Source organism: Siphateles boraxobius, unplaced genomic scaffold (genome assembly GCF_051911475.1).
Source record: "Siphateles boraxobius isolate OS27281-9 unplaced genomic scaffold, OSU_SipBor_1 269, whole genome shotgun sequence".
Taxonomy (NCBI): domain Eukaryota; kingdom Metazoa; phylum Chordata; class Actinopteri; order Cypriniformes; family Leuciscidae; genus Siphateles; species Siphateles boraxobius.
The window spans coordinates 169682-311594 of NW_027508886.1; the positions used below are offsets into that span (position 1 = coordinate 169682).

The following is a 141913-nucleotide window of genomic DNA, read 5'->3' on the forward strand; positions in this document are numbered from 1 at the left end:
TCGGCTAATTATCTTGACAGTAGTGACATGTTTTTTACTGTATATCATGGTAAAGTTGCAGGTTCACATGTACAGAAGAAAACGTGTGCTATTACACGCTAGCTGGCTTTATTGCCATGTTTAATTGTCTAAAAACAAACACTGTTTATGAATAAATAATGATCGATTATAGAGTCGTGAAGAATAGACTTACCTGTTGCAAAGATTGCAAAGATGACGATAATAACAGTGGTCGCCGATTGGTCAAAAGTAAGCCACAGGAGCAGAGCCAGGAGAGAAACGCGATTGGTCAAAAGTAAGCCACAGGAGAGAAAGGCGATTGGTCAAAAGTAAGCCACAGGAGAGAAACACGATTGGTCAAAAGTAAGCCACAGGAGAGAACGCGATTGGTCAAAAGTAAGCCACAGCATAGAAACACAATTGGCTCACGTGGGCTTACTTTGGGCTTACTTTGGCTCAATCGGTAGGAAGCAGTAGGCGCAAGCGAGAGGTAGTGGGATCGATGCCTGCATTCTCCAGTGCTGTCCATCCTTTTTACGCCCCACTTCAAGGGGCACTACCTAGATGAGCTCTTGCGGCTCAGTGCTGCCGAAAAAGTTTTTTCGAACGAGGTACTGCACACATTCCTGGCAAAAGCAGGTCCCACCGAGATTTGAACTCGGATCGCTGGATTCAGAGCCCAGAGTGCTAACCATTACACCATGGAACCTTGGCGTGTGTCAACTTTTCCCATGAGCAGCAGAGATTTAAGTCATTGAGTCCAGAAGCACGATAGCAAGGATTTAAGTCATTGAGTCCAGAAGCACGATAGCAAGGAGCAAATGAAGCCTTTGCTTTTTAAGCCCATGTTTCCCCAATTCCGACTCAGTTTGAGAGTGCCAATTTCACCGCCACGTCAGCAGTTGCGCATCACCTCTGTTTCTTCCCTCCCTTCCGCAAAGAACCTAAAAAGGTTCCACCGAGATTGGAACTCGGATTTCTGGATTCAAAGACCAGAGTGCTAATCATTACACCATGGAACCAACACACTCTGCTAGCTGGCTGTCTGAGAGGGAGATAGCGATGAGGCTAGGTGGAATCAGGTAGACTAAAAGAGGCGGACGTGGTTCCTCTGCCGAAACCCGGTATTGAACCAGGGACCTTTAGATCTTCAGTCTAACGCTCTCCCAACTGAGCTATTTCAGCCAGATACTTGTATGGTTTAGCCAGCAGGTATGTCTGGGAGACCGCCTGTCATTTTCGAGAAGAGCAGAGCGAAGGTCCCAGAGAGAAAATGAGTGGCCCGTACGGGGATGAAAACCCGCCACCTTGGCGTTATTAGCACCACGCTCTAAGCAACTGAGCTAACCGGCCTCTCTCTGGCACATTTTATCCCCAATTTCTCACAAATATCCTGGTTGCCCTAATCAGGCTGAAGAGATTAAAAGCAAAGCCTAATAATGGGCTCGTCTGGGATTTGAACCCGGGACCTCTCGCACCCTAAGCGAGAATCATACCCCTAGACCAACGAGCCAAAACATACATCCTCCCTGCTGCTGCCGGGCCGCAAACATTTCAGCTTCCATGGCTTAAAGCGCAATTTTTTGATTAAATCTACTATTAAAAGGTAGCCAGTGCAAAGTTTCCAGCACAGAGGAAAAGCGGCCTCTTTTTTTGTGGTCATTGGAAATCACGCTGCAGGACCTGCACACGAATAATGAGAAGCTTACTTACAGGAGCCTGGTCTGCAACACTGGACCCAGTTGATGTTGCAGGAGCAGAGGCAGCACTTGGCTGGACAGAAGGCTGTGGAGGAGACTGCAGAGGAGGCTGAGCAGGGCGCAGAGGAGGAGACTGCAGAGGGGCTGGGCAGGGCGCAGAGGAGGAGACTGCAGAGGAGGCTGGGCAGGCCGCAGAGGAGGAGACTGCAGAGGAGGCTGGGCAGGGCGCTGCAGTCCTGTGGGTGGCTGTAGTGAGGATGGTCCTGGTGCAGAGGGACAGGGGTTGAAGGCCTTGCTGGAAAGATTGGAGTTGCTTTTTCCAGTGGACAGGAAGCTCTGCAGGCGACTGGGACACCTGGCCAGGGGTCCACAATGCTGGAGGAGCAGGATAAGGGGCAGGAGCAAGGGCAGTAGCACGAGCCGGGGCAGGAGCAGGGCCTCTGGAGCCTGCAGTGGCTGGAGAAAAAAGAAAAAAACTTACCCACTTACAGGGTTTGGCTGGAGACAAAATCTTTTGTGCCAGCTGTGAAGCAAATAAATGCTTCCCCCGCGCCAACAGGGCCTACACATTGGTCGCCAGCAGTGGCCTGTTCTTAGTGGCAGTAGGTGGAGGAGGAACAGACACAGTGGCAGTGGGCACAGCATCAGTGAGGACAGATGCAGTGGGCACAGTGGTAGTGGGCACGTGGGCTGGAGTAATGTATATAATAATGTAATGAATGACACAAAAAAATACTAAATTAACAACAACAAAAAATGGTTTAAGGAGGATATAGCTTAATTAGCGGTCGGCTAATTATCTTGACAGTAGTGGCATGTTTTTTACTGTATATCATGGTAAAGTTGCAGGTTCACATGTACAGAATAAAACGTGTGCTATTACACGCTAGCTAGCTTTATTGGCATGTTTAATTGTCCAAAAACAAACACTGTTTATGAATGAATAATGATCGATTATACAGTCGTGAAGAATAGACTTACCTGTTGGAAAGATTGCAAAGATGACGATAATAATAGCGGTCGCCGATTGGTCAAAAGTAAGCCACAGGAGCAGAGCCAGGAGAGAAACGCGATTGGTCAAAAGTAAGCCACAGGAGAGAAAGGCGATTGGTCAAAAGTAAGCCACAGGAGAGAAAAACGATTGGTCAAAAGTAAGCCACAGGAGAGAACGCGATTGGTCAAAAGTAAGCCACAGCAGAGAAACACGATTGGCTCACGTGGGCTTACTTTGGGCTTACTTTGGCTCAATCGGTAGGAAGCAGTAGGCGCAAGCGAGAGGTAGTGGGATCGATGCCTGCATTCTCCAGTGCTGTCCATCCTTTTTACGCCCCCCTTCAAGGGGCACTACCTAGATGAGCTCTTGCGGCTCAGTGCTGCCGAAAATGTTTTTTCGAACGAGGTACTGCACACATTCCTGGCAAAAGCAGGTCCCACCGAGATTTGAACTCGGATCGCTGGATTCAGAGCCAAGAGTGCAAACCATTACACCATGGAACCTTGGCGTGTGTCAACTTTTCCCATGAGCAGGAGAGATTTAAGTCATTGAGTCCAAAAGCACGATAGCAAGGAGCAAATGAAGCCTTTGCTTTTTAAGCCCATGTTTCCCCAATTCCGACTCTGTTTGAGATTGCCAATTTCACTGCCACGTCAGCAGTTGCGCATCACCTCTGCTTTTTCCCACCCTTCCGCAAAGAACCTAAAAAGGTTCTACCGAGATTGGAACTTGGATCGCTGGATTCAAAGCCCAAAGTGCTAACCATTACACCATGGAACCAACACTTCCTGATAGCTGGCTGTCTGAGAGGCAGATAGCGATGAGGCTAGGTGGAATCAGGTAGACTAAAAGAGGCGGACGTGGACGTCATTGGAAATCACGCTGCAGCACCTGCACACGAATAATGAGAAGCTTAGATACAGGAGCCTGGTCTGCAACACTGGACCCAGTTGATGTTGCAGGAGCAGGGGCAGCACTTGGCTGGACAGAAGGCTGTGGAGGAGACTGCAGAGGAGGCTGAACAGGGCGCAGAGGAGGAGACTGCAGAGGAGGCTGGGCAGGGCGCAGAGGAGGAGACTGCAGAGGAGGCTGGGCAGAGCGCAGAGGAGGAGACTGCAGAGGAGGCTGGGCAGGGTGCAGAGGAGGAGACTGCAGAGGAGGCTGGGCAGGGCGCTGCAGTCCTGTGGGTGGCTGTAGTGAGGATGGTCCTGGTGCAGAGGGACAGGGGTTGAAGGCCTTGCTGGAAAGATGGAAGTTGCTCTTTCCAGTGGACAGGAAGCTCTGCAGGCGACTGGGACACCTGGCCAGGGGTCCACAATGCTGGAGGAGCAGGATAAGGGGCAGGAGCAGGGGCAGTAGCACGAGCCGGGGCAGGAGCAGGGCCTCTCGAGCCTGCAGTGGCTGGAGCGTAAAAAAACACAACAAAATTATCTTATTGTTTTAGACTTTCACTGCATGACTTTCTCAGCTCTGCTGGACAGCTACTGCGATTACAAGGTTTACTGCAAAGCATGTATGATTAGTAGAGAGATGACAAGATGATGAAAAGATGGAAGGAAGCAGTGAAAATCATCCTGTTTTTCATCCAAGCACCATTAGAAGAAATACAAGAAGAAAAAAAGATGGGATCAGCCAAGTGTGAAGCGAAGCAGACCAAACACTACAACAGCCACTTATTCCAAGGGGAGTAAGGGAACCCAGGCTGTTCGTGGTATTTTGCCCATTCATTTAAGTTGCCATTGTCAGCACCGACACTTCGAGGTCCGCGTGCTCGAAATGGACGACACGAGCTGATATTCAGCGGTGCCGTGTCACTTTTCCAAAATCGCATATAAAGTGGCCGAGATTAGCATATATTACCATAGGCTCTCTGTGGACGCCTCTGGGGGTGCCATTGCACCGCGTGGGAGTCCACCAAGTGCTTTTGGGGTCCGCCAACTACCTACTCTTCACCATAGTCCTCTTCAGTACCATGAAGTGCCTATTTTGACCCCTAACCACCTATTTTCTTCTTCATTGCCACGAAGTGCCTATGGGGTCCCCTAACCACCTAAACTTCACCTTAGTCTTCCTCAGTGCCACGAAGTGCCTATTTTGACCCCTAACCACCTATTTTCTTCTTCATTGCCACAAAGTGCCTATGGGGTCCCCTAACCACCTAAACTTCACCGTAGTCTTCCTCAGTACCACGAAGTGCCTATTTTGACCCCTAACCACCTATTTTCTTCTCCATTGCCACGAAGTGCCTATGGGGTCCCCTAACCACCTAAACTTCACCGTAGTCTTCCTCAGTACCACGAAGTGTGTATTTTGACCCCTGACCACCTATTTTCTTCTCCATTGCCACGAAGTGCCTATGGGGTCCCTCGACCACCTAAACTTCACCGTAGTCTTCCTCAGTACCACAAAGTGCCTATTTTGACCCCTAACCACCTGTTTTTTGTCTCAAGTCACTGTGTCTCTAACTCTGAGCCGAAAAGTCACAGGGCCTCGAAATTCGGCGTGAGGGTAGCCCAGCGGGCCCCGGGGCGAGATCCTTAGTTTCAAGGTTCTACGTGGTTCCCAAGTGTGCGTTTCGGCGGTTCGGCCTGATCCACACATGGTTCAGCTTTCTCCATCCCCCAGGGTCTTTCTGGGCCCCAGTGACAGCAGGCAGATCAAGTTTGGGGCCGCCAGGGCCCCCGGGGGCCGAACGGCAAAGCGTCCCACGTACAACTTATCCCATTGATTTTCATAGGTGTTCTGTGGACATTGGGCCACAAGTGGTTTTTTTGTGTGACTAGACGCTCCCCTCTCTGTGTGCCTTCCGGGGCCGAGTGACGCAGCTTTCCAAGAAGTTTCGGGCCCCTAGCACCTCCAGGGGCCGAACGAGGTTCAGTGACACGTGCAACTTATTCAATGCGATTTCACAGGTACTTGGTGGACGGTGGTCCGATCGGCCCGAAATTGACACGTACGTCCCGTCACGGGCCCCTGGGACGGGTTCTAGAGTTCCGCGTCCCTCTGACCTTTTTTTGCGCTAATTGGCCACCAACAGCCCCATGGAACAAGTTGCACGTGAGACGTCAAAAAAACAGGGGCCAAAAGGGGTCGAAAGGCACGGCGGTGGTCCGGGGGCCCCGGGTTCTAGATCACGGGTTTGGTGGTTCTAAATCGGTTCCGAGTATGTGTTTCAGCAAAACGGTTCGAAGGAAACGCCCGATCGGCCCGAAACTGACGTATGCGTCCCGTCACGGGCCCCTGGGACGGGTTCTAGAGTTCCGCGTCCAGAGCTGCTCGTTTGGCCAAAAAACACCCCCTTGACCTGGAAGCGCCTGTGAAGTTTGAACTGAACAAGTTGCACGTGGGAGGCCGAAAACACAGGGGTCGAAAGGTCGCACCGCCTCCAAATTCGCCGCCCTGGTAGTCGAGGGGCCCCCGGTTCTAGATCCCGGATCGCAGGGTTCTAGATCGGTTCCAAGTGTATCGTTTTTTTGTGCAAAAATCTCCTCACTTTTGGTTCTACAGAGCATATGTCTTTCTGTGTGTGCAAGAGGGCTGCCATTCATTGGACCATGTGCTCGGTGAAGGGTGGACAGAAAGGTCCGATCGGCCCGAAACCGACGTATGCATCCCGTCACGGGGCCCTGGGACGGGTTCTAGAGTTCCGAGTCCCTCTGACCTTTTTTCGCACTAATTGGCCACCAACAGCCCCATGGAATAAGTTGCACGTGGGACGTCAAATAAACAGGGGCCAAAAGGGGTCGAAAGGTCGCAGCGGCCCCAAATTCCGCACGACGGTTGTCCGGGGGCCCCCGGTTCTAGATCACGGGTTTGGTGGTTCTAGATCGGTTCTAAGTATGTGTTTCAGCAAAACGGTTCGAAGGAAACACCCGACCGGCCCGAAACAGACATATGCGTCCCTTCACGGGCCCCGGGGACGGGTTCTAGAGTTCCGTGCCCAAAACTGCTCGTTTGGCCGAAAAAAGCCCCCCTTGACCTGGAAGCGCCTGTGAAGTTTAAACTGAATAAGTTGCACGTGGGAGGGCGGAAATACAGGGGTCGAAAGGTCGCACCGCCTCCAAATTCGCCGCCCTGGTAGTCGAGGGGCCCCCGGTTCTAGATCCCGGATCGCAGGGTTCTAGATCGGTTCCAAGCGTATCATTTTTTAGTGCAAAAATCTCCTCACTTTGGTTCTACTGAGCATATGTCTTTCTGTGTGTGCAAGAGGGCTGCCATTAATTGGGCCATGTGCTCGGTGAAGGGTGGACAGAAAGGTCCGATCGGCCCGAAACTGACGTATGCGTCCCGTCACGGGCCCCTGGGGCGGGTTCTAGAGTTCCGTGTCCCTCTGACCTTTTTTCACGCTAATTGGCCAGCAACAGCCCCATGGAATAAGTTGCACGTGGGACGTCAAAAAAACAGGGGCCAAAAGGGGTCGAAAGGTCGCAGCGGCCCCAAATTCAGCGCGGCGGTGGTCCGGGGGCCCCCGGTTCTAGATCACGGATTTGGTGGTTCTAGATCGGTTCTAAGTATGTGTTTCAGCCAAACGGTTTGAAGGAAACGCCCGATCGGCCCGAAACCGACACACGCGTCTCGTCACGGGCCCCGGGGACGGGTTCTAGAGTTCCGCGTCCCTCTGACCTTTTTTGGCGCAAATTGGCCACCAACAGCCCAGTGGAATAAGTTGCACGTGGGACGTCAAAAAAACAGGGGCCAAAAGGGGTCGAAAGGTCGCTGCGACCCCAAACTCGACACGGCGGTGGTCCGGGGGCCCACGGTTCTAGATCCCGGGTCGCAGGGTTCTAGATCGGTTCCGAGTGTGTTTTCAGTTTGACCCTTCAAGAGGGAATGCCAGTCTATGAGCTGACTATGAGTGCAAGTGGCCTTTGAAGAGAAACTTGAACAAATTTGGAAAAAAAATTAGCTCTGAGTTCTAGAGACTCGTCCTCCTGATATGTCGTTCGGGGGCCCGAGGGGGCCCGGCACGCAGTGTTTGGGGCCCGTGGAACCTCCGGGGGCCGAACAGGGGCCACTGACACGTGTGACTTATCCCATTCATTTTCACAAGTGTTTGGTGGACGTGTGACAGAAAGGTCCGATCGGCCCGAAACTGACGTATGCGTCCCGTCACGGGCCCCTGGGACGGGTTCTAGAGTTCCGCGTCCCTCTGACCTTTTTTGGCGCAAATTGGCCACCAACAGCCCAGTGGAATAAGTTGCACGTGGGACGTCAAAAAAACAGGGGCCAAAAGGGGTCGGAAGGTCGCTGCGACCCCAAACTCGACACGGCGGTGGTCCGGGGGCCCACGGTTCTAGATCCCGGGTCGCAGGGTTCTAGATCGGTTCCGAGTGTGTTTTCGGTTTGACCCTTCAAGAGGGAATGTCAGTCTATGAGCTCACTATGAGTGCAAGTGACCTTTGAAGAGAAACTTGAACAAGGGTTGAAAAAAAATTAGCCCTGAGTTCTAGAGACCCGTCCTCCTGATATGTCGTTCGGGGGCCCGAGGGGGCCCGGCACGCAGTGTTTGGGGCCCGTGGGACCTCCGGGGGCCGAACAGGGGCCACTGACACGTGCGACTTATCCCATTCATTTTCACAGGTGTTTGGTGGCCGTGTGACAGAAAGGTCCGATCGGCCCGAAACTGACGTATGCGTCCCGTCACGGGCCCCTAGGACGGGTTCTAGAGTTCCGCGTCCCTCTGACCATTTTTCACGCTAATTGGCCACCAACAGCCCCATGGAATAAGTTGCACGTGGGACGTCAAAAAAACAGGGGCCAAAAGGGGTCGAAAGGTCGCAGCGGCCCCAAATTCGGCACGGCGGGGGCCCGGGGGCCCCCGGTTCTAGATCGCGGATTTGGTGGTTCTAGATCGGTTCTAAGTATGTGTTTCAGCCAAACGGTTCGAAGGAAACGCCCGATCGGCCCGAAACCGACATATGCGTCCCTTCACGGGCCCCGGGGACGGGTTCTAGAGTTCCGTGCCCAAAACTGCCCGTTTGGCCGAAAAAAGCCCCCCTTGACCTGGAAGAGCCTGTGAAGTTTGAACTGAATAAGTTCCACGTGGGAGGGCGGAAATACAGGGGTCGAAAGGTCGCACCGCCTCCAAATTCGCCGCCCTGGTAGTCGGGGGGCCCCCGGTTCTAGATCCCGGATCGCAGGGTTCTAGATCGGTTCCGAGCGTATCATTTTTTAGTGCAAAAATCTCCTCACTTTGGTTCTACTGAGCATATGTCTTTCTGTGTGTGCAAGAGGGCTGCCATTAATTGGACCATGTGCTCGGTGAAGGGTGGACAGAAAGGTCCGATCGGCCCGAAACTGACGTATGCGTCCCGTCACGGGGCCCTGGGACGGGTTCTAGAGTTCCGCGACCCTCTGACCTTTTTTCACGCTAATTGGCCACCAACAGCCCCATGGAATAAGTTGCACGTGGGACGTCAAAAAAACAGGGGCCAAAAGGGGTCGAAAGGTCGCAGCGGCCCCAAATTCGGCACGGCGGGGGTCCGGGGGCCCCCGGTTCTAGATCACGGATTTGGTGGTTCTAGGTCGGTTCTAAGTATGTGTTTCAGCCAAACGGTTTGAAGGAAACGCCCGATCGGCCCGAAACCGACACACGCGTCTCGTCACGGGCCCCGGGGACGGGTTCTAGAGTTCCGCGTCCCTCTGACCTTTTTTGCCGCTTATTGGCCACCAACAGCCCCATGGAATAAGTTGCACGTGGGACGTCAAATAAACAGTTGCCCTAAGGGGTCAAAAGGTCGTAGGACCTCGAGATTCGTCACGGACGACCGCCACGGGCCCCCGAATCGGGCCCCAGAGTATCGTGGCTCTAGATGCTTCCTGAGCCTAGTAGGCCCTCTAATCCTAAGTGCTGAATTAACCCTAGCAGACACATGCTCCCATAGAGATCAATGGGAGACAGAGAGGTGCATAAAAAATAGCTAAAAATAAACTTGGCATGTCTCGACCTAGCCCGCTCGGTCTGTCGCAGAGGGCCACGCGACGCAACTTTATGCCGAGTTTGGGGCCCCTCGGACCCCCGGGGGCCGCGCGGGAGCCACTGACACGTGCAACTTATCCCATTCATTTTCATAGGCGTTTGGTGGACATCCGCACGTAACGGTCCCAATAGCTCCGAATGGCTCCAATTTGAAATCTGTGGCCCCTCAGGGTCCCCTCAGACGGTCCGCAAAGACTGGGGTCCGTAGTACCCCGTTAAGTGCGTTAGAGTCAAAAACAGCATCCCACCTGTAACCTATTTGATTGGTGCCCTAAATGCTGTCCGTGGACAGTCCATTTTTAGGCTAATTATGCATAATTAATAGCTTTAATGTACATCAGTGTGTTGTATTGTGGCCCCTGTGTGGTGTACAGTAGGTTTCACCTAATAAAACCACTGTAATTATGAAATATGACCTATTAATGCATTGACCACGGGCAGCCTATTTGGACCCCGTCAAATAAGTTGCAGGTGGGACTTCACCACATGTGATGAAATCGCCTAATCTTTACGGGGATTCACCCGCTGAAAATGTCTAAGTAAAAAACAGCATCCCACCTGTAGCTTATTCGACAGGGTCCAAATAGGCTGTTCATGGACAGTCCATTCGTGATCACATATGCGGTCAGCGGGACGAATAGGCTCTCTGTGGTCAGTGGGCAGGGCCACGGGCTGTCACTTAGATTGGCCGTGGACAAACAGGCCATTCAAATAAGTTGCAGGTGGGATGCTGTTTTATATTTTGATGTCATGACTGATAAAAATGAATAAAATTGATTAAATATCAATTTTACGTTCATCTCTGGGCCCCCCTGAGCGATTTGCAGCCTTCAGAACCCCGAAATTCCACTGTCCACGAACAGCCTAAATTTTTGAATGGGATAGATTGTACGTGGGACGTCCAGATCTCAGCCTCTGGACACAATTTGGAGCTGAAACCTGCGCTCCTGCACTCATCTGGACGTGCCCAGACAGTGCTGTGAATTTCAGGGAGTTTGGAGAAACTTGAAAATCCGACCCAAAAATTCTCAAAGATTTTGAGATTTTTTGGGTCGGATTTTCAAGTTTCTCCAATCTCTTTGAAATTCACACCATGGGCAGGGCATGTCCAGATGAGAACAGGAGCGCAGGTTTCATCTCCAAATTGTGTCCAGAGGCTGAGATCTGGACGTCCCACCTGCAACTTATCCCATTCAAAAATTTAGGCTGTTCGTGGACAGTGGAATTTCGGGGTTCTGAAGGCTGCAAATCGCTCAGTGGGGCCCATAGATTATCGTAAAATTGATATTTAATTATTTTTATGCATTTTTTAATCAATCATGACATTAAAATATAGAAAAGATCCCACCTGTAACTTATTCAACAGGGTCCAAATAGGCTGGTCGTGGATAGTCCATTTTTAGGCTAATTATGCATATTTAATAGTTTTAATGTACATCAGTGTGTTGTGTTGTGTCCCCAGTGTGGTTTACAGTAGGTTTGACCACATAAAACCACTGTAATTATGAATTATGACCTATTAATGCATTGACCACGGACAGCCTATTTGGACCCCGTCAAATAAGTTACAGGTGGGCCCTTACTTTGCCCACCTGTAACTTATTTGACAGGGTCCAAATAGGCTGTCTGTGGACAGTCCATTTTCAGTGGGCCCTTACTTTGCCCACCTGTAACTTATTTGACAGGGTCCAAATAGGCTGTTCGTGGACAGTCCATTCGTGGTCACATAGGCGGTCACATAGTGGGACGAATAGGCTGTCCGTGGTCAGTGGGCAGGGCCACGGGCTGTCACTTAGATTGGCCATGGACGAACAGGCCGTTCGTGGTCACTAGGCGGTCAGTGGGACGAATAGGCTGTCCATGGTCACTGGGCAGGGCCACGGGCTGTCACTTAGATTGGCCATGGACGAACAGGCCGTTCGTGGTCACTAGGCGGTCAGTGGGACGAATAGGCTGTCCATGGTCACTGGGCAGGGCCACGGGCTGTCACTTAGATTGGCCATGGACGAGCAGGCCGTTCGTGGTCACTAGGCGGTCAGTGGGACGAATAGGCTGTCCATGGTCACTGGGCAGGGCCACGGGCTGTCACTTAGATTGGCCATGGACGAACAGGCCGTTCGTGGTCACATAGGCGGTCAGTGGGACGAATAGGCTGTCCATGGTCAGTGGGCAGGGCCACGGGCTGTCACTTAGATTGGCCGTGGACCTAACAGGCCGTTCGTGGTCACATAGGCAGTCAGTGGGATGAATAGGCTGTTCGTGGTCACATAGGCGGTCAGTGGGATGAATAGGCTGTCCGTGGTCAGTGGGCAGGGCCACGGGCTGTCACTTAGATTGGCCGTGGACGAACAGGCCGTTCGTGGTCACATAGGCGGTCAGTGGGACGAACAGGCTGTCCATGGTCACTGGGCAGGGCCACGGGCTGTCACTTAGATTGGCCGTGGACCTAACAGGCCGTTCGTCGTCACATAGGCAGCCAGTGGGACGAACAGGCCGTTCGTGGTCACATAGGCGGTCAGTGGGACGAATAGGCTGTCCATGGTCAGTGGGCAGGGCCACGGGCTGTCACTTAGATTGGCCGTGGACGAACAGGCCGTTCGTGGTCACACAGGCTGTCAGTGGGATGAATAGGCTGTTCGTGGTCACATATGCGGTCAGTGGGATGAATAGGCTGTTCGTGGTCACATAGGTGGTCAGTGGGATGAATAGGCTGTTCATGGTCACATAGGCGGTCAGTGGGATGAATAGGCTGTACGTGGTCAGTGGGCAGGGCCACGGGCTGTCATTTAGATTGGCCGTGGACGAACAGGCCGTTCGTGGTCAAATAGGCGGTCAGTGGGACGAATAGGCTGTCCATGGTCAGTGGGCAGGGCCACATGCTGTCACTTAGATTGGCCGTGGACCTAACAGGCCATTCGTGGTCACATAGGCAGTCAGTGGGATGAATAGGCTGTTCGTGGTCACATAGGCGGTCAGTGGGATGAATAGGCTGTCCATGGTCACTGGGCAGGGCCACGGGCTGTCACTTAGATTGGCCGTGGACGAACAGGCCGTTCGTGGTCACACAGGCTGTCAGTGGGATGAATAGGCTGTTCGTGGTCACATATGCGGTCAGTGGGATGAATAGGCTGTTCGTGGTCACTTAGGTGGTCAGTGGGATGAATAGGCTGTTCGTGGTCACATAGGCGGTCAGTGGGATGAATAGGCTGTACGTGGTCAGTGGGCAGGGCCACGGGCTGTCATTTAGATTGGCCGTGGACGAACAGGCCGTTCGTGGTCACATAGGCTGTCAGTGGGACGAATAGGCTGTCCTTGGTCACTGAGCAGGGCCACGGGCTGTCATTTAGATTGGCCGTGGACGAACAGGCCGTTCGTGGTCACACAGGCGGTCAGTGGGACGAATAGGCTGTCCGTGGTCACACAGGCGGTCAGGGGGACGAATAGGCCGTTCGTGGTCACATAGGTGGTCAGTGGGATGAATAGGCTGTTCGTGGTCACACAGGCGGTCAGGAGGACGAATAGGCCGTTCGTGGTCACATAGGTGGTCGGTGGGATGAATAGGCTGTTCTTGGTCACACAGGCGGTCAGGGGGACGAATAGGCCGTTCGTGGTCACATAGGTGGTCGGTGGGATGAATAGGCCGTTCGTGGTCACACAGGCGGTCAGGGGGACGAATAGGCCGTTCGTGGTCACATAGGTGGTCGTTGGGATGAATAGGCCGTTCGTGGTCACATAGGTGGTTAGGGGGACGAATAGGCTGTTCGTGTCAGTGGGCGGGGCCCCGGGCCGTCACTTTGGTTGGCCGTGGGCGAAAAGGCCGTTCGTGGTCACACAGGCGGTAAGGGGGACGAATAGGCTGTTCGTGTCAGTGGGCGTGGTCAGGGGGCGGTCCCAGGCTGTTCGCAGGTCACAGGTGGGACGAACGGGCGCTTCGTGGTCGGTGGGTGTGGTCAGGGAATTGCGCGAAAAGGCGGTCAGGGGGATGCGCGTGCGCTCCGTGGACGCCCGCCCGCAACCTGTTCGCCGCGCGTCGGATCGACTGCGGGTGGTCGGCGAGTCGCCCCCTTGTGGCCGATGCCCGGATTGCGAGCGAGGGGGCCGGATTTCGTCGTCCTCCCGCGGGGCCCCCGAGGCCCCCGGGCCCGAGGCGACGCCTCTGGCCCGCCCCGTCGGGCCCCCCCTGCGGCGTGGCGCCGTCGGCCGGGCCCCGAAAAATCATCTAGGGGGCGTCGCGCGGGGGTCCACTAACCTCCTACCACGAACTACCTTTTAAGCTGTCCGCCGACCCCTTCCCTAACGTGGTGGCCTAAAGAGAGTGGGGGAAGTTTGAGATGACAAGAATGAGCTTTAATCAATGATTACGATAAAAAATGAAATAAAACCTTTTACATACACCTTTAAATTATCTTTTTTCCTTTGAGGATGTTCACTCAAAGAGTGAATGTAGATTGACACCTGAGAAGTGCCATTCCTCTGTGTTGTGAAATAAAATAATATGTCATTTAAAAAATACTGTTTTGTTTTATTTGTAATTGTTTGTAAAATATTGTTTAAGATTTACATACCTTGAGGAAGTTGTTCCTCAGCTTGCGAGGCTACAGTTGCCATCTCCAGGTCATCTTCCTCCTCAAAAAAATCCGTAGCAGCAGAGTCTGTAAAATAACATAAAACACTAAGCACATGTCACGAACACACTTGTATGCGTTAAGTGATACTCACCACACGTAAAGAGCTGTCTCCGGGCTGCGGACTCAGACGCAGGTGGTACACGTGGTCCTGCAGCTGTTGAACACGTATTTTCGTTAGACATATATACTGCATAATATATACTGTAATGATTTTAAAGCTTGCAAATCACTTACAGGGTTTGGCTGGAGACAAAATCTTTTGTGCCAGCTGTGAAGCAGATGAATGCTTCCCCCACGCCAACAGGGCCTTCACATTGGTCGCCAGCAGTGGGCTGTTCTTAGTGGCAGTAGGTGGAGGAGGAACAGACACAGTGGCAGTGGGCACAGCAGCAGTGAGGACAGATGCAATGGGCACAGTGGTGGTGGGCACGTGGGCTAGAGCCTGCCTCTTCAGCACGTATGGTTTGAAAAGGGCCATATTGGTGTTAGGCCTGGCCTTTGCCTTCTTCAGGTAGGTGATGAGAGCCTGGGCCTCCTTGCTTGGGTCCTCATACACCTCCTTCATTGACCTACCCTTAAAATCCCCAAACTCCACCATCAGACATCCAGAGTCTCCTGTCCTCTGGGCCTCCTGCAGCATGACCTGTTTTTTTTCTGATACACCTCTACAGCCTCGCCTACCTCCCTGATCTGCGAGGTGTATCTGAGGAACAGGTGTTTGTTGTCCGACAGCGGGTTGTCCCTCTCCTCCTCCCCCAAAACGCTGCTGACCAGATAGCAGGCATACCACAGTGAGTTCTTCAGCAGCCACAGGAACCTCTGACCCTGGTGTTTCCCAAACTGGATCTTGCAGTGAGCCAGAACCAGGAACTGGTCTCCAGGATTCCCTCCATTCTGCCTCACAAAGGCAGTGGCCTCAGCCAGGACCTCCTCTTTACACCTGGCCCTCCCTGCCAACACGATCTTCCTCCTATTGGCCTCCTCAGTTGGCCCCATAAGGAGTCGACCCTCAGAGGTTCTTCGTAAAAGCGGGTATGCATACATAATCTGAAAGGACACAGGCATAAACAGAACGTTACATAGCTGTCATATTCCAACTGAAAGTATTTTACTACAGCATTTTTTTTTATGTAATTAATTATTATAATATTATAATAATTAATGATTATTATTATTATGAGCATAAGCATTATTGTTTTTTATACAACTGTGAATCACTTTGAATTGCCTTGTGTACAAATTGTAAATAGTGTGATGAACTAATTAATAAGAAAATAAATAACACTTCTTGGTACAATCTTGCTGGTATCATGCCATGCTTAAATCGTTTTGTTTTGTTTAGCTTTTGTGGCAGAGATTACTAAGAAACACCAAATATAACATAAAGGCGTTTATGACAATTCATAATAATATGATCATCAAACAGATCTAAAACTTAAAATGGTATATCAAATCGTTTTGGTATATCTTTTATAACATAGTTGAGAATCATTTGTTGAAACAAAAAAACACTTGTTTTTGCCTATTCATGTCTTTTTAAATATGTATAACATAGTATTTAAAAAGATAACATAAATATGTATACTGGTGTATAACATAGTATAGTATAACATATATGAATTAAACTTTTTTTTTTAAAGGTTTTAGTAAAAATCTTCTTGTGCTCAAAATAATGTAATGAATGACAAAAATGAGGATGGAGGAATCGAATGAAAGCTTTTTTATACATTGGAATACTTGATCACTCGAGCGTCACTTCATAGCGTCATCAGCAGCGCTCAAAGGATCTGCCCTCATGTTGTTGCAGTTTGTTTATTTAAGAAATTCATAATAAATAATAATAAAGCAAGATACCCTGTTGAAATATGTGTAATGTGTGGTTTATATAAACTGCAAAGGTAAAGTATACTTTAAAACAGATTGTGACCGATGTGAAGGGGGAGGAGAATGTATACGTGCGTCACGTTTAGTCAATAAAACACTTCCGCATAGGATACACCTGTGTATCCTCGCTCATGAGTCCTCTGAAAGCCTCCTCACTCCTCGATCCTCGCCTCCTCGCGGTGCAATTAGGTAATTGAGATGTCCTTCAAGATGGCTGAGCTCGATCGGTTTCCGGGTCATAGGATGGAGGACAGAGGAACGAGGAGACGAGGAGGGATATTGAGAAGCACCCTATGTTTCCCCAATTCCGACTCGGTTTGAGAGTGCCAATTTCACCGCCACGTCAGCAGTTGCGCATCACCTCTGTTTTTTCCCTCCCTTCCGCGAAGAACCTAAAAAGGTTCTACCGAGATTTGAACTCGGATCGCCACCTAGCCCAGAGTGCTAACCATTACACCATGGAACCAACACACCCTCCCAGCTGTCTGTCTGAGAGGCAGATAGCGATGAGGCTAGGTGGAATCAGGTAGCCTAAAGGAGGCGGGCGTGGTTCCTCTGCCGAAACCCGAGATTGAACCAGGGACCTTTAGATCTTCAGTCTAACACTCTCCCAACTGAGCTATTTCGGCCAGGTACTTGTGCTGTTTAGCCTGGCAAATGAAGGTCCCACCGAGATTTGAATTCGGATCACTGGATTCAGAGCCCAGAGTGCGAACCCTTACACCATGGAACCTCGGCGTGTGTCAACTTTTCCCTTGTGGTGCAGAGATGTAAGTCATTCAGTCCAGAAGCGCGATAGCAAGGAGCAAAAGAAGCCTTTGCTTTTTAAGCCCATGTTTCCCCAATTCCGACTCGGTTTGAGAGTGCCAATTTCACCGCCACGTCAGCAGTTGCACATCACCTCTGTTTTTCCCCTCCCTTCCGCAAAGATCCTAAAAAGGTTCCACCGAGATTTTAACTCGAATCGCTGGATTCAAAGTCCCAGGAGTCCTGTGGGTGGCTGTAGTGAGGATGGTCTTGGTGCAGAGGGACAGGGGTTGAAAGCCTTGCTGGAAAGATGGGAGTTGCTCTTTCCAGTGGACAGGAAGCTCTGCAGGCGACTGGGACACCTGGCCAGGGGTCCACAATGCTGGAGGAGCAGGATAAGGGGCAGGAGCAGGGGCAGTAGCACGAGCCGGGGCAGGAGCAGGGCCTCTCGAGCCTGCAGTGGCTGGAGAAAAAAGAAAAAACTTACCCACTTACAGGGTTTGGCTGGAGACAAAATCTTTTGTGCCAGCTGTGAAGCAAATAAATGCTTCCCCCGCGCCAACAGGGCCTTCACATTGGTCGCCAGCAGTGGGCTGTTCTTAGTGGCAGTAGGTGGAGGAGGAACAGACACAGTGGCAGTGGGCACAGCAGCAGTGAGGACAGATGCAGTGGGCACAGTGGCGGTGGGCACGTGGGCTGGAGCCTGCCTCTTCAGCACGTATGCTTTGAAAAGGGCCATATTGGTGTTAGGCCCGGCCTTTGCCTTCTTCAGGTAGGTGATGAGAGCCTGGGCCTCCTTGCTTGGGTCCTCATACACCTCCTTTATTGACCTACCCTTAAAATCCCCAAACTCCACCATCAGACACCAAGAGTCTCCTGTCCTGTGGGCATCCTGCAGCATGGCCTGTTTTTTTCTGATACACCTCTACAGCCTCGCCTACCTCCCTGATCTGCGAGGTGTATCTGAGGAACCGGTGTTTGTTGTCCGACAGCGGGTTGTCCCTCTCCTCCTCCCCCAAAATGCTGCTGACCAGATAGCAGGCATACCACAGTGAGTTCTTCAGCAGCCTGAGGAACCTCTGACCCTGGTGTTTCCCAAACTGGATCTTGCAGTGAGCCAGAACCAGGAACTGGTCTCCAGGATTCCCTCCATTCTGCCTCACAAAGGCAGTGGCCTCAGCCAAGACCTCCTCTTTACACCTGGCCCTCCCTGCCAACACGATCTTCCTCCTATTGGCCTCCTCAGTTGGCCCCATAAGGAGTCGACCCTCAGAGGTTCTTCGTAAAACCGGGTATGCATACATAATCTGAAAGGACACAGGCATAAACAGAACGTTACATAGCTGTCATATTCCAACTGAAAGTATTGTTGTGAACTTCTTCTTCTCAAGTGTAGAAAAGATAGAGTTGCAAACCAGGAGATTGTTGAGGTATAAGTTCTTTATTTCGTCGCTGTAGTCATCTCAATCAAGTCTAACTAAGGCAGTATACATTTAGTTCATATACCCTTTCAGGAGGAGGAGTTACATAAAGGTGGAAACAAAAGCATGCAAATGAGGCATCTGGGTTAAGGATGTGCCCTAGACTGAGAGTGTTACCAATCCTAATCCAATCAGCATAACAGTGTAATGTAAATATCCTAATCCAATCAGCCAGACTCTTCACCGATACCTTCACATTATCTTAATGGCCAGGCAGTGCATAAAGACAAAAGGTGATAGTCTCAGTGCTCTGACCAATTTAACTTACAATAGAGAGCTGGACAGACAGGAACAGGCAGGTTTGTGACATCATTTACCTTAGATACAAAATTCACACTAATAAACTTTCTCAGTTTCTATGCTATTGTATTGGAAGCTCAATTATACATTTAAAATAAAATTTGTAATCCTACAGTTCCCCCTTTGAGAGTTCTAAATAACTCTCACAAAATACAAATTTAAAGACTTAAAAGTTCATTCTTGTAACTTGTGATCGTTACAGGCACATAATGCGTGTTCTATGTTTGCTTTTCTGCAATTGCATGCTGACACAGAAACAAACATGCAAATTTAGGGTCCGTGAAGTTCTTAAGGGTAATAGTCTTTTCTGTTTGGAACTGTCATTTCTTTGTGAGGGGCGTGAGTCATTTGTTGAATGAAACACTTGATACTGTGGACGCATAGATAGTACGCTATTAGAAGAAATAACAGCAGAATTGCTATTTCCTTTATCCACAGCCAGGGTTTCCCAATCAAGTTTCCGAACCATGAAAAATTTACTTCAGTCATCTGGTGTAATTTTGCTGAAAGATCAAGAATGTCTTGTTGGATTTTGTTCAAGTTCTCTGTTGGATCCATTAAAACCCGGTGCAGCACTCAGGTCCGATGATGGTGCAGGCTCCTTCCGTTGCTAGAATGTAATCTAAGGCCACTCTGTTCTGTAAGATCATTATCTTGTGCGAAGCGAGAGTGTCTGTGATGTTACTGGTACGACAATCTTGATCATGTTGATGGATGACTGAAGGTTTCGTATGTGAGTCTCTGCGTTGTGTATTTTTTTTTTTTTCTTTTCTTTATCCTTTTGTGATAGTTGGCTCGGAAGAGGGTCAAGTTGTTTCTTGAGGTTTTCTTGTGGCTTCATACGCAGATGACGAGGTCAGTGCGTATGAGTCTCGGGAAGTCATCAGTGGTATCTGCACAGAGTAAGAAAGAAAACAAAAGACAGGAGAGCAGTATTTGTTCAAACACTAGGGTTGTAAACTTTTCCGAGTCTGCTAAGCAGTAGAGCAGTATTTGTTCAAACACTAGGGTTGTAAACTTTTTCTGGGTCTGCTATTGTCGTTCCATCTCTCCCTATTTCTTAATTCTTTTGACACCTAAAGAACAGTGAGGTAAGGATGGACTAGGATAGGGCCTATGAGGGAGTCTTCACCCCAGGGTTAACCCCCGAAGCCTATTGCATTCGGTTCTTCCCGGGGCTCCTCACTGGTTCTGTGTCCTAACCTATCCCTGTTGGTGGGGGAACAACCTTACAGTGTGTACAATGAGTCCAGGTTTTCCTTCCCTGACACAATACTGCAGCGGCTGTAATCAACATTACTTGATGTGGCCCATGCCACTTTGGTTCTAATGGCTTATTTCTGAATGACTTTATCATGACCCATTGACCTGGGATGATTGTGTGTCCCCCTTCTGGTGAAGTCTGCCAACATGACTCAACTCTCCCTCTGGCACTCTGTACCGCCTTTGTTAGGTTTTCACAGTAAGCAATCAGGGCATCTGAGGTAATGTGTACATCAGCATTTCTAAGATCAATCACACCTGGCATCTGCATGGGGCGTCCAGTAATAATCTCATGAGGGCTCAGTCCTACTGTTCTGTTAGGTGATGCTCTCATACTACACAGTACTGCTGGCAACGCTTCAACCCATGGTACTCCTTCCTGATGCATTTTGCTTAGCCTGATTTTGATTGTTCTGTTTGCACGTTCAACCTGTCCTGATGCTTGTGGCCTATAGGGGCAGTGGAGGTTCCACTTAATCTGCAACATTCTAGACACTTCCTTGACTATCTGTCCTGTGAAGTGTGTACCTTGATCTGAGTCAATCCAATCTGGTAATCCCCATCTGGGAATGAAATCAGTGACAAGACATTTAGCAGTATGTGCAGCTGTAGCACGCCCTGTTGGATAAGCTTCTACCCATCTTGAGAACTTGTCTATTACTACCAAAACATCAGTTTTTCCCTTACAACGAGGCAATGATATGTAATCAACTTGCAGGTGACGAAATGGTCCTGGTGGAGCTGGGGTATGTGCTGCTGGTGTAGTGGCTGCTGGTATATCATTATTTTTCTGACATGTAACACACCTCTTGGCTGTTTCTGTGGCTACATTTCTGAATTTTGGATTCCACCACTGATTTGAGAACCTGTGATTCATCGTTGCTGGACCACTGTGACCTAAACTGTGTATTTGTTGAGCCAAATATGGCAGCAGTGATTCGGGAGCGACATACTTTCCCCCTTTGGTCCAGCAACCAGATGAATCCACTGTGGCTCCTTTGTCTAACCATGTCCATGCTTCATACAGAGGAACGTCTTTGTACAGATCAATTATTGATTCAGGAGGCATAATTGTCTTCTGTGCTGCACTACCTGAACACACTTGTACAGTTGCATAGAAACAAGCCTGTTTAGCTGCCATATCAGCAAGAGCATTACCTTTAGCTTCTGTAGTATTAGTTGTGAGATGTGCTTTCACTTTGATCACTGCTAATTTCTTTGGAAGTTTCATGGAAAACATTAGATCTTTCACTAATTCAGCATGCTTAATGGGGGATCCAGCAGAAGTTATAAACTGTCTGGTTTGCCAAATGACACCAAAATCATGAATTACCCCAAAAGCATATCTGGAATCTGTGTAGATATTAGCAACTGATCCTGAAGCTAGCTTGCATGCTCTTGTTAGGGCTACTAGTTCTGCAGCTTGAGCTGAAAAATGATCTGGAAGACGTCCTGAAGCTAACACTTCCGTGGTGGACGTTACTGCATAACCTGCTCGTCTGTTACCTTTTTCTTTTACTTCACTCATAGGTGTATATGTAAGCGTAACACAATCGTGAGTAATTTCTCCTTCATCCTCTAACAAAACTTCAGTCATAGCAGACATCATACATGAGGACGGATTCGTGACAGGTGCACGCTGTAAGACAATATTCGGGATTATTGTGGACACTGCATGAGGGCTTTTTTTACGTTTACAGTCTGACCTAACACTATTAATGATGAAAGGCCTGTGCTGTAAAATAACATTTAAGGCTGTGAGTCTACTTTAACCAGTGTCCCCCAAAGGAAAAAACTGAGATAGTCACTTTCCTTTTGTTCTATTAAACAAAAAAAGAAGTATTTTATCTCTGTTGCAAGTTAGTGGGGAAATAAAGCACTCACAGCCCAAATGTTTAACGCGTCAACCAGCTGCCCCAGTTTAATGACGAGGGGACGGGCTGCTTCAGAGTAGCAAGCAGACTGAGTAGGAGCTGAGTAACATTGTTAACTTGTTTAAAGTTCTTTTTGTTTTTCCTACACTCTTTTCCCCAATGTCCATGTTTACCACAATAATAACAACTACTGCCCTCTCTCTTAGGACATTTGCGTTTCTGTTGATTCTCTGTGTTGACCTTAAAGGATGCTGTAGCAATTTTTACTCTTTCCTTGACGTCAGAGCTTCTTTCCCATGCAGCCAAACTGTCTAAGTTGTTTTGTATGGTTCTAGTGGACCATGTTAAGTCTAAGAAAGGCAATGCTTTTCTATGTTCTGACAACAGACCATCAAACCATGTGCGAACTAGGGGACCATTATCTTCTAGCACCTTCTCTGAAGTGTCAGCTATACCACTGTATGCTGCTGCTGACTGGCAAAATCTTTGAGTGTACTCACTAACAGTTTCACCCTTCTTCTGTAAAGAACTAGTGATCTTCGACCAGTCAATTTTAGGTCCAACAATGTTCTTCAACGCTTTCAGAACTCCCTCTCTCAATTCATCTTTTCTGGCATGTTGTAGTTCAGAAGTAACAGCAGACTCAAACTGTTGAATTCAGATTCAGTTAGAATTTGTGACATCAGCTGTGTGACTTCTGCCAACGACATGTCGTAAAGACGCATTTGACTGATCAATGCCCTTCTAAATTCAGAAACATCAGTGCGTACTGAAGGTAAGCTTTGGGATAGTCTTTCTATGTCTCTAGGTCCGAGTACTTTGGCAACAGTTTGGTTTTGGACAACAGAAGAGTTGGTAGGAACACTTTCAGTTCCCTCAATTCCCTGAGATCTTCTTGCAACACAAACCTTTACTGAATCTACAGGCTTATCAGTTACTGATGGGATGTCTACATCTGTTTCAAAGAATGCTTTTAAGTCAGGATAAGTTTCATCTGACTGTTGGTCTTCTGAGTCACATTTGGTTGAGGCCTTGTTATGGCCCACCTTAGTGTGCATTTGTTTGTTCTGTTCTTTTAATTTAGCTATACACCTAGATTGTTCTTGTGCAATGGATAAGCTAAATTCCCTATGGCAACAGATTATGCCTTTCATGTTTTTCTTTCTGATACATGCACCTAACACCTTCTTGCATTCTTCAATAGACCAAATCTTATCTGGATGAATCTCATATTTCTGTGTTAGTTCTTGTCTAACTTTTTCAGTGACTATTAGATCCATCTGTTCTCCTAACAGTGTTTTAAATTCGCTATCTGACCACAAAGGATTAGCAAGACCACCTTTTTTAGTTGTGGAGATTAGTCTAGCACTTTTCTTAATCATTTTGTGGATTTCTTTGTTACCACACAAACAAACACTAAACTTCTCTGATTACAGAGGGTACGCTTGTTAACACAAATCAACTATTGTTAAACTTCCTTGTTACCAACACATCACATTTAACTTCCCTGCCAGAAACAGAGGATGAAACACAAAATATTAGCACGTTACGCTAATCTTCCCTGAAGGAAACGGAAAGGATCTTTCACCTTCCTAACTTTTTAGAGGATAAAACAAAATTACTAGCATGTATTGCTAACTCTTCCCTGCCTGAAACAGAGGATCAAACTTTCCTCTCTAAAAGAAAAACTTTTAAAAGGGTAACCAAAATAAATAGCCTGTAAGACTACCTCTTCTCTGCTTGCACAGAGGCTAACAATATTTTAACTTGAATGCTAAAATCTTCCCTGTCTGCACAGAGGATACCAACAACTTCCCTGACTATTCAGAGGATCAAACTCTCTTCTCTAAAAGAATTTTTTTAGAGGGTAACACCACAAGGTAACAAACAACAAAACAAATAATTAGCAAAATAATACTAATCTTCCCTGCCTGACACAGAGGATATCTTTTTAACATGTGATGTTAAAAACGTCCCTGCCTGAACAGAGGATATATTTTCATCTTTAAAAGACAACTTTTAAAGGATAACTTTAGGTAATCAAACACTACAGCTGTCTGATAACTCTTTCTCTGACGGCACAGAGGATAATTTTCACTGGTTTTTCAACGGTTCTTTGAATGGAGTGAAACTCACCAAATTATTGTTGTATGGAAAAAATTCCGTCTGGAAACTCAGTCAGAGATCTTTGTTGAGCTTGGTTCTGGAACTCAGTTAGCTTTGTTGAGATCTTTGTTGAGATTCAGTTCTGGAACACAGTCAGCTTTGTTGAGATCTTTGTTGAGATTCAGTTCGCGAACTCAGGCAGCTTTGTTGAGATCTTTCTGGATTCAAAAGATTCAGTCTGGAACTGGAAAGTCAGATCTTTGTTGAGATCTTTGAGCTTTGAGGTTTCAAAAGTTCATTCTTTGTTGAGTTTCAGTTTCTCCATCCGGGTCACAGGGCACCATCTGTTGTGAACTTCTTCTTCTCAAGTGTAGAAAAGATAGAGTTGCAAACCAGGAGATTGTTGAGGTATAAGTTCTTTATTTCGTCGCTGTAGTCATCTCAATCAAGTCTAACTAAGGCAGTATACATTTAGTTCATATACCCTTTCAGGAGGAGGAGTTACATAAAGGTGGAAACAAAAGCATGCAAATGAGGCATCTGGGTTAAGGATGTGCCCTAGACTGAGAGTGTTACCAATCCTAATCCAATCAGCATAACAGTGTAATGTAAATATCCTAATCCAATCAGCCAGACTCTTCACCGATACCTTCACATTATCTTAATGGCCAGGCAGTGCATAAAGACAAAAGGTGATAGTCTCAGTGCTCTAGCCAATTTAACTTACAATAGAGAGCTGGACAGACAGGAACAGGCAGGTTTGTGACATCATTTACCTTAGATACAAAATTCACACTAATAAACTTTCTCAGTTTCTATGCTATTGTATTGGAAGCTCAATTATACATTTAAAATAAAATTTGTAATCCTACAGTATTTTACTACAGCATTTTTTTTATGTAATTAATTATTATAATATTATAATAATTAATGATTATTATTATTATGAGCATAAGCATTATTGTTTTTTATACAACTGTGAATCACTTTGAATTGCCTTGTGTACAAATTGTAAATAGTGTGATGAACTAATTAATAAGAAAATAAATAACACTTCTTGGTACAATCTTGCTGGTATCATGCCATGCTTAAATTGTTTTGTTTTGTTTAGCTTTTGTGGCAGAGATTACTAAGAAACACCAAATATAACATAAAGGCGTTTATGACAATTCATAATAATATGATCATCAAACAGATCTAAAACTTAAAATGGTATATCAAATCGTTTTGGTATATCTTTTATAACATAGTTGAGAATCATTTGTTGAAACAAAAAAACACTTGTTTTTGCCTATTCATGTCTTTTTAAATATGTATAACATAGTATTTAAAAAGATAACATAAATATGTATACTGGTGTATAACATAGTATAGTATAACATATATGAATTAAACTTTTTTTTTAAAGGTTTTAGTAAAAATCTTCTTGTGCTCAAAATAATGTAATGAATGACACAAAAAATACTAAATTAACAACAACAAAAAAATGGTTTAAGGAGGATATAGCTTAATTAGCGGTCGGCTAATTATCTTGACAGTAGTGACAATTTTTTTTACTGTATATCATGGTAAAGTTGCAGGTTCACATGTACAGAAGAAAACGTGTGCTATTACACGCTAGCTGGCTTTATTGCCATGTTTAATTGTCTAAAAACAAACACTGTTTATGAATAAATAATGATCGATTATAGAGTCGTGAAGAATAGACTTAACTGTTGCAAAGATTGCAAAGATGACGATAATAACAGCGGTCGCCGATTGGTCAAAAGTAAGCCACAGGAGCAGAGCCAGGAGAGAAACGCGATTGGTCAAAAGTAAGCCACAGGAGAGAAAGGCGATTGGTCAAAAGTAAGCCACAGGAGAGAAACACGATTAGTCAAAAGTAAGCCACAGGAGAGAACACGATTGGTCAAAAGTAAGCCACAGCAGAGAAACACAATTGGCTCACGTGGGCTTACTTTGGGCTTACTTTGGCTCAATCAGTAGGAAGCAGTAGGCGCAAGCGAGAGGTAGTGGGATCGATGCCTGCATTCTCCAGTGCTGTCCATCCTTTTTACGCCCCACTTCAAGGGGCACTACCTAGATGAGCTCTTGCGGCTCAGTGCTGCCGAAAAAGTTTTTTCGAACGAGGTACTGCACACATTCCTGGCAAAAGCAGGTCCCACCGAGATTTGAACTCGGATCGCTGGATTCAGAGCCCAGAGTGCTAACCATTACACCATGGAACCTTGGCGTGTGTCAACTTTTCCCATGAGCAGCAGAGATTTAAGTCATTGAGTCCAGAAGCACGATAGCAAGGATTTAAGTCATTGAGTCCAGAAGCACGATAGCAAGGAGCAAATGAAGCCTTTGCTTTTTAAGCCCATGTTTCCCCAATTCCGACTCGGTTTGAGAGTGCCAATTTCACCGCCACGTCAGCAGTTGCGCATCACTTCTGTTTTTTCCCTCCCTTCCGCAAATAACCTAAAAAGGTTCCACCGAGATTTGAACTCAGATTTCTGGATTCAAAGCCCAGAGTGCTAATCATTACACCATGGAACCAACACACTCTGCTAGCTGGCTGTCTGAGAGGCAGATAGCGATGAGGCTAGGTGGAATCAGGTAGACTAAAAGAGGCGGACGTGGTTCCTCTGCCGAAACCCGGTATTGAACCAGGGACCTTTAGATCTTCAGTCTAACGCTCTCCCAACTGAGCTATTTCGGCCAGATACTTGTATGGTTTAGCCAGCAGGGATGTCTGGGAGACCGCCCGTCATTTTCGAGAAGAGCAGAGCGAAGGTCCCAGAGAGAAAATGAGTGGCCCGTACGGGGATGAAAACCCGCCACCTTGGCGTTATTAGCACCACGCTCTAAGCAACTGAGCTAACCGGCCTCTCTCTGGCACATTTTATCCCCAATTTCTCACAAATATCCTGGTTGCCCTAATCAGGCTGAAGAGATTAAAAGCAAAGCCTTATAATGGGCTCGTCTGGGATTTGAACCCCGGACCTCTCGCACCCTAAGCGAGAATCATACCCCTAGACCAACGATCCGAAACATACATCCTCCCTGCTGCTGCCGGGCCGCAAACATTTCAGCTTCCATGGCTTAAAGCGCAATTTTTTGATTAAATCTACTATTAAAAGGTAGCCAGTGCAAAGTTTCCAGCACAGAGGAAATGCGGCCTCTTTTTTTGTGGTCATTGGAAATCACGCTGCAGGACCTGCACACGAATAATGAGAAGCTTACTTACAGGAGCCTGGTCTGCAACACTGGACCCAGTTGATGTTGCAGGAACAGAGGCAGCACTTGGCTGGACAGAAGGCTGTGGAGGAGACTGCAGAGGAGGCTGAGCAGGGCGCAGAGGAGGAGACTGCAGAGGGGCTGGGCAGGGCGCAGAGGAGGAGACTGCAGAGGAGGCTGGGCAGGCCGCAGAGGAGGAGACTGCAGAGGAGGCTGGGCAGGGCGCTGCAGTCCTGTGGGTGGCTGTAGTGAGGATGGTCCTGGTGCAGAGGGACAGGGGTTGAAGGCCTTGCTGGAAAGATTGGAGTTGCTCTTTCCAGTGGACAGGAAGCTCTGCAGGCGACTGGGACACCTGGCCAGGGGTCCACAATGCTGGAGGAGCAGGATAAGGGGCAGGAGCAGGGGCAGTAGCACGAGCCGGGGCAGGAGCAGGGCCTCTCGAGCCTGCAGTGGCTGGAGAAAAAAGAAAAAACTTACCCACTTACAGGGTTTGGCTGGAGACAAAATCTTTTGTGCCAGCTGTGAAGCAAATAAATGCTTCCCCCGCGCCAACAGGGCCTACACATTGGTCGCCAGCAGTGGCCTGTTCTTAGTGGCAGTAGGTGGAGGAGGAACAGACACAGTGGCAGTGGGCACAGCATCAGTGAGGACAGATGCAGTGGGCACAGTGGTGGTGGGCACGTGGGCTGGAGTAATGTATATAATAATGTAATGAATGACACAAAAAAATACTAAATTAACAACAACAAAAAAATGGTTTAAGGAGGATATAGCTTAATTAGCGGTCGGCTAATTATCTTGACAGTAGTGGCATGTTTTTTACTGTATATCATGGTAAAGTTGCAGGTTCACATGTACAGAATAAAACGTGTGCTATTACACGCTAGCTAGCTTTATTGGCATGTTTAATTGTCCAAAAACAAACACTGTTTATGAATGAATAATGATCGATTATACAGTCGTGAAGAATAGACTTACCTGTTGCAAAGATTGCAAAGATGACGATAATAATAGCGGTCGCCGATTGGTCAAAAGTAAGCCACAGGAGCAGAGCCAGGAGTGAAACGCGATTGGTCAAAAGTAAGCCACAAGAGAGAAAGGCGATTGGTCAAAAGTAAGCCACAGGAGAGAAAAACGATTGGTCAAAAGTAAGCCACAGGAGAGAACGCGATTGGTCAAAAGTAAGTCACAGCAGAGAAACACGATTGGCTCACGTGGGCTTACTTTGGGCTTACTTTGGCTCAATCGGTAGGAAGCAGTAGGCGCAAGCGAGAGGTAGTGGGATCGATGCCTGCATTCTCCAGTGCTGTCCATCCTTTTTACGCCCCCCTTCAAGGGGCACTACCTAGATGAGCTCTTACGGCTCAGTGCTGCCGAAAATGTTTTTTCGAACGAGGTACTGCACACATTCCTGGCAAATGCAGGTCCCACCGAGATTTGAACTCGAATCTACAATTAAAAGGTAGCCAGTGATCGCACCTCGTCTTTGTCTTTGAGCGCGATGGACACCTCCTCTCCATCATCGAGGGGAATTAGCTCAAATGGTGGAGCGCTCGCTTAGCATGCGAGAGGTAGCGGGATCGATGCCTGCATTCTCCAGTGCTATCCATCCTTTTTACGCCCCACTTCAAGGGGCACTACCTAGATGAGCTCTTGCGGCTCAGTGCTGCCGAAAAAGTTTTTTTGAACGAGGTACTGCACACATTCCTGGCAAAAGCAGGTCCCACCGAGATTTGAACTCGGATCGCTGGATTCAGAGCCCAGAGTGCTAACCATTACACCATGGAACCTTGGCGTGTGTCAACTTTTCCCATGAGCAGCAGAGATTTAAGTCATTGAGTCCAGAAGCACGATAGCAAGGATTTAAGTCATTGAGTCCAGAAGCACGATAGCAAGGAGCAAATGAAGACTTTGCTTTTTAAGCCCATGTTTCCCCAATTCCGACTCGGTTTGAGAGTGCCAATTTCACCGCCACGTCAGCAGTTGCGCATCACTTCTGTTTTTTCCCTCCCTTCCGCAAAGAACCTAAAAAGGTTCCACCGAGATTTGAACTCAGATTTCTGGATTCAAAGCCCAGAGTGCTAATCATTACACCATGGAACCAACACACTCTGCTAGCTGGCTGTCTGAGAGGCACATAGCGATGAGGCTAGGTGGAATCAGGTAGACTAAAAGAGGCGGACCTGGTTCCTCTGCCGAAACCCGGTATTGAACCAGGGACCTTTAGATCTTCAGTCTAACGCTCTCACAACTGAGCTATTTCGGCCAGATACTTGTATGGTTTAGCCAGCAGGGATGTCTGGGAGACCGCCCGTCATTTTCGAGAAGAGCAGAGCGAAGGTCCCAGAGAGAAAATGAGTGGCCCGTACGGGGATGAAAACCCGCCACCTTGGCGTTATTAGCACCACGCTCTAAGCAACTGAGCTAACCGGCCTCTCTCTGGCACATTTTATCCCCAATTTCTCACAAATATCCTGGTTGCCCTAATCAGGCTGACGAGATTAAAAGCAAAGCCTAATAATGGGCTCGTCTGGGATTTGAACCCCGGACCTCTCGCACCCTAAGCGAGAATCATACCCCTAGACCAACGATCCGAAAAATACATCCTCCCTGCTGCTGCCGGGCCGCAAACATTTCAGCTTCCATGGCTTAAAGCGCAATTTTTTGATTAAATCTACTATTAAAAGGTAGCCAGTGCAAAGTTTCCAGCACAGAGGAAATGCGGCCTCTTTTTTTGTGGTCATTGGAAATCACGCTGCAGGACCTGCACACGCATTAATGAGAAGCTTACTTACAGGAGCCTGGTCTGCAACACTGGACCCAGTTGATGTTGCAGGAGCAGAGGCAGCACTTGGCTGGACAGAAGGCTGTGGAGGAGACTGCAGAGGAGGCTGAGCAGGGCGCAGAGGAGGAGACTGCAGAGGGGCTGGGCAGGGCGCAGAGGAGGAGACTGCAGAGGAGGCTGGGCAGGCCGCAGAGGAGGAGACTGCAGAGGAGGCTGGGCAGGGCGCTGCAGTCCTGTGGGTGGCTGTAGTGAGGATGGTCCTGGTGCAGAGGGACAGGGGTTGAAGGCCTTGCTGGAAAGATTGGAGTTGCTCTTTCCAGTGGACAGGAAGCTCTGCAGGCGACTGGGACACCTGGCCAGGGGTCCACAATGCTGGAGGAGCAGGATAAGGGGCAGGAGCAGGGGCAGTAGCACGAGCCGGGGCAGGAGCAGGGCCTCTCGAGCCTGCAGTGGCTGGAGAAAAAAGAAAAAACTTACCCACTTACAGGGTTTGGCTGGAGACAAAATCTTTTGTGCCAGCTGTGAAGCAAATAAATGCTTCCCCCGTGCCAACAGGGCCTACACATTGGTCGCCAGCAGTGGCCTGTTCTTAGTGGCAGTAGGTGGAGGAGGAACAGACACAGTGGCAGTGGGCACAGCATCAGTGAGGACAGATGCAGTGGGCACAGTGGTGGTGGGCACGTGGGCTGGAGTAATGTATATAATAATGTAATGAATGACACAAAAAAATACTAAATTAACAACAACAAAAAAAATGGTTTAAGGAGGATATAGCTTAATTAGCGGTCGGCTAATTATCTTGACAGTAGTGGCATGTTTTTTACTGTATATCATGGTAAAGTTGCAGGTTCACATGTACAGAATAAAACGTGTGCTATTACACGCTAGCTAGCTTTATTGGCATGTTTAATTGTCCAAAAACAAACACTGTTTATGAATGAATAATGATCGATTATACAGTCGTGAAGAATAGACTTACCTGTTGCAAAGATTGCAAAGATGACGATAATAATAGCGGTCGCCGATTGGTCAAAAGTAAGCCACAGGAGCAGAGCCAGGAGTGAAACGCGATTGGTCAAAAGTAAGCCACAAGAGAGAAAGGCGATTGGTCAAAAGTAAGCCACAGGAGAGAAAAACGATTGGTCAAAAGTAAGCCACAGGAGAGAACGCGATTGGTCAAAAGTAAGTCACAGCAGAGAAACACGATTGGCTCACGTGGGCTTACTTTGGGCTTACTTTGGCTCAATCGGTAGGAAGCAGTAGGCGCAAGCGAGAGGTAGTGGGATCGATGCCTGCATTCTCCAGTGCTGTCCATCCTTTTTACGCCCCCCTTCAAGGGGCACTACCTAGATGAGCTCTTACGGCTCAGTGCTGCCGAAAATGTTTTTTCGAACGAGGTACTGCACACATTCCTGGCAAATGCAGGTCCCACCGAGATTTGAACTCGAATCTACAATTAAAAGGTAGCCAGTGATCGCACCTCGTCTTTGTCTTTGAGCGCGATGGACACCTCCTCTCCATCATCGAGGGGAATTAGCTCAAATGGTAGAGCGCTCGCTTAGCATGCGAGAGGTAGCGGGATCGATGCCTGCATTCTCCAGTGCTATCCATCCTTTTTACGCCCCACTTCAAGGGGCACTACCTAGATGAGCTCTTGCGGCTCAGTGCTGCCGAAAAAGTTTTTTCGAACGAGGTACTGCACACATTCCTGGCAAAAGCAGGTCCCACCGAGATTTGAACTCGGATCGCTGGATTCAGAGCCCAGAGTGCTAACCATTACACCATGGAACCTTGGCGTGTGTCAACTTTTCCCATGAGCAGCAGAGATTTAAGTCATTGAGTCCAGAAGCACGATAGCAAGGATTTAAGTCATTGAGTCCAGAAGCACGATAGCAAATGAAGACTTTGCTTTTTAAGCCCATGTTTCCCCAATTCCGACTCGGTTTGAGAGTGCCAATTTCACCGCCACGTCAGCAGTTGCGCATCACTTCTGTTTTTTCCCTCCCTTCCGCAAAGAACCTAAAAAGGTTCCACTGAGATTTGAACTCAGATTTCTGGATTCAAAGCCCAGAGTGCTAATCATTACACCATGGAACCAACACACTCTGCTAGCTGGCTGTCTGAGAGGCAGATAGCGATGAGGCTAGGTGGAATCAGGTAGACTAAAAGAGGCGGACCTGGTTCCTCTGCCGAAACCCGGTATTGAACCAGGGACCTTTAGATCTTCAGTCTAACGCTCTCACAACTGAGCTATTTCGGCCAGATACTTGTATGGTTTAGCCAGCAGGCATGTCTGGGAGACCGCCCGTCATTTTCGAGAAGAGCAGAGCAAAGGTCCCAGAGAGAAAATGAGTGGCCCGTACGGGGATGAAAACCCGCCACCTTGGCGTTATTAGCACCACGCTCTAAGCAACTGAGCTAACCGGCCTCTCTCTGGCACATTTTATCCCCAATTTCTCACAAATATCCTGGTTGCCCTAATCAGGCTGAAGAGATTAAAAGCAAAGCCTAATAATGGGCTCGTCTGGGATTTGAACCCCGGACCTCTCGCACCCTAAGCGAGAATCATACCCCTAGACCAACGATCCGAAACATACATCCTCCCTGCTGCTGCCGGGCCGCAAACATTTCAGCTTCCATGGCTTAAAGCGCAATTTTTTGATTAAATCTACTATTAAAAGGTAGCCAGTGCAAAGTTTCCAGCACAGAGGAAATGCGGCCTCTTTTTTTGTGGTCATTGGAAATCACGCTGCAGGACCTGCACACGCATTAATGAGAAGCTTACTTACAGGAGCCTGGTCTGCAACACTGGACCCAGTTGATGTTGCAGGAGCAGAGGCAGCACTTGGCTGGACAGAAGGCTGTGGAGGAGACTGCAGAGGAGGCTGAGCAGGGCGCAGAGGAGGAGACTGCAGAGGGGCTGGGCAGGGCGCAGAGGAGGAGACTGCAGAGGAGGCTGGGCAGGCCGCAGAGGAGGAGACTGCAGAGGAGGCTGGGCAGGGCGCTGCAGTCCTGTGGGTGGCTGTAGTGAGGATGGTCCTGGTGCAGAGGGACAGGGGTTGAAGGCCTTGCTGGAAAGATTGGAGTTGCTCTTTCCAGTGGACAGGAAGCTCTGCAGGCGACTGGGACACCTGGCCAGGGGTCCACAATGCTGGAGGAGCAGGATAAGGGGCAGGAGCAGGGGCAGTAGCACGAGCCGGGGCAGGAGCAGGGCCTCTCGAGCCTGCAGTGGCTGGAGAAAAAAGAAAAAACTTACCCACTTACAGGGTTTGGCTGGAGACAAAATCTTTTGTGCCAGCTGTGAAGCAAATAAATGCTTCCCCCGCGCCAACAGGGCCTACACATTGGTCGCCAGCAGTGGCCTGTTCTTAGTGGCAGTAGGTGGAGGAGGAACAGACACAGTGGCAGTGGGCACAGCATCAGTGAGGACAGATGCAGTGGGCACAGTGGTGGTGGGCACGTGGGCTGGAGTAATGTATATAATAATGTAATGAATGACACAAAAAAATACTAAATTAACAACAACAAAAAAATGGTTTAAGGAGGATATAGCTTAATTAGCGGTCGGCTAATTATCTTGACAGTAGTGGCATGTTTTTTACTGTATATCATGGTAAAGTTGCAGGTTCACATGTACAGAATAAAACGTGTGCTATTACACGCTAGCTAGCTTTATTGGCATGTTTAATTGTCCAAAAACAAACACTGTTTATGAATGAATAATGATCGATTATACAGTCGTGAAGAATAGACTTACCTGTTGCAAAGATTGCAAAGATGACGATAATAATAGCGGTCGCCGATTGGTCAAAAGTAAGCCACAGGAGCAGAGCCAGGAGTGAAACGCGATTGGTCAAAAGTAAGCCACAAGAGAGAAAGGCGATTGGTCAAAAGTAAGCCACAGGAGAGAAAAACGATTGGTCAAAAGTAAGCCACAGGAGAGAACGCGATTGGTCAAAAGTAAGTCACAGCAGAGAAACACGATTGGCTCACGTGGGCTTACTTTGGGCTTACTTTGGCTCAATCGGTAGGAAGCAGTAGGCGCAAGCGAGAGGTAGTGGGATCGATGCCTGCATTCTCCAGTGCTGTCCATCCTTTTTACGCCCCCCTTCAAGGGGCACTACCTAGATGAGCTCTTACGGCTCAGTGCTGCCGAAAATGTTTTTTCGAACGAGGTACTGCACACATTCCTGGCAAATGCAGGTCCCACCGAGATTTGAACTCGGATCTACAATTAAAAGGTAGCCAGTGATCGCACCTCGTCTTTGTCTTTGAGCGCGATGGACACCTCCTCTCCATCATCGAGGGGAATTAGCTCAAATGGTAGAGCGCTCGCTTAGCATGCGAGAGGTAGCGGGATCGATGCCTGCATTCTCCAGTGCTATCCATCCTTTTTACGCCCCCCTTCAAGAGGCACTACCTAGATGAGCTCTTGCGGCTCAGTGCTGCCGAAAATGTTTTTTTGAACGAGGTACTGCACACATTCCTGGCAAAAGCAGGTGCCACCGAGATTTGAACTCGGATCGCTGGATTCAGAGCCAAGAGTGCAAACCATTACACCATGGAACCTTGGCGTGTGTCAACTTTTCCCATGAGCAGCAGAGATTTAAGTCATTGAGTCCAAAAGCACGATAGCAAGGAGAAAATGAAGCCTTTGCTTTTTAAGCCCATGTTTCCCCAATTCCGACTCTGTTTGAGATTGCCAATTTCACTGCCACGTCAGCAGTTGCGCATCACCTCTGCTTTTTCCCACCCTTCCGCAAAGAACCTAAAAAGGTTCTACCGAGACTGGAATTTGGATCGCTGGATTCAAAGCCCAAAGTGCTAACCATTACACCATGGAACCAACACTTCCTGATAGCTGGCTGTCTGAGAGGCAGATAGCGATGAGGCTAGGTGGAATCAGGTAGACTAAAAGAGGCGGACGTGGTTCCTCTGCCGAAACCCGGGATATAAATATCCTGGTTGCCCTAATCAGGCTGAAGAGATTAAAAGCAAAGCCTAATAATGGGCTCGTAATCGCAAAACCTAAAAATCCTTTTTTGTGGTCATTGGAAATCACGCTGCAGGACCTGCACACGAATAATGAGAAGCTTACTTACAGGAGCCTGGTCTGCAACACTGGACCCAGTTGATGTTGCAGGAGCAGAGGCAGCACTTGGCTGGACAGAAGGCTGTGGAGGAGACTGCAGAGGAGGCTGATAAGGGTGCAGAGGAGGAGACTGCAGAGGGGCTGGGCAGGGCGCAGAGGAGGAGACTGCAGAGGACAGTAGCACGAGCCGCGGCAGGAGCAGGGCCTCTCGAGCCTGCAGTGGCAGGAGCGTAAAAAAACAACAAAATTATCTTATTGTTTTAGACTTTCACTGCATGACTTTCTCAGCTCTGCTGGACAGCTACTGCGATTACAAGGTTTACTGCAAAGCATGTATGATTAGTAGAGAGATGACATGATCATGAAAAGATGGAAGGAAGCAGTGAAAATCATCCTGTTTTTCATCCAAGCACCATTAGAAGAAATACAAGAAGAAAAAAAGATGGGATCAGCCAAGTGTGAAGCGAAGCAGACCAAACACTACAACAGCCACTTATTCCAAGGGGAGTGTGAGATGACAAGAATGAGCTTTAGTCAGTGATTACGATAAAAAATGAAATAAAACCTTTTACATACACCTTTAAATTATCTTTTTTCCTATCTTTTTTCCACCTGAGAAGTGCCATTCCTCTGTGTTGTGAAATAAAATAATATGTCATTTAAAAAATACTGTTTTGTTTTATTTGTAATTGTTTGTAAAATATTGTTTAAGATTTACATACCTTGAGGAAGTTGTTCCTCAGCTTGCGAGGCTACAGTTGCCATCTCCAGGTCATCTTCCTCCTCAAAAAAATCCGTAGCAGCAGAGTCTGTAAAATAACATAAAACACTAAGCACATGTCACCAACACACTTGTATGCGTTAAGTGATACTCACCACATGTAAAGAGCTGTCTCCGGGCTGCGGACTCAGACGCAGGATGTACACGTGGTCCTGCAGCTGTTGAACACGTATTTTCGTTAGACATATATACTGCATAATATATAATGTAATGATTTTAAAGCTTGCAAATCACTTACAGGGTTTGGCTGGAGACAAAATCTTCTGTGCCAGCTGTGAAGCAAATAAATGCTTCCCCTGCGCCAACAGGGCCTTCACATTGGTCGCCAGCAGTTGCCTGTTCTTAGTGGCAGTAGGTGGAGGAGGAACAGACACAGTGGCAGTGGGCACAGCAGCAGTGAGGACAGATGCAGTGGGCACAGTGGTGGTGGGCACGTGGGCTGGAGCCTGCCTCTTCAGCACGTATGCTTTGAAAAGGGCCATATTGGTGTTAGGCCTGGCCTTTGCCTTCTTCAGGTAGGTGATGAGAGCCTGGGCCTCCTTGCTTGGGTCCTCATACACCTCCTTCATTGACCTACCCTTAAAATCCCCAAACTCCACCATCAGACATCCAGAGTCTCCTGTCCTCTGGGCCTCCTGCAGCATGGCCTGTTTTATATGATACACCTCCACAGCCTCGCCTACCTCCCTGATCTGCAAGGTGTATCTGAGGAACAGGTGTTTGTTGTCCGACAGCGGGTTGTCCCTCTCCTCCTCCCCCAAAATGCTGCTGACCAGATAGCAGGCATACCCCAGTGAGTTCTCCAGCAGCCACAGGAACCTCTGACCCTGGTGTTTCCCAAACTGGATCTTGCAGTGAGCCAGAACCAGGAACTGGTCTCCAGGATTCCCTCCATTCTGCCTCACAAAGGCAGTGGCCTCAGCCAGGACCTCCTCCTTACACCTGGCCTTCCCTGCCAACACGATCTTCCTCCTATTGGCCTCCTCAGTTGGCCCCATAAGGAGTCGACCCTCAGAGGTTCTTCGTAAAACCGGGTATGCATACATAATCTGAAAGGACACAGGCATAAACAGAACGTTACATAGCTGTCATATTCCAACTGAAAGTATTTTACTACAGAATTTCTTTTTAATGTAATTAATTATTATAATATTATAATAATTAATGATTATTATTATTATGAGCATAAGCATTATTGTTTTTATACAACTGTGAATCACTTTGAATTGCCTTGTGTACAAATTGTAAATAGTGTGATGAACTAATTAATAAGAAAATAAATAACACTTCTTGGTACAATCTTGCTGGTATCATGCCATGCTTAACTCTCTGGGGTCGAGAAACGCGCCGGCGCGTTTTGCTGTTTTTTTTCCACATAGCAGCAACATAGACTTAAAATACTCCGTCATTTTTGGTCATATAAATAAAATCAACACATGATTATAAACTATAGAGGGTCTTCTTTTTTTTGTGTACACTCACATTAACATCAAAACCGTGTGCTTTTGTAAAATGAAGAAAATAAACAGGGTGTGCTTTCTGCCTCTCTGTCTCCGTTAAAAAAAATTCTGGTGCACGTCTCTAAACTTAAACAAAGCTCAGCGAATACTATTCACACAAGCACGAGCAATATATCTTTATTATCATTTAAGTTTGTACTTTTAAAATATCTAATTCAAAACTAAAATAAATATTCTCTGTTTATGTAATCTATTAAAAAAGAGAGAGGTGTCAGCCGATCTCATTATCGTTCTCTTAGCTCATTATTCTGCTAATCTGACACGCCCACGGAGAGCGCGTGTGGTATTCAAACGCAAATGATCTGAAGCAACACATGCAAAGTGTCAACGCCCCTCATAAACGCGATGACACAACAAATGTAATCATCAGATTAATGTACCCTATTTCTTCTTGCGAGGCTGTGTGAGGAATAATCCTGGGACATTTACCTCAGAACATGTACTGTTTTTTTTTCATTTCGAGGAGCAACGGATCCATCTGATAAGTAAGTTTTTTTTTATTATTGTTCTAATCGCGATATCATAGTGTATGTAAACCGCAAAAAGACTGTTTAAATATGAATCGCGTCTGTGTGTGAATGAATGAACTGAACAGTTTTTACCAAACCCTATTGCTATACTGAGATGAGTGAAAATCGACTGAAATATGTTGAAATAACGTTAAAATGTCTTTGTATTAGCAACGTATTAAACTGCAAATTAATATGTATGCCCTAATATAGGCTCATAAAAACAAAAAACGACATGCCTATGTTACAGACGAAATATGAAAGACAACATTTCGTCGACTAGTTTTGGATAGATTATTAACTGTTTACTGTAAACTAGACTACTGCCACATTGAATAAGCTTTTGTTCACCAATTTCTGCTCAAATGTTATATATTAGGCTATGTTTGTTTTGTCAGAAATAAAGTCATCAACTAGGATGCTATTATAGTCTTTGTTCCAATGTAGGCTTTATTCAAACTAATGAATCCTTAACTTTGAAATATGTATGATAAAATGTATACTTTAGTTTTTACAAAGAAATATGAAATATCCATCTGAGAAGTAAGTTTTTTTATTAGTGTTCTAATTGCGATATCATAGTGTATGTAAACTGCAAAAAGACTGTTTAAATATGAATCGCGTCTGTGTGTGAATGAATGAACTGAACAGTTTTTACCAAACCCTATTGCTATACTGAGATGAGTGAAAATCGACTGAAATATGTTGAAATAACGTTAAAATGTCTTTGTATTAGCAACATATTAAACTGCAAATTAATATTTATATGCCCTAATATAGGCTATCATAAAAACAACAAACGATATGCCTATGTTACAGAAGAAATATGAAAGACAACATTTCGTTGACTAGTTTTTGGATAGATTATTAACTGTTTACTGTAGCCTAAACTATAGACTACTGCCACATTGAATAAGCTTTTGTTCACCAATTTCTGCTCAAATGTTAAATATATTAGGCTATGTTTGTTTTGTCAAAAATAAAGTCATCAACTAGGATGCTATTATAGTGTTTGTTCCAATGTAGGCTTTATTCAAACTAATGAATCCTTAACTTTGAAATATGTATGATAAAATGTATACTTTAGTTTTTACAAAGAAATATTACACTTGAAATATTGTTATTTTAATTGTTGCTGTAATTGTAACCTTTTTAATAAAATAGCAAATAATATATTTACAAGGTAGATGTAAACAAAATCTTAAAAGGTCAATATAAGCCTTCTCTTCAAATTATTTGTATTGTGTTTTATTAGTGACAAATTTGGGGAGAGGATACATATCCAAAACTTTCTGAAAATACAGTATGAGAATTAACTACACAATTACTAGAAATGTTCACCTTGGATATTATACAATTTGCAAGCAAAAATACAAGTGGAAAAATACTATTTTTTTATAGATTTTTCCAACTGTGAACCAATTTTGTAGTATATATACACATTTCTTTTCTTGTGTCCTTGTATTCTTTCTTGTGGCTCAGTGACACACCTGTGAAAAGCTCATTATGCAGGCTCATTAAGCAGGTCTTTTGTCTTCACAGGTGTGAATCAGACCATTATACATGAGTCACGCCCATTTCGCATATTGCCTTTCCAAACAAAAAGTGTTTTACTAAATTTAAATCAATGTGTTGTTTTATGTGAATGATTTGGAAGGATGATTTTCAGATCATTTTGAAGCAAAAATCCTAGGCGAGAACATCCATTAGTCAAAAGTCTTGTGGACACATATTTAGTATGTGTTTTGTGGCCTTATTTCAGAGATTTTAAGTTTTAGTTTTTTCAATAACCATGCATAAACAATATTCTCTCAAAAATACAAACATGTACATACATCTTGCTAACATATTATGGTAGCCCTGTTTGTGCTATATAGAGTGAATTTACACCTTTGCCATTAACATGTTTATAAATAACTGAAAAAGCACAAATGTTAGAGCATGTCAGAACACCTCCAGGACCCCAAAAACACATAGGACCCCAGAGGGTTAAATCGTTTTGTTTTGTTTAGCTTTTGTGGCAGAGATTACTAAGAAACACCAAATATAACATAAAGGCGTTTATGACAATTCATAATAATATGATCATCAAACAGATCTAAAACTTAAAATGGTATATCAAATCGTTTTGGTATATCTTTTATATCATAGTTGAGAATCATTTGTTGAAACAAAAAAACACTTGTTTTTGCCTATTCATGTCTTTTTAAATATGTATAACATAGTATTTAAAAAGATAACATAAATATGTATACTGGTGTATAACATAGTATAGTATAACATATATGAATTAAACTTTTTTTTAAAGGTTTTAGTAAAAATCTTCTTGTGCTCAAAATAATGTAATGAATGACAAAAATGAGGATGGAGGAATCGAATGAAAGCTTTTTTATACATTGGAATACTTGATCACTCGAGCGTCACTTCATAGCGTCATCAGCAGCGCTCAAAGGATCTGCCCTCATGTTGTTGCAGTTTGTTTATTTAAGAAATTCATAATAAATAATAATAAAGCAAGATACCCTGTTGAAATATGTGTAATGTGTGGTTTATATAAACTGCAATGGTAAAGTATACTTTAAAACAGATTGTGACCGATGTGAAGGGGGAGGAGAATGTATACGTGCGTCACGTTTAGTCAATAAAACACTTCCGCATAGGATACACCTGTGTATCCTCGCTCATGACTCCTCTGAAAGCCTCCTCACTCCTCGATCCTCGCCTCCTCGCGGTGCAATTAGAGAATGGAGATGTCCTTCAAGATGGCTGAGCTCGATCGGTTTCCGGGTCAAAGGATGGAGGACAGAGGAACGAGGAGACGAGGAGGGATATTGAGAAGCACCCTATGTTTCCCCAATTCCGACTCGGTTTGAGAGTGCCAATTTCACCGCCACGTCAGCAGTTGCGCATCACCTCTGTTTTTTCCCTCCCTTCCGCGAAGAACCTAAAAAATGTTCTACCGAGATTTGAACTCGGATCGCTGGATTCAAAGCCCAGAGTGCTAACCATTACACCATGGAACCAACACACCCTCCCAGCTGTCTGTCTGAGAGGCAGATAGCGATGAGGCTAGGTGGAATCAGGTAGCCTAAAGGAGGCGGGCGTGGTTCCTCTGCCGAAACCCGAGATTGAACCAGGGACCTTTAGATCTTCAGTCTAACACTCTCCCAACTGAGCTATTTCAGCCAGGTACTTGTGCTGTTTAGCCTGGCAAATGAAGGTCCCACCGAGATTTGAATTCGGATCACTGGATTCAGAGCCCAGAGTGCTAACTCTTACACCATGGAACCTCGGCGTGTGTCAACTTTTCCCATGAGGTGCAGAGATTTAAGTCATTCAGTCCAGAAGCGCGATAGCAAGGAGCAAAAGAAGCCTTTGTCTTTTAAGCCCATGTTTCCCCAATTCCGACTCGGTTTGAGAGTGCCAATTTCACCGCCACGTCAGCAGTTGCGCATCACCTCTGTTTTTCCCCTCCCTTCCACAAAGATCCTAAAAAGGTTCCACCGAGATTTGAACTCGGATCACTGGATTCAAAGCCCAGAGTGCTAACCATTACACCATGGAACCAAAACACCCTGCTAACTGGCTGTCTGAGAGGTGGAATATGGTAGACTAATAGAGGCGGAGGTTGTTCCTCTGCCAAAACCCGGGACCTTTAAATCTTCAGTCTAACGCTTTCCCAACTGAGCTATTTCGGCCAGGTACTTGTGTGGTTTAGCCAGCATGGATGTATGGGAGACCGCCCGTCATTTTCGAGAAGAGCAGAACGAAGGTCACAGAGAGAAAATGAGTGGCCCGTACGGGGATCGAACCCGCGACCTTGGCGTTATTAGCACCACGCTCTAACCAACTGAGCTAACCGGCCTCTCTCTGGCACATTTTATCCCCAATTGCTCAGAAATATCCTGGTTGCCCTAATCAGGCTGAAGAGATTAAAAGCAAAGCCTAATAATAGGCTCGTCCGGGATTTGAACCCGGGACCTCTCGCACCCGGAGCGAGAATCATACCCCTAGACCAACGAGCCGAAACATACATCCTCCGTGCTGCTGTCGGGCCGCAAACATTTCAGCTTCCATGGCTTAAAGCGCAATTTTCTTATTAAATCAACAATTAAAAGGTAGCCGGTGCAAAGTTTCCAGCACAGAGGAAATGGGGCCTCTTTTTTTGTGGTCATTGGAAATCACGCTGCAGGACCTGCACACGAATAATGAGAAGCTTACTTACAGGAGCCTGGTCCGCAACACTGGACCCAGTTGATGTTGCAGGAGCAGAGGCAGCACTTGGCTGGACAGAAGGCTGTGGAGGAGACTGCAGAGGAGGCTGAGCAGGGCGCAGAGGAGGAGACTGCAGAGGAGGCTGGGCAGGGCGCAGAGGAGGAGACTGCAGAGGAGGCTGGGCAGGGTGCACAGGAGGAGACTGCAGAGGAGGCTGGGCAGGGTGCAGATGAGGAGACTGCAGAGGAGGCTGGGCAGGGCGCTGCAGTCCTGTGGGTGGCTGTAGTGAGGATAGTCCTGGTGCAAAAGGACAGGGGTTGAAAGCCTTGCTGGAAAGATGGGAGTTGCTCTTTCCAGTGGACAGGAAGCTCTGCAGGCGACTGGGACACCTGGCCAGGGGTCCACAATGCTGGAGGAGCAGGATAAGGGGCAGGAGCAGGGGCAGTAGCACGAGCCGGGGCAAGAGCAGGGCCTCTCGAGCCTGCAGTGGCTGGAGAAAAAAGAAAAAACTTACCCACTTACAGGGTTTGGCTGGAGACAAAATCTTTTGTGCCAGCTGTGAAGCAAATAAATGCTTCCCCCGCGCCAACAGGGCCTTCACATTGGTCGCCAGCAGTGGGCTGTTCTTAGTGGCAGTAGGTGGAGGAGGAACAGACACAGTGGCAGTGGGCACAGCAGCAGTGAGGACAGATGCAGTGGGCACAGTGGCGGTGGGCACGTGGGCTGGAGCCTGCCTCTTCAGCACGTATGCTTTGAAAAGGGCCATATTGGTGTTAGGCCCGGCCTTTACCTTCTTCAGGTAGGTGATGAGAGCCTGGGCCTCCTTGCTTGGGTCCTCATACACCTCCTTTATTGACCTACCCTTAAAATCCCCAAACTCCACCATCAGACACCAAGAGTCTCCTGTCCTCTGGGCCTCCTGCAGCATGGCCTGTTTTTTTCTGATACACCTCTACAGCCTCGCCTACCTCCCTGATCTGCGAGGTGTATCTGAGGAACAGGTGTTTGTTGTCCGACAGCGGGTTGTCCCTCTCCTCCTCCCCCAAAATGCTGCTGACCAGATAGCAGGCATACCAAAGTGAGTTCTTCAGCAGCCACAGGAACCTCTGACCCTGGTGTTTCCCAAACTGGATCTTGCAGTGAGCCAGAACCAGGAACTGGTCTCCAGGATTCCCTCCATTCTGCCTCACAAAGGCAGTGGCCTCAGCCAGGACCTCCTCTTTACACCTGGCCCTCCCTGCCAACACGATCTTCCTCCTATTGGCCTCCTCAGTTGGCCCCATAAGGAGTCGACCCTCAGAGGTTCTTCGTAAAACCGGGTATGCATACATAATCTGAAAGGACACAGGCATAAACAGAACGTTACATAGCTGTCATATTCCAACTGAAAGTATTTTACTACAGCATTTTTTTTATGTAATTAATTATTATAATATTATAATAATTAATGATTATTATTATTATGAGCATAAGCATTATTGTTTTTTATACAACTGTGAATCACTTTGAATTGCCTTGTGTACAAATTGTAAATAGTGTGATGAACTAATTAATAAGAAAATAAATAACACTTCTTGGTACAATCTTGCTGGTATCATTTCATGCTTAAATCGTTTTGTTTTGTTTAGCTTTTGTGGCAGAGATTACTAAGAAACACCAAATATAACATAAAGGCGTTTATGACAATTCATAATAATATGATCATCAAACAGATCTAAAACTTAAAATGGTATATCAAATCGTTTTGGTATATCTTTTATAACATAGTTGAGAATCATTTGTTGAAACAAAAAAACACTTGTTTTTGCCTATTCATGTCTTTTTAAATATGTATAACATAGTATTTAAAAAGATAACATAAATATGTATACTGGTGTATAACATAGTATAGTATAACATATATGAATTAAACTTTTTTTTTTAAAGGTTTTAGTAAAAATCTTCTTGTGCTCAAAATAATGTAATGAATGACAAAAATGAGGATGGAGGAATCGAATGAAAGCTTTTTTATACATTGGAATACTTGATCACTCGAGCGTCACTTCATAGCGTCATCAGCAGCGCTCAAAGGATCTGCCCTCATGTTGTTGCAGTTTGTTTATTTAAGAAATTCATAATAAATAATAATAAAGCAAGATACCCTGTTGAAATATATGTAATGTGTGGTTTATATAAACTGCAAAGGTAAAGTATACTTTAAAACAGATTGTGACCGATGTGAAGGGGGAGGAGAATGTATACGTGCGTCACGTTTAGTCAATAAAACAATTCCGCATAGGATACACCTGTGTATCCTCGCTCATGAATCCTCTGAAAGCCTCCTCACTCCTCGATCCTCGCCTCCTCGCGGTGCAATTAGAGAATTGAGATGTCCTTCAAGATGGCTGAGCTCGATCGGTTTCCGGGTCATAGGATGGAGGACAGAGGAACGAGGAGACGAGGAGGGATATTGAGAAGCACCCTATGTTTCCCCAATTCCGACTCGGTTTGAGAGTGCCAATTTCACCGCCACGTCAGCAGTTGCGCATCACCTCTGTTTTTTCCCTCCCTTCCGCGAAGAACCTAAAAAGGTTCTACCGAGATTTGAACTCGGATCGCTGGATTCAAAGCCCAGAGTGCTAACCATTACACCATGGAACCAACACACCCTCCCAGCTGTCTGTCTGAGAGGCAGATAGCGATGAGGCTTGGTGGAATCAGGTAGCCTAAAGGAGGCGGGAGTGGTTCCTCTGCCGAAACCCGAGATTGAACCAGGGACCTTTAGATCTTCAGTCTAACACTCTCCCAACTGAGCTATTTCGGCCAGGTACTTGTGCTGTTTAGCCTGGCAAATGAAGGTTCCACCGAGATTTGAATTCGGATCACTGGATTCAGAGCCCAGAGTGCGAACCCTTACACCATGGAACCTCGGCGTGTGTCAACTTTTCCCATGTGGTGCAGAGATGTAAGTCATTCAGTCCAGAAGCGCGATAGCAAGGAGCAAAAGAAGCCTTTGCTTTTTAAGCCCATGTTTCCCCAATTCCGACTCGGTTTGAGAGTGCCAATTTCACCGCCACGTCAGCAGTTGCGCATCACCTCTGTTTTTCCCCTCCCTTCCGCAAAGATCCTAAAAAGGTTCCACAGAGATTTTAACTCGAATCGCTGGATTCAAAGCCCAGAGTGCTAACTATTACACCATGGAACCAAAACACCCTGCTAACTGGCTGTCTGAGAGGTGGAATCAGGTAGACTAAAAGAGGCGGAGGTTGTTCCTCTGCCGAAACCCGGGATTGAACCAGGGACCTTTAAATCTTCAGTCTAACGCTCTCCCAACTGAGCTATTTCGGCCAGGTACTTATGTGGTTTAGCCAGCATGGATGTATGGGAGACCGCCCGTCATTTTCGAGAAGAGCAGAGCGATGGTCACAGAGAGAAAATCAGTGGCCCGTACGGGGATCGAACCCGCGACCTTGGCGTTATTAGCACCACGCTCTAACCAACTGAGCTAACCGGCCTCTCTCTGGCACATTTTATCCCCAATTGCTCAGAGATATCCTGGTTGCCCTAATCAGGCTGAAGAGATTAACAGCAAAGCCTAATTATGGGCTCGTCCGGGATTTGAACCCGGGACCTCTCGCACCCTAAGCGAGAATCATACCCCTAGACCAACGAGCCAAAATATACATCCTCCCTGCTGCTGTCGGGCCGCAAACATTTCAGCTTCCATGGCTTAAAGCGCAATTTTTTGATTAAATCAACAATTAAAAGGTAGCCAGTGCAAAGTTTCCAGCACAGAGGAAATGGGGCCTCTTTTTTTGTGGTCATTGGAAATCACGCTGCAGGACCTGCACAAGAATAATGAGAAGCTTACTTATAGGAGCCTGGTCTGCAACACTGGACCCAGTTGATGTTGCAGGAGCAGAGGCAGCACTTGGCTGGACAGAAGGCTGTGGAGGAGACTGCAGAGGAGGCTGAGCAGGGCGCAGAGGAGGAGACTGCAGAGGAGGCTGGGCAGGGCGCAGAGGAGGAGACTGCAGAGGAGGCTGGGCAGGGCGCAGAGGAGGAGACTGCAGAGGAGGCTGGGCAGGGTGCAGAGGAGGAGACTGCAGAGGAGGCTGGGCAGGGCGCTGCAGTCCTGTGGGTGGCTGTAGTGAGGATGGTCTTGGTGCAGAGGGACAGGGGTTGAAAGCCTTGCTGGAAAGATGGGAGTTGCTCTTTCCAGTGGACAGGAAGCTCTGCAGGCGACTGGGACACCTGGCCAGGGGTCCACAATGCTGGAGGAGCAGGATAAGGGGCAGGAGAAGGGGCAGTAGCACGAGCCGGGGCAGGAGCAGGGCCTCTCGAGCCTGCAGTGGCTGGAGAAAAAAGAAAAAACTTACCCACTTACAGGGTTTGGCTGGAGACAAAATCTTTTGTGCCAGCTGTGAAGCAAATAAATGCTTCCCCCGCGCCAACAGGGCCTTCACATTGGTCGCCAGCAGTGGGCTGTTCTTAGTGGCAGTAGGTGGAGGAGGAACAGACACAGTGGCAGTGGGCACAGCAGCAGTGAGGACAGATGCAGTGGGCACAGTGGCGGTGGGCACGTGGGCTGGAGCCTGCCTCTTCAGCACGTATGCTTTGAAAAGGGCCATATTGGTGTTAGGCCCGGCCTTTGCCTTCTTCAGGTAGGTGATGAGAGCCTGGGCCTCCTTGCTTGGGTCCTCATACACCTCCTTTATTGACCTACCCTTAAAATCCCCAAACTCCACCATCAGACACCAAGAGTCTCCTGTCCTGTGGGCATCCTGCAGCATGGCCTGTTTTTTTCTGATACACCTCTACAGCCTCGCCTACCTCCCTGATCTGCGAGGTGTATCTGAGGAACAGGTGTTTGTTGTCCGACAGCGGGTTGTCCCTCTCCTCCTCCCCCAAAATGCTGCTGACCAGATAGCAGGCATACCACAGTGAGTTCTTCAGCAGCCACAGGAACCTCTGACCCTGGTGTTTCCCAAACTGGATCTTGCAGTGAGCCAGAACCAGGAACTGGTCTCCAGGATTCCCTCCATTCTGCCTCACAAAGGCAGTGGCCTCAGCCAAGACCTCCTCTTTACACCTGGCCCTCCCTGCCAACACGATCTTCCTCCTATTGGCCTCCTCAGTTGGCCCCATAAGGAGTCGACCCTCAGAGGTTCTTCGTAAAACCGGGTATGCATACATAATCTGAAAGGACACAGGCATAAACAGAACGTTACATAGCTGTCATATTCCAACTGAAAGTATTTTACTACAGCATTTTTTTTATGTAATTAATTATTATAATATTATAATAATTAATGATTATTATTATTATGAGCATAAGCATTATTGTTTTTTATACAACTGTGAATCACTTTGAATTGCCTTGTGTACAAATTGTAAATAGTGTGATGAACTAATTAATAAGAAAATAAATAACACTTCTTGGTACAATCTTGCTGGTATCATGCCATGCTTAAATCGTTTTGTTTTGTTTAGCTTTTGTGGCAGAGATTACTAAGAAACACCAAATATAACATAAAGGCGTTTATGACAATTCATAATAATATGATCATCAAACAGATCTAAAACTTAAAATGGTATATCAAATCGTTTTGGTATATCTTTTATAACATAGTTGAGAATCATTTGTTGAAACAAAAAAACACTTGTTTTTGCCTATTCATGTCTTTTTAAATATGTATAACATAGTATTTAAAAAGATAACATAAATATGTATACTGGTGTATAACATAGTATAGTATAACATATATGAATTAAACTTTTTTTTTAAAAGGTTTTAGTAAAAATCTTCCTGTGCTCAAAATAATGTAATGAATGACACAAAAAATACTAAATTAACAACAACAAAAAAATGGTTTAAGGAGGATATAGCTTAATTAGCGGTCGGCTAATTATCTTGACAGTAGTGACATGTTTTTAACTGTATATCATGGTAAAGTTGCAGGTTCACATGTACAGAAGAAAACGTGTGCTATTACACGCTAGCTGGCTTTATTGCCATGTTTAATTGTCTAAAAACAAACACTGTTTATGAATAAATAATGATCGATTATAGAGTCGTGAAGAATAGACTTACCTGTTGCAAAGATTGCAAAGATGACGATAATAACAGCGGTCGCCGATTGGTCAAAAGTAAGCCACAGGAGCAGAGCCAGGAGAGAAACGCGATTGGTCAAAAGTAAGCCACAGGAGAGAAAGGCGATTGGTCAAAAGTAAGCCACAGGAGAGAAACACGATTGGTCAAAAGTAAGCCACAGGAGAGAACGCGATTGGTCAAAGGTAAGCCACAGCAGAGAAACACAATTGGCTCACGTGGGCTTACTTTGGGCTTACTTTGGCTCAATCGGTAGGAAGCAGTAGGCGCAAGCGAGAGGTAGTGGGATCGATGCCTGCATTCTCCAGTGCTGTCCATCCTTTTTACGCCCCACTTCAAGGGGCACTACCTAGATGAGCTCTTGCGGCTCAGTGCTGCCGAAAAAGTTTTTTCGAACGAGGTACTGCACACATTCCTGGCAAAAGCAGGTCCCACCGAAATTTGAACTCGGATCGCTGGATTCAGAGCCCAGAGTGCTAACCATTACACCATGGAACCTTGGCGTGTGTCAACTTTTCCCATGAGCAGCAGAGATTTAAGTCATTGAGTCCAGAAGCACGATAGCAAGGATTTAAGTCATTGAGTCCAGAAGCACGACAGCAAGGAGCAAATTAAGCCTTTGCTTTTTAAGCTATGTTTCCCCAATTCCGACTCGGTTTGAGAGTGCCAATTTCACCGCCACGTCAGCAGTTGCGCATCACCTCTGTTTTTTCCCTCCCTTCCGCAAAGAACCTAAAAAGGTTCCACCGAGATTTGAACTCGGATTTCTGGATTCAAAGCCCAGAGTGCTAATCATTACACCATGGAACCAACACACTCTGCTAGCTGGCTGTCTGAGAGGCAGATAGCGATGAGGCTAGGTGGAATCAGGTAGACTAAAAGAGGCGGACGTGGTTCCTCTGCCGAAACCCGGTATTGAACCAGGGACCTTTAGATCTTCAGTCTAACGCTCTCCCAACTGAGCCATTTCGGACAGATACTTGCATGGTTTAGCAAGCAGGCATGTCTGGGAGACCGCCCGTCATTTTCGAGAAGAGCAGAGCGAAGGTCCCAGAGAGAAAATGAGTGGCCCGTACGGGGATGAAACCCGCGACCTTGGCGTTACTAGCACCACGCTCTAAGCAACTTAGCTAACCGGCCTCTCTCTGGCACATTTTATCCCCAATTTCTCACAAATATCCTGGTTGCCCTAATCAGGCTGAAGAGATTAAAAGCAAAGCCTAATAATGGGCTCGTCTGGGATTTGAACCCGGGACCTCTCGCACCCTAAGCGAGAATCATACCCCTAGACCAACGAGCCAAAACATACATCCTCCCTGCTGCTGCCGGGCCGCAAACATTTCAGCTTCCATGGCTTAAAGCGCAATTTTTTGATTAAATCTACTATTAAAAGGTAGCCAGTGCAAAGTTTCCAGCACAGAGGAAATGCGGCCTCTTTTTTTGTGGTCATTGGAAATCACGCTGCAGGACCTGCACACGAATAATGAGAAGCTTACTTACAGGAGCCTGGTCTGCAACACTGGACCCAGTTGATGTTGCAGGAGCAGAGGCAGCACTTGGCTGGACAGAAGGCTGTGGAGGAGACTGCAGAGGAGGCTGAGCAGGGCGCAGAGGAGGAGACTGCAGAGGGGCTGGGCAGGGCGCAGAGGAGGAGACTGCAGAGGAGGCTGGGCAGGCCGCAGAGGAGGAGACTGCAGAGGAGGCTGGGCAGGGCGCAGAGGAGGAGACTGCAGAGGAGGCTGGGCAGGGCGCTGCAGTCCTGTGGGTGGCTGTAGTGAGGATGGTCCTGGTGCAGAGGGACAGGGGTTGAAGGCCTTGCTGGAAAGATTGGAGTTGCTCTTTCCAGTGGACAGGAAGCTCTGCAGGCGACTGGGACACCTGGCCAGGGGTCCACAATGCTGGAGGAGCAGGAAAAGGGGCAGGAGCAGGGGCAGTAGCACGAGCCGGGGCAGGAGCAGGGCCTCTCGAGCCTGCAGTGGCTGGAGAAAAAAGAAAAAACTTACCCCGGACCTCTCGCACCCTAAGCGAGAATCATACCCCTATACCAATGAGCCGAAACATACATCCTCCCTGCTGCTGCCGAGCCGCAAACATTCCAGCTTGCATGGCTTAAAGCGCAATTTTTTTATTAAATCTACAATTAAAAGGTAGCCAGTGCAAAGTTTCCAGCACAGAGGAAATGCGGCCTCTTTTGTTGTGGTCATTGGAAATCACGCTGCAGCACTTGCATACGAATAATGAGAAGCTTACTTACAGGAGCCTGGTCTGCAACACTGGACCCAGTTGATGTTGCAGGAGCAGAGGCAGCACTTGGCTGGACAGAAGGCTGTGGAGGAGACTGCAGAGGAGGCTGAACAGGGCGCAGAGGAGGAGACTGCAGAGGAGGCTGGGCAGGGCGCAGAGGAGGAGACTGCAGAGGAGGCTGGGCAGGGCGCAGAGGAGGAGACTGCAGAGGAGGCTGGGCAGGGCGCAGAGGAGGAGACTGCAGAGGAGGCTGGGCAGGGCGCTGCAGTCCTGTGGGTGGCTGTAGTGAGGATGGTCCTGGTGCAGAGGGACAGGGGTTGAAGGCCTTGCTGGAAAGATGGGAGTTGCTCTTTCCAGTGGACAGGAAGCTCTGCAGGCGACTGGGACACCTGGCCAGGGGTCCACATTGCTGGAGGAGCAGGACAAGGGGCAGGAGCAGGGGCAGTAGCACGAGCCGGGGCAGGAGCAGGGCCTCTCGAGCCTGCAGTGGCTGGAGCGTAAAAAAACACAACAAAATTATCTTATTGTTTTAGACTTTCACTGCATGACTTTCTCAGCTCTGCTGGACAGCTACTGCGATTACAAGGTTTACTGCAAAGCATGTATGATTAGTAGAGAGATGACATGATGATTAAAAGATGGAAGGAAGCAGTGAAAATCATCCTGTTTTTCATCCAAGCACCATTAGAAGAAATACAAGAAGAAAAAAAGATGGGATCAGCCAAGTGTGAAGCGAAGCAGACCAAACACTACAACAGCCACTTATTCCAAGGGGAGTGGGGGAAGTGTGAGATGACAAGAATGAGCTTTAGTCAGTGATTACGATAAAACATTAAATAAAACCTTTTACATACACCTTTAAATTATCTTTTTTCCTTTGAGGATGTTCACTCAAAGAGTGAATGTAGATTGACACCTGAGAAGTGCCATTCCTCTGTGTTGTGAAATAAAATAATATGTCATTTAAAAAATACTGTTTTGTTTTATTTGTAATTGTTTGTAAAATATTGTTTAAGATTTACATACCTTGAGGAAGTTGTTCCTCAGCTTGCGAGGCTACAGTTGCCATCTCCAGGTCATCTTCCTCCTCAAAAAAATCCGTAGCAGCAGAGTCTGTAAAATAACATAAAACACTAAGCACATGTCACCAACACACTTGTATGCGTTAAGTGATACTCACCACATGTAAAGAGCTGTCTCCGGACTGCGGACTCAGACGCAGGTGGTACACGTGGTCCTGTAGCTGTTGAACACGTATTTTCGTTAGACATATATACTGCATAATATATACTGTAATGATTTTAAAGCTTGCAAATCACTTACAGGGTTTGGCTGGAGACAAAATCTTTTGTGCCAGCTGTGAAGCAGATAAATGCTTCCCCCACGCCAACAGGGCCTTCACATTGGTCGCCAGCAGTGGCCTGTTCTTAGTGGCAGTAGGTGGAGGAGGAACAGACACAGTGGCAGTGGGCACAGCAGCAGTGAGGACAGATGCAGTGGGCACAGTGGTGGTGGGCACGTGGGCTGGAGCCTGCCTCTAAAGGCACGTATGCTTTGAAAAGGGCCATATTGGTGTTAGGCCCGGCCTTTGCCTTCTTCAGGTAGGTGATGATAATAGCCTGGGCCTCCTTGCTTGGGTCCTCATACACCTCCTTCATTGACCTACCCCTAAAATCCCCAAACTCCACCATCAGACATCCAGAGTCTCCTGTCCTCTGGGCCTCCTGCAGCATGGCCTGTTTTATATGACACACCTCCACAGCCTCGCCTACCTCCCTGATCTTCGAGGTGTATCTGAGGAACAGGTGTTTGTTGTCAGACAGCGGGTTGTCCCTCTCCTCCTCCCCCAAAATGCTGCTGACCAGATAGCAGGCATACCCCAGTGAGTTCTCCAGCAGCCACAGGAACCTCTGACCCTGGTGTTTCCCAAACTGGATCTTGCAGTGAGCCAGAACCAGGAACTGGTCTCCAGGATTCCCTCCATTCTGCCTCACAAAGGCAGTGGCCTCAGCCAGGACCTCCTCCTTACACCTGGCCCTCCCTGCCAACACGATCTTCCTCCTATTGGCCTCCTCAGTTGGCCCCATAAGGAGTCGACCCTCAGAGGTTCTTCGTAAAACCGGGTATGCATACATAATCTGAAAGGACACAGGCATAAACAGAACGTTACATAGCTGTCATATTCCAACTGAAAGTATTTTACTACAGCATTTCTTTTTTATGTAATTAATTATTATAATATTATAATAATTAATGATTATTATTATTATGCGCATAAGCATTATTGTTTTTACACAACTGTGAATCACTTTGAATTGCCTTGTGTACAAATTGTAAATAGTGTGATGAACTTTTTAATAAGAAAATCAATAACACTTCTTGGTACAATCTTGCTGGTATCATGCCATGCTTAAATCGTTTTGTTTTGTTTAGCTTTTGTGGCAGAGATTACTAAGAAACACCAAATATAACATAAAGGCGTTTATGACAATTCATAATAATATGATCATCAAACAGATCTAAAACTTAAAATGGTATATCAAATCGTTTTGGTATATCTTTTATAACATAGTTGAGAATCATTTGTTGAAACAAAAAAACACTTGTTTTTGTCAGGAATCAATCAGATTCATTCCCATCCACCACTCAAAGGTCACTCTCCCCGGAATATTAACCAGTCACACCTGTTCACAATCAGTCACCTCGTTACCCAGCCCTATAAAACACTCACGCACACCCCAGTCATTGTCAAGCCTCCAACAGGAGAAGACCGTTACCCACGATTTCCCGAAGTTTCCAAGTCTGCCAACGAAGATCCATCACGTAACTATACTCACCCCTGAATATACTCACCTTTGTCTCCCTGTCTTGCTGTCTCCAGTATTCCAGTCTGGTTCCCTGTTTCCCGAGTCCTGCCATTTGAATCCAAGTGCTCCACGTGTCCACCGAGATCTCCCTGTTCCTCCCTGGATCTGAAACAGAAAAGTATTCGTATCACTGGACATTGTCTACCCACGTCCAACTCTCTGAAGAAGGGTCTGCTCACCTGGGATCCTCTGCACGACGTGATCGTCAACGCACATGAACTTTGTCTCTGCACATATATCACTGTAAATAAACTCACGTTTGCTTTCACTTACCTCCGCCTCTGTGCCTGTATCCTGACAGAAGGCTTGACCAGAACAGAAAAGTTAAACAGCGCGATGGAAGCTACCCGCCATGGTGATAACCCTGTACAGTCTACAGCCACTGTTCAAAATTCCGGTCAGTCTACGCTCAGCACTTCCGCAGACTCCACTTCTTCGATGATATGCTTCGCTAACCAAGCATCACGTCCAGCGCCATTCTCCGGACGGGTGGAGGATTGCAACGGGTTCCTGCTTCAGTGTTCGCTTGCTCTGGAACAGCAAAATCAGTTATATCCCACAGAAAGATCGAAAATCGCTTTTATCATCCAACAGTTATCCGGGGCTGCTTTGAGATGGGCTGAAACCATGTGGTTACAGGAGTCCACTACAACCTCATCGGTACAAGGGTTTGTAAACCATTTTAAAGAAGTTTTCGGACGACCAGTTGATGATTCTTCCACCAGTGACAAACTACTGCAACTATACCAAGGTCGAAGATCGGTTTCTGAGTATTCGTTGGAATTTCGCACTTTAGCCTCTGCAAGTGGGTGGAACGAGAAGGCGCTCATTTCTGTTTACTGACGTGGTCTGAATCCTGCTCTCCGTCTGCAAATGGCGATATATGATGACAGTCTGGGTGTTGAAAAATTTATCCAACAAGCTCTCCGTGTGCATCAACGATCTCAGGGCTGTTATCTAGAAAATCGCCGACCCACTAGTAATTCTCAGTATCCCACGGAAGCTCCGCCCGAAGCAGATGGAGAAAAGATGCAATTGGATACTTACCGACTGTCCCCAGCGGAACGTGCCCGGCGCCGTGAACTCAGGTTATGTCTGTATTGTGGAATGGGAGGACACTTTCGTCAGTCATGTCCGACTCGACCCCCCAGAATGCTTGTGAGTTCTGTCTTTACGGCCGATTCGGTATCAGCCCCACTAACTATTTCAGTGATCTTAAAATCCACGACTTTCCATGTTTCTGCCACAGCCATAGTGGACTCCGGGTCGGCAGGAAACTTCATTTCCGGAAGGCTCTGCCAAAAACTCCAGCTCGAGAAATCAGCCACCGCCAGACCATACTCCATCCATGCAGTGACGGGTGAAACCATAAATAAGGGGTATGTCACAGCTCAGATTAAACCCATCATCCTGGGTGTCGAAAATACACATCACGAACTTTTTGAACCTTTCATATTAGAGAACAGTCAGACTGATCTAATTCTGGGTCGCCCATGGCTTATTCGACATCAACCCAATATCAACTGGTCATCTGGTAAGATCCTGAACTGGGGGTGTAGGTGTGCATCCAGAACTGCCGAGTTGGCGACCACATCCATCGTTGATGCACCTAACATTGTCCCAGTAAACTCAACCTCCATCGAAAGCCCCACTGAGAGTCTGTCCGTTTCCATACCTACCTGTTATTCCTCGTTTGCAGATGTGTTCAATCCTGTCGAGGCTGCTAAATTACCCCCTCATCGAGCTTGGGATTGTGCGATCGACCTTGTTCCAGGAGAACCCATTCCTAAGGGACGAATCTACTCCCTGTCTATTCCCGAACAGAAAGCCATGCAACAGTACATTGAAGAGGCTCTGAAACAGGGGTATATCCGTTCCTCCACGTCACCTGCTGCTGCCAGCTTTTTCTTTGTTCCTAAGAAGGATGGCGGACTACGTCCTTGTATCGACTATCGAACCCTGAACAGAATAACCTTGAAGTTCAGCTATCCACTACCGTTGGTTCCTTCCTCACTGGAGCAGCTGCGTGAGGCCAAGATGTTCACTAAACTGGACTTGAGGAGCGCATATAACCTCATCCGAATTCGAGAAGGCGACGAATGGAAAACCGCGTTCATCACCCCTGCTGGCCACTACGAATATTTGGTTATGCCGTATGGACTGGTCAACGCTCCTTCCATCTTTCAAAGCTTTATGGACGAGGTACTCCGAGATTATCTGAACCGATTCGTAATAATCTACATCGATGACATTTTAATCTATTCCAAGGATCCAGTGGAACACCAACGACACGTCTCCTTAGTCCTCCAACGGCTACGTGAGTTCTCTTTGTTCCTAAAAGCAGAAAAATGCTCATTTCACCAAACTTCAGTCGAATTCCTAGGCTATCAACTCAGTGAAAGAGGAGTACAGATGGACGATCGCAAGACCAAGGCGATCACTTCCTGGCCAACCCCACAGACGGTAAAAGAATTGCAAAGATTCCTTGGCTTTGCCAACTTTTATCGGAGGTTCGTTCACCAGTACAGCCTGCTAACAGCTCCTCTAACGTCACTCCTAAAGGGAAAGCCAAAATCGCTGCTCTGGACTGAGGAAGCCGACCACGCATTCCAGTCTTTGAAAACCGCCTTCACCACTGCCCCTCTACTCCGACATCCTAATCCCGAAGAGATGTTCATCGTAGAAGTCGATGCCTCCACCACTGGAGTAGGAGCAGTGTTGTCTCAGTATTCCAATTTGTCACCCAAACCTATGCCATGTGCGTTCTTCTCCCACAAGTTGTCACCCGCCGAAGTAAACTATGATATCGGCAATCGGGAACTCCTGGCGGTAAAACTTGCGCTTGAAGAATGGCGACACTGGTTGGAGGGCGCCAAACACCCGTTCCTGGTTCTCACCGACCATAAGAACCTCCAGTATCTGAAAGAAGCAAAACGACTCAATCCACGCCAGGCTAGATGGGCGCTTTTCTTCACTCGATTTCACTTCCAGATCTCCTATCGTCCAGGCTCCAAGAACGTCCGAGCGGATGCTCTGTCTCGTCTCCATGCTCCTGAAACTCACCATGAAGAACCCGAGAACATCTTTCCAGAGAAAATCTTTGTCAATCCCATTCAGTGGGACTTAAACGAACAACTGATGGAATTGTCTCGAAACCAACCCAGTCCTACGGAATGCCCAGCTGGGAAAATCTACGTACCCGATGAATTCCGTATATCACTTATCTCCTCAGCGCACTCCTCCGTTGGTACGGGTCACCCAGGAGTCACCAAAACCTGCTCCATTCTCCAAAACTGCTACTGGTGGCCCAACATGCTCCGAGACGTCAAATCATTCATCAAGGGGTGCATCCTATGTGCAATGAACAAAAACCCTCGTCATTTGCCCGCAGGAAAACTCATGCCTCTGCCCGTTCCCCAAAGACCCTGGTCGCACATTGGGGTGGATTTTGTGACTGATCTTCCACCCTCCGAAGAGAACACCTGCATCCTGGTGGCCGTCGACCGCTTTTCGAAAGCGTGTAAGCTGATTCCCCTGAGAAACTTACCCACAGCATTTGCAACCGCAGAACTTTTAATGGAACATGTCTTCCAGAATTTCGGCCTCCCAGAGGACATTGTATCAGATAGGGGGCCTCAATTCATTTCAAAAGTTTGGCGAGCCTTCTTTGCACTGATGAATGTCACCGTAAGTCTCACTTCAGGGTATCACCCACAGGCTAATGGTCAGGCAGAACGAAAAATCCAGGATGTCAGCCGTTTCCTCCGAACTTTCTGCCATGCCAATCAGCACCTCTGGAGTCGTTACCTCGTGTGGGCAGAGTATGCCCAAAATTCCCTTAGACAAACCTCCACCAACCTGACTCCGTTCCAATGCATTCTGGGTTACCAACCTCCACTGTTCCCGTGGTCCGGGGAACCCTCAGAAGTCCCAGCAGTTAACGCCTGGTTCCGGGACAGTGAGAGAATATGGAACCAAGCTCACCATCACCTCCAACAAGCCATAAACCGTCACAGTCACTTTGCAGACACTCACCGAAGCAACACCCCCGAATACCAACCTGGACAATTGGTTTGGCTCTCAACAAAAGATATCCGTTTGAGACTACCCTGTCGCAAGTTAAGTCCAAGATACATTGGTCCGTTTCCCATAACAAGACAAATCAATCCAGTTACCTACCAGCTCCGTCTGCCAAGTCACTACCGCATCCACCCCTCATTCCATGTTTCCCTCCTGAAGCCCCATCACTCACCTGTTCCAGTCCCCTCTACAGATCTAGCACAAGATGAAAATCCTCCGGTACCCCCCATTGAAACAGAATCCATCTTCGCTGTAAGAGAGATCCTGGACTCCCGACGTCGGGGTGGTCTACTCGAGTATCTGGTTGACTGGGAAAATTATGGACCGGAAGAGAGGTGTTGGATACCTCGTAAGGACATCCTTGATCCCATGCTACTCACTGCCTTCCACGAACAACACCCTGACAAACCTGCTCCTCGACCTCGAGGTAGACCCCCACGACGTCGGGGTCCTAGGTCCGCTGGCGCGGACGCTGGAGGAGGGGGTAGTGTCAGGAGTCAATCAGATTCATTCCCATCCACCACTCAAAGGTCACTCTCCCCGGAATATTAACCAGTCACACCTGTTCACAATCAGTCACCTCGTTAGCCAGCCCTATAAAACACTCACGCACACCCCAGTCATTGTCAAGCCTCCAACAGGAGAAGACCGTTACCCACGATTTCCCGAAGTTTCCAAGTTTGCCAACGAAGATCCATCACGTAACTATACTCACCCCTGAATATACTCACCTTTGTCTCCCTGTCTTGCTGTCTCCAGTATTCCAGTCTGGTTCCCTGTTTCCCGAGTCCTGCCATTTGAATCCAAGTGCTCCACGTGTCCACCGAGATCTCCCTGTTCCTCCCTGGATCTGAAACAGAAAAGTATTCGTATCACTGGACATTGTCTACCCACATCCAACTCTCTGAAGAAGGGTCTGCTCACCTGGGATCCTCTGCACGACGTGATCGTCAACGCACATGAACTTTGTCTCTGCACATATATCACTGTAAATAAACTCACGTTTGCTTTCACTTACCTCCGCCTCTGTGCCTGTATCCTGACAGTTTTTGCCTATTCATGTCTTTTTAAATATGTATAACATAGTATTTAAAAAGATAACATAAATATGTATACTGGTGTATAACATAGTATAGTATAACATATATGAATTAAACTTTTTTTTTAAAGGTTTTAGTAAAAATCTTCTTGTGCTCAAAATAATGTAATGAATGACACAAAAAAATACTAAATTAACAACAACAAAAAAAATGGTTTAAGGAGGATATAGCTTAATTAGCGGTCGGCTAATTATCTTGACAGTAGTGGCATGTTTTTTACTGTATATCATGGTAAAGTTGCAGGTTCACATGTACAGAAGAAAACGTGTGCTATTACACGCTAGCTAGCTTTATTGGCATGTTTAATTGTCTAAAAACAAACACTGTTTATTAATAAATAATGATCGATTATACAGTCGTGAAGAATAGACTTACCTGTTGCAAAGATGACGATAATTACTACTGATGACGACTACTTCCTGCTCAGCTACTGTTCGGACGCTCTCGCTTACTGCTCCGCGCTTTGCTCTATCGCTTTTATATTTCTATATTTTATCTCCTTTTATCACCTAATTTTAACTTCAGCAAATCAGCACAGTGCTCAAACGCTTGGATTACTACAAAAAAAAAGCAGAATTATTTTATTCGACCAGCCTCCCACTGAAAGCTTACATTCCGGGGAAGAGAAAACACAACTGCCTACATTCATAAGGATAAGAAAATGCCTCCTCTGGAATCTACTTGCTGCTCCAACTGCCACAGACTTTTACAAAGGATTGCAATTCTTGAAACAAAGTTAATTGCGGGACCACCAAACCAGACGGAACACACAACAGAGTTTCGTCATGGACGTCCTCAGCATACAGCCGGTGAGTCCAATGAATCTAGTGCTTCTCGACCGGCCATACTGAGTGTAGAGAAACAAGCCGATCGTTTTACTAATCGATGGCACAAACAGGGTGCGAGACCCAAAGGCACTCGAGACATCAGATTGTCACGAGCATCACATATTACTGCAGTAGCATCCTCTACCCCAGATACGGCTCTGACAAGGACTGCAAACACTGGTCTCCTACCACCGCCTATACATCTTGAGAACAGATTTGAAGTATTAATGAATGAGGAATCCCCAAATTTGATGAATGTGATCGCACACAGACAGAATCAGCCAGTAGCTAACACTGATGCTAACTGGGGCTCAAGGTCGAGCAGACAGCGGCACTCAGCTCACAGTGCAGCCGAGCCCAGGACTCTGATAGTGGGCGACTCCGTAATCAGAAACATTAATAGCAGGGATACAACAACGTGCTGCCTTCCACAAGCAACAACTTCTGATGTAAACAGGGAACTTCAGAACATTCTGATGAAACATAAGACTGCAAATCGACTCATCATTCATGTGGGGAAGAATGATATTCATAAAGAGCAGTCGGAACTTCTTAAAAAGGATTTCAATGAACTTTTTGAAACACTTAAAAGACTGAAAGTTCAAACATTCATCAGTGGACCACTCCCAGCAAGAGGAACAAACAGGTTTTCACGGTTGCTTGGGCTTAATACATGGCTGCAAAAAACCTGCAATATAAAAGGAGTGAACTTTATTGACAACTTCAATCTTTTCTGGAGTCAGAGGCAACTGTTTCAACAGGATGGCCACCACCCAAACAAACTTGGTTCAAGAGTGCTAAAGGACAATATCTACTTCTCCCTCCGTCATCCTTCTGCAATGTGTGCCAATCCACTCAACCTGAATGGCACACACACACCTGGATACAGTATGAATGACCACAGGATTTCACTTCAGCACCTGCATGGACATGCGGTTGACACATCACACAAGGACAGTGATAACACCACTCAGCCACAACAACCTCTGCTCACGGACACAATCTCAGCTGAGCCCTGCCCACAGAGCTCACCACAGACAGTGACATACCAGCACTGCTCCAAGATACAGCACCCATAGACGACTTTCTGGAAAACAGCCAGGGAAACCAGGACAGCATATTACAGCCTCCAATAACACCAGAGCAAAAATCCCTCTCACCGGAAACATTATCACTCTCTCCAGCATCTCCACTTCTGTGCTTCTCAGAGAAAATGGAACAACTGGTGCATGCTGGAACTAGACTATCCCACTCTTTTGCTGCGAGCCCCCAGATACCAACCAAAAAACGCCAGGCCCCACAACCACCAAAGCCTGCGGGCCCAGCTCGCCCTCCCCCTCCCCCTCCTCCTCCTCCTCCCCCTCCTCCTGTGAGAGCTCTTCGGCCTCTGCCACAGTGCCAGGGCCCACACCCTCCTCCAGCGGCTCGAGGTGAACCAAAAACAACTGATACCAGCTCTCAGTGATATGTGTCGGGTCCCCGCTATGATAACAATAACTTTCTCAAATGTTTACAGAACAAGCGGGAACCCAGTGTGCCTGTATCTTTTTCTATTGCTGTTTGATTACATGATAGAAAGTCTAAGGCCTTCAAAAGCCGTACAGCAAACCCATCTAATCTGGTGCCTATTACACGACATACCAAGATTGCTGTGGGGACAAAAAGTAAGACTGTTAAGTTAGCACTTTTAAACATCCGCTCACTTAAAAATAAATCACTTTTAGTCAACGACTTAATAACCACATACAACCTGGATTTTATGTTGCTAAATGAAACTTGGCTAGAAGAAAGTTGCAGTGCAACAGTCCTCAATGAAACAGCCCCTCCTAACTTTACTTGTATGAGTATCTGCAGAGCTGTCAGAAGAGGCGGAGGTTTAGCTGCTCTTTATAAAGATGTCTATCAATGTAAGCAAATATCATTTGGGAATTACCCGTCTTTCGAGTATCTGGGTATTGTGTTAAAAGGTGCTCCACGCATTTTACTTATCATTGTTTACAGGCCTCCAAAATACTCTCCAGCTTTTGCTTAGAACTTAACAGAACTGTTATCAACAATTTCCTCAGAGTTTGACTGCTTTGCCATTGCTGGAGATTTTAACATTCACATAGATAATGCAGAAAACAATATGGCAAAAGAAATCAAAACTGTTTTAAAAACTTTTGATCTGACTCAGCATGTACATGGACCCACACATAATCGTGGACACACTCTAGATTTACTTATCAGTAAGGATCTAAACATTTCATCAATTGTTATTAAGGATGTAGCACTGTCTGATCATTTTTGTATTTTCTTTGATATATTGATCTCTCCTGCCATTGAAGCTAGATCTGTGTCTGTCAAGAAGAGATGCTTAAATGAGAACACTAGTGTACTATTTATGAAGGCTATATCTTTAACACCAAGCATATCTGCTGACTCTGTTGATTTTCTCCTTGATTCTTTTAACTCAAAAGTTAAGAGTGTAATTGATGATATTGCTCCTGTGAAAGTCAGGAAGAAGAGTGGCAGACAAAAAGCACCTTGGAGAAACTCAACAGCAGTGCAAAATATGAAAAGACAATGCAGAAAAGCAGAGCGCATGTGGCGGAAGACAAAACTTGTAGTCCATTATAACATCTACAAAGACAGCATCCATGCTTTCAATAAGGAACTAAGCAAAGCTAGACAGACTTTTTCTCGAATATTATAAACAGCAATATAAACAACACGCGCACTCTTTTTGCTACTGTAGAGAGACTGACAACCCCCCCAAGCCAGATTCCCAGTGAAATGCTCTCAGTGAGAAAGTGCAGTGAGTTTACTTCTTTCTTCTCTGAGAAAATCAATAATATCAGAAAGGTGATCAGCTCATCCTTGAGTTGCGCTGGGGTCAGGCAGATCAGACAACAGCACGAGAAAGTAGCCACTATGTCTGATTTCGAAGAAATTGATGGCAAAATTTTGGAAGAAACCGTACAGCAACTAAAAACATCAACCTGCGCCCTTGACGCACTTCCCACATCTTTTTTCAAAAATGTGTTACACAGCTTAGAAGCAGATCTCCTGGAAGTGGTAAATGCCTCACTTCTCTCTGGGAGTTTTCCGACCTCCCTGAAAACTGCTGTCGTCAAGCCCCTCCTGAAAAAGAGCAATCTGGATAAGACCATATTAAACAACTATAGACCGATATCAAATCTTCCTTTCATAGGCAAGATCATTGAAAAAGTTGTCTTCAATCAGCTGAACAAATTCTTAAGCTCGAATGGATACTTTGACCATTTTCAATCTGGTTTCCGACCGCACCACAGTACAGAGGCCGCGCTCATAAAGATAATAAATGATATTCGCTTAAATACTGATACAGGCAAATTATCAGTGCTGGTACTACTCGACCTCAGTGCTGCATTTGACACTGTCGATCACAAAATACTTCTTGACAGGCTGGAAAACTGGATCGGGCTTTCTGGGATAGTCCTAAAATGGTTCAGGTCATACTTAGGAGGCAGAGGTTATTATGTGAGTATAGGAGACCATAAGTCTGAGTGGACATCCATGACATGCGGAGTCCCTCAAGGCTCAATTCTTGCGCCACTCCTATTCAACCTGTACATGCTCCCAATGAGCCAAATAATGAGAAAGAACCAAATGGCTTACCATAGCTATGCAGACGACACACAGCTCTACTTATCCCTATCGCCTAACGATTACAGCCCCATTGACTCCCTTTGCCAATGCATTGATGAACTAAACAATTGGATGTGCCAAAACTTTCTTCAGTTAAACAAAGACAAAACTGAAGTCATTGCGTTTGGAAACAAAGATGAAGTTCTCAAGGTGAACGCATACCTTCAGTCTAGGGGTCAAACAACTAAAAATCAAGTCAGGAATCTGGGTGTGTCTCTAGAGTCAGACCTTAGTTTCAGTAGTCATGTCAAAGCAATAACTAAATCAGCATATTATCACCTGAAAAATATTGCAAGAATTAGATGCTTTGTTTCCAGTCAAGACTTAGAAAAACTTGTGCATGCTTTCATCACCAGTAGGGTGGATTATTGTAATGGACTTCTCACTGGCCTTCCCAAAAAGACCATAAGACAGTTGCAGCTCATACAGAACGCTGCTGCTAGGATTCTGAGCAGAATCAGAAAATATGAACACATCACACCAGTCCTCAGGTCTTTACACTGGCTGCCAGTTACATTTAGGATTGATTTTAAAGTATTATTACTGGTATATAAATCATTCAATGGCCTAGGATATGCTCAGTGAATATAAACCCAACAGATCACTCAGATCATTTGGATCACATCGGCTAGAAATACCAAGGGTTCACTCTAAGCATGGCGAGTCTGTTTTTAGCTACTATGCCAGCCGCAGCTGGAACCAGCTTCCAGAAGAGATCAGATGTGCTCCTACAGTAGTCACATTCAAATCCAGACTCAAAACACATCTGTTTAACTGTGCATTTACTGAATGAGCACTGTGCCACTGTTCGTCCGACTGTTTGCAGTGTATTTTATTTTATGTTTTAATTATTCTGATTTCATTTGATTATTTCTGTATTTTATCTTTTATTCCAAACTGTTTTAATTATTCTGATTTCTTTTGATTATTTTAATTTCTTCTATGTAAAGCACTTTGAATTACCATTGTGTATGAAATGTGCTATATAAATAAACTTGCCTTGCCTTGCCTTGCCTTGCCTAATAATAGCGGTCGCCGATTGGTCAAAAGTAAGCCACAGGAGCAGAGCCAGGAGAGAAACGCGATTGGTCAAAAGTAAGCCACAGGAGAGAAAGGCGATTGGTCAAAAGTAAGCCACAGGAGAGAAACACGATTGGTCAAAAGTAAGCCACAGGAGAGAACGCGATTGGTCAAAAGTAAGCCACAGCAGAGAAACACGATTGGCTCACGTGGGCTTACTTTGGGCTTACTTTGGCTCAATCGGTAGGAAGCAGTAGGCGCAAGCGAGAGGTAGTGGGATCGATGCCTGCATTCTCCAGTGCTGTCCATCCTTTTTACGCCCCCCTACAAGGGGCACTACCTAGATGAGCTCTTGCGGCTCAGTGCTGCCGAAAAAGTTTTTTCGAACGAGGTACTGCACACATTCCTGGCAAAAGCAGGTCCCACCGAGATTTGAACTCGGATCGCTGGATTCAGAGCCCAGAGTGCTAACCATTACACCATGGAACCTTGGCGTGTGTCAACTTTTCCCATGAGCAGCAGGATTTAAGTCATTGAGTCCAGAAGCACGATAGCAAGGATTTAAGTCATTGAGTCCAGAAGTACGATAGCAAGGAGCAAATGAAGCCTTTGCTTTTTAAGCCCATGTTTCCCCAATACCGACTCGGTTTGAGAGTGCCAATTTCACCGCCACGTCAGCAGTTGCGCATCACCTCTGTTTTTTCTCTCCCTTCCGCAAAGAACCTAAAAAGGTTTCACCGAGATTTGAACTCGGATCGCTGGATTCAAAGCGCAATTTTTTGATTTATTCTACAATTAAAAGGTAGCCAGTGCAAAGTTGCCAGCAGAGAGGAAATGCGTCCTGTTTTTTTGTGGTCATTGGAAATCACGCTGCAGCACCTGCACACGTGCTAGGGATCGCGCATCGTCTTTGTCTTTGAGAGCGATGGACACATTCTCTCCATCATCGAGGGGAATTAACTCAAATGGTAGAGCGCTTGCTTAGCATGCGAGAGGTAGCAGGATCGATGCCTGCATTCTCCAGGGCTGTCCATCCTTTTTGCGCCCCCCCTTCAAGGGGCACTACCTAGATGAGCTCTTGCGGCTCAGTGCTGCCGAAAAAGTTTTTTTGAACGAGGTACTGCACACATTCCTGGAAAAGCAGGTCCCACCGAGATTTGAACTCGGATGGCTGGATTCAAAGCCCAGAGTGCTAACCATTACACCATGGAACAAACACACCCTGATAGCTGGCTGTCTGAGAGGCAGATAGCGATGAGGCTAGGTGGAATCAGGTAGATAAGAGCTGGCGTTTGGTCAATAGACCGCCTCGACTCAGACGTGGTTCCTCTGCCGAAACCCAGGATTGAACCAGGGACCTTTAGATCTTCAGTCTAACCCTCTCCCAACTGAGCTATTTCGGCCAGGTACTTGTGCGGTCTAGCCAGCAGCCATGTCTGGGAGACCGCCAGTCATTTTCGAGAAGAGCAGAGCGAAGGTCCCAGAGAGAAAATGAGTTGCCCGTACGGGGATCGAACCCTTGACCTTGGCACTATTAGCACCACGCTCTAACCAACTGAGCTAACCGGCCTCTCTCTGGCTCATTTTATCCCCAATTTCTCAGAAATATCCTGGTTGCCCTAATCAGACTGAAGAGATTAAAAGCAAAGCCTGATAATGGGCTCGTCCGGGATTTGAACCCGGGACCTCTCGGGATTCAAGAGATTTAAGTCATTGAGTCCAAAAGCACGATAGCAAGGAGCAAATGAAGCCTTTGCTTTTTAAGCCCATGTTTCCCCAATTCCGACTCTGTTTGAGATTGCCAATTTCACTGCCACGTCAGCAGTTGCGCATCACCTCTGCTTTTTCCCACCCTTCCGCAAAGAACCTAAAAAGGTTCTACCGAGATTGGAACTTGGATCGCTGAATTCAAAGCCCAAAGTGCTAACCATTACACCATGGAACCAACACTTCCTGATAGCTGGCTGTCTGAGAGGCAGATAGCGATGAGGCTAGGTGGAATCAGGTAGACTAAAAGAGGCGGACGTGGTTCCTCTGCCGAAACCCGGGATATAAATATCCTGGTTGCCCTAATCAGGCTGAAGAGATTAAAAGCAAAGCCTAATAATGGGCTCGTAATCGCAAAGCCTAATAATCCTTTTTTGTGGTCATTGGAAATCACGCTGCAGGACCTGCACACGAATAATGAGAAGCTTACTTACAGGAGCCTGGTCTGCAACACTGGACCCAGTTGATGTTGCAGGAGCAGAGGCAGCACTTGGCTGGACAGAAGGCTGTGGAGGAGACTGCAGAGGAGGCTGAGCAGGGCGCAGAGGAGGAGACTGCAGAGGGGCTGGGCAGGGCGCAGAGGAGGAGACTGCAGAGGACAGTAGCACGAGCCGGGGCAGGAGCAGGGCCTCTCGAGCCTGCAGTGGCTGGAGCGTAAAAAAACACAACAAAATTATCTTATTGTTTTAGACTTTCACTGCATGACTTTCTCAGCTCTGCTGGACAGATACTGCGATTACAAGGTTTACTGCAACGCATGTATGATTAGTAGAGAGATGACATGATGATGAAAACATGGAAGGAAGCAGTGAAAATCATCCTGTTTTTCATCCAAGCACCATTAGAAGAAATACAAGAAGAAAAAAAGATGGGATCAGCCAAGTGTGAAGCGAAGCAGACCAAACACTACAACAGCCACTTATTCCAAGGGGAGTGGGGGAAGTGTGAGATGACAAGAATGAGCTTTAGTCAGTGATTACGATAAAAAATGAAATAAAACCTTTTACATACACCTTTAAATGATCTTTTTTCCTTTGAGGATGTTCACTCAAAGAGTGAATGTAGATTGACACCTGAGAAGTGCCATTCCTCTGTGTTGTGAAATAAAATAATATGTCATTTAAAAAATACTGTTTTGTTTTATTTGTAATTGTTTGTAAAATATTGTTTAAGATTTACATACCTTGAGGAAGTTGTTCCTCAGCTTGCGAGGCTACAGTTGCCATCTCCAGGTCATCTTCCTCCTCAAAAAAATCCGTAGCAGCAGAGTCTGTAAAATAACATAAAACACTAAGCACATGTCACCAACACACTTGTATGCGTTAAGTGATACTCACCACATGTAAAGAGCTGTCTCCGGGCTGCGGACTCAGACGCAGGATGTACACGTGGTCCTGCAGCTGTTGAACACGTATTTTCGTTAGACATATATACTGCATAATATATACTGTAATGATTTTAAAGCTTGCAAATCACTTACAGGGTTTGGCTGGAGCCAAAATCTTTTGTGCCAGCTGTGAAGCAAATAAATGCTTCCCCCGCGCCAACAGGGCCTTCACATTGGTCGCCAGCAGTGGCCTGTTCTTAGTGGCAGTAGGTGGAGGAGGAACAGACACAGTGGCAGTGGGCACAGCAGCAGTGAGGACAGATGCAGTGGGCACAGAGGTGGTGGGCACGTGGGCTGGAGCCTGCCTCTTCAGCACGTATGCTTTGAAAAGGGCCATATTGGTGTTAGGCCTGGCCTTTGCCTTCTTCAGGTAGGTGATGAGAGCCTGGGCCTCCTTGCTTGGGTCCTCATACACCTCCTTCATTGACCTACCCTTAAAATCCCCAAACTCCACCATCAGACATCCAGAGTCTCCTGTCCTCTGGGCCTCCTGCAGCATGGCCTGTTTTATATGATACACCTCCACAGCCTCGCCTACCTCCCTGATCTGCGAGGTGTATCTGAGGAACAGGTGTTTGTTGTCCGACAGCGGGTTGTCCCTCTCCTCCTCCCCCAAAATGCTGCTGACCAGATAGCAGGCATACCCCATTGAGTTCTCCAGCAGCCACAGGAAAATCTGACCCTGGTGTTTCCCAAACTGGATCTTGCAGTGAGCCAGAACCAGGAACTGGTCTCCAGGATTCCCTCCATTCTGCCTCACAAAGGCAGTGGCCTCAGCCAGGACCTCCTCCTTACACCTGGCCCTCCCTGCCAACACGATCTTCCTCCTATTGGCCTCCTCAGTTGGCCCCATAAGGAGTCGACCCTCAGACGTTCTTCGTAAAACCGGGTATGCATACATAATCTGAAAGGACACAGGCATAAACAGAACGTTACATAGCTGTCATATTCCAACTGAAAGTATTTTACTACAGCATTTCTTTTTTATGTATTTAATTATTATAATAGTATAATAATTAATGATTATTATTATTATGAGCATAAGCATTATTGTTTTTATACAACTGTGAATCACTTTGAATTGCCTTGTGTACAAATTGTAAATAGTGTGATGAACTTATTAATAAGAAAATCAATAACACTTCTTGGTACAATCTTGCTGGTATCATGCCATACTTAAATCGTTTTGTTTTGTTTAGCTTTTGTGGCAGAGATTACTAAGAAACACCAAATATAACATAAAGGCGTTTATGACAATTCATAATAATATGATCATCAAACAGATCTAAAACTTAAAATGGTATATCAAATCGTTTTGGTATATCTTTTATAACATAGTTGAGAATCATTTGTTGAAACAAAAAAACACTTGTTTTTGCCTATTCATGTCTTTTTAAATATGTATAACATAGTATTTAAAAAGATAACATAAATATGTATACTGGTGTATAACATAGTATAGTATAACATATATGAATTAAACTTTTTTTTTTAAAGGTTTTAGTAAAAATCTTCTTGTGCTCAAAATAATGTAATGAATGACACAAAAAAAATACTAAATTAACAACAACAAAAAAATGGTTTAAGGAGGATATAGCTTAATTAGCGGTCGGCTAATTATCTTGACAGTAGTGGCATGTTTTTTACTGTATATCATGGTAAAGTTGCAGGTTCACATGTACAGAAGAAAACGTGTGCTATTACACGCTAGCTAGCTTTATTGGCATGTTTAATTGTCTAAAAACAAACACTGTTTATGAATAAATAATGATCGATTATACAGTCGTGAAGAATAGACTTACCTGTTGCAAAGATGACGATAATTACTACTGATGACGACTACTTCCTGCTCAGCTACTGTTCGGACGCTCTCGCTTACTGCTCCGCGCTTTGCTCTATCGCTTTTATATTTCTATAATTTATCTCCTTTATCATCTAATTTTAACTTCAGCAAATCAGCACAGTGCTCAAACGCTTGGATTACTACAAAAAAAAGCAGAATTATTTTATTCGACCAGCCTCCCACTGAAAGCTTACATTCCGGGGAAGAGAAAACACAACTGCCTACATTCATAAGGATAAGAAAATGCCTCCTCTGGAATCTACTTGCTGCTCCAACTGCCACAGACTTTTACAAAGGATTGCAATTCTTGAAACAAAGTTAATTGCGGCACCACCAAACCAGACGGAACACACAACAGAGCTTCGTCATGGACGTCCTCAGCATACAGCCGGTGAGTCCCATGAATCTAGTGCTTCTCGACAGGCCATACTGAGTGTAGAGAAACAAGCCGATCGTTTTACTAATCGATGGCACAAACAGGGTGCGAGACCCAAAGGCACTCGAGACATCAGATTGTCACGAGCATCACATATTACTGCAGTAGCATCCTCTACCCCAGATACGGCTCTGACAAGGACTGCAAACACTGGTCTCCTACCACCGCCTATACATCTTGAGAACAGATTTGAAGTATTAATGAATGAGGAATCCCCAAATTTGATGAATGTGATCACACACAGACAGAATCAGCCAGTAGCTAACACTGATGCTAACTGGGGCTCAAGGTCGAGCAGACAGCGGCACTCAGCTCACAGTGCAGCCGAGCCCAGGACTCTGATAGTGGGTGACTCCGTAATCAGAAACATTAATAGCAGGGATACAACAACGTGCTGCCTTCCACAAGCAACAACTTCTGATGTAAACAGGGAACTTCAGAACATTCTGATGAAACATAAGACTGCAAATCGACTCATCATTCATGTGGGGAAGAATGATATTCATAAAGAGCAGTCGGAACTTCTTAAAAAGGATTTCAATGAACTTTTTGAAACACTTAAAAGACTGAAAGTTCAAACATTCATCAGTGGACCACTCCCAGCAAGAGGAACAAACAGGTTTTCACGGTTGCTTGGGCTTAATACATGGCTGCAAAAAACCTGCAATATAAAAGGAGTGAACTTTATTGACAACTTCAATCTTTTCTGGAGTCAGAGGCAACTGTTTCAACAGGATGGCCACCACCCAAACAAACTTGGTTCAAGAGTGCTAAAGGACAATATCTACTTCTCCCTCCGTCATCCTTCTGCAATGTGTGCCAATCCACTCAACCTGAATGGCACACACACACCTGGATACAGTATGAATGACCACAGGATTTCACTTCAGCACCTGAATGGACATGCGGTTGACACATCACACAAGGACAGTGATAACACCACTCAGCCACAACAACCTCTGCTCACGGACACAATCTCACCTGAGCCCTGCCCACAGAGCTCACCACAGACAGACTGTGACATACCAGCACTGCTCCAAGATACAGCACCCATAGACGACTTTCTGGAAAACAGCCAGGGAAACCAGGACAGCATATTACAGCCTCCAATAACACCAGAGCAAAAATCCCTCTCACCGGAAACATTATCACTCTCTCCAGCATCTCCACTTCTGTGCTTCTCAGAGAAAATGGAACAACTGGTGCATGCTGGAACTAGACTATCCCACTCTTTTGCTGCGAGCTCCCAGATACCAACCAAAAAACGCCAGGCCCCACAACCACCAAAGCCCTCCCCCTCCTCCTGTGAGAGCTCTTCGGCCTCTGCCACAGCGCCAGGGCCCACACCCTCCCCCAGCGGCTCGAGGTGAACCAAAAACAACTGATACCAGCTCTCAGTGATATGTGTCAGGTCCCCGCTATGATAACAATAACTTTCTCAAATGTTTACAGAACAAGCGGGAACCCAGTGTGCCTGTATCTTTTTCTATTGCTGTTCGATTACATGATAGAAAGTCTAAGGCCTTCAAAAGCCATACAGCAAACCCATCTAATCTGGTGCCTATTACACGACATACCAAGATTGCTGTGGGGACAAAAAGTAAGACTGTTAAGTTAGCACTTTTAAACATCCGCTCACTTAAAAATAAATCACTTTTAGTCAACGACTTAATAACCACATACAACCTGGAATTTATGTTGCTAAATGAAACTTGGCTAGAAGAAAGTTGCAGTGCAACAGTCCTCAATGAAACAGCCCCTCCTAACTTTACTTTTATGAGTGTCTGCAGAGCTGTCAGAAGAGGTGGGGGTTTAGCTGCTCTTTATAAAGATGTCTATCAATGTAAGCAAATATCATTTGGGAATTACCCGTCTTTCGAGTATCTCGGTATTGTGTTAAAAGGTGCTCCACGCATTTTACTTATCATTGTTTACAGGCCTCCAAAATACTCTCCAGCTTTTACTGAGAACTTAACAGAACTGTTATCAACAATTTCCTCAGAGTTTGACTGCTTTGCCATTGCTGGAGATTTTAACATTCACATAGATAATGCAGAAAACAATATGGCAAAAGAAATCAAAACTGTTTTAAAAACTTTTGATCTGACTCAGCATGTACATGGACCCACACATAATCGTGGACACACTCTAGATTTACTTATCAGTAAGGGTCTAAACATTTCATCAATTGTTATTAAGGATGTAGCACTGTCTGATCATTTTTGTATTTTCTTTGATATATTGATCTCTCCTGCCATTGAAGCTAGATCTGTGTCTGTCAAGAAGAGATATTTAAATGAGAACACTAGTGTACTATTTATGAAGGCTATATCTTTAACACCAAGCATATCTGCTGACTCTGTTGATTTTCTCCTTGATTCTTTTAACTCAAAAGTTAAGAGTGTAATTGATGATATTGCTCCTGTGAAAGTCAGGAAGAAGAGTGGCAGACAAAAAGCACCTTGGAGAAACTCAACAGCAGTGCAAAATATGAAAAGACAATGGAGAAAAGCAGAGCGCATGTGGCGGAAGACAAAACTTGTAGTCCATTATAACATCTACAAAGAGAGCATCCATGCTTTCAATAAGGAACTAAGCAAAGCTAGACAGACTTTTTTCTCGAATATTATAAACAGCAATATAAACAACACGCGCACTCTTTTTGCTACTGTAGAGAGACTGACAACCCCCCCAAGCCAGATTCCCAGTGAAATGCTCTCAGTGAGAAAGTGCAGTGAGTTTACTTCTTTCTTCTCTGAGAAAATCAATAATATCAGAAAGGTGATCAGCTCATCCTTGAGTTGCGCTGGGGTCAGGCAGATCAGACAACAGCACGAGAAAGTAGCCACTATGTCTGATTTCGAAGAAATTGATGGCAAAATTTTGGAAGCAACTAAAAACATCAACCTGCGCCCTTGACGCACTTCCCACATCTTTTTTCAAAAATGTGTTACACAGCTTAGAAGCAGATCTCCTGGAAGTGGTAAATGCCTCACTTCTCTCTGGGAGTTTTCCGACCTCCCTGAAAACTGCTGTCGTCAAGCCCCTCCTGAAAAAGAGCAATCTGGATAAGACCATATTAAACAACTATAGACCGATATCAAATCTTCCTTTCATAGGCAAGATCATTGAAAAAGTTGTCTTCAATCAGCTGAACAAATTCTTAAGCTCGAATGGATACTTTGACCATTTTCAATCTGGTTTCCGACCGCACCACAGTACAGAGGCCGCGCTCATAAAGATAATAAATGATATTCGCTTAAATACTGATACAGGCAAATTATCAGTGCTGGTACTACTCGACCTCAGTGCTGCATTTGACACTGTCGATCACAAAATACTTCTTGACAGGCTGGAAAACTGGATCGGGCTTTCTGGGATAGTCCTAAAATGGTTCAGGTCATACTTAGGAGGCAGAGGTTATTATGTGAGTATAGGAGACCATAAGTCTGAGTGGACATCCATGACATGCGGAGTCCCTCAAGGCTCAATTCTTGCGCCACTCCTATTCAACCTGTACATGCTCCCAATGAGCCAAATAATGAGAAAGAACCAAATGGCTTACCATAGCTATGCAGACGACACACAGCTCTACTTATCCCTATCGCCTAACGATTACAGCCCCATTGACTCCCTTTGCCAATGCATTGATGAAGTAAACAATTGGATGTGCCAAAACTTTCTTCAGTTAAACAAAGACAAAACTGAAGTCATTGCGTTTGGAAACAAAGATGAAGTTCTCAAGGTGAACGCATACCTTCAGTCTAGGGGTCAAACAACTAAAAATCAAGTCAGGAATCTGGGTGTGTCTCTAGAGTCAGACCTTAGTTTCAGTAGTCATGTCAAAGCAATAACTAAATCAGCATATTATCACCTGAAAAATATTGCAAGAATTAGATGCTTTGTTTCCAGTCAAGACTTAGAAAAACTTGTGCATGCTTTCATCACCAGTAGGGTGGATTATTGTAATGGACTTCTCACTGGCCTTCCCAAAAAGACCATAAGACAGTTGCAGCTCATACAGAACGCTGCTGCTAGGATTCTGAGCAGAATCAGAAAATATGAACACATCACACCAGTCCTCAGGTCTTTACACTGGCTGCCAGTTACATTTAGGATTGATTTTAAAGTATTATTACTGGTATATAAATCATTCAATGGCCTAGGATATGCTCAGTGAATATAAACCCAACAGATCACTCAGATCATTTGGATCACATCGGCTAGAAATACCAAGGGTTCACTCTAAGCATGGCGAGTCTGTTTTTAGCTACTATGCCAGCCGCAGCTGGAACCAGCTTCCAGAAGAGATCAGATGTGCTCCTACAGTAGTCACATTCAAATCCAGACTCAAAACACATCTGTTTAACTGTGCATTTACTGAATGAGCACTGTGCCACTGTTCGTCCGACTGTTTGCACTGTATTTTATTTTATGTTTTAATTATTCTGATTTCATTTGATTATTTCTGTATTTTATCTTTTATTCCAAACTGTTTTAATTATTCTGATTTCTTTTGATTATTTTAATTTCTTCTATGTAAAGCACTTTGAATTACCATTGTGTATGAAATGTGCTATATAAATAAACTTGCCTTGCCTTGCCTTGCCTAATAATAGCGGTCGCCGATTGGTCAAAAGTAAGCCACAGGAGCAGAGCCAGGAGAGAAACGCGATTGGTCAAAAGTAAGCCACAGGAGAGAAAGGCGATTGGTCAAAAGTAAGCCACAGGAGAGAAACACGATTGGTCAAAAGTAAGCCACAAGAGAGAACGCGATTGGTCAAAAGTAAGCCACAGCAGAGAAACACGATTGGCTCACGTGGGCTTACTTTGGGCTTACTTTGGCTCAATCGGTAGGAAGCAGTAGGCGCAAGCGAGAGGTAGTGGGATCGATGCCTGCATTCTCCAGTGCTGTCCATCCTTTTTACGCCCCCCTACAAGGGGCACTACCTAGATGAGCTCTTGCGGCTCAGTGCTGCCGAAAAAGTTTTTTCGAACGAGGTACTGCACACATTCCTGGCAAAAGCAGGTCCCACCGAGATTTGAACTCGGATCGCTGGATTCAGAGCCCAGAGTGCTAACCATTACACCATGGAACCTTGGCGTGTGTCAACTTTTCCCATGAGCAGCAGGATTTAAGTCATTGAGTCCAGAAGCACGATAGCAAGGATTTAAGTCATTGAGTCCAGAAGTACGATAGCAAGGAGCAAATGAAGCCTTTGCTTTTTAAGCCCATGTTTCCCCAATACCGACTCGGTTTGAGAGTGCCAATTTCACCGCCACGTCAGCAGTTGCGCATCACCTCTGTTTTTTCTCTCCCTTCCGCAAAGAACCTAAAAAGGTTCCACCGAGATTTGAACTCGGATCGCTGGATTCAAAGCGCAATTTTTTGATTTATTCTACAATTAAAAGGTAGCCAGTGCAAAGTTGCCAGCAGAGAGGAAATGCGTCCTGTTTTTTTGTGGTCATTGGAAATCACGCTGCAGCACCTGCACACGTGCTAGGGATCGCGCATCGTCTTTGTCTTTGAGAGCGATGGACACATTCTCTCCATCATCGAGGGGAATTAGCTCAAATGGTAGAGCGCTTGCTTAGCATGCGAGAGGTAGCAGGATCGATGCCTGCATTCTCCAGGGCTGTCCATCCTTTTTGCGCCCCCCCTTCAAGGGGCACTACCTAGATGAGCTCTTGCGGCTCAGTGCTGCCGAAAAAGTTTTTTTGAACGAGGTACTGCACACATTCCTGGAAAAGCAGGTCCCACCGAGATTTGAACTCGGATGGCTGGATTCAAAGCCCAGAGTGCTAACCATTACACCATGGAACAAACACACCCTGATAGCTGGCTGTCTGAGAGGCAGATAGCGATGAGGCTAGGTGGAATCAGGTAGATAAGAGCTGGCGTTTGGTCAATAGACCGCCTCGACTCAGACGTGGTTCCTCTGCCGAAACCCAGGATTGAACCAGGGACCTTTAGATCTTCAGTCTAACCCTCTCCCAACTGAGCTATTTCGGCCAGGTACTTGTGCGGTCTAGCCAGCAGCCATGTCTGGGAGACCGCCAGTCATTTTCGAGAAGAGCAGAGCGAAGGTCCCAGAGAGAAAATGAGTTGCCCGTACGGGGATCGAACCCTTGACCTTGGCACTATTAGCACCACGCTATAACCAACTGAGCTAACCGGCCTCTCTCTGGCTCATTTTATCCCCAATTTCTCAGAAATATCCTGGTTGCCCTAATCAGACTGAAGAGATTAAAAGCAAAGCCTGATAATGGGCTCGTCCGGGATTTGAACCCGGGACCTCTCGGGATTCAAGAGATTTAAGTCATTGAGTCCAAAAGCACGATAGCAAGGAGCAAATGAAGCCTTTGCTTTTTAAGCCCATGTTTCCCCAATTCCGACTCTGTTTGAGATTGCCAATTTCACTGCCACGTCAGCAGTTGCGCATCACCTCTGTTTTTTCCCTCCCTTCCGCAAAGAACCTAAAAAGGTTCCACTGAGATTTGAACTCAGATTTCTGGATTCAAAGCCCAGAGTGCTAATCATTACACCATGGAACCAACACACTCTGCTAGCTGGCTGTCTGAGAGGCAGATAGCGATGAGGCTAGGTGGAATCAGGTAGACTAAAAGAGGCGGACGTGGTTCCTCTGCCGAAACCCGGGATATAAATATCCTGGTTGCCCTAATCAGGCTGAAGAGATTAAAAGCAAAGCCTAATAATGGGCTCGTAATCGCAAAGCCTAATAATCCTTTTTTGTGGTCATTGGAAATCACGCTGCAGGACCTGCACACGAATAATGAGAAGCTTACTTACAGGAGCCTGGTCTGCAACACTGGACCCAGTTGATGTTGCAGGAGCAGAGGCAGCACTTGGCTGGACAGAAGGCTGTGGAGGAGACTGCAGAGGAGGCTGAGCAGGGCGCAGAGGAGGAGACTGCAGAGGGGCTGGGCAGGGCGCAGAGGAGGAGACTGCAGAGGACAGTAGCACGAGCCGGGGCAGGAGCAGGGCCTCTCGAGCCTGCAGTGGCTGGAGCGTAAAAAAACACAACAAAATTATCTTATTGTTTTAGACTTTCACTGCATGACTTTCTCAGCTCTGCTGGACAGCTACTGCGATTACAAGGTTTACTGCAAAGCATGTATGATTAGTAAAGAGATGACATGATGATGAAAACATGGAAGGAAGCAATGAAAATCATCCTGTTTTTCATCCAAGCACCATTAGAAGAAATACAAGAAGAAAAAAAGATGGGATCAGCCAAGTGTGAAGCGAAGCAGACCAAACACTACAACAGCCACTTATTCCAAGGGGAGGGGGGGAAGTGTGAGATGACAAGAATGAGCTTTAGTCAGTGATTACGATAAAAAATGAAATAAAACCTTTTACATACACCTTTAAATGATCTTTTTTCCTTTGAGGATGTTCACTCAAAGAGTGAATGTAGATTGACACCTGAGAAGTGCCATTCCTCTGTGTTGTGAAATAAAATAATATGTCATTTAAAAAATACTGTTTTGTTTTATTTGTAATTGTTTGTAAAATATTGTTCAAGATTTACATACCTTGAGGAAGTTGTTCCTCAGTTTGCGAGGCTACAGTTGCCATCTCCAGGTCATCTTCCTCCTCAAAAAAATCCGTAGCACAGAGTCTGTAAAATAACATGAAACACTAAGCACATGTCACCAACACACTTGTATGCGTTAAGTGATACTCACCACATGTAAAGAGCTGTCTCCGGGCTGCGGACTCAGACGCAGGATGTACACGTGGTCCTGCAGCTGTTGAACACGTATTTTCGTTAGACATATATACTGCATAATATATACTGTAATGATTTTAAAGATTGCAAATCACTTACAGGGTTTGGCTGGAGCCAAAATCTTTTGTGCCAGCTGTGAAGCAAATAAATGCTTCCCCTGCGCCAACAGGGCCTTCACATTGGTCGCCAGCAGTGGCCTGTTCTTAGTGGCAGTAGGTGGAGGAGGAAGAGACACAGTGGCAGTGGGCACAGCAGCAGTGAGGACAGATGCAGTGGGCACAGTGGTGGTGGGCACGTGGGCTGGAGCCTCCCTCTTCAGCACGTATGCTTTGAAAAGGGCCATATTGGTGTTAGGCCTGGCCTTTGCCTTCTTCAGGTAGGTGATGAGAGCCTGGGCCTCCTTGCTTGGGTCCTCATACACCTCCTTCATTGACCTACCCTTAAAATCCCCAAACTCTACCATCAGACATCCAGAGTCTCCTGTCCTCTGGGCCTCCTGCAGCATGGCCTGTTTTATATGATACACCTCCACAGCCTCGCCTACCTCCCTGATCTGCGAGGTGTATCTGAGGAACAGGTGTTTGTTGTCAGACAGCGGGTTGTCCCTCTCCTCCTCCCCCAAAATGCTGCTGACCAGATAGCAGGCATACCCCAGTGAGTTCTCCAGCAGCCACAGGAACCTCTGACCCTGGTGTTTCCCAAACTGGATCTTGCAGTGAGCCAGAACCAGGAACTGGTCTCCAGGATTCCCTCCATTCTGCCTCACAAAGGCAGTGGCCTCAGCCAGGACCTCCTCCTTACACCTGGCCCTCCCTGCCAACACGATCTTCCTCCTATTGGCCTCCTCAGTTGGCCCCATAAGGAGTCGACCCTCAGAGGTTCTTCGTAAAACCGGGTATGCATACATAATCTGAAAGGACACAGGCATAAACAGAACGTTACATAGCTGTCATATTCCAACTGAAAGTATTTTACTACAGCATTTCTTTTTTATGTAATTAATTATTATATTATTATAATAATTAATGATTATTATTATTATGAGCATAAGCATTATTGTTTTTTATACAACTGTGAATCACTTTGAATTGCCTTGTGTACAAATTGTAAATAGTGTGATGAACTTATTAATAAGAAAATAAATAACACTTCTTGGTACAATCTTGCTGGTATCATGCCATGCTTAAATCGTTTTGTTTTGTTTAGCTTTTGTGGCAGAGATTACTAAGAAACACCAAATATAACATAAAGGCGTTTATGACAATTCATAATAATATGATCATCAAACAGATCTAAAACTTAAAATGGTATATCAAATCGTTTTGGTATATCTTTTATAACATAGTTGAGAATCATTTGTTGAAACAAAAAAACACTTGTTTTTGCCTATTCATGTCTTTTTAAATATGTATAACATAGTATTTAAAAAGATAACATAAATATGTATACTGGTGTATAACATAGTATAGTATAACATATATGAATTAAACTTTTTTTTTAAAGGTTTTAGTAAAAATCTTCTTGTGCTCAAAATAATGTAATGAATGACACAAAAAAATACTAAATTAACAACAACAAAAAAATGGTTTAACGAGGATATAGCTTAATTAGCGGTCGGCTAATTATCTTGACAGTAGTGGCATGTTTTTTACTGTATATCATGGTAAAGTTGCAGGTTCACATGTACAGAAGAAAACGTGTGCTATTACACGCTAGCTAGCTTTATTGGCATGTTTAATTGTCTAAAAACAAACACTGTTTTTTAATAAATAATGATCGATTATACAGTTGTGAAGAATAGACTTACCTGTTGCAAAGATGACGATAATTACTACTGATGACGACTACTTCCTGCTCAGCTACTGTTCGGACGCTCTCGCTTACTGCTCCGCGCTTTGCTCTATCGCTTTTATATTTCTATATTTTATCTCCTTTTATCACCTAATTTTAACTTCAGCAAATCAGCACGGTGCTCAAACGCTTGGATTACTACAAAAAAAAGCAGAATTATTTTATTCGACCAGCCTCCCACTGAAAGCTTACATTCCGGGGAAGAGAAAACACAACTGCCTACATTCATAAGGATAAGAAAATGCCTCCTCTGGAATCTACTTGCTGCTCCAACTGCCACAGACTTTTACAAAGGATTGCAATTCTTGAAAAAAAGTTAATTGCGGGACCACCAAACCAGACGGAACACACAACAGAGCTTCGTCATGGACGTCCTCAGCATACAGCCGGTGAGTCCCATGAATCTAGTGCTTCTCGACAGGCCATACTGAGTGTAGAGAAACAAGCCGATCGTTTTACTAATCGATGGCACAAACAGGGTGCGAGACCCAAAGGCACTCGAGACATCAGATTGTCACGAGCATCACATATTACTGCAGTAGCATCCTCTACCCCAGATACGGCTCTGACAAGGACTGCAAACACTGGTCTCCTACCACCGCCTATACATCTTGAGAACAGATTTGAAGTATTAATGAATGAGGAATCCCCAAATTTGATGAATGTGATCGCACACAGACAGAATCAGCCAGTAGCTAACACTGATGCTAACTGGGGCTCAAGGTCGAGCAGACAGCGGCACTCAGCTCACAGTGCAGCCGAGCCCAGGACTCTGATAGTGGGCGACTCCGTAATCAGAAACATTAATAGCAGGGATACAACAATGTGCTGCCTTCCACAAGCAACAACTTCTGATGTAAACAGGGAACTTCAGAACATTCTGATGAAACATAAGACTGCAAATCGACTCATCATTCATGTGGGGAAGAATGATATTCATAAAGAGCAGTCGGAACTTCTTAAAAAGGATTTCAATGAACTTTTTGAAACACTTAAAAGACTGAAAGTTCAAACATTCATCAGTGGACCACTCCCAGCAAGAGGAACAAACAGGTTTTCATGGTTGCTTGGGCTTAATACATGGCTGAAAAAACCTGCAATATAAAAGTAGTGAACTGTATTGACAACTTCAATCTTTTCTGGAGTCAGAGGCAACTGTTTCAACAGGATGGCCACCACCCAAACAAACTTGGTTCAAGAGTGCTAAAGGACAATATCTACTTCTCCCTCCGTCATCCTTCTGCAATGTGTGCCAATCCACTCAACCTGAATGGCACACACACACCTGGATACAGTATGAATGACCACAGGATTTCACTTCAGCACCTGAATGGACATGGGGTTGACACATCACACAAGGACAGTGATAACACCACTCAGCCACAACAACCTCTGCTCACGGACACAATCTCAGCTGAGCCCTGCCCACAGAGCTCACCACAGACAGACTGTGACATACCAGCACTGCTCCAAGATACAGCACCCATAGACGACTTTCTGGAAAACAGCCAGGGAAACCAGGACAGCATATTACAGCCTCCAATAACACCAGAGCAAAAATCCCTCTCACCGGAAACATTATCACTCTCTCCAGCATCTCCACTTCTGTGCTTCTCAGAGAAAATGGAACAACTGGTGCATGCTGGAACTAGACTATCCCACTCTTTTGCTGCGAGCCCCCAGATACCAACCAAAAAAACGCCAGGCCCCACAACCACCAAAGCCTGCGGGCCCAGCTCGCCCTCCCCCTCCTCCTGTGAGAGCTCTTCGGCCTCAAATGGTAAATTAGCTCAAATGGTAGAGCGCTTGCTTAGCATGCGAGAGGTAGCGGGATTGATGGCTGCATTCTCCAGGGCTGTCCATCCTTTTTACGCCCCCCCTTCATGGGGCACTACCTAGATGAGCTCTTGCGGCTCAGTGCTGCCGAAAAAGTTTTTTTGAACGAGGTACTTCACACATTCCTGGAAAAGCAGGTCCCACAGAGATTTGAACTCGGATCGCTGGATTCAGAGCCAAGAGTGCTAACCATTACACCATGGAACCTTGGCGTGTGTCAACTTTTCCCATGAGCAGCAGAGATTTAAGTCATTGAGTCCAGAAGCACGATAGCAAGGAGAAAATGAAGCCTTTGCTTTATAAGCCCATGTTTCCCCGATTCCGACTCGGTTTGAGAGTTCCAATTTCACCGCCACGTCAGCAGTTGCGCATCACCTCTGTTTTTTCCCTCCCTTCCACAAAGAACCTAAAAAGGTTCCACCGAGATTTGAACTCGGATCGCTGGAGTCAAAGCGCAATTTTTTGATTAAATCTACAATTAAAAGGTAGCCAGTGCAAAGTTGCCAGCACAGAGGAAATGCGGCCTGTTTTTTTGTGGTCATTGGAAATCACGCTGCAGCACCTGCACACGTGCTAGGGATCGCGCCTCGTCTTTGTCTTTGAGAGCGATGGACACCTTCTCTCCATCATTGAGGGGAATTAGCTCAAATGGTAGAGCGCTCGCTTAGCATGCGAGAGGTAGCGGGATTGATGCCTGCATTCTCCAGTGCTGTCCATCCTTTTTACGCCCCCCTTCAAGGGGCACTACCTAGATGAGCTCTTGCGGCTCAGTGCTGCCGAAAATGTTTTTTCGAACGAGGTACTGCACACATTCCTGGCAAATGCAGGTCCCACCGAGATTTGAACTCGGATCGCTGGATTCAAAGCCCAGAGTGCTAACCATTACACCATGGAACAAACACAACCTGATAGCTGGCTGTCTGAAAGGCAGATAGCGATGAGGCTAGGTGGAATCAGGTAGATAAGAGCTGGCGTTTGGTCAATAGACCGCCTCGACTAAGAGAGGCGGACGTGGTTCTTCTGCCGAAACCCGTGATTGAACCAGGGACCTTTAGATCTTCAGTCTAACGCTCTCCCAACTGAGCTATTTCGGCCAAGTACTTGTGCGTCTTTGTCTTTGAGAGCGATGGACACCTCTTCTCCATCATCGAGGGGAATTAGCTCAAATGGTAGAGCGCTCGCTTAGCATGCGATAGGTAGCGGGATCGATGCCTGCATTCTCCAGTGCTGTCCATCCTTTTTACGCCACCCTACAAGGGGCACTACCTAGATGAGCTCTTGCGGCTCAGTGCTGCCGAAAAAGTTTTTTCGAACGAGGTACTGCACACATTCCTGGCAAAAGCAGGTCCCACCGAGATTTGAACTCGGATCGCTGGATTCAGAGCCCAGAGTGCAAACCATTACACCGTGGAACCTTGGCGTGTGTCAACTTTTCCCATGAGCAGCAGAGATTTAAGTCATTGAGTCCAAAAGCACAATAGCAAGGAGCAAATGAAGCCTTTGCTCTTTAAGCCCATGTTTCCCCCAGTTCCGACTCTGTTTGAGAGTGCCAATTTCACTGCCACGTCAGCAGTTGCGCATCACCTCTGTTTTTTCCCACCCTTCCGCAAAGAACCTGAAAAGGTTCTACCGAGATTGGAACTTGGATCGCTGGATTCAAAGCCCAAAGTGCTAACCATTACACCGTGGAACCAACACTTCCTGATAGCTGGCTGTCTGAGAGGCAGATAGCGATGAGGCTAGGTGGAATCAGGTAGACTAAAAGAGGCGGACGTGGTTCCTCTGCCGAAACCCGGGATATAAATATCCTGGTTGCCCTAATCAGGCTGAAGAGATTAAAAGCAAAGCCTAATAATGGGCTCGTCCGGGATTTGAACCCGGGACCTCTCGCACCCTAAGCGAGAATCATACCCCTAGACCAACGAGCCGAAACATTCATCCTCCTTGCTGCTGCCGGGCCGGAAACATTTCAGCTTCCATGGCTTAAAGCGCAATTTTTTGATTAAATCTACAATTAAAAGGTAGCCGGTGCAAAGTTTCCAGCACAGAGGAAATGCGGCCTCTTTTTTTGTGGTCATTGGAAATCACGCTGCAGGACCTGCACACGAATAATGAGAAGCTTACTTACAGGAGCCTGGTCTGCCACACTGGACCCAGTTGATGTTGCAGGAGCAGAGGCAGCACTTGGCTGGACAGAAGGCTGTGGAGGAGACTGCAGAGGAGGCTGAGCAGGGCGCAGAGGAGGAGACTGCAGAGGAGGCTGGGCAGGGCGCAGAGGAGGAGACTGCAGAGGAGGCTGGGCAGGGCGCAGAGGAGGAGACTGCAGAGGAGGCTGGGCAGGGCGCAGAGGAGGAGACTGCAGAGGAGGCTGGGCAGGGCGCTGCAGTCCTGTGGGTGGCTGTAGTGAGGATGGTCCTGGTGCAGAGGGACAGGGGTTGAAGACCTTGCTGGAAAGATGGGAGTTGCTCTTTCCAGTGGACAGGAAGCTCTGCAGGCGACTGGTACACCTGGCCAGGGGTCCACAATGCTGGAGGAGCAGGATAAGGGGCAGGAGCAGGGGCAGTAGCACGAGCCGGGGCAGGAGCAGGGCCTCTCGAGCCTGCAGTGGCTGGAGAAAAAAGAAAAAACTTACCCAATTACAGGGTTTGGCTGGAGACAAAATCTTTTGTGCCAGCTGTGAAGCAAATAAATGCTTCCCCCGCGCCAACAGGGCCTTCACATTGATCGCCAGCAGTGGCCTGTTCTTAGTGGCAGTAGGTGGAGGAGGAACAGACACAGTGGCAGTGGGCACAGCAGCAGTGAGGACAGATGCAACGGGCACAGTGGTGGTGGGCACGTGGGCTAGAGCCTGCCTCTTCAGCACGTATGCTTTGAAAAGGGCCATATTGGTGTTAGGCCTGGCCTTTGCCTTCTTCAGGTAGGTGATGAGAGCCTGGGCCTCCTTGCTTGGGTCCTCATACACCTCCTTCATTGACCTACCCTTAAAATCCCCAAACTCCACCATCGGACATCCAGAGTCTCCTGTCCTCTGGGCCTCCTGCAGCATGACCTGTTTTTTTCTGATACACCTCTACAGCCTCGCCTACCTCCCTGATCTGCGAGGTGTATCTGAGGAACAGGTTTTTGTTGTCCGACAGCGGGTTGTCCCTCTCCTCCTCCCCCAAAACGCTGCTGACCAGATAGCAGGCATACCCCAATGAGTTCTCCAGCAGCCACAGGAACCTCTGAGCCTGGTGTTTCCCAAACTGGATCTTGCAGTGAGCCAGAACCAGGAACTGGTCTCCAGGATTCCCTCCATTCTGCCTCAAAAAGGCAGTGGCCTCAGCCAGGACCTCCTCCTTACACCTGGCCCTCCCTGCCAACACGATCTTCCTCCTATTGGCCTCCTCAGTTGGCCCCATAAGGAGTCGACCCTCAGAGGTTCTTCGTAAAACCGGGTATGCATACATAATCTGAAAGGACACAGGCATAAACAGAATGTTACATAGCTGTCATATTCCAACTGAAAGTATTTTGCTACAGCATTTGTTTTTTATGTAATTAATTATTATAATATTATAATAATTAATGATTATTATTATTATTATTATGAGCATAAGCATTATTGTTTTTTATACAACTGTGAATCACTTTGAATTGCCTTGTGTACAAATTGTAAATAGTGTGATGAACTTATTAATAAGAAAATAAATAACACTTCTTGGTACAATCTTGCTGGTATCATGCCATGCTTAAATCGTTTTGTTTTGTTTAGCTTTTGTGGCAGAGATTACTAAGAAACACCAAATATTACATAAAGGCGTTTATGACAATTCATAATAATATGATCATCAAACAGATCTAAAACTTAAAATGGTATATCAAATCGTTTTGGTATATCTTTTATAACATAGTTGAGAATCATTTGTTGAAACAAAAAAACACTTGTTTTTGCCTATTCATGTCTTTTTAACCCTTCGGAGTCTTGGGCTATTTTGGACGTTTTTGAGTACTTTTATTTTTTTTAAATTTTGCAACATAAACAAATGTTTACCATACCAATGTTTGGTATAATTTTTTTCAGCACAACATCACCTATATGACCAGAGAATTAGTTGTTCACTTTGATGTACTGTATCAACATACTGGACCCAAAATCGCACAAAAAACACAAAATCCGAATAGAAAAATTATAGCTTTTCTACTACAAAAAACACAAACATGCTCAATGAAGCATTTTAAAAGGTTTAAAATGTAAACACAAGTTGTAAATGTCAACATATATAAGTACAATTCAGATATAATCAACCTATATACAAAAAAAATATGATTTACAAAAAAAAGCGGGTGTAGCCATAGGCTTTTTTTCTTTCTTATTAGCTCAGCCACTTTTTAAAAAAATGTTGTGCACACAATTATTCAGAGAGCTATATTTAAGGCCTTGCATTCCCAGAGTATGAGGGTTCGCAAATAGTGCAAAAACAACATAAAAAAAATGTAAAATTGAGATAAAATTAAACTAAATGCAGCAAAAAGCAGGTGTGGCAATAGGCGTTTTTTCTTTTCTTTTTTGCTTAGAAACTCTACAAAACACTTCATGTACAATTACACAGATATCTACATTACAGGGCTTTCATTCCTTGAGTAAGAGGGGTTCCTCAATAGTGCAAATATACCATACAAAAGGTAAAATGAACACAAAATCAAATTATACATACAACTATTTACAACAAATATCAGGTGTTTTTTTATTTTTTATCTGTGCCTCTCCTCAAAACAGTTTATCTAAATCTACTCCTACACTACTCCTAAACTACTCCTAAACTACTCCTAAACTACTCCTAAACTACCTAAACTATCTACACTACTCCTAAACTATCTACACTACTCCTAAACTATCTACACTACTCCTAAACTATCTACACTACTCCTAAACTACTCTCAAAATCTACTCAAACTCTTCCAAAAACTAGCAATAATCTCTCTCTATATATATAACGTATATATGTCTCTCTTTGTCAACTCCGTAAATCCTCTGCCTTTCAATTTTGCTTCTTAGCTCAGTTGGCTCCTCCTCCATTCCCTAAAATGTGCAGCCTGAATAGCAGAGTCAGCAGATTCACACATTTTTCTCCGTTTTGTTTTATGACAAAAACCGACAAAGTTATTAGAATAAATGCAACGCCTGTCGCATCACATCTGGCGTTCTTTTACGAACGCGTCAGTATTTTTTTATATAAAGTTTAAATATTTCCGTTTTTACTTGGTCTATCAACACAAAACAAAAAGTAAAATAGAATTTAAAGCCAGCACTTTCGACAGAAGTGGACGGCAGCGCTCAACGTGACTTTGTTTTTATGCTTCGACGTCTTAAACTGGTCATGTAACTTGATCACGCCGGCGTGATCGGCGACCCCGAAGAGTTAAATATGTATAACATAGTATTTAAAAAGATAACATAAATATGTATACTGGTGTATAACATAGTATAGTATAACATATATGAATTAAACTTTTTTTTTTAAAGGTTTTAGTAAAAATCTTCTTGTGCTCAAAATAATGTAATGAATGACAAAAATGAGGATGGAGGAATCGAATGAAAGCTTTTTTATACATTGGAATACTTGATCACTCGAGCGTCACTTCATAGCGTCATCAGCAGCGCTCAAAGTATCTGCCCTCATGTTGTTGCAGTTTGTTTATTTAAGAAATTCATAATAAATAATAATAAAGCAAGATACCCTGTTGAAATATGTGTAATGTGTGGTTTATATAAACTGCAAAGGTAAAGTATACTTTAAAACAGATTGTGACCGATGTGAAGGGGGAGGAGAATGTATACGTGCGTCACGTTTAGTCAATAAAACACTTCCGCATAGGATACACCTGTGTATCCTCGCTCATGACTCCTCTGAAAGCCTCCTCACTCCTCGATCCTCGCCTCCTCGCGGTGCAATTAGAGAATTGAGATGTCCTTCAAGATGGCTGAGCTCGATCGGTTTCCGGGTCATAGGATGGAGGACAGAGGAACGAGGAGACGAGGAGGGATATTGAGAAGCACCCTATGTTTCCCCAATTCCGACTCGGTTTGAGAGTGCCAATTTCACCGCCACGTCAGCAGTTGCGCATCACCTCTGTTCTTTCCCTCCCTTCCGCGAAGAACCTAAAAAGGTTCTACCGAGATTTGAACTCGGATCGCTGGATTCAAAGCCCAGAGTGCTAACCATTACACCATGGAACCAACACACCCTCCCAGCTGTCTGTCTGAGAGGCAGATAGCGATGAGGCTAGGTGGAATCAGGTAGCCTAAAGGAGGCGGTCGTGGTTCCTCTGCCGAAACCCAAGATTGAACCAGTGTAGGGTCTGGACCAATCAGACACACACTAATTATTCATATTCACTATATTTAATGAATATAAAGGTCTATGAAACTCTCCCCCAAAACTAACCTCACAAATGAAGTTACTTTGTCAGCCGGGTGTCCGGTTACAGAACACTTTAAGACTGATAACAGACTTTACGACCTCAAAGGAATGTGGCCACATGCGCCACATGCTTAAGAGAGAGAGACCATCTTTAATTAAATAAACTTTGCGGTGTTACTCTGATCTATGAAGGAACATGCCTCACAGAAACTGTGATGATTTACTGTCTCGTGTACTATTAGGTATACCAACATGGTATGTTTGATTGGGGTGTATGTGGTTGAACAACCACCCAACGGTCAATATAACCTCACCTGTATCATGCTTCCTAGCAAATTAATCCTCATTTAATGACACACACTTTGATGTACATCACCTTCTCTTAGAATGCAATGTGAATTTGTTATGTCTATTTGAGCTTGAATGAACAGTCTAAGCATGCTGGGGACAAAGACCATAAATCAACTAAGAGCCGCTTCCCCTCTCGGACATGTCACCTTACTCATAGGTCCATTCAAACCTTAGGGGTTGGTTCTTTCTCAAGGTATATCAGAGGCAGGCAACAGTGACCGCCCTCTCTTAGTTTTTTCATCCAGCCGCAACACTGTTCTGGTGAGACTGGGGAGCCCCCTCCCCCTCCACGGGGGCCCCAAGGGCCCAGCAGGCCTCGATTCCAACCAGAGGTGGGCTCGGGCAGGAGAGAGAAGACTCTCTCACAAAGAACCAAGGACAATCTTAGGAGTTTTGGAACAAAGACTCCAACCAACAACGACTCCAATCACCCATCCTTTTGACTTCCTCACTTCCAATCATGCGTTCCTGGAGAAAGAGAACGCTCAACCAACTTCCACTTGACGCTGCCGGAACCATCAACGACTTCAATTTTCAACAACTTCAAGAATTGTTCCCATTACAAATGCAAGTATTCAATTCAATGAAATGTGAAAATGAAATTCTGATGGTTCTTCTCATAGACCCTCTTCCGGTTTCCAATTTCATCCTATCACTAACCTATTTATGTATTCATGTGTGTATGTTGTTTAGTTTATTTATATTCATATAAATATCTATATTTTGTTAATAAAACTTGTACATAATATGAATTTGGTTCTGTTTTGTTTGCAATACAAGTCACTTTACGATCACGGTTTTTGCTACTGGCTCAAAGTACTGTACAGACGAAGAAATAATTATTCTTCGGTGGCCATGGAAGATACCCTTTATTAGAATAAATTAATAATCAAAATAGTTCGTTGGAAGAACTGATTAATTGATTGTAATATTAATTCAGCCACATCAAGTTAATCCAATTAACTGACCCAAATATTTATAATTAATAATAACAAGATATTATTGATTATTAATATTTCCAAAAAGCTGAGTTCCTTACACCAGGGACCTTTAGATATTCAGTCTAACACTCTAACACTATTTCGGCCAGGTACCTGTGCTGTTTAGCCTGGCAAATGAAGGTCCCACCGAGATTTGAATTCGGATCACTGGATTCAGAGCCCAGAGTGCTAACCCTTACACCATGGAACCTCGGCGTGTGTCAACTTTTCCCATGTGGTGCAGAGATTTAAGTCATTCAGTCCAGAAGCGCGATAGTAAAGAGCAAAAGAAGCCTTTGCTTTTTAAGCCCATGTTTCCCCAATTCCGACTCGGTTTGAGAGTGCCAATTTCACCGCCACGTCAGCAGTTGCGCATCCCCTCTGTTTTTCCCCTCCCTTCCGCAAAGATCCTAATAAGGTTCCACCGAGATTTTAACTCGGATCGCTGGATTCAAAGCCCAGAGTGCTAACCATTACACCATGGAACCAAAACACCCTGCTAACTGGCTGTCTGAGAGGTGGAATCAGGTAGACTAAAAGAGGCGGAGGTTGTTCCTCTGTCGAAACCCGGGATTGAACTAGGGACCTTTAAATCTTCAGTCTAACGCTCCCCCAACTGAGCTATTTCGGCCAGGTACTTGTGTGGTTTAGCCAGCATGGATGTATGGGAGACCGCCCGTCATTTTCGAGAAGAGCAGAGCGAAGGTCACAGAGAGAAAATGAGTGGCCCGTACGGGGATCGAACTCGCGACCTTGGCGTTATTAGCACCACGCTCTAACCAACTGAGCTAACCGGCCTCTCTCTGGCACATTTTATCCCCAATTGCTCAGAGATATCCTGGTTGCCCTAATCAGGCTGAAGAGATTAACAGCAAAGCCTAATAATGGGCTCGTCCGGGATTTGAACCCGGGACCTCTCGCACCCTAAGCGAGAATCATACCCCTAGACCAACGAGCCGAAATATACATCCTCCCTGCTGCTGTCGGGCCGCAAACATTTCAGCTTCCATGGCTTAAAGCGCAATTTTTTGATTAAATCAACAATTAAAAGGTAGCCAGTGCAAAGTTTCCAGCACAGAGGAAATGGGGCCTCTTTTTTTGTGGTCATTGGAAATCACGCTGCAGGACCTGCACACGAATAATGAGAAGCTTACTTACAGGAGCCTGGTCTGCAACACTGGACCCAGTTGATGTTGCAGGAGCAGAGGCAGCACTTGGCTGGACAGAAGGCTGTGGAGGAGACTGCAGAGGAGGCTGAGCAGGGCGCAGAGGAGGAGACTGCAGAGGAGGCTGGGCAGGGCGCAGAGGAGGAGACTGCAGAGGAGGCTGGGCAGGGCGCAGAGGAGGAGACTGCAGAGGAGGCTGGGCAGGGTGCAGAGGAGGAGACTGCAGAGGAGGCTGGGCAGGGCGCTGCAGTCCTGTGGGTGGCTGTAGTGAGGATGGTCTTGGTGCAGAGGGACAGGGGTTGAAAGCCTTGCTGGAAAGATGGGAGTTGCTCTTTCCAGTGGACAGGAAGCTCTGCAGGCGACTGGGACACCTGGCCAGGGGTCCACAATGCTGGAGGAGCAGGATAAGGGGCAGGAGCAGGGGCAGTAGCACGAGCCGGGGTAGGAGCAGGGCCTCTCGAGCCTGCAGTGGCTGGAGAAAAAAGAAAAAACTTACCCACTTACAGGGTTTGGCTGGAGACAAAATCTTTTGTGCCAGCTGTGAAGCAAATAAATGCTTCCCCCGCGCCAACAGGGCCTTCACATTGGTTGCCAGCAGTGGGCTGTTCTTAGTGGCAGTAGGTGGAGGAGGAACAGACACAGTGGCAGTGGGCACAGCAGCAGTGAGGACAGATGCAGTGGGCACAGTGGCGGTGGGCACGTGGGCTGGAGCTTGCCTCTTCAGCACGTATGCTTTGAAAAGGGCCATATTGGTGTTAGGCCCGGCCTTTGCCTTCTTCAGGTAGGTGATGAGAGCCTGGGCCTCCTTGCTTGGGTCCTCATACACCTCCTTTATTGACCTACCCTTAAAATCCCCAAACTCCACCATCAGACACCAAGAGTCTCCTGTCCTGTGGGCATCCTGCAGCATGGCCTGTTTTTTTCTGATACACCTCTACAGCCTCGCCTACCTCCCTGATCTGCGAGGTGTATCTGAGGAACAGGTGTTTGTTGTCCGACAGCGGGTTGTCCCTCTCCTCCTCCCCCAAAATGCTGCTGACCAGATAGCAGGCATACCACAGTGAGTTCTTCAGCAGCCACAGGAACCTCTGACCCTGGTGTTTCCCAAACTGGATCTTGCAGTGAGCCAGAACCAGGAACTGGTCTCCAGGATTCCCTCCATTCTGCCTCACAAAGGCAGTGGCCTCAGCCAGGACCTCCTCTTTACACCTGGCCCTCCCTGCCAACACGATCTTCCTCCTATTGGCCTCCTCAGTTGGCCCCATAAGGAGTCGACCCTCAGAGGTTCTTTGTAAAACCGGGTATGCATACATAATCTGAAAGGACACAGGCATAAACAGAACGTTACATAGCTGTCATATTCCAACTGAAAGTATTTTACTACAGCATTTTTTTATGTAATTAATTATTATAATATTATAATAATTAATGATTATTATTATTATGAGCATAAGCATTATTGATTTTTATACAACTGTGAATCACTTTGAATTGCCTTGTGTACAAATTGTAAATAGTGTGATGAACTAATTAATAAGAAAATAAATAACACTTCTTGGTACAATCTTGCTGGTATCATGCCATGCTTAAATCGTTTTGTTTTGTTTAGCTTTTGTGGCAGAGATTACTAAGAAACACCAAATATAACATAAAGGCGTTTATGACAATTCATAATAATATGATCATCAAACAGATCTAAAACTTAAAATGGTATATTAAATCGTTTTGGTATATCTTTTATAACATAGTTGAGAATCATTTGTTGAAACAAAAAAACACTTGTTTTTGCCTATTCATGTCTTTTTAAATATGTATAACATAGTATTTAAAAAGATAACATAAATATGTATACTGGTGTATAACATAGTATAGTATAACATATATGAATTAAACTTTTTTTTTAAAGGTTTTAGTAAAAATCTTCTTGTGCTCAAAATAATGTAATGAATGACACAAAAAAATACTAAATTAACAACAACAAAAAAATGGTTTAAGGAGGATATAGCTTAATTAGCGGTCGGCTAATTATCTTGACAGTAGTGGCATGTTTTTTTATTATATCATGGTAAAGTTGCAGGTTCACATGTACAGAAGAAAACGTGTGCTATTACACGCTAGCTAGCTTTATTGGCATGTTTAATTGTCTAAAAACAAACACTGTTTATTAATAAATAATGATCGATTATACAGTCGTGAAGAATAGACTTACCTGTTGCAAAGATGACGATAATTACTACTGATGACGACTACTTCCTGCTCAGCTACTGTTCGGACGCTCTCGCTTACTGCTCCGCGCTTTGCTCTATCGCTTTTATATTTCTATAATTTATCTCCTTTTATCATCTAATTTTAACTTCAGCAAATCAGCACAGTGCTCAAACGCTTGGATTACTACAAAAAAAAGCAGAATTATTTTATTCGACCAGCCTCCCACTGAAAGCTTACATTCCGGGGAAGAGAAAACACAACTGCCTACATTCATAAGGATAAGAAAATGCCTCCTCTGGAATCTACTTGCTGCTCCAACTGCCACAGACTTTTACAAAGGATTGCAATTCTTGAAACAAAGTTAATTGCGGGACCACCAAACCAGACGGAACACACAACAGAGCTTCGTCATGGACGTCCTCAGCATACAGCCGGTGAGTCCCATGAATCTAGTGCTTCTCGACAGGCCATACTGAGTGTAGAGAAACAAGCCGATCGTTTTACTAATCGATGGCACAAACAGGGTGCGAGACCCAAAGGCACTCGAGACATCAGATTGTCACGAGCATCACATATTACTGCAGTAGCATCCTCTACCCCAGATACGGCTCTGACAAGGACTGCAAACACTGGTCTCCTACCACCGCCTATACATCTTGAGAACAGATTTGAAGTATTAATGAATGAGGAATCCCCAAATTTGATGAATGTGATCGCACACAGACAGAATCAGCCAGTAGCTAACACTGATGCTAACTGGGGCTCAAGGTCGAGCAGACAGCGGCACTCAGCTCACAGTGCAGCTGAGCCCAGGACTCTGATAGTGGGCGACTCCGTAATCAGAAACATTAATAGCAGGGATACAACAACGTGCTGCCTTCCACAAGCAACAACTTCTGATGTAAACAGGGAACTTCAGAACATTCTGATGAAACATAAGACTGCAAATCGACTCATCATTCATGTGGGGAAGAATGATATTCATAAAGAGCAGTCGGAACTTCTTAAAAAGGATTTCAATGAACTTTTTGAAACACTTAAAAGACTGAAAGTTCAAACATTCATCAGTGGACCACTCCCAGCAAGAGGAACAAACAGGTTTTCACGGTTGCTTGGGCTTAATACATGGCTGCAAAAAACCTGCAATATAAAAGGAGTGAACTTTATTGACAACTTCAATCTTTTCTGGAGTCAGAGGCAACTGTTTCAACAGGATGGCCACCACCCAAACAAACTTGGTTCAAGAGTGCTAAAGGACAATATCTACTTCTCCCTCCGTCATCCTTCTGCAATGTGTGCCAATCCACTCAACCTGAATGGCACACACACACCTGGATACAGTATGAATGACCACAGGATTTCATTTCAGCACCTGAATGGACATGCGGTTGACACATCACACAAGGACAGTGATAACACCACTCAGCCACAACAACCTCTGCTCACGGACACAATCTCAGCTGAGCCCTGCCCACAGAGCTCACCACAGACAGACTGTGACATACCAGCACTGCTCCAAGATACAGCACCCATAGACGACTTTCTGGAAAACAGCCAGGGAAACCAGGACAGCATATTACAGCCTCCAATAACACCAGAGCAAAAATCCCTCTCACCGGAAACATTACCACTCTCTCCAGCATCTCCACTTCTGTGCTTCTCAGAGAAAATGGAACAACTGGTGCATGCTGGAACTAGACTATCCCACTCTTTTGCTGCGAGCCCCCAGATACCAACCAAAAAACGCCAGGCCCCACAACCACCAAAGCCTGCGGGCCCAGCTCGCCCTCCCCCTCCTCCTGTGAGAGCTCTTCGGCCTCTGCCACAGCGCCAGGGCCCACACCCTCCTCCAGCGGCTCGAGGTGAACCAAAAACAACTGATACCAGCTCTCAGTGATATGTGTCGGGTCCCCGCTATGATAACAATAACTTTCTCAAATGTTTACAGAACAAGCGGGAACCCAGTGTGCCTGTATCTTTTTCTATTGCTGTTCGATTACATGATAGAAAGTCTAAGGCCTTCAAAAGCCGTACAGCAAACCAATCTAATCTGGTGCCTATTACACGACATACCAAGATTGCTGTGGGGACAAAAAGTAAGACTGTTAAGTTAGCACTTTTAAACATCCGCTCACTTAAAAATAAATCACTTTTAGTCAACGACTTAATAACCACATACAACCTGGATTTTATGTTGCTAAATGAAACTTGGCTAGAAGAAAGTTGCAGTGCAACAGTCCTCAATGAAACAGCCCCTCCTAACTTTACTTTTATGAGTGTCTGCAGAGCTGTCAGAAGAGGCGGAGGTTTAGCTGCTCTTTATAAAGATGTCTATCAATGTAAGCAAATATCATTTGGGAATTACCCGTCTTTCGAGTATCTGGGTATTGTGTTAAAAGGTGCTCCACGCAATTTACTTATCATTGTTTACAGGCCTCCAAAATACTCTCCAGCTTTTGCTGAGAACTGAACAGAACTGTTATCAACAATTTCCTCAGAGTTTGACTGCTTTGCCATTGCTGGAGATTTTAACATTCACATAGATAATGCAGAAAACAATATGGCAAAAGAAATCAAAACTGTTTTAAAAACTTTTGATCTGACTCAGCATGTACATGGACCCACACATAATCGTGGACACACTCTAGATTTACTTATCAATAAGGGTCTAAACATTTCATCAATTGTTATTAAGGATGTAGCACTGTCTGATCATTTTTGTATTTTCTTTGATATATTGATCTCTCCTGCCATTGAAGCTAGATCTGTGTCTGTCAAGAAGAGATGCTTAAATGAGAACACTAGTGTACTATTTATGAAGGCTATATCTTTAACACCAAGCATATCTGCTGACTCTGTTGATTTTCTCCTTGATTCTTTTAACTCAAAAGTTAAGAGTGTAATTGATGATATTGCTCCTGTGAAAGTCAGGAAGAAGAGTGGCAGACAAAAAGCACCTTGGAGAAACTCAACAGCAGTGCAAAATATGAAAAGACAATGCAGAAAAGCAGAGCGCATGTGGCGGAAGACAAAACTTGTAGTCCATTATAACATCTACAAAGACAGCATCCATGCTTTCAATAAGGAACTAAGCAAAGCTAGACAGACTTTTTTCTCGAATATTATAAACAGCAATATAAACAACACACGCACTCTTTTTGCTACTGTAGAGAGACTGACAACCCCCCCAAGCCAGATTCCCAGTGAAATGCTCTCAGTGAGAAAGTGCAGTGAGTTTACTTCTTTCTTCTCTGAGAAAATCAATAATATCAGAAAGGTGATCAGCTCATCCTTGAGTTGCGCTGGGGTCAGGCAGATCAGACAACAGCACGAGAAAGTAGCCACTATGTCTGATTTCGAAGAAATTGATGGCAAAATTTTGGAAGCAACTAAAAACATCAACCTGCGCCCTTGACGCACTTCCCACATCTTTTTTCAAAAATGTGTTACACAGCTTAGAAGCAGATCTCCTGGAAGTGGTAAATGCCTCACTTCTCTCTGGGAGTTTTCCGACCTCCCTGAAAACTGCTGTCGTCAAGCCCCTCCTGAAAAAGAGCAATCTGGATAAGACCATATTAAACAACTATAGACCGATATCAAATCTTCCTTTCATAGGCAAGATCATTGAAAAAGTTGTCTTCAATCAGCTGAAAAAATTCTTAAGCTCGAATGGATACTTTGACCATTTTCAATCTGGTTTCCGACCGCACCACAGTACAGATGCCGCGCTCATAAAGATAATAAATGATATTCGCTTAAATACTGATACAGGCAAATTATCAGTGCTGGTACTACTCGACCTCAGTGCTGCATTTGACACTGTCGATCACAAAATACTTCTTGACAGGCTGGAAAACTGGGTCGGGCTTTCTGGGATAGTCCTAAAATGGTTCAGGTCATACTTAGGAGGCAGAGGTTATTATGTGAGTATAGGAGACCATAAGTCTGAGTGGACATCCATGACATGCGGAGTCCCTCAAGGCTCAATTCTTGTGCCACTCCTATTGAACCTGTACATGCTCCCAATGAGCCAAATAATGAGAAAGAACCAAATGGCTTACCATAGCTATGCAGACGACACACAGCTCTACTTATCCCTATCGCCTAACGATTACAGCCCCATTGACTCCCTTTGCCAATGCATTGATGAAGTAAACAATTGGATGTGCCAAAACTTTCTTCAGTTAAACAAAGACAAAACTGAAGTCATTGCGTTTGGAAACAAAGATGAAGTTCTCAAGGTGAACGCATACCTTCAGTCTAGGGGTCAAACAACTAAAAATCAAGTCAGGAATCTGGGTGTGTCTCTAGAGTCAGACCTTAGTTTCAGTAGTCATGTCAAAGCAATAACTAAATCAGCATATTATCACCTGAAAAATATTGCAAGAATTAGATGCTTTGTTTCCAGTCAAGACTTAGAAAAACTTGTGCATGCTTTCATCACCAGTAGGGTGGATTATTGTAATGGACTTCTCACTGGCCTTCCCAAAAAGACCATAAGACAGTTGCAGCTCATACAGAACGCTGCTGCTAGGATTCTGAGCAGAACCAGAAAATATGAACACATCACACCAGTCCTCAGGTCTTTACACTGGCTGCCAGTTACATTTAGGATTGATTTTAAAGTATTATTACTGGTATATAAATCATTCAATGGCCTAAGACCTCAATACATTGCAGATATGCTCAGTGAATATAAACCCAACAGATCACTCAGATCATTAGGATCACATCGGCTAGAAATACCAAGGGTTCACTCTAAGCATGGCGAGTCTGCTTTTAGCTACTATGCCAGCCGCAGCTGGAACCAGCTTCCAGAAGAGATCAGATGTGCTCCTACAGTAGTCACATTCAAATCCAGACTCAAAACACATCTGTTTAACTGTGCATTTACTGAATGAGCACTGTGCCACTGTTCGTCCGACTGTTTGCACTGTATTTTATTTTATGTTTTAATTATTCTGATTTCATTTGATTATTTCTGTATTTTATCTTTTATTCCAAACTGTTTTAATTATTCTGATTTCTTTTGATTATTTTAATTTCTTCTATGTAAAGCACTTTGAATTACCATTGTGTATGAAATGTGCTATATAAATAAACTTGCCTTGCCTTGCCTTGCCTAATAATAGCGGTCGCCGATTGGTCAAAAGTAAGCCACAGGAGCAGAGCCAGGAGAGAAACGCGATTGGTCAAAAGTAAGCCACAGGAGAGAAAGGCGATTGGTCAAAAGTAAGCCACAGGAGAGAAACACGATTGGTCAAAAGTAAGCCACAGGAGAGAACGCGATTGGTCAAAAGTAAGCCACAGCAGAGAAACACGATTGGCTCACGTGGGCTTACTTTGGGCTTACTTTGGCTCAATCGGTAGGAAGCAGTAGGCGCAAGCGAGAGGTAGTGGGATCGATGCCTACATTCTCCAGTGCTGTCCATCCTTTTTACGCCCCCCTTCAAGGGGCACTACCTAGATGAGCTCTTGCGGCTCAGTGCTGCCGAAAATGTTTTTTCGAACGAGGTACTGCACACATTCCTGGCAAATGCAGGTCCCACCGAGATTTGAACTCGGATCTACAATTAAAAGGTAGCCAGTGATCGCGCCTCGTCTTTGTCTTTGAGAGCGATGGACACCTCCACTCCATCATCGAGGGGAATTAGCTCAAATGGTAGAGCGCTCGCTTAGCATGCAAGAGGTAGCGGGATCGATGCCTGCATTCTCCAGTGCTGTCCATCCTTTTTACGCCCCCCTTCAAGAGGCACTACCTAGATGAGCTCTTGCGGCTCAGTGCTGCCGAAAAAGTTTTTTCGAACGAGGTACTGCACACATTCCTGGCAAAAGCAGGTCCCACCGAGATTTGAACTCGGATCGCTGGATTCAGAGCCCAGAGTGCTAACCATTACACCATGGAACCTTGGCGTGTGTCAACTTTTCCCATGAGCAGCAGAGATTTAAGTCATTGAGTCCAGAAGCACGATAGCAAGGAGCAATTGAAGCCTTTGATTTTTAAGCCCATGTTTCCCCAATTCCGACTCTGTTTGAGATTGCCAATTTCACTGCCACGTCAGCAGTTGCGCATCACCTCTGCTTTTTCGCACCCTTCCGCAAAGAACCTAAAAAGGTTCTACCGAGATTGGAACTTGGATCGCTGGATTCAAAGCCCAAAGTGCTAACCATTACACCATGGAACCAACACTTCCTGATAGCTGGCTGTCTGAGAGGCAGATAGCGATGAGGCTAGGTGGAATCAGGTAGACTAAAAGAGGCGGACGTGGTTCCTCTGCCGAAACCCGGCATATAAATATCCTGGTTGCCCTAATCAGGCTGAAGAGATTAAAAGCAAAGCCTAATAATGGGCTCGTCCAGGATTTGAACCCGGGACCTCTCGCACCCTAAGCGAGAATCATACCCCTATACCAATGAGCCGAAACATACATCCTCCCTGCTGCTGCCGAGCCGCAAACATTCCAGCTTGCATGGCTTAAAGCGCATTTTTTTTATTAAATCTACAATTAAAAGGTAGCCAGTGCAAAGTTTCCAGCACAGAGGAAATGCGGCCTCTTTTGTTGTGGTCATTGGAAATCACGCTGCAGCACCTGCATACGAATAATGAGAAGCTTACTTACAGGAGCCTGGTCTGCAACACTGGACCCAGTTGATGTTGCAGGAGCAGAGGCAGCACTTGGCTGGACAGAAGGCTGTGGAGGAGACTGCAGAGGAGGCTGAACAGGGCACAGAGGAGGAGACTGCAGAGGAGGCTTGGCAGGGCGCAGAGGAGGAGACTGCAGAGGAGGCTGGGCAGGGCGCAGAGGAGGAGACTGCAGAGGAGGCTGGGCAGGGCGCAGAGGAGGAGACTGCAGAGGAGGCTGGGCAGGGCGCTGCAGTCCTGTGGGTGGCTGTAGTGAGGATGGTCCTGGTGCAGAGGGACAGGGGTTGAAGGCCTTGCTGGAAAGATGGGAGTTGCTCTTTCCAGTGGACAGGAAGCTCTGCAGGCGACTGGGACACCTGGCCAGGGGTCCACATTGCTGGAGGAGCAGGACAAGGGGCAGGAGCAGGGGCAGTAGCACGAGCCGGGGCAGGAGCAGGGCCTCTCGAGCCTGCAGTGGCTGGAGCGTAAAAAAACACAACAAAATTATCTTATTGTTTTAGACTTTCACTGCATGACTTTCTCAGCTCTGCTGGACAGCTACTGCGATTACAAGGTTTACTGCAAAGCATGTATGATTAGTTGAGAGATGACATGATGATTAAAAGATGGAAGGAAGCAGTGAAAATCATCCTTTTTTTCATCCAAGCACCATTAGAAGAAATACAAGAAGAAAAAAAGATGGGATCAGCCAAGTGTGAAGCGAAGCAGACCAAACACTACAACAGCCACTTATTCCAAGGGGAGTGGGGGAAGTGTGAGATGACAAGAATGAGCTTTAGTCAGTGATTACGATAAAAAAAAAAAAAAAACCTTTTACATACACCTTTAAATTATCTTTTTTCCTTTGAGGATGTTCACTTAAAGAGTGAATGTAGATTGACACCTGAGAAGTGCCATTCCTCTGTGTTGTGAAATAAAATAATATGTCATTTAAAAAATACTGTTTTGTTTTATTTGTAATTGTTTGTAAAATATTGTTTAAGATTTACATACCTTGAGGAAGTTGTTCCTCAGCTTGTGAGGCTACAGTTGCCATCTCCAGGTCATCTTCCTCCTCAAAAAAATCCGTAGCAGCAGAGTCTGTAAAATAATATAAAACACTAAGCACATGTCACCAACACACTTGTATGCGTTAAGTGATACTCACCCCATGTAAAGAGCTGTCTCCGGGCTGCGGACTCAGACGCAGGTGGTACACGTGGTCCTGCAGCTGTTGAACACGTATTTTCGTTAGACATATATACTGCATAATATATACTGTAATGATTTTAAAGCTTGCAAATCACTTACAGGGTTTGGCTGGAGACAAAATCTTTTGTGCCAGCTGTGAAGCAGATAAATGCTTCCCCCACGCCAACAGGGCCTTCACATTGGTCGCCAGCAGTGGCCTGTTCTTAGTGGCAGTAGGTGGAGGAGGAACAGACACAGTGGCAGTGGGCACAGCAGCAGTGAGGACAGATGCAGTGGGCACAGTGGTGGTGGGCACGTGGGCTGGAGCCTGCCTCTTCAGCACGTATGCTTTGAAAAGGGCCATATTGGTGTTAGGCCCGGCCTTTGCCTTCTTCAGGTAGGTGATGATAATAGCCTGGGCCTCCTTGCTTGGGTCCTCATACACCTCCTTCATTGACCTACCCTTAAAATCCCCAAACTCCACCATCAGACATCCAGAGTCTCCTGTCCTCTGGGCCTCCTGCAGCATGGCCTGTTTTATATGACACACCTCCACAGCCTCGCCTACCTCCCTGATCTTCGAGGTGTATCTGAGGAACAGGTGTTTGTTGTCAGACAGCGGGTTGTCCCTCTCCTCCTCCCCCAAAATGCTGCTGACCAGATAGCAGGCATACCCCAGTGAGTTCTCCAGCAGCCACAGGAACCTCTGACCCTGGTGTTTCCCAAACTGGATCTTGCAGTGAGCCAGAACCAGGAACTGGTCTCCAGGATTCCCTCCATTCTGCCTCACAAAGGCAGTGGCCTCAGCCAGGACCTCCTCCTTACACATGGTAAAGTTGCAGGTTCACATGTACAGAAGAAAACGTGTGCTATTACACGCTAGCTACCTTTATTGACATGTTTAATTGTCCAAAAACAAACACTGTTTATGAATGAATAATGATCGATTATACAGTCGTGAAGAATAGACTTACCTGTTGCAAAGATTGCAAAGATGACGATAATAATAGCGGTCGCCGATTGGTCAAAAGTAAGCCACAGGAGCAGAGCCAGGAGAGAAACGCGATTGGTCAAAAGTAAGCCACAGGAGAGAAAGGCGATTGGTCAAAAGTAAGCCACAGGAGAGAAACACGATTGGTCAAAAGTAAGCCACAGGAGAGAACGCGATTGGTCAAAAGTAACCCACAGCAGAGAAACGCGATTGGCTCACGTGGGCTTACTTTGGGCTTACTTTGGCTCAATCGGTAGGAAGCAGTAGGCGCAAGCGAGAGGTAGTGGGATCGATGCCTGCATTCTCCAGTGCTGTCCATCCTTTTTACGCCCCCCTTCAAGGGGCACTACCTAGATGAGCTCTTGCGGCTCAGTGCTGCCGAAAATGTTTTTTCGAACGAGGTACTGCACACATTCCTGGCAAATGCAGGTCCCACCGAGATTTGAACTCGGATCTACAATTAAAAGGTAGCCAGTGATCGCGCCTCGTCTTTGTCTTTGAGAGCGATGGACACCTCCTCTCCATCATCGAGGGGAATTAGCTCAAATGGTAGAGCGCTCGCTTAGCATGCGAGAGGTAGCGGGATCGATGCCTGCATTCTCCAGTGCTGTCCATCCTTTTTACGCCCCCCTTCAAGAGGCACTACCTAGATGAGCTCTTGCGGCTCAGTGCTGCCGAAAAAATTTTTTCGAACGAGGTACTGCACACATTCCTGGCAAAAGCAGGTCCCACCGAGATTTGAACTCGGATCGCTGGATTCAGAGCCAAGAGTGCAAACCATTACACCATGGAACCTTGGCGTGTGTCAACTTTTCCCATGAGCAGCAGAGATTTAAGTCATTGAGTCCAAAAGCACGATAGCAAGGAGCAAATGAAGCCTTTGCTTTTTAAGCCCATGTTTCCCCAATTCCGACTCTGTTTGAGATTGCCAATTTCACTGCCACGTCAGCAGTTGCGCATCACCTCTGCTTTTTCCCACCCTTCCGCAAAGAACCTAAAAAGGTTCTACCGAGATTGGAACTTGGATCGCTGGATTCAAAGCCCAAAGTGCTAACCATTACACCATGGAACCAACACTTCCTGATAGCTGGCTGTCTGAGAGGCAGATAGCGATGAGGCTAGGTGGAATCAGGTAGACTAAAAGAGGCGGACATGGTTCCTCTGCCGAAACCCGGGATATAAATATCCTGGTTGCCCTAATCAGGCTGAAGAGATTAAAAGCAAAGCCTAATAATGGGCTCGTCCGGGATTTGAACCCGGGACCTCTCGCAACCTAAGCGAGAATCATACCCCTATACCAATGAGCCGAAACATACATCCTCCCTGCTGCTGCCGAGCCGCAAACATTTCAGCTTGCATGGCTTAAAGCGCAATTTTTTTATTAAATCTACAATTAAAAGGTAGCCAGTGCAAAGTTTCCAGCACAGAGGAAATGCGGCCTCTTTTTTTTGTGGTCATTGGAAATCACGCTGCAGCACCTGCATACGAATAATGAGAAGCTTACTTACAGGAGCCTGGTCTGCAACACTGGACCCAGTTGATGTTGCAGGAGCAGAGGCAGCACTTGGCTGGACAGAAGGCTGTGGAGGAGACTGCAGAGGAGGCTGAACAGGGCGCAGAGGAGGAGACTGCAGAGGAGGCTTGGCAGGGCGCAGAGGAGGAGACTGCAGAGGAGGCTGGGCAGGGCGCAGAGGAGGAGACTGCAGAGGAGGCTGGGCAGGGCGCAGAGGAGGAGACTGCAGAGGAGGCTGGGCAGGGCGCTGCAGTCCTGTGGGTGGCTGTAGTGAGGATGGTCCTGGTGCAGAGGGACAGGGGTTGAAGGCCTTGCTGGAAAGATGGGAGTTACTCTTTCCAGTGGACAGGAAGCTCTGAAGGCGACTGGGACACCTGGCCAGGGGTCCACATTGCTGGAGGAGCAGGACAAGGGGCAGGAGCAGGGACAGTAGCACGAGCCGGGGCAGGAGCAGGGCCTCTCGAGCCTGCAGTGGCTGGAGCGTAAAAAAACACAACAAAATTATCTTATTGTTTTAGACTTTCACTGCATGACTTTCTCAGCTCTGCTGGACAGCTTGTACAAGGTTTACTGCAAAGCATGTATGATTAGTTGAGAGATGACATGATGATTAAAAGATGGAAGGAAGCAGTGAAAATCATCCTTTTTTTCATCCAAGCACCATTAGAAGAAATACAAGAAGAAAAAAAGATGGGATCAGCCAAGTGTGAAGCGAAGCAGACCAAACACTACAACAGCCACTTATTCCAAGGGGAGTGGGGGAAGTGTGAGATGACAAGAATGAGCTTTAGTCAGTGATTACGATAAAAAAAAAAAAAAAACCTTTTACATACACCTTTAAATTATCTTTTTTCCTTTGAGGATGTTCACTTAAAGAGTGAATGTAGATTGACACCTGAGAAGTGCCATTCCTCTGTGTTGTGAAATAAAATAATATGTCATTTAAAAAATACTGTTTTGTTTTATTTGTAATTGTTTGTAAAATATTGTTTAAGATTTACATACCTTGAGGAAGTTGTTCCTCAGCTTGTGAGGCTACAGTTGCCATCTCCAGGTCATCTTCCTCCTCAAAAAAATCCGTAGCAGCAGAGTCTGTAAAATAATATAAAACACTAAGCACATGTCACCAACACACTTGTATGCGTTAAGTGATACTCACCCCATGTAAAGAGCTGTCTCCGGGCTGCGGACTCAGACGCAGGTGGTACACGTGGTCCTGCAGCTGTTGAACACGTATTTTCGTTAGACATATATACTGCATAATATATACTGTAATGATTTTAAAGCTTGCAAATCACTTACAGGGTTTGGCTGGAGACAAAATCTTTTGTGCCAGCTGTGAAGCAGATAAATGCTTCCCCCACGCCAACAGGGCCTTCACATTGGTCGCCAGCAGTGGCCTGTTCTTAGTGGCAGTAGGTGGAGGAGGAACAGACACAGTGGCAGTGGGCACAGCAGCAGTGAGGACAGATGCAGTGGGCACAGTGGTGGTGGGCACGTGGGCTGGAGCCTGCCTCTTCAGCACGTATGCTTTGAAAAGGGCCATATTGGTGTTAGGCCCGGCCTTTGCCTTCTTCAGGTAGGTGATGATAATAGCCTGGGCCTCCTTGCTTGGGTCCTCATACACCTCCTTCATTGACCTACCCTTAAAATCCCCAAACTCCACCATCAGACATCCAGAGTCTCCTGTCCTCTGGGCCTCCTGCAGCATGGCCTGTTTTATATGACACACCTCCACAGCCTCGCCTACCTCCCTGATCTTCGAGGTGTATCTGAGGAACAGGTGTTTGTTGTCAGACAGCGGGTTGTCCCTCTCCTCCTCCCCCAAAATGCTGCTGACCAGATAGCAGGCATACCCCAGTGAGTTCTCCAGCAGCCACAGGAACCTCTGACCCTGGTGTTTCCCAAACTGGATCTTGCAGTGAGCCAGAACCAGGAACTGGTCTCCAGGATTCCCTCCATTCTGCCTCACAAAGGCAGTGGCCTCAGCCAGGACCTCCTCCTTACACATGGTAAAGTTGCAGGTTCACATGTACAGAAGAAAACGTGTGCTATTACACGCTAGCTACCTTTATTGACATGTTTAATTGTCCAAAAACAAACACTGTTTATGAATGAATAATGATCGATTATACAGTCGTGAAGAATAGACTTACCTGTTGCAAAGATTGCAAAGATGACGATAATAATAGCGGTCGCCGATTGGTCAAAAGTAAGCCACAGGAGCAGAGCCAGGAGAGAAACGCGATTGGTCAAAAGTAAGCCACAGGAGAGAAAGGCGATTGGTCAAAAGTAAGCCACAGGAGAGAAACACGATTGGTCAAAAGTAAGCCACAGGAGAGAACGCGATTGGTCAAAAGTAACCCACAGCAGAGAAACGCGATTGGCTCACGTGGGCTTACTTTGGGCTTACTTTGGCTCAATCGGTAGGAAGCAGTAGGCGCAAGCGAGAGGTAGTGGGATCGATGCCTGCATTCTCCAGTGCTGTCCATCCTTTTTAAGCCCCCCTTCAAGGGGCACTACCTAGATGAGCTCTTGCGGCTCAGTGCTGCCGAAAATGTTTTTTCGAACGAGGTACTGCACACATTCCTGGCAAATGCAGGTCCCACCGAGATTTGAACTCGGATCTACAATTAAAAGGTAGCCAGTGATCGCGCCTCGTCTTTGTCTTTGAGAGCGATGGACACCTCCTCTCCATCATCGAGGGGAATTAGCTCAAATGGTAGAGCGCTCGCTTAGCATGCGAGAGGTAGCGGGATCGATGCCTGCATTCTCCAGTGCTGTCAATCCTTTTTACGCCCCCCTTCAAGAGGCACTACCTAGATGAGCTCTTGCGGCTCAGTGCTGCCGAAAAAATTTTTTCGAACGAGGTACTGCACACATTCCTGGCAAAAGCAGGTCCCACCGAGATTTGAACTCGGATCGCTGGATTCAGAGCCAAGAGTGCAAACCATTACACCATGGAACCTTGGCGTGTGTCAACTTTTCCCATGAGCAGCAGAGATTTAGGTCATTGAGTCCAAAAGCACGATAGCAAGGAGCAAATGAAGCCTTTGCTTTTTAAGCCCATGTTTCCCCAATTCCGACTCTGTTTGAGATTGCCAATTTCACTGCCACGTCAGCAGTTGCGCATCACCTCTGCTTTTTCCCACCCTTCCGCAAAGAACCTAAAAAGGTTCTACCGAGATTGGAACTTGGATCGCTGGATTCAAAGCCCAAAGTGCTAACCATTACACCATGGAACCAACACTTCCTGATAGCTGGCTGTCTGTGAGGCAGATAGCGATGAGGCTAGGTGGAATCAGGTAGACTAAAAGAGGCGGACATGGTTCCTCTGCCGAAACCCGGGATATAAATATCCTGGTTGCCCTAATCAGGCTGAAGAGATTAAAAGCAAAGCCTAATAATGGGCTCGTCCGGGATTTGAACCCGGGACCTCTCGCAACCTAAGCGAGAATCATACCCCTATACCAATGAGCCGAAACATACATCCTCCCTGCTGCTGCCGAGCCGCAAACATTTCAGCTTGCATGGCTTAAAGCGCAATTTTTTTATTAAATCTACAATTAAAAGGTAGCCAGTGCAAAGTTTCCAGCACAGAGGAAATGCGGCCTCTTTTTTTGTGGTCATTGGAAATCACGCTGCAGCACCTGCATACGAATAATGAGAAGCTTACTTACAGGAGCCTGGTCTGCAACACTGGACCCAGTTGATGTTGCAGGAGCAGAGGCAGCACTTGGCTGGACAGAAGGCTGTGGAGGAGACTGCAGAGGAGGCTGAACAGGGCGCAGAGGAGGAGACTGCAGAGGAGGCTTGGCAGGGCGCAGAGGAGGAGACTGCAGAGGAGGCTGGGCAGGGCGCAGAGGAGGAGACTGCAGAGGAGGCTGGGCAGGGCGCAGAGGAGGAGACTGCAGAGGAGGCTGGGCAGGGCGCTGCAGTCCTGTGGGTGGCTGTAGTGAGGATGGTCCTGGTGCAGAGGGACAGGGGTTGAAGGCCTTGCTGGAAAGATGGGAGTTACTCTTTCCAGTGGACAGGAAGCTCTGCAGGCGACTGGGACACCTGGCCAGGGGTCCACATTGCTGGAGGAGCAGGACAAGGGGCAGGAGCAGGGACAGTAGCACGAGCCGGGGCAGGAGCAGGGCCTCTCGAGCCTGCAGTGGCTGGAGCGTAAAAAAACACAACAAAATTATCTTATTGTTTTAGACTTTCACTGCATGACTTTCTCAGCTCTGCTGGACAGCTTGTACAAGGTTTACTGCAAAGCATGTATGATTAGTTGAGAGATGACATGATGATTAAAAGATGGAAGGAAGCAGTGAAAATCATCCTTTTTTTCATCCAAGCACCATTAGAAGAAATACAAGAAGAAAAAAAGATGGGATCAGCCAAGTGTGAAGCGAAGCAGACCAAACACTACAACAGCCACTTATTCCAAGGGGAGTGGGGGAAGTGTGAGATGACAAGAATGAGCTTTAGTCAGTGATTACGATAAAAAAAAAAAAACCTTTTACATACACCTTTAAATTATCTTTTTTCCTTTGAGGATGTTCACTTAAAGAGTGAATGTAGATTGACACCTGAGAAGTGCCATTCCTCTGTGTTGTGAAATAAAATAATATGTCATTTAAAAAATACTGTTTTGTTTTATTTGTAATTGTTTGTAAAATATTGTTTAAGATTTACATACCTTGAGGAAGTTGTTCCTCAGCTTGTGAGGCTACAGTTGCCATCTCCAGGTCATCTTCCTCCTCAAAAAAATCCGTAGCAGCAGAGTCTGTAAAATAATATAAAACACTAAGCACATGTCACCAACACACTTGTATGCGTTAAGTGATACTCACCCCATGTAAAGAGCTGTCTCCGGGCTGCGGACTCAGACGCAGGTGGTACACGTGGTCCTGCAGCTGTTGAACACGTATTTTCGTTAGACATATATACTGCATAATATATACTGTAATGATTTTAAAGCTTGCAAATCACTTACAGGGTTTGGCTGGAGACAAAATCTTTTGTGCCAGCTGTGAAGCAGATAAATGCTTCCCCCACGCCAACAGGGCCTTCACATTGGTCGCCAGCAGTGGCCTGTTCTTAGTGGCAGTAGGTGGAGGAGGAACAGACACAGTGGCAGTGGGCACAGCAGCAGTGAGGACAGATGCAGTGGGCACAATGGTGGTGGGCACGTGGGCTGGAGCCTGCCTCTTCAGCACGTATGCTTTGAAAAGGGCCATATTGGTGTTAGGCCCGGCCTTTGCCTTCTTCAGGTAGGTGATGATAATAGCCTGGGCCTCCTTGCTTGGGTCCTCATACACCTCCTTCATTGACCTACCCTTAAAATCCCCAAACTCCACCATCAGACATCCAGAGTCTCCTGTCCTCTGGGCCTCCTGCAGCATGGCCTGTTTTATATGACACACCTCCACAGCCTCGCCTACCTCCCTGATCTTCGAGGTGTATCTGAGGAACAGGTGTTTGTTGTCAGACAGCGGGTTGTCCCTCTCCTCCTCCCCCAAAATGCTGCTGACCAGATAGCAGGCATACCCCAGTGAGTTCTCCAGCAGCCACAGGAACCTCTGACCCTGGTGTTTCCCAAACTGGATCTTGCAGTGAGCCAGAACCAGGAACTGGTCTCCAGGATTCCCTCCATTCTGCCTCACAAAGGCAGTGGCCTCAGCCAGGACCTCCTCCTTACACCTGGCCCTCCCTGCCAACACGATCTTCCTCCTATTGGCCTCCTCAGTTGGCCCCATAAGGAGTCGACCCTCAGACGTTCTTCGTAAAACCGGGTATGCATACATAATCTGAAAGGACACAGGCATAAACAGAACGTTACATAGCTGTCATATTCCAACTGAAAGTATTTTACTACAGCATTTCTTTTTTATGTAATTAATTATTATAATATTATAATAATTAATGATTATTATTATTATGCGCATAAGCATTATTGTTTTTATACAACTGTGAATCACTTTGAATTGCCTTGTGTACAAATTGTAAATAGTGTGATGAACTTTTTAATAAGAAAATCAATTACACTTCTTGGTACAATCTTGCTGGTATCATGCCATGCTTAAATCGTTTTGTTTTGTTTAGCTTTTGTGGCAGAGATTACTAAGAAACACCAAATATAACATAAAGGCGTTTATGACAATTCATAATAATATGATCATCAAACAGATCTAAAACTTAAAATGGTATATCAAATCGTTTTGGTATATCTTTTATAACATAGTTGAGAATCATTTGTTGAAACAAAAAAACACTTGTTTTTGTCAGGAATCAATCAGATTCATTCCCATCCACCACTCAAAGGTCACTCTCCCCGGAATATTAACCAGTCACACCTGTTCACAATCAGTCACCTCTTTACCCAGCCCTATAAAACACTCACGCACACCCCAGTCATTGTCAAGCCTCCAACAGGAGAAGACCGTTACCCACGATTTCCCGAAGTTTCCAAGTCTGCCAACGAAGATCCATCACGTAACTATACTCACCCCTGAATATACTCACCTTTGTCTCCCTGTCTTGCTGTCTCCAGTATTCCAGTCTGGTTCCCTGTTTCCCGAGTCCTGCCATTTGAATCCAAGTGCTCCACGTGTCCACCGAGATCTCCCTGTTCCTCCCTGGATCTGAAACAGAAAAGTATTCGTATCACTGGACATTGTCTACCCACGTCCAACTCTCTGAAGAAGGGTCTGCTCACCTGGGATCCTCTGCACGACGTGATCGTCAACGCACCTGCACATGAACTTTGTCTCTGCACATATATCACTGTAAATAAACTCACGTTTGCTTTCACTTACCTCCGCCTCTGTGCCTGTATCCTGACAGAAGGCTTGACCAGAACAGAAAAGTGAAACAGCGCGATGGAAGCTACCCGCCATGGTGATAACCCTGTACAGTCTACAGCCGCTGTTCAAAATTCCGGTCAGTCTACGCTCAGCACTTCCGCAGACTCCACTTCTTCGATGATATGCTTCGCTAACCAAGCATCACGTCCAGCGCTATTCTCCGGACGGGCGGAGGATTGCAACGGGTTCCTGCTTCAGTGTTCGCTCGCTCTGGAACAGCAAAATCAGTTATATCCCACAGAAAGATCGAAAATCGCTTTTATCATCCAACAGTTATCCGGGGCTGCTTTGAGATGGGCTGAAACCATGTGGTTACAGGAGTCCACTACAACCTCATCGGTACAAGGGTTTGTAGACCATTTTAAAGAAGTTTTCGGACGACCAGTTGATGATTCTTCCACCAGTGACAAACTACTGCAACTATACCAAGGTCGAAGATCGGTTTCTGAGTATTCGTTGGAATTTCGCACTTTAGCCTCTGCAAGTGGGTGGAACGAGAAGGCGCTCATTTCTGTTTACCGACGTGGTCTGAATCCTGCTCTCCGTCTGCAAATGGCGATATATGATGACAGTCTGGGTGTTGAAAAATTCATCCAACAAGCTCTCCGTGTGCATCAACGATCTCAGGGCTGTTATCTAGAAAATCGCCGACCCACTAGTAATTCTCAGTATCCCACGGAAGCTCCGCCCGAAGCAGATGGAGAAAAGATGCAATTGGATACTTACCGACTGTCCCCAGCGGAACGTGCCCGGCGCCGTGAACTCAGGTTATGTCTGTATTGTGGAATGGGAGGACACTTTCGTCAGTCATGTCCGACTCGACCCCCCAGAATGCTTGTGAGTTCTGTCTTTACGGCCGATTCGGTATCAGCCCCACTAACTATTTCAGTGGGGGTGTAGGTGTGCATCCAGAACTGCCGAGTTGGCGACCACATCCATCGTTGATGCACTTAACATTGTCCCAGTAAACTCAACCTCCATCGAAAGCCCCACTGAGAGTCTGTCCGTTTCCATACCTACCTGTTATTCCTCGTTTGCAGATGTGTTCAATCCTGTCGAGGCTGCTAAATTACCCCCTCATCGAGCTTGGGATTGTGCGATCGACCTTGTTCCAGGAGAACCCATTCCTAAGGGACGAATCTACTCCCTGTCTATTCCCGAACAGAAAGCCATGCAACAGTACATTGAAGAGGCTCTGAAACAGGGGTATATCCGTTCCTCCACGTCACCTGCTGCTGCCAGCTTTTTCTTTGTTCCTAAGAAGGATGGCGGACTACGTCCTTGTATCGACTATCGAACCCTGAACAGAATAACCTTGAAGTTCAGCTATCCACTACCGTTGGTTCCTTCCTCACTGGAGCAGCTGCGTGAGGCCAAGATGTTCACTAAACTGGACTTGAGGAGTGCATATAACCTCATCCGAATTCGAGAAGGCGACGAATGGAAAACCGCGTTCATCACCCCTGCTGGCCACTACGAATATTTGGTTATGCCGTATGGACTGGTCAACGCTCCTTCCATCTTTCAAAGCTTTATGGACGAGGTACTCTGAGATTATCTGAACCGATTCGTAATAATCTACATCGATGACATTTTAATCTATTCCAAGGATCCAGTGGAACACCAACGACACGTCTCCTTAGTCCTCCAACGGCTACGTGAGTTCTCTTTGTTCCTAAAAGCAGAAAAATGCTCATTTCACCAAACTTCAGTCGAATTCCTAGGCTATCAACTCAGTGAAAGAGGAGTACAGATGGATGATCGCAAGACCAAGGCGATCACTTCCTGGCCAACCCCACAGACGGTAAAAGAATTGCAAAGATTCCTTGGCTTTGCCAACTTTTATCGGAGGTTCGTTTACCAGTACAGCCTGCTAACAGCTCCTCTAACGTCACTCCTAAAGGGAAAGCCAAAAACGCTGCTCTGGACTGAGGAAGCCGACCACGCATTCCAGTCTTTGAAAACCGCCTTCACCACTGCCCCTCTACTCCGACATCCTAATCCCGAAGAGATGTTCATCGTAGAAGTCGATGCCTCCACCACTGGAGTAGGAGCAGTGTTGTCTCAGTATTCCAATTTGTCACCCAAACCTATGCCATGTGCGTTCTTCTCCCACAAGTTGTCACCCGCCGAAGTAAACTATGATATCGGCAATCGGGAACTCCTGGCGGTAAAACTTGCGCTTGAAGAATGGCGACACTGGTTGGAGGGCGCCAAACACCCGTTCCTGGTTCTCACCCACCATAAGAACCTCCAGTATCTGAAAGAAGCAAAACGACTCAATCCACGCCAGGCTAGATGGGCGCTTTTCTTCACTCGATTTCACTTCCAGATCTCCTATCGTCCAGGCTCCAAGAACGTCCGAGCGGATGCTCTGTCTCGTCTCCATGCTCCTGAAACTCACCATGAAGAACCCGAGAACATCTTGCCAGAGAAAATCTTTGTCAATCCCATTCAGTGGGACTTAAACGAACAACTGATGCAATTGTCTCGAAACCAACCCAGTCCTACGGAATGCCCAGCTGGGAAAATCTACGTACCCGATGAATTCCGTATATCACTTATCTCCTCAGCGCACTCCTCCGTTGGTACGGGTCACCCAGGAGTCACCAAAACCTGCTCCACTCTCCAAAACTGCTACTGGTGGCCCAACATGCTCCGAGACCTCAAATCATTCATCCAGGGGTGCATCCTATGTGCAATGAACAAAAACCCTCGTCATTTGCCCGCAGGAAAACTCATGCCTCTACCCGTTCCCCAAAGACCCTGGTCGCACATTGGGGTGGATTTTGTGACTGATCTTCCACCCTCCGAAGAGAACACCTGCATCCTGGTGGCCGTCGACCGCTTTTCGAAAGCGTGTAAGCTGATTCCCCTGAGAAACTTACCCACAGCATTTGCAACCGCAGAACTTTTAATGGAACATGTCTTCCAGAATTTCGGCCTCCCAGAGGACATTGTATCAGATAGGGGGCCTCAATTCATTTCAAAAGTTTGGCGAGCCTTCTTTGCACTGATGAATGTCACCGTAAGTCTCACTTCAGGGTATCACCCACAGGCTAATGGTCAGGCAGAACGAAAAATCCAGGATGTCAGCTGTTTCCTCCGAACTTTCTGCCATGCCAATCAGCACCTCTGGAGTCGTTACCTCGTGTGGGCAGAGTATGCCCAAAATTCCCTTAGACAAACCTCCACCAACCTGACTCCGTTCCAATGCATTCTGGGTTACCAACCTCCACTGTTCCCGTGGTCCGGGGAACCCTCAGAAGTCCCAGCAGTTAACGCCTGGTTCCGGGACAGTGAGAGAATATGGAACCAAGCTCACCATCACCTCCAACAAGCCATAAACCGTCACAGTCACTTTGCAGACACTCACCGAAGCAACACCCCCGAATACCAACCTGGACAATTGGTTTGGCTCTCAACAAAAGATATCCGGTTGAGACTACCCTGTCGCAAGTTAAGTCCAAGATACATCGGTCCGTTTCCCATAACAAGACAAATCAATCCAGTTACCTACCAGCTCCGTCTGCCAAGTCACTTCCGCATCCACCCCTCATTCCATGTTTCCCTCCTGAAGCCCCATCACTCACCTGTTCCAGTCCCCTCTACAGATCTAGCACAAGATGAAAATCCTCCGGTACCCCCCATTGAAACAGAATCCATCTTCGCTGTAAGAGAGATCCTGGACTCCCGACGTCGGGGTGGTCTACTCGAGTATCTGGTTGACTGGGAAAATTATGGACCGGAAGAGATGTGTTGGATACCTCGTAAGGACATCCTTGATCCCATGCTACTCACTGCCTTCCACGAACAACACCCTGACAAACCTGCTCCTCGACCTCGAGGTAGACCCCCACGACGTCGGGGTCCTAGGTCCGCTGGCGCGGACGCTGGAGGAGAGGGTAGTGTCAGGAATCAATCAGATTCATTCCCATCCACCACTCAAAGGTCACTCTCCCCGGAATATTAACCAGTCACACCTGTTCACAATCAGTCACCTCGTTACCCAGCCCTATAAAACACTCACGCACACCCCAGTCATTGTCAAGCCTCCAACAGGAGAAGACCGTTACCCACGATTTCCCGAAGTTTCCAAGTCTGCCAACGAAGATCCATCACGTAACTATACTCACCCCTGAATATACTCACCTTTGTCTCCCTGTCTTGCTGTCTCCAGTATTCCAGTCTGGTTCCCTGTTTCCCGAGTCCTGCCATTTGAATCCAAGTGCTCCACATGTCCACCGAGATCTCCCTGTTCCTCCCTGGATCTGAAACAGAAAAGTATTCGTATCACTGGACATTGTCTACCCACGTTCAACTCTCTGAAGAAGGGTCTGCTCACCTGGGATCCTCTGCACGACGTGATCGTCAACGCACCTGCACATGAACTTTGTCTCTGCACATATATCACTGTAAATAAACTCACGTTTGCTTTCACTTACCTCCGCCTCTGTGCCTGTATCCTGACAGTTTTTGCCTATTCATGTCTTTTTAAATATGTATAACATAGTATTTAAAAAGATAACATAAATATGTATACTGGTGTATAACATAGTATAGTATAACATATATGAATTAAACTTTTTTTTTAAAGGTTTTAGTAAAAATCTTCTTGTGCTCAAAATAATGTAATGAATGACACAAAAAAATACTAAATTAACAACAACAAAAAAAATGGTTTAAGGAGGATATAGCTTAATTAGCGGTCGGCTAATTATCTTGACAGTAGTGGCATGTTTTTTACTGTATATCATGGTAAAGTTGCAGGTTCACATGTACAGAAGAAAACGTGTGCTATTACACGCTAGCTAGCTTTATTGGCATGTTTAATTGTCTAAAAACAAACACTGTTTATGAATAAATAATGATCGATTATACAGTCGTGAAGAATAGACTTACCTGTTGCAAAGATGACGATAATTACTACGGATGACGACTACTTCCTGCTCAGCTACTGTTCGGACGCTCTCGCTTACTGCTCCGCGCTTTGCTCTATCGCTTTTATATTTCTATAATTTATCTCCTTTTATCACCTAATTTTAACTTCAGCAAATCAGCACAGTGCTCAAACGCTTGGATTACTACAAAAAAAAAGCAGAATTATTTTATTCGACCAGCCTCCCACTGAAAGCTTACATTCCGGGGAAGAGAAAACACAACTGCCTACATTCATAAGGATAAGAAAATGCCTCCTCTGGAATCTACCTGCTGCTCCAAATGCCACAGACTTTTACAAAGGATTGCAATTCTTGAAACAAAGTTAATTGCGGGACCACCAAACCAGACGGAACACACAACAGAGCTTCGTCATGGACGTCCTCAGCATTCAGCCGGTGAGTCCCATGAATCTAGTGCTTCTCGACAGGCCATACTGAGTGTAGAGAAACAAGCCGATCGTTTTACTAATCGATGGCACAAACAGGGTGCGAGACCCAAAGGCACTCGAGACATCAGATTGTCATGAGCATCACATATTACTGCAGTAGCATCCTCTACCCCAGATACGGCTCTGACAAGGACTGCAAACACTGGTCTCCTACCACCGCCTATACATCTTGAGAACAGATTTGAAGTATTAATGAATGAGGAATCCCCAAATTTGATGAATGTGATCGCACACAGACAGAATCAGCCAGTAGCTAACACTGATGCTAACTGGGGCTCAAGGTCGAGCAGACAGCGGCACTCAGCTCACAGTGCAGCCGAGCCCAGGACTCTGATAGTGGGCGACTCCGTAATCAGAAACATTAATAGCAGGGATACAACAACGTGCTGCCTTCCACAAGCAACAACTTCTGATGTAAACAGGGAACTTCAGAACATTCTGATGAAACATAAGACTGCAAATCGACTCATCATTCATGTGGGGAAGAATGATATTCATAAAGAGCAGTCGGAACTTCTTAAAAAGGATTTCAATGAACTTTTTGAAACACTTAAAAGACTGAAAGTTCAAACATTCATCAGTGGACCACTCCCAGCAAGAGGAACAAACAGGTTTTCACGGTTGCTTGGGCTTAATACATGGCTGCAAAAAACCTGCAATATAAAAGGAGTGAACTTTATTGATAACTTCAATCTTTTCTGGAGTCAGAGGCAACTGTTTCAACAGGATGGCCACCACCCAAACAAACTTGGTTCAAGAGTGCTAAAGGACAATATCTACTTCTCCCTCCGTCATCCTTCTGCAATGTGTGCCAATCCACTCAACCTGAATGGCACACACACACCTGGATACAGTATGAATGACCACAGGATTTCACTTCAGCACCTGAATGGACATGCGGTTGACACATCACACAAGGACAGTGATAACACCACTCAGCCACAACAACCTCTGCTCACGGACACAATCTCAGCTGAGCCCTGCCCACAGAGCTCACCACGGACAGACTGTGACATACCAGCACTGCTCCAAGATACAGCACCCATAGACGACTTTCTGGAAAACAGCCAGGGAAACCAGGACAGCATATTACAGCCTCCAATAACACCAGAGCAAAAATCCCTCTCACCGGAAACATTATCACTCTCTCCAGCATCTCCACTTCTGTGCTTCTCAGAGAAAATGGAACAACTGGTGCATGCTGGAACTAGACTATCCCACTCTTTTGCTGCGAGCCCCCAGATACCAACCAAAAAACGCCAGGCCCCACAACCACCAAAGCCTGCGGGCCCAGCTCGCCCTCCCCCTCCCCCTCCTCCTCCTCCTCCCCCTCCTCCTGTGAGAGCTCTTCGGCCTCTGCCACAGTGCCAGGGCCCACACCCTCCTCCAGCGGCTCGAGGTGAACCAAAAACAACTGATACCAGCTCTCAGTGATATGTGTCGGGTCCCCGCTATGATAACAATAACTTTCTCAAATGTTTACAGAACAAGCGGGAACCCAGTGTGCCTGTATCTTTTTCTATTGCTGTTCGATTACATGATAGAAAGTCTAAGGCCTTCAAAAGCCGTACAGCAAACCCATCTAATCTGGTGCCTATTACACGACATACCAAGATTGCTGTGGGGACAAAAAGTAAGACTGTTAAGTTAGCACTTTTAAACATCCGCTCACTTAAAAATAAATCACTTTTAGTCAACGACTTAATAACCACATACAACCTGGATTTTATGTTGCTAAATGAAACTTGGCTAGAAGAAAGTTGCAGTGCAACAGTCCTCAATGAAACAGCCCCTCCTAACTTTACTTGTATGAGTATCTGCAGAGCTGTCAGAAGAGGCGGAGGTTTAGCTGCTCTTTATAAAGATGTCTATCAATGTAAGCAAATATCATTTGGGAATTACCCGTCTTTCGAGTATCTGGGTATTGTGTTAAAAGGTGCTCCACGCATTTTACTTATCATTGTTTACAGGCCTCCAAAATACTCTCCAGCTTTTGCTTAGAACTTAACAGAACTGTTATCAACAATTTCCTCAGAGTTTGACTGCTTTGCCATTGCTGGAGATTTTAACATTCACATAGATAATGCAGAAAACAATATGGCAAAAGAAATCAAAACTGTTTTAAAAACTTTTGATCTGACTCAGCATGTACATGGACCCACACATAATCGTGGACACACTCTAGATTTACTTATCAGTAAGGATCTAAACATTTCATCAATTGTTATTAAGGATGTAGCACTGTCTGATCATTTTTGTATTTTCTTTGATATATTGATCTCTCCTGCCATTGAAGCTAGATCTGTGTCTGTCAAGAAGAGATGCTTAAATGAGAACACTAGTGTACTATTTATGAAGGCTATATCTTTAACACCAAGCATATCTGCTGACTCTGTTGATTTTCTCCTTGATTCTTTTAACTCAAAAGTTAAGAGTGTAATTGATGATATTGCTCCTGTGAAAGTCAGGAAGAAGAGTGGCAGACAAAAAGCACCTTGGAGAAACTCAACAGCAGTGCAAAATATGAAAAGACAATGCAGAAAAGCAGAGCGCATGTGGCGGAAGACAAAACTTGTAGTCCATTATAACATCTACAAAGACAGCATCCATGCTTTCAATAAGGAACTAAGCAAAGCTAGACAGACTTTTTCTCGAATATTATAAACAGCAATATAAACAACACGCGCACTCTTTTTGCTACTGTAGAGAGACTGACAACCCCCCCAAGCCAGATTCCCAGTGAAATGCTCTCAGTGAGAAAGTGCAGTGAGTTTACTTCTTTCTTCTCTGAGAAAATCAATAATATCAGAAAGGTGATCAGCTCATCCTTGAGTTGCGCTGGGGTCAGGCAGATCAGACAACAGCACGAGAAAGTAGCCACTATGTCTGATTTCGAAGAAATTGATGGCAAAATTTTGGAAGAAACCGTACAGCAACTAAAAACATCAACCTGCGCCCTTGACGCACTTCCCACATCTTTTTTCAAAAATGTGTTACACAGCTTAGAAGCAGATCTCCTGGAAGTGGTAAATGCCTCACTTCTCTCTGGGAGTTTTCCGACCTCCCTGAAAACTGCTGTCGTCAAGCCCCTCCTGAAAAAGAGCAATCTGGATAAGACCATATTAAACAACTATAGACCGATATCAAATCTTCCTTTCATAGGCAAGATCATTGAAAAAGTTGTCTTCAATCAGCTGAACAAATTCTTAAGCTCGAATGGATACTTTGACCATTTTCAATCTGGTTTCCGACCGCACCACAGTACAGAGGCCGCGCTCATAAAGATAATAAATGATATTCGCTTAAATACTGATACAGGCAAATTATCAGTGCTGGTACTACTCGACCTCAGTGCTGCATTTGACACTGTCGATCACAAAATACTTCTTGACAGGCTGGAAAACTGGGTCGGGCTTTCTGGGATAGTCCTAAAATGGTTCAGGTCATACTTAGGAGGCAGAGGTTATTATGTGAGTATAGGAGACCATAAGTCTGAGTGGACATCCATGACATGCGGAGTCCCTCAAGGCTCAATTCTTGCGCCACTCCTATTCAACCTGTACATGCTCCCAATGAACCAAATAATGAGAAAGAACCAAATGGCTTACCATAGCTATGCAGACGACACACAGCTCTACTTATCCCTATCGCCTAACGATTACAGCCCCATTGACTCCCTTTGCCAATGCATTGATGAAGTAAACAATTGGATGTGCCAAAACTTTCTTCAGTTAAACAAAGACAAAACTGAAGTCATTGCGTTTGGAAACAAAGATGAAGTTCTCAAGGTGAACGCATACCTTCAGTCTAGGGGTCAAACAACTAAAAATCAAGTCAGGAATCTGGGTGTGTCTCTAGAGTCAGACCTTAGTTTCAGTAGTCATGTCAAAGCAATAACTAAATCAGCATATTATCACCTGAAAAATATTGCAAGAATTTGATGCTTTGTTTCCAGTCAAGACTTAGAAAAACTTGTGCATGCTTTCATCACCAGTAGGGTGGATTATTGTAATGGGCTTCTCACTGGCCTTCCCAAAAAGACCATAAGACAGTTGCAGCTCATACAGAACACTGCTGCTAGGATTCTGAGCAGAACCAGAAAATATGAACACATCACACCAGTCCTCAGGTCTTTACACTGGCTGCCAGTTACATTTAGGATTGATTTTAAAGTATTATTACTGGTATATAAATCATTCAATGGCCTAGGATATGCTCAGTGAATATAAACCCAACAGATCACTCAGATCATTAGGATCACATCGGCTAGAAATACCAAGGGTTCACTCTAAGCATGGCGAGTCTGCTTTTAGCTACTATGCCAGCCGCAGCTGGAACCAGCTTCCAGAAGAGATCAGATGTGCTCCTACAGTAGTCACATTCAAATCCAGACTCAAAACACATCTGTTTAACTGTGCATTTACTGAATGAGCACTGTGCCACTGTTCGTCCGACTGTTTGCACTGTATTTTATTTTATGTTTTAATTATTCTGATTTCATTTGATTATTTCTGTATTTTATCTTTTGTTCCAATCTGTTTTAATTATTCTGATTTCTTTTGATTATTTTAATTTCTTCTATGTAAAGCACTTTGAATTACCATTGTGTATGAAATGTGCTATATAAATAAACTTGCCTTGCCTTGCCTAATAATAGCGGTCGCCGATTGGTCAAAAGTAAGCCACAGGAGAGAAACGCGATTGGTCAAAAGTAAGCCACAGGAGAGAAAGGCGATTGGTCAAAAGTAAGCCACAGGAGAGAAACACGATTGGTCAAAAGTAAGCCACAGGAGAGAACGCGATTGGTCAAAAGTAAGCCACAGCAGAGAAACACGATTGGCTCACGTGGGCTTACTTTGGGCTTACTTTGGCTCAATCGGTAGGAAGCAGTAGGCGCAAGCGAGAGGTAGTGGGATCGATGCCTGCATTCTCCAGTGCTGTCCATCCTTTTTACGCCCCCCTTCAAGGGGCACTACCTAGATGAGCTCTTGCGGCTCAGTGCTGCCGAAAAAGTTTTTTCAAACGAGGTACTGCACACATTCCTGGCAAAAGCAGGTCCCACCGAGATTTGAACTCGGATCGCTGGATTCAGAGCCCAGAGTGCTAACCATTACACCATGGAACCTTGGCGTGTGTCAACTTTTCCCATGAGCAGCAGGATTTAAGTCATTGAGTCCAGAAGCACGATAGCAAGGATTTAAGTCATTGAGTACAGAAGCACGATAGGAAGAAGCAGATGAAGCCTTTGCTTTTTAAGCCCATGTTTCCCCAATTCCGACTCGGTTTGAGAGTGCCAATTTCACTGCCACGTCAGCAGTTGCGCATCACCTCTGTTTTTTCCCTCCCTTCCGCAAAGAACCTAAAAAGGTTCCACCGAGATTTGAACTCGGATCGCTGGATTCAAAGCGCAATTTTTTGATTAAATCTACAATTAAAAGGTAGCCAGTGCAAAGTTGCCAGCAGAGAGGAAATGCGTCCTGTTTTTTTGTGGTCATTGGAAATCACGCTGCAGCACCTGCACACGTGCTAGGGATCGCGCCTCGTCTTTGTCTTTGAGAGCGATGGACACCTTCTCTCCATCATGGAGGGGAATTAGCTCAAATGGTAGAGCGCTTGCTTAGCATGCGAGAGGTAGTGGGATCGATGCCTGCTTTCTCCAGGGCTGTCCATCCTTTTTACGCCCCCCCTTCAAGGGGCACTACCTAGATGAGCTCTTGCGGCTCAGTGCTGCCGAAAAAGTTTTTTTGAACGAGGTACTGCACACATTCCTGGAAAAGCAGGTCCCACAGAGATTTGAACTCGGATCGATGGATTCAGAGCCCAGACTGCTAACCATTACACCATGGAACCTTGGCGTGTGTCAACTTTTCCCATGAGCAGCAGAGATTTAAGTCATTGAGTCCAGAAGCACGATAGCAAGGAGCAAATGAAGCCTTTGCTTTTTAAGCCCATGTTTCCCCGATTCCGACTCGGTTTGAGAGTGCCAATTTCACCGCCACGTCAGCAGTTGCGCATCACCTCTGTTTTTTCCCTCCCTTCCACAAAGAACCTAAAAAGGTTCCACCGAGATTTGAACTCGGATCGCTGGAGTCAAAGCGCAATTTTTTGATTAAATCTACAATTAAAAGGTAGCCAGTGCAAAGTTGCCAGCACAGAGGAAATGCGGCCTGTTTTTTTGTGGTCATTGGAAATCACGCTGCAGCACCTGCACACGTGCTAGGGATCGCGCCTCGTCTTTGTCTTTGAGAGCGATAGACACCTTCTCTCCATCATCGAGGGGAATTAGCTCAAATGTTAGAGCGCTCGCTTAGCATGCGAGAGGTAGCGGGATAGATGCCTGCATTCTCCAGTGCTGTCCATCCTTTTTACGCCCCCTTCAAGGGGCACTACCTAGATGAGCTCTTGCGGCTCAGTGCTGCCGAAAATGTTTTTTCGAACGAGGTACTGCACACATTCCTGGCAAATGCAGGTCCCACCGAGATTTGAACTCGGATCGCTGGATTCAAAGCCAGATTGCTAACCATTACACCATGGAACAAACACACCCTGATAGCTGGTTGTCTGAGAGGCAGATAGCGATGAGGCTAGGTGGAATCAGGTAGATAAGAGCTGGCGTTTGGTCAATAGACCACCTCGACTAAGAGAGGCGGACGTGGTTCCTCTGCCGAAACCCGGGATTGAACCAGGGACCTTTAGATGTTCAGTCTAACGCTCTCCCAACTGAGCTATTTCGGCCAGGTACTTGTGCAGTTTAGCCAGCAGGCATGTCTGGGAGACCGCCAGTCATTTTCGAGAAGAGCAGAGCGAAGGTCCCAGAGAGAAAATGAGTTGCCCGTACGGGGATCGAACCCTTGACCTTGGCACTATTAGCACCACGCTCTAACCAACTGAGCTAACCGGCCTCTCTCTGGCTCATTTTATCCCCCATTTCTCAGAAATATCCTGGTTGCCCTAATCAGGCTGAAGAGATTAAAAGCAAAGCCTGATAATGGGCTCGTCCGGGATTTGAACCCCGGACCTCTCGCACTCTAAGCGAGAATCATACCCCTAGACCAACGAGACTAAACATACGTCCTCCCTGCTGCTGCCGGGCCGAAAACATTTCAGCTTGCATGGCTTGAAGCGCAATATTTTAATTAAATCTACAATTAAAAGGTAGCCAGTGCAAAGTTGCCAGCACAGAGGAAATGCGGCCTCTTTTTTGTGGTCATTGGAAATCACGCTGCAGCACCTGCACACGTGCTAGGGCTCGCGCCTCGTCTTTGTCTTTGAGAGCGATGGACACCTCTTCTCCATCATCGAGGGAAAGTAACTCAAATGGTAGAGCGCTCGCTTAGCATGCGAGAGGTAGAGGGATCGATGCCTGCATTGTCCAGTGCTGTCCATCCTTTTTACGCCCCCCTTCAAGGGGCACTACCTAGATGAGCTCTTTCGGCTCAGTGCTGCCGAAAAAGTTTTTTCGAACGAGGTACTGCACACATTCCTGGCAAAAGCAGGTCCCACCGAGATTTGAACTCGGATCGCTGGATTCAGAGCCCAGAGTGCAAACCATTACACCGTGGAACCTTGGCGTGTGTCAACTTTTCCCATGAGCAGCAGACATTTAAGTCATTGAGTCCAAAAGCACGATAGCAAGGAGCAGATGAAGCCTTTGCTTTTTAAGCCCATGTTTCCCCAATTCCGACTCTGTTTGAGAGTGCCAATTTCACTGCCACGTCAGCAGTTGCGCATCACCTCTGTTTTTTCCCACCCTTCCGCAAAGAACCTGAAAAGGTTCTACCGAGATTGGAACTTGGATCGCTGGATTCAAAGCCCAAAGTGCTAACCATTACACCATGGAACCAACACTTCCTGATAGCTGGCTGTCTGAGAGGCAGATAGCGATGAGGCTAGGTGGAATCAGGTAGACTAAAAGAGGCGGACGTGGTTCCTCTGCCGAAACCCGGGATATAAATATCCTGGTTGCCCTAATCAGGCTGAAGAGATTAAAAGCAAAGCCTAATAATGGGCTCGTCCGGGATTTGAACCCGGGACCTCTCGCACCCTAAGCAAGAATCATACCCCTATACCAATGAGCCGAAACATACATCCTCCCTTCTGCTGCCGGGCCGCAAACATTTCAGCTTGCATGGCTTAATGCGCAATTTTTTGATTAAATCTACAATTAAAAGGTAGCCAGTGCAAAGTTTCCAGCACAGAGGAAATGCGGCCTCTTTTTTTGTGGTCATTGGAAATCACGCTGCAGCACCTGCACACAATAAATGAGAAGCTTACTTACAGGAGCCTGGTCTGCAACACTGGACCCAGTTGATGTTGCAGGAGCAGAGGCAGCACTTGGCTGGACAGAAGGCTGTGGAGGAGACTGCAGAGGAGGCTGAACAGGGCGCAGAGGAGGAGACTGCAGAGGAGGCTGGGCAGGGCGCAGAGGAGGAGACTGCAGAGGAGGCTGGGCAGGGCGCAGAGGAGGAGACTGCAGAGGAGGCTGGGCAGGGCGCAGAGGAGGAACCTGCAGAGGAGGCTGGGCAGGGCGCTGCAGTCCTGTGGGTGGCTGTAGTGAGGTGGTCCTGGTGCAGAGGGACAGGGGTTGAAGGCCTTGCTGGAAAGATGGGAGTTGCTCTTTCCAGTGGACAGGAAGCTCTGCAGGCGACTGGGACACCTGGCCAGGGGTCCACAATGCTGGAGGAGCAGGATAAGGGGCAGGAGCAGGGGCAGTAGCACGAGCCGGGGCAGGAGCAGGGCCTCTCGAGCCTGCAGTGGCTGGAGCGTAAAAAAAACACAACAAAATTATCTTATTGTTTTAGACTTTCACTGCATGACTTTCTCAGCTCTGCTGGACAGCTACTGCGATTACAAGGTTTACTGCAAAGCATGTATGATTAGTAGAGAGATGACATGATGATGAAAAGATGGAAGGAAGCAGTGAAAATCATCCTGTTTTTCATCCAAGCACCATTAGAAGAAATACAAGAAGAAAAAAAGATGGGATCAGCCAAGTGTGAAGCGAAGCAGACCAAACACTACAACAGCCACTTATTCCAAGGGGAGTGGGGGAAGTGTGAGATGACAAGAATGAGCTTTAGTCTGTGATTACGATAAAAAATGAAATAAAACCTTTTACATACACCTTTAAATTATCTTTTTTCCTTTGAGGATGTTCACTCAAAGAGTGAATGTAGATTGACACCTGAGAAGTGCCATTCCTCTGTGTTGTGAAATAAAATAATATGTCATTTAAAAAATACTGTTTTGTTTTATTTGTAATTGTTTGTAAAATATTGTTCAAGATTTACATACCTTGAGGAAGTTGTTCCTCAGCTTGCGAGGCTACAGTTGCCATCTCCAGGTCATCTTCCTCCTCAAAAAAATCCGTAGCAGCAGAGTCTGTAAAATAACATAAAACACTAAGCACATGTCACCAACACACTTGTATGCGTTAAGTGATACTCACCACATGTAAAGAGCTGTCTCCGGGCTGCGGACTCAGACGCAGGATGTACACGTGGTCCTGCAGCTGTTGAACACGTATTTTCGTTAGACATATATACTGCATAATATATACTGTAATGATTTTAAAGCTTGCAAATCACTTACAGGGTTTGGCTGGAGCCAAAATCTTTTGTGCCAGCTGTGAAGCAAATAAATGCATCCCCCGCGCCAACAGGGCCTTCACATTGGTCGCCAGCAGTGGCTTGTTCTTAGTGGCAGTAGGTGGAGGAGGAACAGACACAGTGGCAGTGGGCACAGCAGCAGTGAGGACAGATGCAGTGGGCACAGTGGTGGTGGGCACGTGGGCTGGAGCCTGCCTCTAAAGGCACGTATGCTTTGAAAAGGGCCATATTGATGTTAGGCCTGGCCTTTGCCTTCTTCAGGTAGGTGATGAGAGCCTGGGCCTCCTTGCTTGGGTCCTCATACACCTCATTCATTGACCTACCCTTAAAATCCCCAAACTCCACCATCAGACATCCAGAGTCTCCTGTCCTCTGGGCCTCCTGCAGCATGGCCTGTTTTATATGATACACCTCCACAGCCTCGCCTACCTCCCTGATCTGCGAGGTGTATCTGAGGAACAGGTGTTTGTTGTCCGACAGCGGGTTGTCCCTCTCCTCCTCCCCCAAAATGCTGCTGACCAGATAGCAGGCATACCCCAGTGAGTTCTCCAGCAGCCACAGGAACCTCTGACCCGGGTGTTTCCCAAACTGGATCTTGCAGTGAGCCAGAACCAGGAACTGGTCTCCAGGATTCCCTCCATTCTGCCTCACAAAGGCAGTGGCCTCAGCCAGGACCTCCTCCTTACACCTGGCCCTCCCTGCCAACACGATCTTCCTCCTATTGGCCTCCTCAGTTGGCCCCATAAGGAGTCGACCCTCAGAGGTTCTTCGTAAAACCGGGTATGCATACATAATCTGAAAGGACACAGGCATAAACAGAACGTTACATAGCTGTCATATTCCAACTGAAAGTATTTTACTACAGCATTTCTTTTTTATGTAATTAATTATTATAATATTATAATAATTAATGATTATTATTATTATGAGCATAAGCATTATTGTTTTTATACAACTGTGAATCACTTTGAATTGCCTTGTGTACAAATTGTAAATAGTGTGATGAACTTATTAATAAGAAAATAAATAACACTTCTTGATACAATCTTGCTGGTATCATGCCATACTTAAATCGTTTTGTTTTGTTTAGCTTTTGTGGCAGAGATTACTAAGAAACACCAAATATAACATAAAGGCGTTTATGACAATTCATAATAATATGATCATCAAACAGATCTAAAACTTAAAATGGTATATCAAATCGTTTTGGTATATCTTTTATAACATAGTTGAGAATCATTTGTTGAAACAAAAAAACACTTGTTTTTGCCTATTCATGTCTTTTTAAATATGTATAACATAGTATTTAAAAAGATAACATAAATATGTATACTGGTGTATAACATACTATAGTATAACATATATGAATTAAACTTTTTTTTTTAAAGGTTTTAGTAAAAATCTTCTTGTGCTCAAAATAATGTAATGAATGACACAAAAAAATACTAAATTAACAACAACAAAAAAATGGTTTAAGGAGGATATAGCTTAATTAGCGGTCGGCTAATTATCTTGACAGTAGTGGCATGTTTTTTACTGTATATCATGGTAAAGTTGCAGGTTCACATGTACAGAAGAAAACGTGTGCTATTACACGCTAGCTAGCTTTATTGGCATGTTTAATTGTCTAAAAACAAACACTGTTTATTAATAAATAATGATCGATTATACAGTCGTGAAGAATAGACTTACCTGTTGCAAAGATGACGATAGTTACTACTGATGACGACTACTTCCTGCTCAGCTACTGTTCGGACGCTCTCGCTTACTGCTCCGTGCTTTGCTCTATCGCTTTTATATTTCTATAATTTATCTCCTTTTATCATCTAATTTTAACTTCAGCAAATCAGCACAGTGCTCAAACGCTTGGATTACTACAAAAAAAAGCAGAATTATTTTATTCGACCAGCCTCCCACTGAAAGCTTACATTCCGGGGAAGAGAAAACACAACTGCCTACATTCATAAGGATAAGAAAATGCCTCCTCTGGAATCTACTTGCTGCTCCAACTGCCACAGACTTTTACAAAGGATTGCAATTCTTGAAACAAAGTTAATTGCGGGACCACCAAACCAGACGGAACACACAACAGAGCTTCGTCATGGACGTCCTCAGCATTCAGCCGGTGAGTCCCATGAATCTAGTGCTTCTCGACAGGCCATACTGAGTGTAGAGAAACAAGCCGATCGTTTTACTAATCGATGGCACAAACAGGGTGCGAGACCCAAAGGCACTCGAGACATCAGATTGTCACGAGCATCACATATTACTGCAGTAGCATCCTCTACCCCAGATACGGCTCTGACAAGGACTGCAAACACTGGTCTCCTACCACCGCCTATACATCTTGAGAACAGATTTGAAGTATTAATGAATGAGGAATCCCCAAATTTGATGAATGTGATCGCACACAGACAGAATCAGCCAGTAGCTAACACTGATGCTAACTGGGGCTCAAGGTCGAGCAGACAGCGGCACTCAGCTCACAGTGCAGCTGAGCCCAGGACTCTGATAGTGGGCGACTCCGTAATCAGAAACATTAATAGCAGGGATACAACAACGTGCTGCCTTCCACAAGCAACAACTTCTGATGTAAACAGGGAACTTCAGAACATTCTGATGAAACATAAGACTGCAAATCGACTCATCATTCATGTGGGGAAGAATGATATTCATAAAGAGCAGTCGGAACTTCTTAAAAAGGATTTCAATGAACTTTTTGAAACACTTAAAAGACTGAAAGTTCAAACATTCATCAGTGGACCACTCCCAGCAAGAGGAACAAACAGGTTTTCACGGTTGCTTGGGCTTAATACATGGCTGCAAAAAACCTGCAATATAAAAGGAGTGAACTTTATTGACAACTTCAATCTTTTCTGGAGTCAGAGGCAACTGTTTCAACAGGATGGCCACCACCCAAACAAACTTGGTTCAAGAGTGCTAAAGGACAATATCTACTTCTCCCTCCGTCATCCTTCTGCAATGTGTGCCAATCCACTCAACCTGAATGGCACACACACACCTGGATACAGTATGAATGACCACAGGATTTCATTTCAGCACCTGAATGGACATGCGGTTGACACATCACACAAGGACAGTGATAACACCACTCAGCCACAACAACCTCTGCTCACGGACACAATCTCAGCTGAGCCCTGCCCACAGAGCTCACCACAGACAGACTGTGACATACCAGCACTGCTCCAAGATACAGCACCCATAGACGACTTTCTGGAAAACAGCCAGGGAAACCAGGACAGCATATTACAGCCTCCAATAACACCAGAGCAAAAATCCCTCTCACCGGAAACATTACCACTCTCTCCAGCATCTCCACTTCTGTGCTTCTCAGAGAAAATGGAACAACTGGTGCATGCTGGAACTAGACTATCCCACTCTTTTGCTGCGAGCCCCCAGATACCAACCAAAAAACGCCAGGCCCCACAACCACCAAAGCCTGCGGGCCCAGCTCGCCCTCCCCCTCCTCCTGTGAGAGCTCTTCGGCCTCTGCCACAGCGCCAGGGCCCACACCCTCCTCCAGCGGCTCGAGGTGAACCAAAAACAACTGATACCAGCTCTCAGTGATATGTGTCGGGTCCCCGCTATGATAACAATAACTTTCTCAAATGTTTACAGAACAAGCGGGAACCCAGTGTGCCTGTATCTTTTTCTATTGCTGTTCGATTACATGATAGAAAGTCTAAGGCCTTCAAAAGCCGTACAGCAAACCAATCTAATCTGGTGCCTATTACACGACATACCAAGATTGCTGTGGGGACAAAAAGTAAGACTGTTAAGTTAGCACTTTTAAACATCCGCTCACTTAAAAATAAATCACTTTTAGTCAACGACTTAATAACCACATACAACCTGGATTTTATGTTGCTAAATGAAACTTGGCTAGAAGAAAGTTGCAGTGCAACAGTCCTCAATGAAACAGCCCCTCCTAACTTTACTTTTATGAGTGTCTGCAGAGCTGTCAGAAGAGGCGGAGGTTTAGCTGCTCTTTATAAAGATGTCTATCAATGTAAGCAAATATCATTTGGGAATTACCCGTCTTTCGAGTATCTGGGTATTGTGTTAAAAGGTGCTCCACGCAATTTACTTATCATTGTTTACAGGCCTCCAAAATACTCTCCAGCTTTTGCTGAGAACTGAACAGAACTGTTATCAACAATTTCCTCAGAGTTTGACTGCTTTGCCATTGCTGGAGATTTTAACATTCACATAGATAATGCAGAAAACAATATGGCAAAAGAAATCAAAACTGTTTTAAAAACTTTTGATCTGACTCAGCATGTACATGGACCCACACATAATCGTGGACACACTCTAGATTTACTTATCAATAAGGGTCTAAACATTTCATCAATTGTTATTAAGGATGTAGCACTGTCTGATCATTTTTGTATTTTCTTTGATATATTGATCTCTCCTGCCATTGAAGCTAGATCTGTGTCTGTCAAGAAGAGATGCTTAAATGAGAACACTAGTGTACTATTTATGAAGGCTATATCTTTAACACCAAGCATATCTGCTGACTCTGTTGATTTTCTCCTTGATTCTTTTAACTCAAAAGTTAAGAGTGTAATTGATGATATTGCTCCTGTGAAAGTCAGGAAGAAGAGTGGCAGACAAAAAGCACCTTGGAGAAACTCAACAGCAGTGCAAAATATGAAAAGACAATGCAGAAAAGCAGAGCGCATGTGGCGGAAGACAAAACTTGTAGTCCATTATAACATCTACAAAGACAGCATCCATGCTTTCAATAAGGAACTAAGCAAAGCTAGACAGACTTTTTTCTCGAATATTATAAACAGCAATATAAACAACACACGCACTCTTTTTGCTACTGTAGAGAGACTGACAACCCCCCCAAGCCAGATTCCCAGTGAAATGCTCTCAGTGAGAAAGTGCAGTGAGTTTACTTCTTTCTTCTCTGAGAAAATCAATAATATCAGAAAGGTGATCAGCTCATCCTTGAGTTGCGCTGGGGTCAGGCAGATCAGACAACAGCACGAGAAAGTAGCCACTATGTCTGATTTCGAAGAAATTGATGGCAAAATTTTGGAAGCAACTAAAAACATCAACCTGCGCCCTTGACGCACTTCCCACATCTTTTTTCAAAAATGTGTTACACAGCTTAGAAGCAGATCTCCTGGAAGTGGTAAATGCCTCACTTCTCTCTGGGAGTTTTCCGACCTCCCTGAAAACTGCTGTCGTCAAGCCCCTCCTGAAAAAGAGCAATCTGGATAAGACCATATTAAACAACTATAGACCGATATCAAATCTTCCTTTCATAGGCAAGATCATTGAAAAAGTTGTCTTCAATCAGCTGAAAAAATTCTTAAGCTCGAATGGATACTTTGACCATTTTCAATCTGGTTTCCGACCGCACCACAGTACAGATGCCGCGCTCATAAAGATAATAAATGATATTCGCTTAAATACTGATACAGGCAAATTATCAGTGCTGGTACTACTCGACCTCAGTGCTGCATTTGACACTGTCGATCACAAAATACTTCTTGACAGGCTGGAAAACTGGGTCGGGCTTTCTGGGATAGTCCTAAAATGGTTCAGGTCATACTTAGGAGGCAGAGGTTATTATGTGAGTATAGGAGACCATAAGTCTGAGTGGACATCCATGACATGCGGAGTCCCTCAAGGCTCAATTCTTGTGCCACTCCTATTGAACCTGTACATGCTCCCAATGAGCCAAATAATGAGAAAGAACCAAATGGCTTACCATAGCTATGCAGACGACACACAGCTCTACTTATCCCTATCGCCTAACGATTACAGCCCCATTGACTCCCTTTGCCAATGCATTGATGAAGTAAACAATTGGATGTGCCAAAACTTTCTTCAGTTAAACAAAGACAAAACTGAAGTCATTGCGTTTGGAAACAAAGATGAAGTTCTCAAGGTGAACGCATACCTTCAGTCTAGGGGTCAAACAACTAAAAATCAAGTCAGGAATCTGGGTGTGTCTCTAGAGTCAGACCTTAGTTTCAGTAGTCATGTCAAAGCAATAACTAAATCAGCATATTATCACCTGAAAAATATTGCAAGAATTAGATGCTTTGTTTCCAGTCAAGACTTAGAAAAACTTGTGCATGCTTTCATCACCAGTAGGGTGGATTATTGTAATGGACTTCTCACTGGCCTTCCCAAAAAGACCATAAGACCGTTGCAGCTCATACAGAACGCTGCTGCTAGGATTCTGAGCAGAACCAGAAAATATGAACACATCACACCAGTCCTCAGGTCTTTACACTGGCTGCCAGTTACATTTAGGATTGATTTTAAAGTATTATTACTGGTATATAAATCATTCAATGGCCTAGGATATGCTCAGTGAATATAAACCCAACAGATCACTCAGATCATTAGGATCACATCGGCTAGAAATACCAAGGGTTCACTCTAAGCATGGCGAGTCTGCTTTTAGCTACTATGCCAGCCGCAGCTGGAACCAGCTTCCAGAAGAGATCAGATGTGCTCCTACAGTAGTCACATTCAAATCCAGACTCAAAACACATCTGTTTAACTGTGCATTTACTGAATGAGCACTGTGCCACTGTTCGTCCGACTGTTTGCACTGTATTTTATTTTATGTTTTAATTATTCTGATTTCATTTGATTATTTCTGTATTTTATCTTTTGTTCCAATCTGTTTTAATTATTCTGATTTCTTTTGATTATTTTAATTTCTTCTATGTAAAGCACTTTGAATTACCATTGTGTATGAAATGTGCTATATAAATAAACTTGCCTTGCCTTGCCTAATAATAGCGGTCGCCGATTGGTCAAAAGTAAGCCACAGGAGAGAAACGCGATTGGTCAAAAGTAAGCCACAGGAGAGAAAGGCGATTGGTCAAAAGTAAGCCACAGGAGAGAAACACGATTGGTCAAAAGTAAGCCACAGGAGAGAACGCGATTGGTCAAAAGTAAGCCACAGCAGAGAAACACGATTGGCTCACGTGGGCTTACTTTGGGCTTACTTTGGCTCAATCGGTAGGAAGCAGTAGGCGCAAGCGAGAGGTAGTGGGATCGATGCCTGCATTCTCCAGTGCTGTCCATCCTTTTTACGCCCCCCTTCAAGGGGCACTACCTAGATGAGCTCTTGCGGCTCAGTGCTGCCGAAAAAGTTTTTTCAAACGAGGTACTGCACACATTCCTGGCAAAAGCAGGTCCCACCGAGATTTGAACTCGGATCGCTGGATTCAGAGCCCAGAGTGCTAACCATTACACCATGGAACCTTGGCGTGTGTCAACTTTTCCCATGAGCAGCAGGATTTAAGTCATTGAGTCCAGAAGCACGATAGCAAGGATTTAAGTCATTGAGTACAGAAGCACGATAGGAAGAAGCAGATGAAGCCTTTGCTTTTTAAGCCCATGTTTCCCCAATTCCGACTCGGTTTGAGAGTGCCAATTTCACTGCCACGTCAGCAGTTGCGCATCACCTCTGTTTTTTCCCTCCCTTCCGCAAAGAACCTAAAAAGGTTCCACCGAGATTTGAACTCGGATCGCTGGATTCAAAGCGCAATTTTTTGATTAAATCTACAATTAAAAGGTAGCCAGTGCAAAGTTGCCAGCAGAGAGGAAATGCGTCCTGTTTTTTTGTGGTCATTGGAAATCACGCTGCAGCACCTGCACACGTGCTAGGGATCGCGCCTCGTCTTTGTCTTTGAGAGCGATGGACACCTTCTCTCCATCATGGAGGGGAATTAGCTCAAATGGTAGAGCGCTTGCTTAGCATGCGAGAGGTAGTGGGATCGATGCCTGCTTTCTCCAGGGCTGTCCATCCTTTTTACGCCCCCCCTTCAAGGGGCACTACCTAGATGAGCTCTTGCGGCTCAGTGCTGCCGAAAAAGTTTTTTTGAACGAGGTACTGCACACATTCCTGGAAAAGCAGGTCCCACAGAGATTTGAACTCGGATCGATGGATTCAGAGCCCAGACTGCTAACCATTACACCATGGAACCTTGGCGTGTGTCAACTTTTCCCATGAGCAGCAGAGATTTAAGTCATTGAGTCCAGAAGCACGATAGCAAGGAGCAAATGAAGCCTTTGCTTTTTAAGCCCATGTTTCCCCGATTCCGACTCGGTTTGAGAGTGCCAATTTCACCGCCACGTCAGCAGTTGCGCATCACCTCTGTTTTTTCCCTCCCTTCCACAAAGAACCTAAAAAGGTTCCACCGAGATTTGAACTCGGATCGCTGGAGTCAAAGCGCAATTTTTTGATTAAATCTACAATTAAAAGGTAGCCAGTGCAAAGTTGCCAGCACAGAGGAAATGCGGCCTGTTTTTTTGTGGTCATTGGAAATCACGCTGCAGCACCTGCACACGTGCTAGGGATCGCGCCTCGTCTTTGTCTTTGAGAGCGATAGACACCTTCTCTCCATCATCGAGGGGAATTAGCTCAAATGTTAGAGCGCTCGCTTAGCATGCGAGAGGTAGCGGGATAGATGCCTGCATTCTCCAGTGCTGTCCATCCTTTTTACGCCCCCTTCAAGGGGCACTACCTAGATGAGCTCTTGCGGCTCAGTGCTGCCGAAAATGTTTTTTCGAACGAGGTACTGCACACATTCCTGGCAAATGCAGGTCCCACCGAGATTTGAACTCGGATCGCTGGATTCAAAGCCAGATTGCTAACCATTACACCATGGAACAAACACACCCTGATAGCTGGTTGTCTGAGAGGCAGATAGCGATGAGGCTAGGTGGAATCAGGTAGATAAGAGCTGGCGTTTGGTCAATAGACCACCTCGACTAAGAGAGGCGGACGTGGTTCCTCTGCCGAAACCCGGGATTGAACCAGGGACCTTTAGATGTTCAGTCTAACGCTCTCCCAACTGAGCTATTTCGGCCAGGTACTTGTGCAGTTTAGCCAGCAGGCATGTCTGGGAGACCGCCAGTCATTTTCGAGAAGAGCAGAGCGAAGGTCCCAGAGAGAAAATGAGTTGCCCGTACGGGGATCGAACCCTTGACCTTGGCACTATTAGCACCACGCTCTAACCAACTGAGCTAACCGGCCTCTCTCTGGCTCATTTTATCCCCCATTTCTCAGAAATATCCTGGTTGCCCTAATCAGGCTGAAGAGATTAAAAGCAAAGCCTGATAATGGGCTCGTCCGGGATTTGAACCCCGGACCTCTCGCACTCTAAGCGAGAATCATACCCCTAGACCAACGAGACTAAACATACGTCCTCCCTGCTGCTGCCGGGCCGAAAACATTTCAGCTTGCATGGCTTGAAGCGCAATATTTTAATTAAATCTACAATTAAAAGGTAGCCAGTGCAAAGTTGCCAGCACAGAGGAAATGCGGCCTCTTTTTTGTGGTCATTGGAAATCACGCTGCAGCACCTGCACACGTGCTAGGGCTCGCGCCTCGTCTTTGTCTTTGAGAGCGATGGACACCTCTTCTCCATCATCGAGGGAAAGTAACTCAAATGGTAGAGCGCTCGCTTAGCATGCGAGAGGTAGAGGGATCGATGCCTGCATTGTCCAGTGCTGTCCATCCTTTTTACGCCCCCCTTCAAGGGGCACTACCTAGATGAGCTCTTTCGGCTCAGTGCTGCCGAAAAAGTTTTTTCGAACGAGGTACTGCACACATTCCTGGCAAAAGCAGGTCCCACCGAGATTTGAACTCGGATCGCTGGATTCAGAGCCCAGAGTGCAAACCATTACACCGTGGAACCTTGGCGTGTGTCAACTTTTCCCATGAGCAGCAGACATTTAAGTCATTGAGTCCAAAAGCACGATAGCAAGGAGCAGATGAAGCCTTTGCTTTTTAAGCCCATGTTTCCCCAATTCCGACTCTGTTTGAGAGTGCCAATTTCACTGCCACGTCAGCAGTTGCGCATCACCTCTGTTTTTTCCCACCCTTCCGCAAAGAACCTGAAAAGGTTCTACCGAGATTGGAACTTGGATCGCTGGATTCAAAGCCCAAAGTGCTAACCATTACACCATGGAACCAACACTTCCTGATAGCTGGCTGTCTGAGAGGCAGATAGCGATGAGGCTAGGTGGAATCAGGTAGACTAAAAGAGGCGGACGTGGTTCCTCTGCCGAAACCCGGGATATAAATATCCTGGTTGCCCTAATCAGGCTGAAGAGATTAAAAGCAAAGCCTAATAATGGGCTCGTCCGGGATTTGAACCCGGGACCTCTCGCACCCTAAGCAAGAATCATACCCCTATACCAATGAGCCGAAACATACATCCTCCCTTCTGCTGCCGGGCCGCAAACATTTCAGCTTGCATGGCTTAATGCGCAATTTTTTGATTAAATCTACAATTAAAAGGTAGCCAGTGCAAAGTTTCCAGCACAGAGGAAATGCGGCCTCTTTTTTTGTGGTCATTGGAAATCACGCTGCAGCACCTGCACACAATAAATGAGAAGCTTACTTACAGGAGCCTGGTCTGCAACACTGGACCCAGTTGATGTTGCAGGAGCAGAGGCAGCACTTGGCTGGACAGAAGGCTGTGGAGGAGACTGCAGAGGAGGCTGAACAGGGCGCAGAGGAGGAGACTGCAGAGGAGGCTGGGCAGGGCGCAGAGGAGGAGACTGCAGAGGAGGCTGGGCAGGGCGCAGAGGAGGAGACTGCAGAGGAGGCTGGGCAGGGCGCAGAGGAGGAACCTGCAGAGGAGGCTGGGCAGGGCGCTGCAGTCCTGTGGGTGGCTGTAGTGAGGTGGTCCTGGTGCAGAGGGACAGGGGTTGAAGGCCTTGCTGGAAAGATGGGAGTTGCTCTTTCCAGTGGACAGGAAGCTCTGCAGGCGACTGGGACACCTGGCCAGGGGTCCACAATGCTGGAGGAGCAGGATAAGGGGCAGGAGCAGGGGCAGTAGCACGAGCCGGGGCAGGAGCAGGGCCTCTCGAGCCTGCAGTGGCTGGAGCGTAAAAAAAACACAACAAAATTATCTTATTGTTTTAGACTTTCACTGCATGACTTTCTCAGCTCTGCTGGACAGCTACTGCGATTACAAGGTTTACTGCAAAGCATGTATGATTAGTAGAGAGATGACATGATGATGAAAAGATGGAAGGAAGCAGTGAAAATCATCCTGTTTTTCATCCAAGCACCATTAGAAGAAATACAAGAAGAAAAAAAGATGGGATCAGCCAAGTGTGAAGCGAAGCAGACCAAACACTACAACAGCCACTTATTCCAAGGGGAGTGGGGGAAGTGTGAGATGACAAGAATGAGCTTTAGTCTGTGATTACGATAAAAAATGAAATAAAACCTTTTACATACACCTTTAAATTATCTTTTTTCCTTTGAGGATGTTCACTCAAAGAGTGAATGTAGATTGACACCTGAGAAGTGCCATTCCTCTGTGTTGTGAAATAAAATAATATGTCATTTAAAAAATACTGTTTTGTTTTATTTGTAATTGTTTGTAAAATATTGTTCAAGATTTACATACCTTGAGGAAGTTGTTCCTCAGCTTGCGAGGCTACAGTTGCCATCTCCAGGTCATCTTCCTCCTCAAAAAAATCCGTAGCAGCAGAGTCTGTAAAATAACATAAAACACTAAGCACATGTCACCAACACACTTGTATGCGTTAAGTGATACTCACCACATGTAAAGAGCTGTCTCCGGGCTGCGGACTCAGACGCAGGATGTACACGTGGTCCTGCAGCTGTTGAACACGTATTTTCGTTAGACATATATACTGCATAATATATACTGTAATGATTTTAAAGCTTGCAAATCACTTACAGGGTTTGGCTGGAGCCAAAATCTTTTGTGCCAGCTGTGAAGCAAATAAATGCATCCCCCGCGCCAACAGGGCCTTCACATTGGTCGCCAGCAGTGGCTTGTTCTTAGTGGCAGTAGGTGGAGGAGGAACAGACACAGTGGCAGTGGGCACAGCAGCAGTGAGGACAGATGCAGTGGGCACAGTGGTGGTGGGCACGTGGGCTGGAGCCTGCCTCTAAAGGCACGTATGCTTTGAAAAGGGCCATATTGATGTTAGGCCTGGCCTTTGCCTTCTTCAGGTAGGTGATGAGAGCCTGGGCCTCCTTGCTTGGGTCCTCATACACCTCATTCATTGACCTACCCTTAAAATCCCCAAACTCCACCATCAGACATCCAGAGTCTCCTGTCCTCTGGGCCTCCTGCAGCATGGCCTGTTTTATATGATACACCTCCACAGCCTCGCCTACCTCCCTGATCTGCGAGGTGTATCTGAGGAACAGGTGTTTGTTGTCCGACAGCGGGTTGTCCCTCTCCTCCTCCCCCAAAATGCTGCTGACCAGATAGCAGGCATACCCCAGTGAGTTCTCCAGCAGCCACAGGAACCTCTGACCCGGGTGTTTCCCAAACTGGATCTTGCAGTGAGCCAGAACCAGGAACTGGTCTCCAGGATTCCCTCCATTCTGCCTCACAAAGGCAGTGGCCTCAGCCAGGACCTCCTCCTTACACCTGGCCCTCCCTGCCAACACGATCTTCCTCCTATTGGCCTCCTCAGTTGGCCCCATAAGGAGTCGACCCTCAGAGGTTCTTCGTAAAACCGGGTATGCATACATAATCTGAAAGGACACAGGCATAAACAGAACGTTACATAGCTGTCATATTCCAACTGAAAGTATTTTACTACAGCATTTCTTTTTTATGTAATTAATTATTATAATATTATAATAATTAATGATTATTATTATTATGAGCATAAGCATTATTGTTTTTATACAACTGTGAATCACTTTGAATTGCCTTGTGTACAAATTGTAAATAGTGTGATGAACTTATTAATAAGAAAATAAATAACACTTCTTGATACAATCTTGCTGGTATCATGCCATACTTAAATCGTTTTGTTTTGTTTAGCTTTTGTGGCAGAGATTACTAAGAAACACCAAATATAACATAAAGGCGTTTATGACAATTCATAATAATATGATCATCAAACAGATCTAAAACTTAAAATGGTATATCAAATCGTTTTGGTATATCTTTTATAACATAGTTGAGAATCATTTGTTGAAACAAAAAAACACTTGTTTTTGCCTATTCATGTCTTTTTAAATATGTATAACATAGTATTTAAAAAGATAACATAAATATGTATACTGGTGTATAACATACTATAGTATAACATATATGAATTAAACTTTTTTTTTTAAAGGTTTTAGTAAAAATCTTCTTGTGCTCAAAATAATGTAATGAATGACACAAAAAAATACTAAATTAACAACAACAAAAAAATGGTTTAAGGAGGATATAGCTTAATTAGCGGTCGGCTAATTATCTTGACAGTAGTGGCATGTTTTTTACTGTATATCATGGTAAAGTTGCAGGTTCACATGTACAGAAGAAAACGTGTGCTATTACACGCTAGCTAGCTTTATTGGCATGTTTAATTGTCTAAAAACAAACACTGTTTATTAATAAATAATGATCGATTATACAGTCGTGAAGAATAGACTTACCTGTTGCAAAGATGACGATAGTTACTACTGATGACGACTACTTCCTGCTCAGCTACTGTTCGGACGCTCTCGCTTACTGCTCCGTGCTTTGCTCTATCGCTTTTATATTTCTATAATTTATCTCCTTTTATCATCTAATTTTAACTTCAGCAAATCAGCACAGTGCTCAAACGCTTGGATTACTACAAAAAAAAGCAGAATTATTTTATTCGACCAGCCTCCCACTGAAAGCTTACATTCCGGGGAAGAGAAAACACAACTGCCTACATTCATAAGGATAAGAAAATGCCTCCTCTGGAATCTACTTGCTGCTCCAACTGCCACAGACTTTTACAAAGGATTGCAATTCTTGAAACAAAGTTAATTGCGGGACCACCAAACCAGACGGAACACACAACAGAGCTTCGTCATGGACGTCCTCAGCATTCAGCCGGTGAGTCCCATGAATCTAGTGCTTCTCGACAGGCCATACTGAGTGTAGAGAAACAAGCCGATCGTTTTACTAATCGATGGCACAAACAGGGTGCGAGACCCAAAGGCACTCGAGACATCAGATTGTCACGAGCATCACATATTACTGCAGTAGCATCCTCTACCCCAGATACGGCTCTGACAAGGACTGCAAACACTGGTCTCCTACCACCGCCTATACATCTTGAGAACAGATTTGAAGTATTAATGAATGAGGAATCCCCAAATTTGATGAATGTGATCGCACACAGACAGAATCAGCCAGTAGCTAACACTGATGCTAACTGGGGCTCAAGGTCGAGCAGACAGCGGCACTCAGCTCACAGTGCAGCTGAGCCCAGGACTCTGATAGTGGGCGACTCCGTAATCAGAAACATTAATAGCAGGGATACAACAACGTGCTGCCTTCCACAAGCAACAACTTCTGATGTAAACAGGGAACTTCAGAACATTCTGATGAAACATAAGACTGCAAATCGACTCATCATTCATGTGGGGAAGAATGATATTCATAAAGAGCAGTCGGAACTTCTTAAAAAGGATTTCAATGAACTTTTTGAAACACTTAAAAGACTGAAAGTTCAAACATTCATCAGTGGACCACTCCCAGCAAGAGGAACAAACAGGTTTTCACGGTTGCTTGGGCTTAATACATGGCTGCAAAAAACCTGCAATATAAAAGGAGTGAACTTTATTGACAACTTCAATCTTTTCTGGAGTCAGAGGCAACTGTTTCAACAGGATGGCCACCACCCAAACAAACTTGGTTCAAGAGTGCTAAAGGACAATATCTACTTCTCCCTCCGTCATCCTTCTGCAATGTGTGCCAATCCACTCAACCTGAATGGCACACACACACCTGGATACAGTATGAATGACCACAGGATTTCATTTCAGCACCTGAATGGACATGCGGTTGACACATCACACAAGGACAGTGATAACACCACTCAGCCACAACAACCTCTGCTCACGGACACAATCTCAGCTGAGCCCTGCCCACAGAGCTCACCACAGACAGACTGTGACATACCAGCACTGCTCCAAGATACAGCACCCATAGACGACTTTCTGGAAAACAGCCAGGGAAACCAGGACAGCATATTACAGCCTCCAATAACACCAGAGCAAAAATCCCTCTCACCGGAAACATTACCACTCTCTCCAGCATCTCCACTTCTGTGCTTCTCAGAGAAAATGGAACAACTGGTGCATGCTGGAACTAGACTATCCCACTCTTTTGCTGCGAGCCCCCAGATACCAACCAAAAAACGCCAGGCCCCACAACCACCAAAGCCTGCGGGCCCAGCTCGCCCTCCCCCTCCTCCTGTGAGAGCTCTTCGGCCTCTGCCACAGCGCCAGGGCCCACACCCTCCTCCAGCGGCTCGAGGTGAACCAAAAACAACTGATACCAGCTCTCAGTGATATGTGTCGGGTCCCCGCTATGATAACAATAACTTTCTCAAATGTTTACAGAACAAGCGGGAACCCAGTGTGCCTGTATCTTTTTCTATTGCTGTTCGATTACATGATAGAAAGTCTAAGGCCTTCAAAAGCCGTACAGCAAACCAATCTAATCTGGTGCCTATTACACGACATACCAAGATTGCTGTGGGGACAAAAAGTAAGACTGTTAAGTTAGCACTTTTAAACATCCGCTCACTTAAAAATAAATCACTTTTAGTCAACGACTTAATAACCACATACAACCTGGATTTTATGTTGCTAAATGAAACTTGGCTAGAAGAAAGTTGCAGTGCAACAGTCCTCAATGAAACAGCCCCTCCTAACTTTACTTTTATGAGTGTCTGCAGAGCTGTCAGAAGAGGCGGAGGTTTAGCTGCTCTTTATAAAGATGTCTATCAATGTAAGCAAATATCATTTGGGAATTACCCGTCTTTCGAGTATCTGGGTATTGTGTTAAAAGGTGCTCCACGCAATTTACTTATCATTGTTTACAGGCCTCCAAAATACTCTCCAGCTTTTGCTGAGAACTGAACAGAACTGTTATCAACAATTTCCTCAGAGTTTGACTGCTTTGCCATTGCTGGAGATTTTAACATTCACATAGATAATGCAGAAAACAATATGGCAAAAGAAATCAAAACTGTTTTAAAAACTTTTGATCTGACTCAGCATGTACATGGACCCACACATAATCGTGGACACACTCTAGATTTACTTATCAATAAGGGTCTAAACATTTCATCAATTGTTATTAAGGATGTAGCACTGTCTGATCATTTTTGTATTTTCTTTGATATATTGATCTCTCCTGCCATTGAAGCTAGATCTGTGTCTGTCAAGAAGAGATGCTTAAATGAGAACACTAGTGTACTATTTATGAAGGCTATATCTTTAACACCAAGCATATCTGCTGACTCTGTTGATTTTCTCCTTGATTCTTTTAACTCAAAAGTTAAGAGTGTAATTGATGATATTGCTCCTGTGAAAGTCAGGAAGAAGAGTGGCAGACAAAAAGCACCTTGGAGAAACTCAACAGCAGTGCAAAATATGAAAAGACAATGCAGAAAAGCAGAGCGCATGTGGCGGAAGACAAAACTTGTAGTCCATTATAACATCTACAAAGACAGCATCCATGCTTTCAATAAGGAACTAAGCAAAGCTAGACAGACTTTTTTCTCGAATATTATAAACAGCAATATAAACAACACACGCACTCTTTTTGCTACTGTAGAGAGACTGACAACCCCCCCAAGCCAGATTCCCAGTGAAATGCTCTCAGTGAGAAAGTGCAGTGAGTTTACTTCTTTCTTCTCTGAGAAAATCAATAATATCAGAAAGGTGATCAGCTCATCCTTGAGTTGCGCTGGGGTCAGGCAGATCAGACAACAGCACGAGAAAGTAGCCACTATGTCTGATTTCGAAGAAATTGATGGCAAAATTTTGGAAGCAACTAAAAACATCAACCTGCGCCCTTGACGCACTTCCCACATCTTTTTTCAAAAATGTGTTACACAGCTTAGAAGCAGATCTCCTGGAAGTGGTAAATGCCTCACTTCTCTCTGGGAGTTTTCCGACCTCCCTGAAAACTGCTGTCGTCAAGCCCCTCCTGAAAAAGAGCAATCTGGATAAGACCATATTAAACAACTATAGACCGATATCAAATCTTCCTTTCATAGGCAAGATCATTGAAAAAGTTGTCTTCAATCAGCTGAACAAATTCTTAAGCTCGAATGGATACTTTGACCATTTTCAATCTGGTTTCCGACCGCACCACAGTACAGATGCCGCGCTCATAAAGATAATAAATGATATTCGCTTAAATACTGATACAGGCAAATTATCAGTGCTGGTACTACTCGACCTCAGTGCTGCATTTGACACTGTCGATCACAAAATACTTCTTGACAGGCTGGAAAACTGGGTCGGGCTTTCTGGGATAGTCCTAAAATGGTTCAGGTCATACTTAGGAGGCAGAGGTTATTATGTGAGTATAGGAGACCATAAGTCTGAGTGGACATCCATGACATGCGGAGTCCCTCAAGGCTCAATTCTTGTGCCACTCCTATTGAACCTGTACATGCTCCCAATGAGCCAAATAATGAGAAAGAACCAAATGGCTTACCATAGCTATGCAGACGACACACAGCTCTACTTATCCCTATCGCCTAACGATTACAGCCCCATTGACTCCCTTTGCCAATGCATTGATGAAGTAAACAATTGGATGTGCCAAAACTTTCTTCAGTTAAACAAAGACAAAACTGAAATCATTGCGTTTGGAAACAAAGATGAAGTTCTCAAGGTGAACGCATACCTTCAGTCTAGGGGTCAAACAACTAAAAATCAAGTCAGGAATCTGGGTGTGTCTCTAGAGTCAGACCTTAGTTTCAGTAGTCATG

At 45.7% G+C, this 141913-nt stretch overlaps 38 non-coding genes across 38 annotated transcripts; all 38 read right to left on the reverse strand.

Annotated features, from left to right (window-relative positions):
- Nucleotides 1-637: 637 nt before the first annotated feature.
- trnaq-cug (transfer RNA glutamine (anticodon CUG)) lies at nucleotides 638-709 on the reverse strand. Its single transcript has one exon. It is a non-coding gene; the product is annotated as a tRNA-Gln (tRNA).
- A 403-nt stretch (nucleotides 710-1112) lies between these two features.
- trnaf-gaa (transfer RNA phenylalanine (anticodon GAA)) lies at nucleotides 1113-1185 on the reverse strand. Its single transcript has one exon. It is a non-coding gene; the product is annotated as a tRNA-Phe (tRNA).
- A 256-nt stretch (nucleotides 1186-1441) lies between these two features.
- On the reverse strand, nucleotides 1442-1513 carry trnap-agg (transfer RNA proline (anticodon AGG)). Its single transcript has one exon. It is a non-coding gene; the product is annotated as a tRNA-Pro (tRNA).
- Nucleotides 1514-16741: 15228 nt separating this feature from the next.
- On the reverse strand, nucleotides 16742-16814 carry trnaf-gaa (transfer RNA phenylalanine (anticodon GAA)). Its single transcript has one exon. It is a non-coding gene; the product is annotated as a tRNA-Phe (tRNA).
- A 9298-nt stretch (nucleotides 16815-26112) lies between these two features.
- On the reverse strand, nucleotides 26113-26184 carry trnaq-cug (transfer RNA glutamine (anticodon CUG)). Its single transcript has one exon. It is a non-coding gene; the product is annotated as a tRNA-Gln (tRNA).
- A 403-nt stretch (nucleotides 26185-26587) lies between these two features.
- trnaf-gaa (transfer RNA phenylalanine (anticodon GAA)) lies at nucleotides 26588-26660 on the reverse strand. Its single transcript has one exon. It is a non-coding gene; the product is annotated as a tRNA-Phe (tRNA).
- Nucleotides 26661-28896: 2236 nt separating this feature from the next.
- trnaq-cug (transfer RNA glutamine (anticodon CUG)) lies at nucleotides 28897-28968 on the reverse strand. Its single transcript has one exon. It is a non-coding gene; the product is annotated as a tRNA-Gln (tRNA).
- A 403-nt stretch (nucleotides 28969-29371) lies between these two features.
- On the reverse strand, nucleotides 29372-29444 carry trnaf-gaa (transfer RNA phenylalanine (anticodon GAA)). The gene has a single exon. It is a non-coding gene; the product is annotated as a tRNA-Phe (tRNA).
- Nucleotides 29445-31682: 2238 nt separating this feature from the next.
- On the reverse strand, nucleotides 31683-31754 carry trnaq-cug (transfer RNA glutamine (anticodon CUG)). Its single transcript has one exon. It is a non-coding gene; the product is annotated as a tRNA-Gln (tRNA).
- Nucleotides 31755-31988: 234 nt separating this feature from the next.
- Nucleotides 31989-32060, reverse strand: trnaq-uug (transfer RNA glutamine (anticodon UUG)). The gene has a single exon. It is a non-coding gene; the product is annotated as a tRNA-Gln (tRNA).
- Nucleotides 32061-32150: 90 nt separating this feature from the next.
- On the reverse strand, nucleotides 32151-32223 carry trnaf-gaa (transfer RNA phenylalanine (anticodon GAA)). The gene has a single exon. It is a non-coding gene; the product is annotated as a tRNA-Phe (tRNA).
- A 9137-nt stretch (nucleotides 32224-41360) lies between these two features.
- trnaq-uug (transfer RNA glutamine (anticodon UUG)) lies at nucleotides 41361-41432 on the reverse strand. The gene has a single exon. It is a non-coding gene; the product is annotated as a tRNA-Gln (tRNA).
- Nucleotides 41433-41656: 224 nt separating this feature from the next.
- Nucleotides 41657-41730, reverse strand: trnai-aau (transfer RNA isoleucine (anticodon AAU)). The gene has a single exon. It is a non-coding gene; the product is annotated as a tRNA-Ile (tRNA).
- Nucleotides 41731-41818: 88 nt separating this feature from the next.
- Nucleotides 41819-41890, reverse strand: trnap-cgg (transfer RNA proline (anticodon CGG)). The gene has a single exon. It is a non-coding gene; the product is annotated as a tRNA-Pro (tRNA).
- Nucleotides 41891-44648: 2758 nt separating this feature from the next.
- trnaq-uug (transfer RNA glutamine (anticodon UUG)) lies at nucleotides 44649-44720 on the reverse strand. Its single transcript has one exon. It is a non-coding gene; the product is annotated as a tRNA-Gln (tRNA).
- Nucleotides 44721-44810: 90 nt separating this feature from the next.
- trnaf-gaa (transfer RNA phenylalanine (anticodon GAA)) lies at nucleotides 44811-44883 on the reverse strand. Its single transcript has one exon. It is a non-coding gene; the product is annotated as a tRNA-Phe (tRNA).
- A 451-nt stretch (nucleotides 44884-45334) lies between these two features.
- trnaf-gaa (transfer RNA phenylalanine (anticodon GAA)) lies at nucleotides 45335-45407 on the reverse strand. Its single transcript has one exon. It is a non-coding gene; the product is annotated as a tRNA-Phe (tRNA).
- Nucleotides 45408-45500: 93 nt separating this feature from the next.
- trnai-aau (transfer RNA isoleucine (anticodon AAU)) lies at nucleotides 45501-45574 on the reverse strand. Its single transcript has one exon. It is a non-coding gene; the product is annotated as a tRNA-Ile (tRNA).
- An 88-nt stretch (nucleotides 45575-45662) lies between these two features.
- Nucleotides 45663-45734, reverse strand: trnap-agg (transfer RNA proline (anticodon AGG)). The gene has a single exon. It is a non-coding gene; the product is annotated as a tRNA-Pro (tRNA).
- Nucleotides 45735-48597: 2863 nt separating this feature from the next.
- Nucleotides 48598-48669, reverse strand: trnaq-cug (transfer RNA glutamine (anticodon CUG)). Its single transcript has one exon. It is a non-coding gene; the product is annotated as a tRNA-Gln (tRNA).
- Nucleotides 48670-48909: 240 nt separating this feature from the next.
- Nucleotides 48910-48981, reverse strand: trnaq-uug (transfer RNA glutamine (anticodon UUG)). The gene has a single exon. It is a non-coding gene; the product is annotated as a tRNA-Gln (tRNA).
- A 90-nt stretch (nucleotides 48982-49071) lies between these two features.
- Nucleotides 49072-49144, reverse strand: trnaf-gaa (transfer RNA phenylalanine (anticodon GAA)). The gene has a single exon. It is a non-coding gene; the product is annotated as a tRNA-Phe (tRNA).
- A 255-nt stretch (nucleotides 49145-49399) lies between these two features.
- On the reverse strand, nucleotides 49400-49471 carry trnap-agg (transfer RNA proline (anticodon AGG)). Its single transcript has one exon. It is a non-coding gene; the product is annotated as a tRNA-Pro (tRNA).
- A 14924-nt stretch (nucleotides 49472-64395) lies between these two features.
- On the reverse strand, nucleotides 64396-64467 carry trnaq-cug (transfer RNA glutamine (anticodon CUG)). Its single transcript has one exon. It is a non-coding gene; the product is annotated as a tRNA-Gln (tRNA).
- A 9971-nt stretch (nucleotides 64468-74438) lies between these two features.
- trnaq-cug (transfer RNA glutamine (anticodon CUG)) lies at nucleotides 74439-74510 on the reverse strand. Its single transcript has one exon. It is a non-coding gene; the product is annotated as a tRNA-Gln (tRNA).
- Nucleotides 74511-75894: 1384 nt separating this feature from the next.
- Nucleotides 75895-75966, reverse strand: trnaq-uug (transfer RNA glutamine (anticodon UUG)). The gene has a single exon. It is a non-coding gene; the product is annotated as a tRNA-Gln (tRNA).
- A 5714-nt stretch (nucleotides 75967-81680) lies between these two features.
- Nucleotides 81681-81752, reverse strand: trnaq-uug (transfer RNA glutamine (anticodon UUG)). Its single transcript has one exon. It is a non-coding gene; the product is annotated as a tRNA-Gln (tRNA).
- Nucleotides 81753-81876: 124 nt separating this feature from the next.
- trnaf-gaa (transfer RNA phenylalanine (anticodon GAA)) lies at nucleotides 81877-81949 on the reverse strand. The gene has a single exon. It is a non-coding gene; the product is annotated as a tRNA-Phe (tRNA).
- A 762-nt stretch (nucleotides 81950-82711) lies between these two features.
- trnap-agg (transfer RNA proline (anticodon AGG)) lies at nucleotides 82712-82783 on the reverse strand. The gene has a single exon. It is a non-coding gene; the product is annotated as a tRNA-Pro (tRNA).
- Nucleotides 82784-87003: 4220 nt separating this feature from the next.
- trnaq-uug (transfer RNA glutamine (anticodon UUG)) lies at nucleotides 87004-87075 on the reverse strand. The gene has a single exon. It is a non-coding gene; the product is annotated as a tRNA-Gln (tRNA).
- A 1931-nt stretch (nucleotides 87076-89006) lies between these two features.
- Nucleotides 89007-89078, reverse strand: trnaq-uug (transfer RNA glutamine (anticodon UUG)). The gene has a single exon. It is a non-coding gene; the product is annotated as a tRNA-Gln (tRNA).
- Nucleotides 89079-89314: 236 nt separating this feature from the next.
- trnai-aau (transfer RNA isoleucine (anticodon AAU)) lies at nucleotides 89315-89388 on the reverse strand. The gene has a single exon. It is a non-coding gene; the product is annotated as a tRNA-Ile (tRNA).
- Nucleotides 89389-89476: 88 nt separating this feature from the next.
- Nucleotides 89477-89548, reverse strand: trnap-agg (transfer RNA proline (anticodon AGG)). Its single transcript has one exon. It is a non-coding gene; the product is annotated as a tRNA-Pro (tRNA).
- An 8252-nt stretch (nucleotides 89549-97800) lies between these two features.
- Nucleotides 97801-97872, reverse strand: trnaq-cug (transfer RNA glutamine (anticodon CUG)). Its single transcript has one exon. It is a non-coding gene; the product is annotated as a tRNA-Gln (tRNA).
- A 21705-nt stretch (nucleotides 97873-119577) lies between these two features.
- Nucleotides 119578-119649, reverse strand: trnaq-cug (transfer RNA glutamine (anticodon CUG)). The gene has a single exon. It is a non-coding gene; the product is annotated as a tRNA-Gln (tRNA).
- Nucleotides 119650-121186: 1537 nt separating this feature from the next.
- trnaf-gaa (transfer RNA phenylalanine (anticodon GAA)) lies at nucleotides 121187-121259 on the reverse strand. The gene has a single exon. It is a non-coding gene; the product is annotated as a tRNA-Phe (tRNA).
- A 10070-nt stretch (nucleotides 121260-131329) lies between these two features.
- Nucleotides 131330-131401, reverse strand: trnaq-cug (transfer RNA glutamine (anticodon CUG)). The gene has a single exon. It is a non-coding gene; the product is annotated as a tRNA-Gln (tRNA).
- Nucleotides 131402-132938: 1537 nt separating this feature from the next.
- On the reverse strand, nucleotides 132939-133011 carry trnaf-gaa (transfer RNA phenylalanine (anticodon GAA)). The gene has a single exon. It is a non-coding gene; the product is annotated as a tRNA-Phe (tRNA).
- Between the last annotated feature and the right edge of the window lie 8902 nt (nucleotides 133012-141913).